General features: G+C 36.0%; 5 protein-coding genes across 6 annotated transcripts; 2 read left to right on the plus strand and 3 right to left on the minus strand.

Annotated features, from left to right (window-relative positions):
- The first annotated feature begins 34,483 nt into the window (after window positions 1–34,483).
- Window positions 34,484–55,263, plus strand: LOC137396668 (monoacylglycerol lipase ABHD2-like). The gene is made up of 10 exons (XM_068082984.1): window positions 34,484–34,607; window positions 43,368–43,496; window positions 43,891–44,060; window positions 44,298–44,480; window positions 45,618–45,801; window positions 52,378–52,593; window positions 52,833–52,902; window positions 53,319–53,403; window positions 53,799–53,957; window positions 54,802–55,263. The coding sequence occupies exons 2-10, from the start codon at window positions 43,381–43,383 to the stop codon at window positions 54,933–54,935; spliced, it is 1,317 nt and encodes a 438-aa protein (XP_067939085.1). The 5' UTR covers window positions 34,484–34,607; window positions 43,368–43,380; the 3' UTR covers window positions 54,936–55,263.
- A 6,598-nt stretch (window positions 55,264–61,861) lies between these two features.
- LOC137396534 (retinol dehydrogenase 13-like) lies at window positions 61,862–76,862 on the minus strand. Its single transcript, XM_068082842.1, has 8 exons — window positions 76,692–76,862; window positions 74,392–74,510; window positions 73,242–73,397; window positions 70,357–70,461; window positions 69,748–69,875; window positions 67,963–68,133; window positions 64,967–65,091; window positions 61,862–62,647 (listed from the first exon to the last, which is right to left on the minus strand). The coding sequence occupies exons 1-8, from the start codon at window positions 76,802–76,804 to the stop codon at window positions 62,464–62,466; spliced, it is 1,101 nt and encodes a 366-aa protein (XP_067938943.1). The 5' UTR covers window positions 76,805–76,862; the 3' UTR covers window positions 61,862–62,463.
- Window positions 76,863–81,722: 4,860 nt separating this feature from the next.
- On the minus strand, window positions 81,723–90,494 carry LOC137396370 (deubiquitinase DESI2-like). 2 transcript variants are annotated; one of them, XM_068082617.1, is made up of 5 exons: window positions 90,367–90,494; window positions 89,784–89,877; window positions 89,632–89,704; window positions 86,342–86,577; window positions 81,723–82,317 (listed from the first exon to the last, which is right to left on the minus strand). In XM_068082617.1, the coding sequence occupies exons 2-5, from the start codon at window positions 89,817–89,819 to the stop codon at window positions 82,168–82,170; spliced, it is 495 nt and encodes a 164-aa protein (XP_067938718.1). In that variant the 5' UTR covers window positions 89,820–89,877; window positions 90,367–90,494; the 3' UTR covers window positions 81,723–82,167. The 2 variants fall into 2 exon arrangements, with proteins under 2 accessions (XP_067938718.1, XP_067938719.1); XM_068082618.1 differs by having other exon boundaries at window positions 89,784–89,880; window positions 90,367–90,489.
- Window positions 90,495–90,813: 319 nt separating this feature from the next.
- On the plus strand, window positions 90,814–102,637 carry LOC137396288 (ADP-ribosylation factor-like protein 2). Its single transcript, XM_068082483.1, has 5 exons — window positions 90,814–90,954; window positions 95,249–95,359; window positions 99,602–99,764; window positions 100,871–100,951; window positions 101,940–102,637. The coding sequence occupies exons 1-5, from the start codon at window positions 90,890–90,892 to the stop codon at window positions 102,072–102,074; spliced, it is 555 nt and encodes a 184-aa protein (XP_067938584.1). The 5' UTR covers window positions 90,814–90,889; the 3' UTR covers window positions 102,075–102,637.
- A 215-nt stretch (window positions 102,638–102,852) lies between these two features.
- LOC137396894 (uncharacterized) lies at window positions 102,853–111,548 on the minus strand. The gene is made up of 6 exons (XM_068083197.1): window positions 111,499–111,548; window positions 108,605–108,831; window positions 104,221–104,277; window positions 103,806–103,953; window positions 103,407–103,486; window positions 102,853–103,271 (listed from the first exon to the last, which is right to left on the minus strand). Exons 2-6 carry the CDS (start codon window positions 108,827–108,829, stop codon window positions 102,933–102,935), a joined length of 849 nt encoding a protein of 282 aa, XP_067939298.1. The 5' UTR covers window positions 108,830–108,831; window positions 111,499–111,548; the 3' UTR covers window positions 102,853–102,932.
- Window positions 111,549–122,266: the final 10,718 nt, after the last annotated feature.

Consider the following 122,266-nt stretch of genomic DNA (forward strand, 5'->3'; position numbering starts at 1 on the left):
AGCACGTTCACCGAGGTACACAGTCCGTTTATCATGATACATCGATAACTTTCTAGAAAGCATATCGATGCATCATGTAGTATTTAATAAAACTACTACATAATTATAATCTTGAAGCTCATCATCACTATCTATATGATTACCATCCTCAATCTCGTCGGTTGTTGCATCGCTGCAGTCTACACAGACACATAGACTCTTTTTGCATGAACAGCTGATTCATTGGACAAACTGCCTGGGAGAAAATCTCTGTGCCCATCAGAAAAGCATTGCACAGAAATCCCATCATCGTCTTTACTCCAGCCATAGTTTGTGGGATCTGGCTGCACGATTAATGAATTGCCCACTGCCCTATTGCTGCTTGGTAATCGACCCTTATTAAATGCTGACGGAGAGAAGCCGGAAAGGTTTTCTCATAAGATGCCCTTTATGAAAACAACCTGTATCTGGTATCGGCTAAACTTGCAGAATCTGGCTGGCCACAAAGATGCAGTGTGTTAGTGCGTTGAACAACTCCTTATTTATTAGAATGTAGTAAGTGATTATAGTAAATTATGCAATCCATGATAGCTGGCTTTGGAAATCAGTATAATAGTGAATTGAAGTTTTTGACTGTTACTACCAACGCTGATAAGTCGCTCGCTCGGTGAGACAGGAAACAGACTACAAACCTAATTGCTATTGGGGTAATTTAATATCCCTTACAACAACATGCAGGTCAGAGCCATTGATCACTGACTTCATCAGAGTATATGACACTCAATGGCCCTGATGTAGGTCTACGCACTGAATTATATCAAAACTAAAAATGCCATTCCGATGCCCTGGAATGGCATCGGAACCAGTGTCGTGTAGGGAGAGTTACGCCATCAACCGAGCCTATACAAAGGCATCGGAAGCTCCAAACAAACTTTATATAGAGTTACAATGGACTGCTCTTACCTGTCTTTGTTTATCAGTTAATAAAACTACTTTGGGTAACCTTAGAGCGTTATCAAGTACACAAAAAAGCTCAGGTTTTGCTCTAACTCACATAGCAGTTGTAAAGATGAAAACTCCATATTTACAGGTTTTCTGCTACTTGATAGTAAATAACTCCTATTATCTGCAATAGAACGTCTTAGCTAAAGTGTGTTTGCTTGCAATTTCACAAATTTGGGTGGCCAAACAAAAAATTTAATGTATTCACAATGATAATTATATATATTTATATCCATTTTCAAAATTACCGGATATGACGTCACAGATACAATTATATTAGTGACGTCACATCCGCTTTCAAAATAACCGGATATGACGTCACTAATATGATTGTATCTGTGACGTCACATCCGTTTTCAAAATTACCGGATATGACGTCACTACTATAGTTGTATCTGTGACGTCACATCCGTTTTCAAAATTACCGGATATGACGTCACTAATATAGTTGTATCTGTGACGTCACATCCGTTTTCAAAATTACCGGATATGACGTCACTAATATGATTGTATCTGTGACGTCACATCCGTTTTCAAAATTACCGGATATGACGTCACAGATACAATTATATTAGTGACGTCACATCCGCTTTCAAAATAACCGGATATGACGTCACTAAAATAATTGTATCAGTGACGTCACATCCGTTTTCAAAATTACCGGATATGGCGTCACTAATATAGTTGTATCTGTGACGTCACATCCGCTCTCAAAATTACCGGATATGACGTCACTAATATGATTGTATCGGTGACGTCACATCCGTTTTCAAAATTACCGGATATGACGTCACTAATATAGTTGTATCTGTGACGTCACATCCGTTTTCAAAATTACCGGATATGACGTCACTAATATAGTTGTATCTGTGACGTCACATCCGTTTTCAAAACTACCGGATATGACGTCACTAATATAATTGTATCTGTGACGTCACATCCGTTTTCAAAATCACTGGATGTGACGTCACTAATATAATTGTATCTGTGACGTCACATCCGTTTTCAAAATTACCGGATATGACGTCACTAATATGATTGTATCTGTGACGTCACATCCGTTTTCAAAATCACCGGATATGACGTCACTAATATAGTTGTATCTGTGACGTCACATCCGTTTTCAAAATTACCGGATATGACGTCACAGATACAATTATATTAGTGACGTCACATCCGCTTTCAAAATAACCGGATATGACGTCACTAAAATAATTGTATCAGTGACGTCACATCCGTTTTCAAAATTACCGGATATGACGTCACTACTATAGTTGTATCTGTGACGTCACACCCGTTTTCAAAATTACCGGATATGACGTCGCTACTATAGTTGTATCTGTGACGTCACATCCGTTTTTAAAATTACCGGATATGACGTCACAAATACAATTATATTAGTGACGTCACATCCGCTTTCAAAATAACCGGATATGACGTCACTAAAATAATTGTATCAGTGACGTCACATCCGTTTTCAAAATCACCGGATATGACGTCACTAATATAGTTGTATCTGTGACGTCACATCCGCTCTCAAAATTACCGGATATGACGTCACTAATATGATTGTATCTGTGACGTCACATCCATTTTCAAAACTACCGGATATGACGTCACTAATATAGTTGTATCTGTGACGTCACATCCGTTTTCAAAATTACCGGATATGACGTCACTAATATAGTTGTATCTGTGACGTCACATCCGTTTTCAAAACTACCGGATATGACGTCACTAATATAATTGTATCTGTGACGTCACATCCGTTTTCAAAATCACCGGATATGACGTCACTAATATAGTTGCATCTGTGACGTCACATCCGTTTTCAAAATCACCGGATATGACGTCACTAATATAGTTGTATCTGTGACGTCACATCCGTTTTCAAAATTACCGGATATGACGTCACTAATATGATTGTATCTGTGACGTCACATCCGTTTTCAAAACTACCGGATATGACGTCACTTAAATAATTGTATCAGTGACGTCACATCCGTTTTCAAAGTCACCGGATATGACGTCACTAATATAGTTGTATCTGTGACGTCACATCCGCTCTCAAAATTACCGGATATGACGTCACTAATATGATTGTATCTGTGACGTCACATCCGTTTTCAAAATCACCGGATATGACGTCACTAATATAGTTGTATCTGTGACGTCACATCCGTTTTCAAAATTACCGGATATGACGTCACTAATATAGTTGTATCTGTGACGTCACATCCGTTTTCAAAACTACCGGATATGACGTCACTAATATAATTGTATCTGTGACGTCACATCCGTTTTCAAAATCACCGGATATGACGTCACTAATATAGTTGCATCTGTGACGTCACATCCGTTTTCAAAATCACCGGATATGACGTCACTAATATAGTTGTATCTGTGACGTCACATCCGTTTTCAAATATACCGGATATGACGTCACTAATATGATTGTATCTGTGACGTCACATCCGTTTTCAAAACTACCGGATATGACGTCACTAATATAATTGTATCTGTGACGTCACATCCGTTTTCAAAATTACCGGATATGACGTCACTAATATAATTGTATCGGTGACGTCATATCTGTTTATTTTTTACCGAGTATGATGTCACCAGATAGACATTGTCTATAATGGAATGGAGCCAACAACTTAATCTGCCCTTTGTAATAATCAAAATTGTTCTAGTAATCAAAATCTACTACTGACAATCTTTTTAAATTTGCAGTACTTTGCTGCTCACAAATAGAGAAAAGCTCACAAATAGCTGAAGCTGTTCACCTTAAATGATGCAAATATTAGTGTCTGGCATCATTTTTATACTTCTATGTGGTCTGCGTAAGCAGACCACATAGAAATATGAAAAGGTGGAGTAAATTTCATTGCAGATAATCTAAGGACTGTAACGGGACAGCATTCATTCATTAGATTTGTTTGCATGATGTTAGAAAGTTGATAAGGAAAACAAGCCCCACCTAGATTCATGATATTTCACGGATTTAATATTTTGTGTCTTTAGCAAAAAGCCTGCAAGATACGCATACTTTACCTATTATGGTTTCTTTCGCGTATTGATTCTTTGAAGGTTTTAAAAATTAGACTGACTAAGGCATAGCTTATGGGCTAACACGGACTTTGAGCTAAGCCGCAGATCTAAATCCGCGGTCTTAGATTTGTACAGTATAGGGTTATTATATTTTCCCTCTATGGCTATGACGATATAAGGCTGTACAGATCATAAACGAACGGGTAAAGATGGACTTTACTTCTCTCCGCCTTTACCAGTTTGTTCATGATTTACAGTTCAGAAGTTATCTGTGTCTGCCAAAAGTCTAAAATGTAATTTACCTTATGGTCAACCACTTCAAAATTACTTTTCACTCGTTTGGGTAATATGGCTGTTCAACTACTAGTACAGCTTACTAGTACAATCGCTAGTACAAGTCGTAATTAAAGCTGTACAACTTCAATAACTTGATGAATAGCTATTCATATCTTATTGACGATTGTAGTTTTCTCCTCATACATTCCTTATTCTGTATTTAAAGGAGTATAAGAAAGTGCAGACAAATCCTGTATTACTTACTTAGAAACCACTTTGACTTTTAAACAAAGGTTATCATCTTGAAACACACAAAAATGAAATAAAAACAGAAACAATAGAAACAACTCACTTCATTTAGACTCACTTCATTTAACTTCTGAGCTTGCTAAGGCTGAGGGGTACGGCTGAGGTAATTAATAAGAGATATTTGATACGATATCAAGATTTTAGGCTATTTCCGGACAGCATATAAACTGAAGTTTTCTGCTTTATCATTTGAACTGCTTTCTGGGATACCCTAGACATAATAAGTTTATAAATAATAAGGATAGTTATAATAATTATATCTATGGTTTATACCATTGTAAAGCTCCATGTTAAGCTTACAGTCTAAAAGTGCTAGTTTATTTTTACAAAAATGAATATCGGTATAAGGCGTCGTTAAAGTGTAGCAATCAGATAGGAAGTTTATGCCATAAAAACCTGTAACTGAACGCCACCTTTAATTGAACGCCACTTCTACTTGACGTAGGGTTGAAAAAAGAGCGCGGATGCTTTAATCGAATGCCACCTTCATTTGGCCTCCACGTCTTTCCATTTGACCTCCACTCCAGTCATTCTTTACTCACCCATAATAGCAAGGAATCAGTAGAAAAGTCTCCACAACCTCGTATTAATAATGATTCGGTTACATCAATAACAATCAATTCGCTTCTTTTCGTATCGAAATGCGTTTTCCAACTTCAAAGCTTTTCGTTTTTTTTTTCTTTCGCTCAAACTCTAAAAGCCATCGCATTATATTTAGACCAATAGTAGTTTTTTGTTTATCGCAGTTTCAATACGATACTTCAATGCGTGTAAAAAACTGTTTACATGTACATGAATGACTAATTTTAGGCTAAGTTGTGCTTAGCGCGCATAGGTTTATATGCAAATACAATGGGTTTCTTTCAAAAATGTCAATTTTTGTTTGTACATGTTCTATAAGCATGGTTTGTTTGTCATATATTTGTGATTATGCGTGTGTAGCTTTTGATAGATGCTACACATACATAATCGGTTTGCATTTCTCAAAACTTTGACAAGATATTTGAGGAATACAACACCAACCTCTTATTGAATGCCACCTCTATTTGGCCGCCATTATAGGAAAAGTGCTGAAAAATAGGTTTCACCGTGTTTGTTCATTTTAAAAGTAAATTCGAGTTTGAAGGTCATGTCGAACTTGTAATATTTAAACTGTTCAACTTTAGTATTTAATTGTTATGAAAGTCGTGAGCATTTTGAAGCGACTTGTCTACTTGAACTACTGAATAAGAAGATAACGAGTCAATACGGAAAGCATCACATCAATACGGAAAGTAACTATAGAACTAAACGATTTGGCTAGCGGTTATAGAACTACTTATAGGACTTGGTTACCTCAAAGTTTTGGTTTATTCAAGTGAGTGTCAGTATGTAGGACAGTTATCAGCAAGGTCGTATGTACGTGCGAAATGTACTGGTTATAACATCATATAGTTATAATATCACATAACCAGTACATATTTCAACATTCGAGAGGCGCATTCAATCATCTGTACGCTCTTCTGTTCACGATTCGAGAAGGGAAAAAATGTTCTCGGAGAAGAACTACTTTCCGAATTAAAAGAAACGCGCTTCGGAATCAAATTTGCTCGTTAGAATAATGTATTGTTGTATAATTATATATCCCTTCGCAATAATACCAAAATATTTTGTATATCTCAAGGACTTCTACCGAAATCTATCATTAAGATGAAAAGATTTCGCGATGAAGCCTAGATGAAGCCTTGATGAAACCTGAGATCCGGCTTCATCGCGACATCCTTTTATTCTACACCGCCAAGTTATTTAGTCATTTGTTTTATTTTACCTCAAATGATACCGGAACAAGATGATGAAATAGTAAAGTGCAATGAGGGCTCATACGCGCAGAAGCCTTGCTATTCCGATGTGTTAACGAATGAGATTGTTAATGAATAAAATAGGAATGTTCGAGCAAAAGAAATCAGAACAAATCTATTTTTGAGAGTCCGGCAAGTCTTGCCTCGAAGCAGCCCTTTCATCATGCCATCATGACTTTTCCTTAGCCGAATTGGCAAGGAATTCCATGCTGATGACACACGATAGGGAACCTGTCTATGGCCACCGGTATAGAGGTATGAAAAACAAGGAATGACGAGTGTTGTAATGCGTTAGTTTGAGATAAAAATTGTGTGAAGGCTAAACGACATATTCTTAGTTGGTATAGTTGCTGTACAAGCAAAACACGAGATATTTTAAACGAAGGAGTTGATAGAAAATAAGATTTTTGCTGATATACTTTTCTAAGCAATCGCTTCCGAATAGCCAAAATTTTGTTTAAGTAGCTCCATCAGAGCATTTTCCCACGCTTCCAAGCAAGAAAGTATTTTACTGTTGATTACATTAAAGAGGCATTTCTGGTAAGATCAAAGAGGCCTCGTAAATAAGTTGGAAATTTGTCGCAGTTGTTGTTTCAATAGTTCTATGTGTCTTATAAAGAGTAGTATAAAGCATTCCAGGAGCAGCAAATGACCGAGCCAAACGATTTTGTAAAACTGAGAGTTGTTCTCTCTTCTTATTTATGTTTTTAGAGTGTTATGGCAAGAGGTAGCGACTTCGAATTGTGTTGCCGAGGTAAAATGATCTAATAATAATCGTTAGGACCTGTAAGTTGTATCACATACCTGTTGTATGTGTATTGTTGTATGATTATTATAATACTAGCACGTTCACCGAGGTACACAGTCCGTTTATCATGATACATCGATAACTTTCTAGAAAGCATATCGATGCATCATGTAGTATTTAATAAAACTATTACATAATTATAATCTTGAAGCTCATCATCACTATCTATATGATTACCATCCTCAATCTCGTCGGTTGTTGCATCGCTGCAGTCTACACAGACACATAGACTCTTTTTGCATGAACAGCTGATTCATTGGACAAACTGCCTGGGAGAAAATCTCTGTGCCCATCAGAAAAGCATTGCACAGAAATCCCATCATCGTCTTTACTCCAGCCATAGTTTGTGGGATCTGGCTGCACGATTAATGAATTGCCCACTGCCCTATTGCTGCTTGGTAATCGACCCTTATTAAATGCTGACGGAGAGAAGCCGGAAAGGTTTTCTCATAAGATGCCCTTTATGAAAACAACCTGTATCTGGTATCGGCTAAACTTGCAGAATCTGGCTGGCCACAAAGATGCAGTGTGTTAGTGCGTTGAACAACTCCTTATTTATTAGAATGTAGTAAGTGATTATAGTAAATTATGCAATCCATGATAGCTGGCTTTGGAAATCAGTATAATAGTGAATTGAAGTTTTTGACTGTTACTACCAACGCTGATAAGTCGCTCGCTCGGTGAGACAGGAAACAGACTACAAACCTAATTGCTATTGGGGTAATTTAATATCCCGTACAACAACATGCAGGTCAGAGCCATTGATCACTGACTTCATCAGAGTATATGACACTCAATGGCCCTGATGTAGGTCTACGCACTGAATTATATCAAAACTAAAAATGCCATTCCGATGCCCTGGAATGGCATCGGAACCAGTGTCGTGTAGGGAGAGTTACGCCATCAACCGAGCCTATACAAAGGCATCGGAAGCTCCAAACAAACTTTATATAGAGTTACAATGGACTGCTCTTACCTGTCTTTGTTTATCAGTTAATAAAACTACTTTGGGTAACCTTAGAGCGTTATCAAGTACACAAAAAAGCTCAGGTTTTGCTCTAACTCACATAGCAGTTGTAAAGATGAAAACTCCATATTTACAGGTTTTCTGCTACTTGATAGTAAATAACTCCTATTATCTGCAATAGAACGTCTTAGCTAAAGTGTGTTTGCTTGCAATTTCACAAATTTGGGTGGCCAAACAAAAAATTTAATGTATTCACAATGATAATTATATATATTTATATCCATTTTCAAAATTACCGGATATGACGTCACAGATACAATTATATTAGTGACGTCACATCCGCTTTCAAAATAACCGGATATGACGTCACTAATATGATTGTATCTGTGACGTCACATCCGTTTTCAAAATTACCGGATATGACGTCACTACTATAGTTGTATCTGTGACGTCACATCCGTTTTCAAAATTACCGGATATGACGTCACTAATATAGTTGTATCTGTGACGTCACATCCGTTTTCAAAATTACCGGATATGACGTCACTAATATGATTGTATCTGTGACGTCACATCCGTTTTCAAAATTACCGGATATGACGTCACAGATACAATTATATTAGTGACGTCACATCCGCTTTCAAAATAACCGGATATGACGTCACTAAAATAATTGTATCAGTGACGTCACATCCGTTTTCAAAATTACCGGATATGGCGTCACTAATATAGTTGTATCTGTGACGTCACATCCGCTCTCAAAATTACCGGATATGACGTCACCAATATGATTGTATCGGTGACGTCACATCCGTTTTCAAAATTACCGGATATGACGTCACTAATATAGTTGTATCTGTGACGTCACATCCGTTTTCAAAATTACCGGATATGACGTCACTAATATAGTTGTATCTGTGACGTCACATCCGTTTTCAAAACTACCGGATATGACGTCACTAATATAATTGTATCTGTGACGTCACATCCGTTTTCAAAATCACTGGATGTGACGTCACTAATATAATTGTATCTGTGACGTCACATTCGTTTTCAAAATTACCGGATATGACGTCACTAATATGATTGTATCTGTGACGTCACATCCGTTTTCAAAATCACCGGATATGACGTCACTAATATAGTTGTATCTGTGACGTCACATCCGTTTTCAAAATTACCGGATATGACGTCACAGATACAATTATATTAGTGACGTCACATCCGCTTTCAAAATAACCGGATATGACGTCACTAAAATAATTGTATCAGTGACGTCACATCCGTTTTCAAAATTACCGGATATGACGTCACTACTATAGTTGTATCTGTGACGTCACACCCGTTTTCAAAATTACCGGATATGACGTCGCTACTATAGTTGTATCTGTGACGTCACATCCGTTTTTAAAATTACCGGATATGACGTCACAAATACAATTATATTAGTGACGTCACATCCGCTTTCAAAATAACCGGATATGACGTCACTAAAATAATTGTATCAGTGACGTCACATCCGTTTTCAAAATCACCGGATATGACGTCACTAATATAGTTGTATCTGTGACGTCACATCCGCTCTCAAAATTACCGGATATGACGTCACTAATATGATTGTATCTGTGACGTCACATCCGTTTTCAAAACTACCGGATATGACGTCACTAATATAGTTGTATCTGTGACGTCACATCCGTTTTCAAAATTACCGGATATGACGTCACTAATATAGTTGTATCTGTGACGTCACATCCGTTTTCAAAACTACCGGATATGACGTCACTAATATAATTGTATCTGTGACGTCACATCCGTTTTCAAAATCACCGGATATGACGTCACTAATATAGTTGCATCTGTGACGTCACATCCGTTTTCAAAATCACCGGATATGACGTCACTAATATAGTTGTATCTGTGACGTCACATCCGTTTTCAAAATTACCGGATATGACGTCACTAATATGATTGTATCTGTGACGTCACATCCGTTTTCAAAACTACCGGATATGACGTCACTAAAATAATTGTATCAGTGACGTCACATCCGTTTTCAAAGTCACCGGATATGACGTCACTAATATAGTTGTATCTGTGACGTCACATCCGCTCTCAAAATTACCGGATATGACGTCACTAATATGATTGTATCTGTGACGTCACATCCGTTTTCAAAATTACCGGATATGACGTCACTAATATAGTTGTATCTGTGACGTCACATCCGTTTTCAAAATTACCGGATATGACGTCACTAATATAGTTGTATCTGTGACGTCACATCCGTTTTCAAAACTACCGGATATGACGTCACTAATATAATTGTATCTGTGACGTCACATCCGTTTTCAAAATCACCGGATATGACGTCACTAATATAGTTGCATCTGTGACGTCACATCCGTTTTCAAAATCACCGGATATGACGTCACTAATATAGTTGTATCTGTGACGTCACATCCGTTTTCAAATATACCGGATATGACGTCACTAATATGATTGTATCTGTGACGTCACATCCGTTTTCAAAACTACCGGATATGACGTCACTAATATAATTGTATCTGTGACGTCACATCCGTTTTCAAAATTACCGGATATGACGTCACTAATATAATTGTATCGGTGACGTCATATCTGTTTATTTTTTACCGAGTATGATGTCACCAGATAGACATTGTCTATAATGGAATGGAGCCAACAACTTAATCTGCCCTTTGTAATAATCAAAATTGTTCTAGTAATCAAAATCTACTACTGACAATCTTTTTAAATTTGCAGTACTTTGCTGCTGACAAATAGAGAAAAGCTCACAAATAGCTGAAGCTGTTCACCTTAAATGATGCAAATATTAGTGTCTGGCATCATTTTTATACTTCTATGTGGTCTGCGTAAGCAGACCACATAGAAATATGAAAAGGTGGAGTAAATTTCATTGCAGATAATCTAAGGACTGTAACGGGACAGCATTCATTCATTAGATTTGTTTGCATGATGTTAGAAAGTTGATAAGGAAAACAAGCCCCACCTAGATTCATGATATTTCACGGATTTAATATTTTGTGTCTTTAGCAAAAAGCCTGCAAGATACGCATACTTTACCTATTATGGTTTCTTTCGCGTATTGATTCTTTGAAGGTTTTAAAAATTAGACTGACTAAGGCATAGCTTATGGGCTAACACGGACTTTGAGCTAAGCCGCAGATCTAAATCCGCGGTCTTAGATTTGTACAGTATAGGGTTATTATATTTTCCCTCTATGGCTATGACGATATAAGGCTGTACAGATCATAAACGAACGGGTAAAGATGGACTTTACTTCTCTCCGCCTTTACCAGTTTGTTCATGATTTACAGTTCAGAAGTTATCTGTGTCTGCCAAAAGTCTAAAATGTAATTTACCTTATGGTCAACCACTTCAAAATTACTTTTTACTCGTTTGGGTAATATGGCTGTTCAACTACTAGTACAGCTTACTAGTACAATCGCTAGTACAAGTCGTAATTAAAGCTGTACAACTTCAATAACTTGATGAATAGCTATTCATATCTTATTGACGATTGTAGTTTTCTCCTCATACATTCCTTATTCTGTATTTAAAGGAGTATAAGAAAGTGCAAACAAATCCTGTATTACTTACTTAGAAACCACTTTGACTTTTAAACAAAGGTTATCATCTTGAAACACACAAAAATGAAATAAAAACAGAACCAATAGAAACAACTCACTTCATTTAGACTCACTTCATTTAACTTCTGAGCTTGCTAAGGCTGAGGGGTACGGCTGAGGTAATTAACAAGAGATATTTGATACGATATCAAGATTTTAGGCTATTTCCGGACAGCATATAAACTGAAGTTTTCTGCTTTATCATTTGAACTGCTTTCTGGGATACTCATAAATATAATAAAATTATAAATAGTAGGGATAGATATAATAATTATATCTATGGTTTATACTATTGTAAAGCTCCATGTAAAGCTTACAGTCTAAAAGTGCTAGTTTATTTCTACAAAAATGAATATCGGCATAAGGCGTCGTTAAAACAGTAGCAATGAGATAGGAAGTTCATACCATAAAACCTGTAACTGAACGTCACCTTTAATTGAACGCCACTTCTACTTGAAAATGGGTGAAAAAAGAGCGCGGATGCTTTAATCGAATGCCACCTTCATTTGGCCTCCACGTCTTTCCATTTGACCTCCACTCCAGTCATTCTTTACTCACCCATAATAGCAAGGAATCAGTAGAAAAGTCTCCACAACCTCGTATTAATAATGATTCGGTTACATCAATAACAATTAACTCGCTTCTTTTCGTATCGAAATGCGTTTTTCAACTTCAAAGATTTTCGTTTTTTTTTCTTTTCGCTTAACCTCTAAAAGCCATTGCAATATATTTAGACTAATAGTAGTTTTTTGTTTAACGCAGTCTCGATACGATACTTCAATGTGTGTAAAAAACTGTTTACATGTACATGAATGACTAATCTTAGGCTAAGTTGTGCTTAGCGTGCATAGGTTTATATGCAAATACGATGTGTTTCTTTCAAAAATGTCAATGTTTGTTTGTACATGTTCTATAAGCATGGTTTGTTTGTCATATATTTGTGATTATGCATGTGTAGCTTTTGATAGATGCTACACACATATTATCAGTTTGTATTTCTCAAAACTTGAACGAGCTATTTGAGGAATACAACACTTGCCTCTCATTGAATGCCACCTCTATTTGACCGCCGTTATAGGAAAAGTGTTGAAAGTGTTTCACGGTATTTTAGTTTGCTCATTTTTAAAATAAAATCGAATTTGAAGGTCATGTCAAACTTGTAATATTTAAACTGTTCAACTTTAGTATTTAATTGTTATGAAAGTCGTGAGCATTTTGAAGCAACTTGTCTACTTGAACTACTGAATAAAAAGATAACGAGTCAATACGGAAAGCATCACATCAATACGGAAAGTAACTATAGAACTAAACAATTTGGCTAGTGGTTATAAAACTAATTATAGGACTTGGTTACCTCCAAGTTTTGGTTTATTCAAGGGAGTGTCAGTATGTATGACAGTTATCAGCAAGGTCATGTGTACGTGCAATATGTGCTGGTTATAACATCATATAGTTATAATATCACATAACGAGTACATATTTCAACATTCGAGAGGCGAATTCAATCATCTGTACGCTCTTCTGTTCACGATTCGAGAAGGGAAGAAATGTCCTCAGAGAAGAACTACTTTGCGAATTCAAAGAAACGCGCTTCGGAGTCAACTTTGCTCGTTAGAATAATGTATTGTTGTATAATTATATATCCCTTCACAATAATAACAAAACATTTTGTATATCTCATCCTTTTATTCTACACCTCCAAATTATTTAGTCATTTGTTCTATTTTACCTCAAATGATACCGGAACAAGATGATGAAATAGTAAAGTGCAATGAGGGCTCATACGCGCAGAAGCCTTGCTATTCCGATGTGTTAACGAATGAGATTGTTAATGAATAAAATAGGAATGTTCGAGCAAAAGAAATCAGAACGATTCTATTTTTGAGAGTCCGGCAAGCCCTGCTTCGAAGCAGCCCTAAACCCATCATGCCATCATGACTTTTCCTTAGCCGAATTGGCAAGGAATTCCATGCCGATGACACACGATAGGCAGATAGGCAACCTGTCTATGGCCGTCAGTAGAGGTATAAAAAACAAGGACTGACGAGTGTTGTAATGCGTTACATTGAGATAAAAATTGTGTGGTTAAACGACATATTCTTAGTTGGTATAGTTGTTGTACAAGCAAAACACGAGATATTTTAAACGAAGGAGTTGATAAAAATGTAACTTTTGCTGATATACTTTTCTAAGCAATCGCTTCTGGATAACCAAAATTTTGTTTAAGTAGCTCATCAGAGCATTTTCCCACGCTTCCAAGCAAGAAAGTATTTTACTGTTGATTACATAGAAGAGGCATTTCTGGTAAGATCAAAGAGGCTTGGTAAATAAGTTCGAACTTTGTCGCAGTTGTTGTTTCAATAGTTCTATGTGTCCTTTAAAAAGTAGTATAAAGCATTCCAGGAGCAGCAAATGACCGAGCCAAACGATTTTGTAACACTGAGAGTTGTTCTCTCTTCTTATTTATGTTTTAGAGTGTTATGCCAAGAGGTAGCGACTTCCAATTGTGTTGCCGAGGTAAAATGATCTAATAATAATCGTTAGGACCTGTAAGTTGTATAACATACCTGTTGTATATGTATTATTGTATGATTATTATACTACTAGCATGTTTACCAAGATATGTTTACCAAAACAAAAAGTGTCGTATAGGGAGAGTTACGCCATCAATCGAGCCTATACAAAGGCATCGAAAGTTCCAAACAAACATCGGCCATGCCTACTTTTATATAGAGTTACAATGGACTGCTCTTACCTGTCTTTGTTTATCAGTTAATAAAACTACTTTGGGTAGCCTTAGAGCATTATCAAGTACACAAAAAGCTCAGGTTTTGCTCTAACTCACATAGCAGTTGTAATGGTGAAAACTCCATATTTACAGGTTTTCTGCTACTTCATAGTAAATAACTCCTATTATTTGCACTGTCTTTGCTAAATTGTGTTTACCTGCAATTTCACAACTTTGGGCGGCCAAACAAACAATTTAATGTATTTACAATGACAATTATATTTATAATACAAAGTTCACTTGCCGATTTTTTTGTTCATAAAAATTATAAACAGGCTTGTTTTATGCAAAATAGTGGACAACAGCAAATTTATTTTCGGACAATGATTTCAACTAAACATGCAAGAAATATGAAGTACAATATAAAAATTGAACAACTTTCCACAATAAAAACTGAATACAAAAAGAGCATATTATACTACATAGAAAATCTTTCATAGTAATGTTACAATAAAAATTATTAACTTCGAATAAACAAGTCAAAGAAGCAAAACTGTACTAGAGTAAGGTACGCCAACATAATATTTTGTGTGCAATGGCTGACTTACACATGTTTATAACATATATACATATTATACTAGTCAACAAGAATGAATACAGTAAAAATGCAGAAAGCATCAAATTTCCACAACACTTAATGATGAATATTCTGAGCTATCGTTCGCATGACCATGCTTTTGCTACCAAACTGCACCGACTGAGGTGGAGGTATGTTTTTACATAAAATATGATGTCTAACATTCATAAACTTCCTCACTAGTTTCTAACTTTCTGCAATACCCCTGCAATATACAAATGTAGGATGACAAGTGGGCAGTTCACGTGGCATATCACTATTCTCCATGCATTTAGAAGCTATCAAAGTACATATATGGTTGTTCTTAAGATGAGGTTCAAAGCTTCTCACGACAGACTCCCACTTTTTGAACAGGGAAATTGTGTCACCAGAAACTTCACACAAAGCACCCTAAAGTTTTTAAATTGCAGAAAACTTGACCTACAGTGCGAAACACCAGATGTGTTAGATTGGCTGGTGTAACAATCTTCACATACTTGCTTCAACTTTAGCAAACTCTGTAGACAATAGCCAGCTAGATAATATAGTGACTCTTCTTCTGCTGCGCTGATTTCCTCACGTGAAGCCAGAGGTACATCTATGAGCAAAGACTCTGCAGTTGGTACTTCTATGGTAGATAGCAATAAATCTCCAAAGTACTCTCGCTCATCTTCTACATACATGCAGTTAGAAGCTTTGGTGGATTTGAGATACACGGTGATCAGTTTTAGAGCATATTTAAAGAGTTACCCTACAGAGAGAGACAAACTCCTAATATCTACAACACTATTATCCACCCAAATATCTCACCAATCCGATAAGCAGCACACACAAAATCTAAACCAATTGACAGACCCACCCATCATGTCAAAATATTACAAGTTTCAAGTCGTGTCTTTTACAACTCACCTTATGGTTTCTCAAAACTTGTCCCAAAGTTCCTATTAATTTGAGACTGTCCGATTGCTGCATTAGAAATGGTTTTTGTGTGTGTAGCTCATCGGATTGGTGAGATAGTTGAGTGGATCCTTTTGTTTTTGCTCATAACTACGAGGGCCTTTGTTGCTTTTTGTGTGTGTAGACTACAGCCCGATCTCAGCTTCGGCAATATCCCGCTAAAGGACACCTGTGTTCCAGATACTCTAACGACTAGCGGTAACTTACAAGTAGGTTCACTACTCAGGCGAATATTTCATATCTCGCGGCAATCAGCAAATCAACTAAGTAACAGGGAATGAGCTTTTTCCATTACGAGCCATTTCTTCCTCTTCTGTTCCTCATTATCTCCTTTGCCATTGAAAAATGGCGCACCGGTCTTCGATATTTGGCGATGAGTGAGATAGATTAATAGAATTATCTCCCCCTTAGAGTGATAACTGTGCCTTCAACAACACGAGCGTTTCCGGTGCCAACAAAAGCGTTTAGGCCACGCCCCTTTTTTGTGCTAGTCAATCGTAGTGATTGACAGAACAATAACATCAGCCATGAGAATGATCGTGAATTTCCATAATGATTAATATATCAATATCATAATAACAATATGAGTAATTATTGCTCATAATAAAGAAATGATGATTATAGTTTATGATTCTAATATATGCTTATTATTTAAAACAATTCAATACCTACATGCATTGCAAAGGCACTGAATAGATGGTGTTAAGTAAGTGAGTTAATGCAATCAGTTACTCCAATGATATACAGCCTCCACACATGGGGGGCTGTGTATCATTGGTTACTCATAGATAAGATAGATAGTCATACCAGGGTTGTATTAAATTGGTGTGATGGGAAGCTAATTGACTGCCATCAACTGAAAGTATTGACATTGTATGGTGATAGAGTGATTCATTGACACCACAGTCTACAAGCAGCCCTTGCATGTAATATTAGATTTCAATACATATCAATCAAATACATAGACTACAATGTAGCTTGAAGCAAAGATGTCCACTAGTTAGTGGACATCTTTGCTTGATGCAAGCAAGCAAAAAGTTTGAAAGTTAGACTGGCAAATGTTGTTATATGTTAAATAAAAATAAATTATACTTAATTATACTAAATTATAATTATTTAAAAATAAATAGACTTTTCTATTACTTTATTTATTAAATAATTTTTTATTGTAATCATAGCTAAACAGATTATATTTAGCCATTACTTGCTAATTATTTCACATTTACATTTAAACACATTTGCAGTTTCATTTTTCTTCCTAATTTATTTCAACAAAAAACTTCTTTCATGATATGAAATTTAAAAGTTGCAGTTGTTTGAAAAAGCTTGAAAACATTTACAGTTGTTTTTATTTTCTCTCTTCTCTTCATTTATTTCAATTACAAAAAACACTTCTCATGATATGTAGTTTGAAAGTTAAAGTGGCAAATGTTGTTATATGTCAAATAAAAATAAATTATATTTAATTATACTAAATTATAATTAAATAAAAATAAAATAGACTCTTTTATTACCTTATTAATTAAATAATTTTTCATTGTAATCATAGCTAAACAGATTATATTTAGCCATTACTTGCTCATTATTTTACATTTAAACACCTTTACAGTTATTTTTCTTCCTAGTTTATTTCAACAAAACACTTCTTTCATGATATGAAATTTAAAAGTTGTAGTTGTTTGAAAAAGCTTAAAAACCTTTACAGTTGTTTTCTTTTTCCTTTTAAATCATCTGAACTGCTTAAAAATATTTTTTCATGATGTAAAGTTTAAAAGTTAGAATGGTAAATGTTATATATAAATCATAAATATATAAACCTAGATTGGCCAATAGGGAAAAAGCCTGTCAGACTTAAATAGCATTGACGTAACACCATTGTATTGTACCTCATGCTTGACTGCACTGTAGTTAACAATGGAGCTAATGAGGACTAGGTGACAAAATCACATTTATTTTCACATAAAAATCTTCTTGTATACATAATCCGGTAAACTAAAGCAATTCTGTGATAATATCTGATAACCACCATAGATAAAAAGTATAAAAGCTATGAAATGTTGCACACAAATCATGAGCCATCAGGGCTTTATTTGCCACACTCTCCTATCCCCATTCTCTCTTTTCCCCTTCTCCAAAAAAGAAGTGAGAAGGGGAAAAGAGAGAAGGGGGAAAGGAGAGGGTTGCAAATAGCCCACCCACTCAAAGAGCCAGACCCTGGCTAGGTAAAAGACTAGTGTCATGTTGAACTAAACATGACTAAATATGATGAGACTGTGAAGTTTTGATCTGATCATGGAAATGGAATCAATGGCTTTCTTAGCTAGAGCTGGAACGAGAACAAGGTATGCAGGGTCGGACCAGACTCATGGTCAGCAATGAGGGCCAAGATCGGGTCGGACCGGGTCAGCACGCGCGATTTTTTATTCATTTAAGGTTAAGAGATAGTTCTATTACAGCCTAATGTTGTGACATCAATAAACTGAGATAAAAGAACCCATTATAACGCCAATCATTATATTTTGTGGCTTGGTTTATAGATGCAATCTACAATTTATGGCTAGACATTAGTGGATCAATGCTATTCAATGGGTGATAGATTAATGGCATGATTTGGCTAGTGTTTTTATTACAGATTTTATTTTCAACTGCTATTATAATCAACAAGAGATTAGTTAAGAAATGCTTTACGAATATAGAAATAGATAACCTAGCATAGTGGAAAGCAAAAATCCATCGCTTCCCTAAAATTTTTGGTATTAGTGCAAAAAACTAAAACTAAAATAAATTTGCTGAATTGAAGGTTCTTAGACGCGCTTTCAAGTTCCTCAGGATGCCCTCGTTGTGAATGCCTCAATAGTACTGAGGTGGACCCTTCTTTGTAGCTTGAAGGTTGACTTGCAACAAAATTGGCATTACAGTTATTTGGTATCAAAAGACTCACCATGTCTTACTCTGTTGTGTTGTAGGTGCCAAATATGTGGAAATGTGATTACAAGCTCTTAAAAGCTCAAAAACGAAAAGCCGCCATAGATTGGAATCTGTTTATTTCTCTGACATAGTCATTACAGTTTGGTTATCGTCTTGTCACGTGATGTTCTCATGTGAATTGAAAAGCCAATAAAAAGCTCAATATAAAACTTATCGTAGCACTAGTTTATGACAAACACTTTGGGTTTTACCGAATACCCCGTATCAAATATAGATGCTCGCTACTTTACAGTTTTGTTTCGGCATTATTCAATCGTCAAGTCGTAATCTGATCATGTGCCCCAATACTTTGAAAATAATTTTTGCAGCACTTTTCGATTATCACAGGTGACCAACAGGCTCGTCATGATTATCAGACAATGATATGTAATCCTTTGAGCTAAGATTAAAAGTTTAACGATTTTTTACAGTAAGTTATAAGATATCAGCGCTAAAAGTGACAGCATTACAATGACGATGAAACAGACGCGTAAGAACAATAGACATGGTTTTATTGAATGCGTGAAGTATGTTTGTGAAAATATTTCGACGAATGAGTTTGCATGAAAGTGTAAACAGAAACCATCCTGAAACAACTACGTCACATTTGAGCCGTTTTGGAAAGCGAGTCCAAGCTACGGCGGTCTCGTGTGGCTGCAATTAACTGTTCGTTTTTTAGCTTTTAAGAGCTTGTAATCACATTCCCATATATTTCACACCTACAACACAACAGAGTAAGACATGGTGAGTCTTATGATACTAAATAACTGTAATGTGAATTTTGTTGCAAGTCAACCTTTAACTTGCTTTTGCATATTATAAAAATAACTTGGTATTTTTCTTTCGTGACTGGCTTCTTCATGAACTCCCAGACCACTGACATGTTGATTATTTCTTGTCGAAAAACGTTGTGAAACCTATAGTCCAAAGACTATTGTCGCAAACGTAAAAAATATAGTCTTGAATCACTTTGTTTTATTTCGCCTGGTCCTTCCGCGCTAGGTCTGTATGCGACTCCATTTCAATCGCACTTAAAAAGCGATATACAACCGCTGTTGTTTAGCCGTAAACCTACTCGTGTCTTTGTATAGGAAGACCCAAGGGTCGGGTGGCCCGACACGGGCACCTCTGACCCGGTGGGTCAAGACCAGACGAGCTACCCTTGCCAACTCTATTCTTAGCTTCATAATGCGCCCTAAACGAAATATATCTCTATGCTATCTCACGAGCTAGGCTACTAGATTGATGATTACACATAAACAATAGCATGATGTTGAATCTCAGCAACTTCTCCATGGTGGCAATTAGTGCTAGCCTGGGAAAGTTTTTCACCAATCTAGCACTACTAAGCAACACTCTCGTTGCTTTCTCACTGTGGTTGCAAGCCTCAATCATCCCAGGCGAAGACAAAGTCAAGCCACCACGATTCTTAGCTGTGATTAGAGAATTTGTTGCTTGGTTTACATCATAGTTGGTAACATCCACGATGCTAGTGAAAAAATCATTACACTTCAGCTTTGGTGACCTAGCAGTAGTATGTAGAGAGCAGATTTACACACGTTTGCACTTAAAGTGAGATTTTGGGTACATTTTAGCCCGAGAACCTCGGAGAATGGTGTTGTCTGATGGAAAGTTTGGGGGGGGGTAGGTGTGTGAGTGTTGGGAGCTAAGGTTATGAAGTTTGAGAGGAATTGTGGGAAGGATGCGGTGCTGGTCGAGAGGAATTGTGGGAAGGATGACGTGAAGAGGGCGATGGTTTCGGGTTTCGATGCGATGGGTTTGGGGTTCGGGTGTCGACGAGTTGAGCGATCGATCGTCGAATGGTTGGGGTTGGGTTGGCGACCGGTGGGGTGAACGGTGTTATGTCGTTTCGGTTGAATGAACGCTGATGTTGGACGAGTTCGGGCGTGTCTATTCGTGGAATCGGTTAAGTCTCCCTTCGTTATAAAACTCTTTAAAGATGAGTAATAAGAAAGGGGAAAGTCGAATGATTTATTCATTATGAAAAATTTCGTTCAACTAGAAGGAATATAAAAATATATAAAATTATGGAAACTATTCATAAGGATAATTCTAAAGTTTACAAATCTTGTGAAGAAGAAAAAGATAATACAGATGGATTAGTTGAAGATGCTGTATTATTACATAAACATTTTGATAACATCACTAAATCTACATCAAAACCGCTTCGACAAAGTTTGCTTCAATTTTTTGGACCGGTTTTAATATTACTTGCAATAACTGTAGCTTCATCTTTGATTGAATATTTTTTTATTCGGATTACAGGAGAAAAGATGAATGCTACTGTGAACTATGTAGAAGTATTTTTTCAAAATCTTATAAATAATGAAAGTGTGATTTTTGAAAACATCTCCTCATCATTATAATTAGTTGAAATGAAAACTTCAATGTTAGTAATTATCAAAACATGGAGAAAGACGGACTACAATCAATTGATGTGAGGTTACATTCTCCTTTCACATCTATGATAACAGGACCAACAGGATCAGGAAAAACTCAACTCGTTAAACGGTTGATTGAACAATCTCAATTAATATCTACCCCTTCTCCAATCGAAATTATATATTGCTATGGAATATGGCAGGAAGCTTTTGAGGATATGAAAGGAGTGGAATTTCATGAAGGATTGAAAGATCCGAGTACTTTTCCCAAAGATGGAGAAAATAGATGGATGATCATTGATGATCTAATGGAGGAATTATCATCAAATATCAAGATGGCTAACAATTTGTATACTCGAGAAAGTCACCATCTAAATATTAGTATTTTTACTATTACACAAAACTTATTCTTTGGTAAACTTAGAACAATTTCGTTGAATAGTCACTATTTTTTTATAGGAAAAAACCCCAGGGATTCTACATCAATCGCATTTTTAGGAAAACAAGTTTTTCCTGGACAAGTTAAATATTTTCAGGAATCCTACCGAGATGCAACATCTTCACCATATTCCTTCATGAGACTGGACCTCCGACAAGAAACCGATGATACAATGAGAATTATGGGAAATTTCCCTCCTGTTGACTCTACGCCTATGATTATTTATAAGCCTAATTAAGCAATCGATTTTGATTGGTATTCCATAATTAAATAAAACAAGTATATATTCCAAGTTCTCTTTAAATATTCACCATACTACTTCTGTATCTTCCTCTGAGTGATTACTATAACATCACTAAAATTATCACATAGATATGGCTGAAACAAAAAGAATTCAACGAAATTTACTAACTTTATTAACTCTAGTTGGTGATTCTATTTCTTCTCAACATTCAATTATTAAAAATGCTAAAACGGATTTAATTTTAGCAATTATTGATTGTGTGAAATTACTCATTAAAAGAAAAGAACGACTAACTGATGCTCAGTATAAAGCTTTGAGTCGACAAAGTACGAACATCGCTCGACTGATTAGTCCTAAAACATCGAATTTGGAAAAGAAACAACTTTTGCAAAAAGGAGGGTTTTTATCGGCTTTACTAGGTCCGATCGCGGCTGCTATACTCCCAGGATTAGTTGAACCATTGCTCGGAGGATTGTTTAAACCACGAAAAAGAAGATAATTAAGTTATCATGGATAATTCTCCACTTTCTAAGAGAATGAAAAAAAACAGAGTAATTCTGCAAATACTGAACAGTCTTACAGATGAACTTGCAAGTTCTGCTTTACCTCATATGAAAGAAGAAGTAATTAGAACATTACTTGAAATTGTTAAAAATATTATATATGGGAATGTACCTTTAACGAAAAATCAATACCATTCTCTGAGTCAACATAAAAAGGAGTTGATGAATATTATCGATGAAAACAAACCTCTTAAATATAAACGAAAGATTTTGCAAAACGGAAGAGGATTATTGAAACGGATTATAAAGCCATCCCTCAACTTGTATTAATCATTCACCAGGAAGATGAGCTTTCCTAAGTACACAAAAAAATTTTTTTTGGTTTCTGAAGACGAGTACAAAAGAAACCAATTTAAAAGTCAACAGGATTCAAAAATTATCAATGATGGCTATAGTTCGTCACTTCGTTTTAATCCAATAGAAAATCCAAGAGTAAGTAAGGTTAAGGAGACCAGAGATAGGATGCGTCAAATTAATAACGATAACACTATTTCAGACTATAACAAAGTTAATTTGTATGCAGCTGAACTTCAAAAATTTTTAGATGAAATGAAATCAATTCGGAGTTATCCAATTCAACAGTCTCCGACTATTCGAAAACCGATTTCAATGATGTCACAAACACCTTCAGCACCTCAAAATTCAAAAGAAACTCTAAAGAAAGACACACCTGAATTACCCGAAGATAATTCGTCTCATGACTCTACAGTTTTAAAAGAATCGCCAAAAAAAGAAGACACATTATCACCACCGAAGTTAAACGAAGAAGAACCATCGTCAAAATCTTCTAGATCTTATTCCATTTCTTCAATAGTTGAAGACTTCGGTTCGAAACAAGATCAAACTAAAGCGAAAAAACTTCTGGAAAAATTGGAAAAGTCTGGAAATTATGATTCTTTAACCGGGAAAATAACAGGATCTACAGGAGAGATTAAACCTGAGAACTTACGAAATCTTCTTGAAAGAAAGTTTCGTGTTAAAGATAGATCAATTGTATCTTCTCCCTTTTCTCCAAGTTCATTTGAGAAACAATTTAACCTATTTGAAAAAATTATCAAGGAGTCGAACTCGAATTTATCAAATAAATCAAAATCCAACTCGAATAGATCGTCTTCACGAAAACCTTATGTAGGAACAAGAGGAAAATGGACGACTTACTAAATGAATTCTATTATACCCCAAACGAACATCTTCATTAGGTGGAGCACGAAAACTGATTGAAGCACTTCGGAGAAAAGAAAGCGAACAAGAAGTTAGAGATTGGTTAAGTGGTGAAGATGCTTATACGTTACACAAACAAATAAAAACGAAATTTAGAAGAAGACCTACAATTGTTGCAGGAGTTGGTGAACAATTACAGGCTGATTTAATGGATGTTAGATCTCATCGAGCTGAAAATGATGGAATTACATTTTTACTTACATTGATTGATGTTTTTTCAAGAAAAGCATGGGTAGAACCTCTTGTTAACAAATCAGGTATATTGGTAGCAAAAGTCTTGAAAAAAGTATTGGATGGAACTAATTATAGAGTTTTTCAAACAGACAAAGGAAAAGAGTTTAATAATCGAGATGTCAAAAAAGTTTTGAAAGAAAATAAAGTAAAATGGTTTACATCTGAGAATGAGACAATTAAAGCTTCCATCATAGAACGATTCAACAAAACATTACGGATGAAGATGTATAGATTCATGACATATTCGGATGAACAAAGATATATTGATGTTTTACCACAAATGGTAAAAGCATATAACAATACTATTCACACAACATTAGGAATAAAACCGAATGATGTAAATTATGAAAATCAAGAAAGAATCTGGAATAGGATTTATGAAAATGGAGAATATAGTTCTGACAGTACTCCCAAATTCAATATTGATGATTACGTTCGTATTAGTAAAGCTAGAACAGCTTTCGAAAGAGGTTTCACAATAAATTGGACGGTTGAAGTTTTTCAAATTACAGAAGTACTTGATTTTGAAAGACCGATTATCTATAAATTACGTGATTTGGCAAACGAACCGGTTGATGGAACTTTTTATGAAGATGAACTACAGAAAGTAAAAAAACCCACATTTTTTCGAATCGAGAAAATTCTCAAATCTCGGAAACGAGGAAGAACAAAGGAAATACTCGTTAAATGGATGGGATATCCTGATTCATTCAATAGCTGGGTCAATGAAAGAGATTTTGTTAAATAAAAGAGGATGATAAGGAATTGAACTTCATTGAAAGAATTGAAAATGTCGGAGTTCGTAACTCTTCCTTCTGATGCTAGTTTTAGTGACTTTCCTAAAAATACTAATTCAAACTTTACAGTTAGACTAGCCAGATATGTAGATTTTACAGAAGGACAATGGGAAGTTGCTCTAAAAGATATATCGTTTTTAAATAATTGGCCAAATGTAGTAGAAGGGATAATAAGCATCACAAAAGCGGAACTTAATGGGAGATTTCGTCGTTTCGACATAAAAATTGGAAATGGAAGATACGAAGATATAGATGAAGTAATTCAACGAGCTCATGATGTTCTGAAATCCTTCAATTTCCATCCAACTATAGAATTCGAATACGACAAAATATCCAACAAATCTATGTTGTATGTAAGAGATTCGAGTGTTCAGGTTTCATTTTCACAAGATTTCGCAAATATCTTAGGATTAGATCCGAAGATAACTTATAATGTGGGAAAACACGGAAACATCACATCTCCGGATATCAACTATGGATTTACATCATTATACGTATATTCATCAATTGTAAGTAACAGACTCGTTGGAGATGCAAATGTACGATTGTTACGAGTTGTCCCAGTAAGTGGAAAGAAGTTTTCTCGAGTTTATACAGAATTCAGTCAAGAGCATTACGTTGAAGTAGATAAAATTTCTACTGATGTGATAGAGACCCTTATAACAAGTGATGATGGAGAAAAAGTACCATTTGATGGAGGGAAGGTTATACTAACGGTTCATTTCAGAAAGAAACAATGAATTCCATATTAATTCCATATACTCCAGAAGACTCAAAAAACTTTTACATTCAATATTACACGTCTAATCAAACAGGAAATGGCGGATTGACACCATATAAAGGAAAAAGAGTGATGGGAAATGGACGACTATCAGGAATATTTAAAAAATTAGCAAAAGCTGTTGCGCCTCTAGCAAAAAAAACTGCTATCTCATTAGGGAAAAAAGGGTTAGATGCTGCATCCAATTATCTTAATAACATGGTAGAGAGACCAAAAGAAGAAGAAGAAGAAACAGATGAAGTAGTAATTCCAAGAGTTAGAAAACCTGGGAAAAGAAAATTAAATAACCGTAGCAAACCTGCAAAACGACGGAGAAAAGCCACTCCAAATATTTTTTAAAATTTGAAATGTTTTATATATTATTATCTCAATATTTTTAGTTCATTTCATTGACATACATCAATAGTGAAAGATGAGTTCTGGAGAGATTGGTTCAACAGGTTTAAAAATAACGGGTTCTCCTTTTACGATAAACGAAAGTTTGGGTATATTTGATGTTCCGGGCACACATAGTTCGGTGGAGCACGGATATTATAGTGAATTAGGTCCGTCACGACTCAGTGAATATGGACCAATTGAAATTGAAATACCTGGAGATGTAGATCACTATATCGATTTAAGTAATTCATATTTGCAAATCGAAGGAAAAGTAGTCAAGGACGATGGTTCCAATTTAGACAATACTGTTGGTAACGTAAATGTTGTACCAGGGGATGCGTTTTTTCATTCGCTAATCAAAACAGCAACATTCAAAATTAATGGATCCGTTGTTGAACATTCAAGTGATTATCCTATGAGATCGTTCATAGAAACCCTTCTCAATAATAGCAGAGAAGCAAAACAATACCAATTAAAAGCAGAAGGATGGTTTCAAGATGATAATCTTGCAAAAGATGGTGCGGATTTCGATAATACTGCGTCTACAGCAAGAAAGAATCTTATTAGAGGATCAAACACATTGGAGTTTTTTGGACGACTCCATCTTAGCATTTTTCAACAGGAAAGATATCTCATTCCAGGATTGAATTGTAAATTAGAACTAGACCGAAGTAAACCAAGTTATTGTCTGATGGCAACAGGAGCTGCTCCTGGAGGAGGGGGAAAAGTAAAGTTGACGAAATGTGTACTTCATCTTCGAAAATTAAAAATCAACCAAACAATTCAGCTTTTACATAACGAAAAACTACTCAATGGTGTTAATGCAAAGTATCCTCTTTCTCGGGTATACACCAGATCTTATAATGTGAATACTGGATTAACCCATACTCAAATTAAAATTGCTGATAACACACTTAGACCAAATTTAATACTTGTTTCACTTTCATCACACGATGGAGAAAATGGATCATACAATCGTAATCCTTTCAAATTTGGTCATTACGATGTGAGTCATGTAGAACTACAAATTGATGGACTACCTTTTGGAAAACGATATACTCCAAATTTTGAAAATAGAATGTATACTCGACCATATGTACAACTTCTAAATGCAATGGGAAAAGATCTTTCTTCTGAAGGAAGTGGAATTGGACTGACTGAATATGAAACTGGACTTGCAATATACGCTTTCGATTTGACAGGAGATCTCTCATCCGAAGGTTTTCATTTAATGAGACATGTTTCACTAACAATCGATATCGGTTTTCGGACTGCAACACCAGAAAATGTCTATCTTAATACATATATACAAAAAGATGGAATGATGGAAATCGCTTCTGACTTTAGCGTTCGACTCAGTGGTGGAAGCATATTCTAAGGATGAATACAGCAAATATTTTCGATGTTCTTTCCCAAGATCACATGACTAATAATCATTTTTTTGCTGTCTGTGCAAGAAATGAATTTAAAGAACAATTTTTATCGAATGAAGGAATATATATTTTTAACACACACTATTCTTATCAACCAGGAGAACACTGGATAGGAGTTATTCGAACAAAATCCGAAATTAATTATTTCGATTCAACAGGACGAGATCCTTCAACATATCCAGATGTCGCTCAAATCTTAAAACTTTCTGGAATAAAGTTAATTAAATGGAATGATGTTCTACTCCAAGGATTTCTTTCAACAACATGTGGAGATTACTGTCTTCTCTTTGCAATATTTTGGAGCAGAGGATTTTCAATAGAAGATTTTCTAACAGTTATGCTAAAAATTTCTGAAACAGATACACGAGATCATGTAGTTCGAAAAACTATACTAGATAGATATGATTGGAGTGGAAAAATTAGTAAAAGTCTTAATAACGAAGAAAATGAAGGTGTTGACAATGTACATATTCAAGGAACTTCCCAAATTGTTAAATTACGAGAAGAACTGACATAAATTTTTTCTATATTTTACAATTGAATATACATATATACTTTATATCGAAATAAACTTGGTGACAAATACAACCGAATATTATTTACTTTTTTGATTTAAGTTTTATATATTGATATACTCACGCTGAGTTGGAGCTATCCTCAAAATAATCCACATATTAATCCATGTATGCCCCTTTACTAGTTCATCATCTTCATCTATTTACTGGTCGAGAGACTGTTATGGAATGGTTAAGCCAAACCAAACAGGAGAATTCCATAGGTAAACCTAGGAAAACAATCAGGTCAAATGCCAAGGCGCTTGTCCACACAGCAGCCTGAACACAGCGACACTCAACGAACTTAATCGCGAGTAGCCGGCTAACAGAATTCTAGCTGAAGCATACAAGCCTTATGGTATCAACGCTCGATCGACCCAAATTCTCAAGTCTGTATATAAGTAGGCATCAAGAGATGGTTAAGGAGGCAGAATATTCCATCAGTTCATGCAACGCTTATATAATGAATTGAAGAATGATGGGTGTGTCCAAAGGAATTAATGAGGTGAAAATAGTAAACAGATTTTCGCGAAATTGAATTTCGCGAAAGTTGACTATATAATATATAATGTGAAATTTCGCAAAATCCAATTTCGCGAAATTCAATTTCGCGAAAGTTGACTATATAATATATATGATGTGAAATTTCACGAAATCCAATTTCGCGAAATTCACTTTCGCGAAATTCAATTTCGCGAAAGTTGACTATATAATATATATGATGTGAAATTTCGCGAAATCCAATTTCGCGAAATTCACTTTCGCGAAATTCAATTTCGCGAAAGTTGACTATATAATATATATGATGTGAAATTTCGCGAAATCCAATTTCGCGAAAGTTGACTATATAACATATATGATGTAAAATTTCGCTAAATCCATTTTCGCGAAATTCACTTTCGCGAAATTCAATTTCGCGAAAGTTGACTATATAATATATATAATGTGAAATTTCGCGAAATCCAATTTCGCGAAATTCACTTTCGCGAAATTCAATTTCGCGAAAGTTGACTATATAATATATATGTGTAATTTCGCGAAATTCATTTTCGCGAAATTGTAAGCATAGAGGAATGTTTTGTAATCTATTTATAAATTTTCATTAAACTCACTCAAGCGTTTTACAGACGTTCAACTATATAAAGCAATCGAGAACAAATCATTATTATCATAACACTCTTCATAAGCTAACAGAATTCTGAGAAGGGTAAAATGTCAGAATGGAAATGTACAGATAGTTGTCTTCAAATTTGGGCTACACCATGGGAATATTGTACACACGGACTACTTTCCTGTACATGTGGATATGTATATGATGGATTAGCACAATGTGTACATTGGTAAGTACATTTTGAAATTTTAAATTCTAAAGTTTTATATGAATATATAATTATTCATTTTATATACATCATCTTTTCTCAATTTTCAATGAATTTTCAAAAAAAATTAAACTGGTATCAAGAAGATGGTAAGGAAACTGATGAAAAAAACAACTCGAAAGAAACAAACTCTCAAAATAGTGAAACGGAGTTGCAATTGGATTTACCATTGGATTATCCTATAGATGGATTACCTTCCTGTAAATGTGGACAAGACGTATACGATGGCTTAGCTCAATGTATATTTTGGTAAGTAGATTTTGAGAATTTTAAATCCAAAGATATATAGTTATCCATTTATTTCATCCTTTCTCAATCCTCAATGTTTTATATATTTAAACAGTAATGATGCAAAACAAAAAGAAGTTGATGAGAAAAGCGAGTCAAGCATCACATACTTCTATCTCGATAAGAAAGAATTACAATATTCTGAAGTGACAAGCTCTTCAACTCCACAGAAAACTGGCAATTAGTATTTATAAGAAAGAATTTTTTTTTTTTTTTTTTTTTTTTTGAATGAATATATATGCAAATCAATAGAACCTTTAGAAATAAAATCTTCATCTCCAAAGATGGAGAATTTATATTTTATTGTATATTTTAAGATACTATTATTAAAATAAAATCAATACAATATTCGCATATCATTTTCATTGTGGAATAAAAATTTAGAAAAGCATGAAAATTAGATTACAACTTTAGCAGCAGCATGTGATTATGATAAAAAATTTCGACATCCTGTAATTTGTCTACAGAAAAACTTTCATTTCCATACTCTCTTTCTTTATTACTTGGATTATATAATCTTAAGGCTCTTGGTATGAATAAGATATCAGTTATATTTTCCTTAAGATTTTCAGATGATGTCTGAGTTGTCATTCTGCTCACTGGAATAGTGGTAACGTCCGTAGTTGCAATGTTGGTGGGAATTGTGGAAATGTGTGTAGTTCTGATGGTGGATCTTTCTACAGAAAAACTTTCATTTCCATATTCTCTTTCTTCATTATTCGGATTATATAATCTTGAGGTTGTTGGTACAAATGGGATATTAGTTATATTTTCCTTAAGATTTTCAGATGATGGAAGAGTTGTGATTCCACTTGCTAGAATGATGGTATCGAGTGTAGTTGTGGTGGTAGTAGGAATTGTACTAGCGAGTGTAGTTGTGGTGGTGGTAGGAATTCTGGATGTGTGTGTAGTTCTGATGGTGGATCGAGTAGTGGAAGTATTAATTGGTGCTGTAAATCTACCATTATTTTCTTCGAAATGTGGATGATGACAAACAAACTTAATAGGCAATGCTCTCCTTCCACAAAACCTTGAACGAGCTGAGTTGCCTACACAATATCTCGCTAACCGTGAAGATGGATTAGCCCATTGAACAAGTCGTTCAGTAATTCCCAACCTTTGAATAATTTCATAACTAGCTATACCATAAGTACAATCCGAGGGGTTATGTTCTAATTGAATTATATTTCGTAAAAATTCACCGTTAACCGAAAAAAATCCAAAACTAATAAATAGTATTGGAGAAATTTGAATTATATCATCTAGTTTTCTATAAAGACTCTTCATGTCTTCTCAAAAGAATTTTTTCATAATGAATAAATCATTCGACTTTCCCCTTTCTTATTACTCATCTTTAAAGAGTTTTATAACGAAGGGAGATTTAACCGATTCCACGAATAGACACGCCCGAACTCGTCCAACATCAGCGTTCATTCAACCGAAACGACATAACACCGTTCACCCCACCGGTCGCCAACCCAACCCCAACCATTCGACGATCGATCGCTCAACTCGTCGACACCCGAACCCCAAACCCATCGCATCGAAACCCGAAACCATCGCCCTCTTCACGTCATCCTTCCCACAATTCCTCTCGACCAGCACCGCATCCTTCCCACAATTCCTCTCAAACTTCATAACCTTAGCTCCCAACACTCACACACCTACCCCCCCAAACTTTCCATCAGACAACACCATTCTCCGAGGTTCTCGGGCTAAAATGTACCCAAAATCTCACTTTAAGTGCAAACGTGTGTAGATCTGCTCTCTACATACTACTCCTAGCCAGCTACATAGCCAGCTGTAAAATAATCATTCTGTCTCATTTTTGACTTAAGACATACTTGCATACTCATCATATTTAGTCATTTTTAGTTCAGCATGATATTAGTCTATTTACCTAGCCAGGGTCTGGCTCTTTGAGTGGGTGGGCTGTTTGCCCCCCCTCTCCTTTCTCCCTTCTCTCATTTCCCCTTCTCACTTCTTTTTTGGAGAAGGGGAAAAGAGAGAATGGGGATAGGAGAGTGTGGCAAATAAAGCCCTGATGGCTCATGATTTGTGTGCAACATTTCATAGCTTTTATACTTTTTATCTATGGTGGTTATCAGATATTATCACAGAATTGCTTTAGTTTACTGGATTATGTATAGAAGTAGGTTTTTATGTGAAAATAAATGTGATCTTGTCACCTAGTCCTTATTAGCTCCATTGTTAACAACAGTGCAGTCAAGCATGAGGTACAATACAATGACGTTACATCATGCTATTTAAGTCTGACAAGGCAACCGATGGGAATAGCTATTATTGGCCAATCTAGGTATATATATCTACTAAAAATTCCACTGTCATACAGCCCACGACCAAAGTGATATTGGAAAAAAGAAAGGGTACTGATGGTTGAGAAATGCAATATTAGCAGTCAAATAGGATAACTGCACTGGTAGCTGTAATGTACTGGGTGTGGGTGTTATTATTTACAACAAATAGCAATAATGAAAGGAAAAGATTATATGCTTATATCTTTCCTGCTGCAAAAAGATAAATGCAAAATCGGCCAATATTAGAAGTAAAATGCACTGATATAGATTTTGTAGAAAATCTGTACTACGTAGCCATTGTTCTGTAGTCATCCAAACCTATAATTAATTATTGTAATAATCTCATAAGAGCTGTTAAAAAATATCATCGCCATTTCCTTTACTTATACTTCGTTGGACATCAGTTAGAATACGAAAGTACTCAAATGAAATGTCGGCAAATGAAAATGAAAATTTCCATAATTCATTTCCATATTATTTCCATTTCCATAATTCATTTCCATATTATTTCCATTTCCATAACGCTTCCATAATTCATTTCCATATTATTTACATTTCCATAACGTTTTCATAATTCATTTCCATATTGTTTCCATTTCCATAATTCATTTCCATTTCCACCACATTTCCTTACTTCATTTCCATATTATTTTATTTCCATAACATTTCCATAATTCATTTTCATATTATTTCCATTTCCATAACATTTTCATAATTCATTTCCATATTATTTCCATTTCCATAACATTTCCATAATTCATTTCCATACTATTTCCATTTCCATAACATTTCTCTATTTCATTTTCACATTATTTCCATAACATTTCCATAATTCATATCTATATTATTTCAATTTCCATACCATTTCCATATTTGTAAAATAAAATTTCCATATCTATTTCCCTAAAATTATGGAAATATTTATGTTTATGGAAATGGATATGGAAAAGTAAACATTTCCATAATATGTTTAGCGATCCTGGTAGGTATTGAATTGCTTTAAATAATAAGCATTTATTAGAGTCATAAACTATAATAATCATTTCTTTAATATGAGCATTAATTACTATCTTAACTGGAAATTCATGATCCTTGTTTAACCATTCTCATGGCTGATGTTATTGATCTAGTCAATCACTACGATTGACTAACACAAAAAAGGGGCGTGGTCTAAACGCTCTTCGTTGGCACCGGGAATGCTCGTGTTGTTATTACTTTAGGGGGAGATAACTCTATGAATAAATTATACATCAATGATACCTCTCGCGAAGCGTGACTTAGTGTTGTTACCACAAATACTGATTTAAAATGGCCCCCAAGTGAAAATTTGGTGTTTCTTCAGCTTTTTAAAGGTTTATTAAAATCAAGCGAGAATGATGTGAATTTTGGGATTAAAAACCTCAAAAAATGATAGTGCTATTGCAGTATCAGAAGCTACGGCCCTGATTATAAATAATAATGTTTTTGACCGATATTCCTACTTTCGACTAAATCACTCGAGTTTTTGACAAATGGCCTAAATTTTCGCCCGAAATTACCTTTTCTACAAAAGGCCTAAAATTCGACGATTAGTCTTTCGGCAAATGCGTATTTCGACTAATAGAATTTCGGCGAAATCACCATACGTCATCTGAACTTGTTCATATTTCTAAACAACAACACTCAAAAAAGTTCTTCAGTAATAACAATGCTACGTATACAGCCCCACAATAATATGGAGCTTTATAGTGCCCCGAGTTTGCAACCCAAGTTGATAAACCGAGTTATACGGTGTTTACAACTTGTAAACATAAGTTTGTAAACATAAGGTGCAATATCCTGTTATTGCGGTAGCATAACCGTAGATCTGGTTATATTAACAATGGTACATTGGCAATCACCCGTTAGTTAATAGAAATTAAACTATGGATGTACTGTAAAACTAGAACTTATGGCAAATTTATAAAGATTTATAGTACCCGGTGTTCTATGTTATATTTACGAACCGGGAAAAAAGATTTTCCCTGGTTTGCAGAAGCCGAGTTCTTCAAATTGGGTAATACGCCCATTGATTACTTGTTTCTAAGCAACATGATCATCGTTTTCGCTAACTAATAAATAACCTTGACTAGGTGCAGATCTTTGTCCAAAAAGCGGTCTCAGTATCGCATATTTAGGGGAGTCATTGGTGTGTATATCTTACAAACCAATGACGCATAAATAGGTGGGATAGTAAGTACGCCGCTTTCATATACAGTAAACGCTGACTGGTAATGCTACTATTTTTAAGGAAGTTGACAGTAAATTCGCTTTAGGGAAAGAATAGTTCGTTGAAATCTCCACAGTTTCGTTAAATCGTTATCGTGAAGTGCATACGCAAACATGGAAACAAAAGTACCAAGAGGCTAGAAAAAGTATTAAATGAGTAAGAATGATGACAATGGCACACTTTATTAAAATTACCACATTTGGTAAACGTGATAACCATACTCTGAGCTCATTCGTTTGTGTAGCTGAATGCTTCAGAAATAACATAAGACTAGGATGACAAGACTAGGATAAGACTGGGATTTAGTGAATGCATATTCTCTTTGGGCTTACTTTGTAGAATGTTAAGAAAGTAGGCTAATGTTCTATAGTTATTACTGTACTTCATTCCATCGATTCCCCATACTGTTCAAGTTATTTCGAGTGCAACATCCGTACATTATGCAGAGACAGCAGCTGAGTAGGTAGAGATATAGGGCTATTTTTACCTTTATAAGATGTTAAAGCTATTAGAAAGCTACTCTTTATTTTTGATATTTTATATTGGCGATTTTACAGTTGTTTGGTACAATTCTATGAACCAACACTGACGATTTTCAAGAGAAAAATTGCTTTACTGTTTAGTTGATACAAAGCTTTATGTAGTAAACAATAAGTTTGCTCAAGTCTGAAGCCTCGTCTGAAGCCTCGTCTGAAGTTTGCTGTGTCTGAAGCTGAACACATCCTTTGGTTCAGCTTTCTAACCTAATATGAAACCCAAACTAATATGAAATTTGTGGTCTCGGGGTCTATAACGGCTGGCCCACAAACAACAGGTTAGTGTTCAATTCTCCAAAAAGGCTTTTGGTGGTGACAGAAGCAGTATCCAAATTTAAATTGTTCTCTGCAGCTGTGCATGTTTCTAGTGGTCGAGGTTCCGTTGCTACTAGACTCAGACATGTCCAGCCAAGATCACGTAGTCATTATTTGCATAATAATGACTCTTACAAGCACTCACCCTCTGCTTGCAGTAAGTTACACAAAATCAAAATAAGGTATTAAAATTGGTCTTCGAAAGATTGTTCAACCAGAATAGGAAATCCCTGTCAAAAAGACAGACTCTTAGAGCTTGTGACGAGTTTGTTTGTGGATTGTATACTCTGTATCATTCTCTCTCGACATAAATAATTTTGTTTATTGCCCGCTTTTTAGCAGACAGCGTCAATAACAATCCAGAATACATCCTAATTACCATTTTTTGTTGCAACGCTCAGGTCGTTAGATGAACCAGAGTACTCTTCGCAGTCTAGCTAGGTCCATGGCATTAGTTGTGAGAGCATAATTCTACTAAGTAGCTCAGGGTTCTCAGATATAGCCTACAGCAGTCATAAGGGCTTTTCCTATTCAATGTTACCATTATATTTTTGTATCGCATTTTGTGTGGTTATGGGGTTGGTGTGAGCAAGATAAGTGTTAAAACATCGAATAACAGAATTATATTTTATTTCACATGTCTAGCGCTATGTTGGGCTCTACTGGAAGAACGCACGACACTCAGACCTCATTTAGGTCGTCATAATACAATTACGTGTATACACAACATCTCCTTTCTTAGGTTCAAAAGAGTATGAAAACCATTTAACATAAAGTAACTGATGGTCCTGCTAATATAAAGATAATGATACTATCGTTAAGTGACTAGAGCATATGAGTATAATGTAGCTATCTGATTAGCGTTATTGAGTAAACTAAATATCTCTTGTAAATTGTCCATAAGCAGTCGGTATCCTTTATACTCCTTGGTAATTAGTTACAAATTCTTCATACTTCTTTGGCCTAGCCTTGACCCTTATAGGTCTGCCCATTGAATGCCTGGCATCAGACGTCTGGCTGGCTGGATTGGCCTGACATTGACCTGTGCCCTCCGCACACAGAACGCCTGACGCTGTCTGTGGTGTTAGACTGGCTGGATTGGCCTGACATAGACCTGTGCCCTCTGCGCCTGAAGACACCACAAATGAGTCTTGTCCTTTTTGTAGTTCCACCAGAGCACTCCTGTTCCGACGCACCTGTCCTTGAGGGGTCTGTACCAGTACTGACCGCTGACTTGCGGTGTCGGTTACTGTTCCTTCCCTGGCCATGTTCCTGATAAACACTCGAGATCCAGTGTCCAGGGTTGGTAACTGGTGTGCTCGGTGTCGCCTATCAAAGCTTTCTTGAGTCCTCATGTTGATGGACAACTCCTTGTCTTGAATTTGTGTCCTCTGCATAGGCTTGACTTTCAAATTCCCTGGATAGTTTGGAAGTGTTGTCTGCAGCATTCGTCCCATTAAAAGCTCAGATGGCGTATAGCCGTTTTCTAACGGAGTGGCGCGGTAAATCATCAAGCTCAAATAGAAGTCAGAACTCTTCTTCCACATACGTTTGACTGTACCAACTGCACGTTCTGCTGCACCGTTACCTCTAGGGTATCTAGGTGAGCTCGTCATATGTGTGAAGCCATAGGATTTTGCAGACTCCTGGAAATCCTTAGAAGCAAACTGTGGTCCATTGTCAGAGATAATCTGATCCGGAATACCATGAGTAGAGAAAATAGATTTCATAGCTGTGATAGTAGTGAGTGATCCCATAGAGCTAAGCTCTCAAACCTCAATCCATCTACTGTTGTAGTCTATGACCAACAGGAATTGTTTCTTGTTGTATTCAAAAAGGTCAGCTCCTAATCTTTGCCAAGGTCTATCTGGTAAGGTGGTTGGACAGAGTGGTTCTGTCGGCGTAGGTTAGTTTATTCTACATAATTGGCATTGCTGAACCATTTCTTTGATCTGTGAAATCATAAAAGGCCACCAAACAGCCTTTCTGACACGTCCTTGGCATTTTACAATACCTTGGTGCGCCTGGTAGATCTGTTCGAGCGCCTTCAGTTGTAAACCTGTAGGAACAACCATCCTGTCATCATAGAGTAAGAAGCCTTTCACGCATGTAAGATGATTTTGTTGGTTCCAGTATGGATGTATCGCAGTATTAGCATCTGTCTTGTATGGCGGCCATCCTCTGTTACAGTAGTAAGTCACCTGTTGACAGATTGGGTCTTTCTCCTGTGCTGAACGTATCTCATTCACTAGATGGCTGTGAACAAGTAAGTCTTCTACTGCCATTGAGCTGCTAGCTTCGATCTCCTCTACAAGTAGTATTTCCTTGGTTGTCGGCGGGCCTACAGGTGCTCTAGATAATGCATCAGCAATGTTATTCCGACATCCTTGAACATATACTACTGCAGGAGCATATCTCATGAGTTTTAGCTGCATCCTTGATTTTGCTATCTGGTACTTGATCTATATCTTTGGTAGTTAAGGTGGGCACTAATGGTCTATGATCAGTTTCCATAGTAAATTGTAGACCTCTTACATATTGATCAAAACGCTGGCAAGCCCAGACAACTCCAAGAGCTTCCTTCTCTATGACGGCATAGTTCTTTTCAGTCTATGTAAGTGATCTCGAAGCGTAGATGACAGGCCTCTTTGTTCCGTCCTTTTGGATCTGGAACATGGTAGCCCCCAACCCGTCATTGCTGGCGTCTGTAGCAATAATAGTTTTCAGCTTAAGATCATAATGAGCTATGGTTCCTGCTGGAGTCAACGCTGCTTTGATTTTGTTAAACGCTGATTCCTGCGCTGGTCCCCAAAGCCATTCTTTCTTCTCCTTGAGTAGCTCTCTCATAGGTGCATTAGAAGTTGCCAAGTGTGGTATGAATTTAGCCATCTGGTTGAGCATTCCATTTATTTTCCTCAACTCAGTTTTGTTAGTGGGTGCTGGAAAGTCCTGTATAGCTTGGACCTTAGCCGGGTCTGGTCTCACTCCATTAGCTTCTACAACATGTCCTAGGAAGTTTAAGGTACGCTCCCTAAACTGACACTTGTTCATATTCAGAGTGAGTTCTGACTGTTGAAGTGTTTCTAAGACTTTCTCTAGGGCCTTATCATGACTTCATCTTTTCCATGTACAAGGATGTCATCCATATGGCACGTGACACCTTCAATACCACACAGTACCCTAGACATTGCCCTTTGGAATATCTCTGGTGCGCTGGAGATACCGAATGGAAGACGGTTGAAGTAATACCTTCCAAATGGTGATAAGAAAGTTGTAAGTCGTGTAGAAGCCCATCGAGGTTGATTTGCCAGAAGCCGCTGTTAGCATCGAGCTTTGAAAATAACCTGCTGTTGCTAAGCTGACTCAGACTCTCCTCTACGGTAGCCATGGGGTGTATCTCCCTTCTCACCGCATTGTTCAGACCAGTGAGATCAACACAGTCGGACATCTCCAGACGGTTTAACTACTGTTACTAACCCACTACACCATTCAGTGGCTCCTGTAACTGGCGATAACACTCCTTGATCTACCATTCATTCGAGCTGCTTCGTGGCCTTTTCTCTAAGCGGATGTGGTATGTTCCTTGGAGTATATATGCATCGAGGCTTGATATCATCTTTTAGTGATATCTGGTAAGTATATCCTTTCAACAAACCCAAGCCTGTAAACAATCCTGGAAATTTAGAGTGTATCGCATCTTTAGCAGTGACAAATCGGTTCTCCTGAACATTGCAAGTCACTAAATTTAGTGCTGAGCAAGCAGATCTACTGAATAATGAGGTAGGTTGATCTCGTATGACATAAGCAGTCTCCTGGTGAGTTTTATCTTCATATGTAAGTTTAGCCTGGAAGGTTCCAACAACATTAATTTGCTTCTTTCCTGGTCCTAGTAATTCTATTACTTGTTTGTTCAGACGAATGTTGTTTAGCCACGGTTTGGTTGAACTTACTATGGTTCCATCTGCACCTGTATCTAGTTTGAACAGAGTCTGGTGACCATTGACGTTGACCTTTGCATTCCAGCTATTTACTTCTCCAATCACAAGCTCTCCAGTGAAAAGGTAATCTGAAACTGGTCTGGTAGCCACTTCATGGACAGATTTGCTTCTACAAAATTTGGCCCAGTGCCCTTGCCTATTGCAAATTTTTCATGCAGAATTCAAGGCGGGACAACTCTGTTTAGGGAGGCTCTTTTCCACACCTAGCACACTGTTTCTTGTCGGCGTGCATTGTTGAGTTCTGTGGTTTCTTTCTCTCAGTTGTAGCTCGACTTTGGGTGTTTGGCACAGGTGTGAAAGTTTTATTTGAACTCTTTTTTATTCTCACTGCATTTACTGTTTGAACGCTAGCTGCCCCCATCGACTTCATAGCTGAAGAAGTGACCTGACTCCTACACAATCGCACAGCAGCTTCTAATGTCAGTGTGCTACCTTGGGAAATCAACTTTTTTTTATGTCGTCTCCCTTTATGCCTAAAACTATTCTGTCTCTGATTAACTCATCCAGTGGTGTTTCACCGTCTCCACCCACTCGTTGAAAATTATATCTACATCTACCTGCTAATGCTCTAATATCTGCGTAGAATGAATCAAAAGCCTCCTCTGGCAACTGATTCCTAGTATTAAAGTAATATCTTTCATGAATGATATTTCGTTCTCCAACACAATATTGTTCGAGAATATTTAATATCGATGTACAACTCTGATCAGTTATGTATGCAGCTGATGAATCAACAACTTTAGTGGCATCAGAGCCAGCAGTATATAATAATAGTTCACTTTGATACTCTGCACTTTTATTTGCGAGTCTAGAAAGTACAAAAAATGAACGCCAACAGCTCCTAAACACACGGAAGTTGGCACAACCAATAGCACAACCACCATGGCTGGCTGCTACCCATAGTACAATCACCCTGGTTGGCTCGATCATTGTTTAATACCAAAGCAGCCGGTGGGTCTATTCTAGTTATATGTCTATCATTATTCTTCACAATAATTTGGTGTGCTCCTGCACCCTCCGATTCGTGATCACTATCACCCATACAAAATTTTCGCTGCCACCATGTGTTGTTATGGGGTTAATGTGAGCAAGATAAGTGTTAAAGCATCGGATAACAGGATTATATTTTATTTCACGCGTCTAGCGCCAAGTTGGGCTCTACCGGAAGAACGCACGACACTCATACCTCATTTAGGTCGTTATAATACAATTACGTGTATACACAACACATTTGGCATTAAGTTTTAAAAAAACTCATCCAAGCATTTGAGTGTTAATATTACTACTCATTGTACAAGTTGTACACCGCAGTGCGTATTCGTCCTTTAAAGTGAAGTACCATGTGAAGCTGTTATGTACCCAACCGTAACGTATTGCTTGAGCTGTATATTAAAGAACTTGTTAACAATTACTTTTATAAATACCTGGTTTTGTATTCTAACTGCTATTTTTATTCTTTTAAATTTGATGATTAGTAAAATTGTTTATCATGCAAAACTGTTGTTGGATCGAGCTTAATATGTCTGGACAAAGTGCCCAGCATCCCGCCAGCATATTAAATATTCTAAAAACTGTAATGACTGAATCGAGTTTACTTGGCGGCAGAATTATTTAGTTGTTATTTTTATTATTTACTTGCACTCATTCGCAGGCTCATTGGCTGCTACCCATAGTACAACCACCATGGTTGGCCGCTACCAATAGTACAACCACCATGATTGGTTGCTACCCATAGCACAACCACCATGGTTGGCTGCTACCCATAGTACAACCACCATGAATGGTTGCTACCCATAGCACAACCACCATGGTTGGCTGCTACCCATAGTACAACTACCATGGTTGGCTGCTACCCATAGTACAACCACCATGGTTGGTTGCTACCCATAGTACAACCACCTTGATTTGCTGCTACCCATAGTACAACCACCATGAATGGTTGCTACCCATAGCACAACCACCATGGTTGGCTGCTACCCATAGTACAACTACCATGGTTGGCTGCTACCAATAGTACAACCACCATGGTTGGCTGCTACCCATAGCACAACCACCATGGTTGGCTGCTACCCATAGTACAACCACCATGAATGGTTGCTACCCATAGCACAACCACCATGGTTGGCTGCTACCCATAGTTCAACTACCATGGTTGGCTGCTACCCATAGTACAACCACCATGGTTGGTTGCTACCCATAGTACAACCATCTTGATTTGCTGCTACCCATAGTACAATTACCCTGGTTGGCTGCTACCCATAGCACAACCATCATGGTTGGTTGCTACCCATAGCTCAACCACCATGGTTGGCTGCTACCCATAGTACAACCACCATGATTGGTTGCTACCCATAGCACAACCACCATGGTTGGCTGCTACCCATAGCACAGCCACCATGGTTGGCTACTACCCATAGTACAACCACCATGGTTGGCTGCTACCCATAGTACAACCACCATGGTTGGCTGCTACCCATAGCACAACCACCTTGGTTGGCTGCTACCCATAGTACAACTACCATGGTTGGCTGCTACCCATAGTACAACCACCTTGGTTAGATGCTACCAATAGCACAACCACCATGGCTGGCTGCTACCCTTAGTACAACCACCTTGGTTGGCTGCTACCCATAGTACAACCATCATGGCTCACTGCTACCCATAATACAACCACCATGGTTGGCTGCTACCAATAGCACAACCACCATGGTTGGCTGCTACCAATAGCACAACCACCATGGTTGGCTGCTACCCATAGTACAACCACCATGATTGATTGCTACCCATAGCACAACCACCATGGTTGGCTGCTACCCATAGCACAACTACTTTGGTTGGCTGCTACCCATAGTACAACCACCTTGGTTAGATGCTACCAATAGCACAACCACCATGGCTGGCTGCTATCCATAGTACAATCACCCTGGTTGGCTGCTACCCATAGTACAACCACCTTGATTTGCTGCTACCCATAGTACAACTACCATGATTGGTACCACATCATTATTTCAGCATTTTAATGCTTTCAAGCATTTCAATGCTTTTAATCTCGTACAGAGTATACAACGTTTTGAACTCTAACCTTTGAACTCTAACCTTGTACAGTATGTACAAGCAGGTCCTCTGATCCTGGACCATATTAACAACTTTCTGTCAACTGAAATATCACAATTATTTTGTATTAAATATAATCTAAAGTATAATCAAGCTATAAATAAGCTATAATCAAGCTCTAAACTTTCAGAACTTGATGAGAAAATTAAAATAGAGTGAATAATTTTTTTCGCACTCTTTTAAAGAAGTGATGGTTTAGAGATAACCGGATAATGATTGCAGTACATCGAGTCTGATTGAGTGTATATTTTTTCTAAATAGAAAGACTAGTAGTTTTATTGTGAAGCTTTTGTTGTGGAAAAGAAAAATTTTTCTAGCTTTGTCTGTTTTTTGTCATTCTAATCTCTAATTACTGAGAATTTCAACCAAGGTGTCATTAGAAGCAAATGTCTTGTCAGCATCCATTTTTCGTTTTTCAGTCGGTTAGAAGTGCCCTCAGTATTTTGTATGTATCTCAACAACTAATAACCCGATCAATTTGAAACTTGAGAATTAGGCTGAAAACTGACTACGCGCAAAGCGACGAAAATTTCTTAAACCAAAAAAAGACAGAAACCAAAAAACAAAAAAAAAGCCAAACTACAAAAATTATAATTGCTCGAATAGGTATTTTGACGATATCTCAAGAACTAGTAAACCAACAAACTTAAAAGTTGAGAATTATGCTGAAAACACACGGTTTGGACATACGATGTCACATAAACCGGAAGTGCACAAAAACTCAAATATTCAGCCGAGTTTACTTGGCTGAATAGTTTAAGTTTAATAGAAAGTTTAGGCTCAAGTGGGAAAACAACTCCCTGCATTATTTTAGACTCAGGCTTCAAGGTGCTATATCTCTGTTAATAGTAAAAGTTCTCGATAATTTGTTTTTACAAAAACTGGTTAACCACATACTTTTGCTTTATTATCTGCAACTTGTGACAAGCTGTAAAATTTGTTTGCTTTTAAAGGTGATTAAAAAGTATGTTTGGGAATCGTGGTCACCCGCCATGCCTTGTGTACAGCGGTAGTGCAGAAGGAGAAGACACCAATCATTATATGGAGAAGCTCATTAGCCTTTGTTCCATTCTTTCAGAACGGTGACTATTATACGCCTAAGCATCATTATTCTACAATGTTTCGCACTATTTTGTTTTTGCTTAAATTGTTTAACAATTCTCAGATTCAGGTTTTATTATAATCGTTTTGTTAGGATATGTTCACACGGATCATGTAAACATGATCCGAAACAAAAATGTTGCGAAGTTTTTGATTAGGGGAGACAACTTCTATTCATTATCATTTAATTTGCGGGAAAACATTTCAGCCACTTATCGTGTAGTTAGTTTTGTGTTAACACTGTTGACATGTTTGCATAAATATTTTGTCGTGTCGTTTTCAATGAAGGGAGACATTGTTCATTCATTATCACGTCATTTCCTGTAGAAACGCCCCTGTAGCCGCTTATGAGAGTATTGATTGCTATGATGACAGGTATGTGCCTCCCGCTGTCTGGGGCAAAAGTGGACACATTCAGACAGCAATATACAGCATTAAACAAAGTCGACCTGGCCTAGATCTTGGGGAACAAAAAAGAGTGAGAAAGTATGTGACACTAGAAGATGGCAGTAGGGTCAGCTATGATTTGTTCCCTCCTGCCTCAGGTAATTTAATTAGCATGTTTCTGGTTTCATTCATGTTGACTTTGTTTTGCGCTTCTTCAACACGTTATTTCAACATGAAATCATTTGCGCCGGTGGCAAATATCTCCTGAATGGGTGAGCAATAAAATATTCCCTGTCCTTCATTCATGCAGCTGTATGTTAAAGAGATAGCATAAGTCTAGGATTAAATTAATGCTTTTTTCTTTGTGCTTTTACAAATGATATCTACAATTGTAGTCTCTCACTCAGCCAGTGATGACATCACGCTAGTCGTCTGTCCAGGGCTGGCCAACAGTAGTGAGAATCTTTACATCAAAGCTTTCGCTTTTCAAGCAACTAGTTTGGGGTATCGTGTAGCAGTCCTTAACCTTCTGGGAGTTCTTGATCAGCCACTGACAACTCCCAGAATATTCAATTTGGGTAAGTTAGCAATTTATATATATGTTTCTCAAAGTATGTCCGTGTGTGGTATGTCTGTCTGCATTCTGGCTATAGCTATTATTAAAATAACTGTAGCTGGACAACAATGCAGACGCAAAGTCATGGCTTACCGCCATTAGAAGCCTAGCTTATTAAGCAGCTTACTGGAATTTTCCATTGGCAATGTGCCTGGCTAATGACTTGAAGGTTACAGTTGCTTGACAAAGCTTTAAAACCTTTACAGTTGTTTTTATTTTTCTCCTAATTTATTTCAACCACACAATACACTTCTCTCATGTTATGTAGTTTGAAAGTTAGAATAGGGAATCAATTTTTTGTCCAAAGACTTTTTTATTACCCAAGCAACGCAGCTAGTTACCAGCGCAGCTAGTTCTTTACTATAAAAGCCATGTTTTTCTATTCATTCGAAACCTTGGTCAGTCGGATTTTAGGAAAAAAGATTGCTGTGTTCAGGATTTGAACTGGCAACCATCAGCTCAAAAGACTTACACATTTACCACTGCACCAATCATTTGCCTAACATTTTACAGAGGTTATAGTGCGTATTCTTATTTTCTGTGCTTTTTAGACACACCTGACAGCCTCTCACACCAGACTAGATTGTCAGGTACTAGGTTTTATAGAAAGCACGTTATTTACAAACAAGATTTTTTGAATTATCAGATATTTTTACCGGTTATTCACTTTTTCTTTTTCAGCACAACTGTCATTGCCATCATTAAGGTTATCTGTAAAACTTAATTGCTTTTGTGGCAATCAAACATTTTAGCAATATTTGGTAATAAGTTTCTTTTTATTTGATTAGATGAAAAGACTCACTAAACTTGCTATGAATCACTCTATGAATCACTCTATGAATCACTCTTTGTCTCATGAAAGGAAAATGTGTCACTGCATGGTTAAATGTACCAACATTAATACCAAGGAGCTTCTAGCGTGGTAGCAATGAGCTTACAGGGTGGTCACAATGAGTTTACAGTGTAGTGACAAATCAGTGTAAGTGAATTTATACTACAAAACACTCTCAGATGAGATTCAAAAATGCAAGTCACTATTGTTAGGTTTGTCCAGATGAAGATATATCCCATATGATGGGCATAATCTGTCTCTATTTAGGCTCTACTGAAGAATACAGCGCTATGGTAAGAAGTGTCACTCAAAAGCATCCAAATAGCAAGTTGATTGCTGTTGGTTTCTCTCTCGGTGCCAACATTGTCTGCAAATACTTTGGGGAAAATCCAAGCAACCAGCGAGATTTTATTTGTGCAGTGTCCTTGTGCCAAGGCTATGACTTTAACAGGTAATACAACTTAGAGTAGTATCCTTGTATCAGAGCTATGACTTTAACATGTAATACAACTTAGAGTAGTTTCCTTGGATCAGAGCTATGACTTTAACATGTAATACAACTTAGAGTAGTGTCCTTGTGCCAAGGCTATGACTTTAACAGGTAATACAACTTAGAGTAGTGTCCTTGTATCAGAGCTATGACTTTAACAGGTAATACAACTTAGAGTAGTGTCCTTGTATCAGAGCTATGACTTTAACATGTAATACAACTTAGAGTAGTATCCTTGTATCAGAGCTATGACTTTAACAGGTAATACAATTTAGAGTAGTGTCCTTGTATCAGGGCTATGACTTTAACATGTAATACAACTTAGAGTAGTATCCTTGTATCAGAGCTATGACTTTAACAGGTAATACAATTTAGAGTAGTGTCCTTGTATCAGAGCTATGACTTTAACAGGTAATACAACTTAGAGTAGTGTCCTTGTATCAGAGCTATGACTTTAACATGTAATACAACTTAGAGTAGTGTCCTTGTATCAGAGCTATGACTTTAACAGGTAATACAACTTAGAGTAGTATCCTTGTATCAAGGCTATGACTTTAACATGTAATACAACTTAGAGTAGTGTCCTTGTATCAGAGCTATGACTTTAACAGGTAATACAATTTAGAGTAGTGTCCTCGTATCAGAGCTATGACTTTAACAGGTAATACAACTTAGAGTAGTGTCCTTGTATCAGAGCTATGACTTTAACATGTAATACAACTTAGAGTAGTTTCCTTGTATCAGAGCTATGACTTTAACAGGTAATACAATTTAGAGTAGTATCCTTGTATCAGGGCTATGACTTTAACATGTAATACAATTTAGAGTAGTATCCTTGTATCAGAGCTATGACATTAGCATGTAATACAACTTAGAGTAGTGTCCTTGTATCAGAGCTATGACATTAGCATGTAATACAACTTAGAGTAGTGTCCTTGTATCAGAGCTATGACTTTAACAGGTAATACAATTTAGAGTAGTGTCCTCGTATCAGAGCTATGACTTTAACATGTAATACAACTTAGAGTAGTATCCTTGTATCAAGGCTATGACTTTAACATGTAATACAACTTAGAGTAGTGTCCTTGTATCAGAGCTATGACTTTAACAGGTAATACAATTTAGAGTAGTGTCCTCGTATCAGAGCTATGACTTTAACAGGTAATACAACTTAGAGTAGTGTCCTTGTATCAGAGCTATGACTTTAACATGTAATACAACTTAGAGTAGTTTCCTTGTATCAGAGCTATGACTTTAACAGGTAATACAATTTAGAGTAGTATCCTTGTATCAGGGCTATGACTTTAACATGTAATACAATTTAGAGTAGTATCCTTGTATCAGAGCTATGACATTAGCATGTAATACAACTTAGAGTAGTGTCCTTGTATCAGAGCTATGACTTTAACATGTAATACAACTTAGAGTAGTTTCCTTGTATCAGAGCTATGACTTTAACAGGTAATACAATTTAGAGTAGTATCCTTGTATCAGGGCTATGACTTTAACATGTAATACAATTTAGAGTAGTATCCTTGTATCAGAGCTATGACATTAGCATGTAATACAACTTAGAGTAGTGTCCTTGTATCAGAGCTATGACATTAGCATGTAATACAACTTAGAGTAGTGTCCTTGTATCAGAGCTATGACTTTAACAGGTAATACAATTTAGAGTAGTGTCCTTGTATCAGAGCTATGACTTTAACAGGTAATACAACTTAGAGTAGTGTCCTTGTATCAGGGCTATGACTTTAACATGTAATACAACTTAGAGTAGTTTCCTTGTATCAGAGCTATGACTTTAACATGTAATACAACTTAGAGTAGTATCCTTGTATCAGAGCTATGACTTTAACAGGTAATACAATTTAGAGTAGTGTCCTTGTATCAGAGCTATGACTTTAACAGGTAATACAACTTAGAGTAGTGTCCTTGTATCAGAGCTATGACTTTAACATGTAATACAACTTAGAGTAGTGTCCTTGTATCAGAGCTATGACTTTAACAGGTAATACAATTTAGAGTAGTGTCCTCGTATCAGAGCTATGACTTTAACATGTAATACAACTTAGAGTAGTATCCTTGTATCAGAGCTATGACTTTAACATGTAATACAACTTAGAGTAGTATCCTTGTATCAGAGCTATGACTTTAACATGTAATACAACTTAGAGTAGTGTCCTTGTATCAGGGCTATGACTTTAACAGGTAATACAATTTAGAGTAGTGTCCTTGTATCAGAGCTATGACTTTAACAGGTAATACAACTTAGAGTAGTGTCCTTGTATCAGAGCTATGACTTTAACATGTAATACAACTTAGAGTAGTGTCCTTGTATCAGAGCTATGACTTTAACAGGTAATACAATTTAGAGTAGTGTCCTCGTATCAGAGCTATGACTTTAACATGTAATACAACTTAGAGTAGTATCCTTGTATCAGAGCTATGACTTTAACATGTAATACAACTTAGAGTAGTATCCTTGTATCAGAGCTATGACTTTAACAGGTAATACAATTTAGAGTAGTGTCCTTGTATCAGGGCTATGACTTTAACATGTAATACAACTTAGAGTAGTGTCCTTGTATCAGAGCTATGACTTTAACATGTAATACAACTTAGAGTAGTGTCCTTGTATCAGAGCTATGACATTAGCATGTAATACAACTTAGAGTAGTGTCCTTGTATCAGAGCTATGACATTAGCATGTAATACAACTTAGAGTAGTGTCCTTGTATCAGGGCTATGACTTTAACATGTAATACAACTTAGAGTAGTGTCCTCGTATCAGAGCTATGACTTTAACATGTAATACAACTTAGAGTAGTGTCCTTGTATCAGAGCTATGACTTTAACAGGTAATACAATTTAGAGTAGTGTCCTCGTATCAGAGCTATGACTTTAACATGTAATACAACTTAGAGTAGTATCCTTGTATCAGAGCTATGACTTTAACATGTAATACAACTTAGAGTAGTATCCTTGTATCAGAGCTATGACTTTAACAGGTAATACAATTTAGAGTAGTGTCCTTGTATCAGGGCTATGACTTTAACATGTAATACAACTTAGAGTAGTGTCCTTGTATCAGAGCTATGACTTTAACATGTAATACAACTTAGAGTAGTGTCCTTGTATCAGAGCTATGACATTAGCATGTAATACAACTTAGAGTAGTATCCTTGTATCAGAGCTATGACTTTAACAGGTAATACAATTTAGAGTAGTGTCCTTGTATCAGAGCTATGACTTTAACAGGTAATACAACTTAGAGTAGTGTCCTTGTATCAGGGCTATGACTTTAACATGTAATACAACTTAGAGTAGTGTCCTTGTATCAGAGCTATGACTTTAACAGGTAATACAATTTAGAGTAGTGTCCTTGTATCAGAGCTATGACTTTAACAGGTAATACAACTTAGAGTAGTGTCCTTGTATCAGGGCTATGACTTTAACATGTAATACAACTTAGAGTAGTATCCTTGTATCAGAGCTATGACTTTAACAGGTAATACAATTTAGAGTAGTTTCCTTGTATCAGAGCTATGACTTTAACATGTAATACAACTTAGAGTAGTTTCCTTGTATCAGAGCTATGACTTTAACATGTAATACAACTTAGAGTAGTGTCCTTGTATCAGAGCTATGACTTTAACAGGTAATACAATTTAGAGTAGTGTCCTTGTATCAGAGCTATGACTTTAACAGGTAATACAACTTAGAGTAGTGTCCTTGTATCAGGGCTATGACTTTAACATGTAATACAACTTAGAGTAGTATCCTTGTATCAGAGCTATGACTTTAACAGGTAATACAATTTAGAGTAGTTTCCTTGTATCAGAGCTATGACTTTAACATGTAATACAACTTAGAGTAGTGTCCTTGTATCAGAGCTATGACTTTAACAGGTAATACAACTTAGAGTAGTGTCCTTGTATCAGGGCTATGACTTTAACATGTAATACAACTTAGAGTAGTGTCCTTGTATCAGGGCTATGACTTTAACATGTAATACAACTTAGAGTAGTGTCCTTATATCAGAGCTATGACATTAGCATGTAATAAAACTTAGAGTAGTGTCCTTGTATCAGAGCTATGACTTTAACATGTAATCCAACTTAGAGTAGTGTCCTTGTATCAGAGCTATGACTTTAACATGTAATACAACTTAGAGTAGTATCCTTGTATCAGAGCTATGACTTTAACATGTAATACAACTTAGAGTAGTATCCTTGTATCAGGGCTATGACTTTAACATGTAATACAACTTAGAGTAGTGTCCTTATATCAGAGCTATGACATTAGCATGTAATAAAACTTAGAGTAGTGTCCTTGTATCAGAGCTATGACTTTAACATGTAATCCAACTTATAGTAGTGTCCTCGTATCAGAGCTATGACTTTAACATGTAATCCAACTTAGAGTAGTGTCCTTGTATCAGAGCTATGACTTTAACATGTAATACAACTTAGAGTAGTTTCCTTGTATTAGAGCTATGACTTTAACATGTCATACAACTTAGAGTAGTATCCTTGTATCAAGGCTATGACTTTAACATGTAATACAACTTAGAGTAGTGTCCTTGTATCAGAGCTATGACTTTAACATGTAATACAACTTAGAGTAGTGTCCTTGTATCAGAGCTATGACTTTAACATGTAATACAACTTAGAGTAGTGTCCTTGTATCAGAGCTATGACTTTAACAGGTAATACAACTTAGAGTAGTATCCTTGTATCAGAGCTATGACTTTAACATGTAATACAACATAGAGTAGTATCCTTGTATCAGGGCTATGACTTTAACATGTAATACAACTTAGAGTAGTGTCCTTGTATCAAGGCTATGACTTTAACATGTAATACAACTTAGAGTAGTGTCCTTGTATCAAGGCTATGACTTTAACATGTAATACAACTTAGAGTAGTGTCCTTGTATCAGAGCTATGACTTTAACATGTAATACAACTTAGAGTAGTTTCCTTGTATTAGAGCTATGACTTTAACATGTCATACAACTTAGAGTAGTATCCTTGTATCAGAGCTATGACTTTAACATGTAATCCAACTTAGAGTAGTATCCTTGTATCAGAGCTATGACTTTAACATGTAATACAACTTAGAGTAGTATCCTTGTATCAGAGCTATGACATTAGCATGTAATAAAACTTAGAGTAGTGTCCTTGTATCAGAGCTATGACTTTAACATGTAATCCAACTTAGAGTAGTGTCCTTGTATCAGAGCTATGACTTTAACATGTAATACAACTTAGAGTAGTTTCCTTGTATTAGAGCTATGACTTTAACATGTAATACAACTTAGAGTAGTATCCTTGTATCAGAGCTATGACATTAGCATGTAATAAAACTTAGAGTAGTGTCCTTGTATCAGAGCTATGACTTTAACATGTAATCCAACTTAGAGTAGTGTCCTTGTATCAGAGCTATGACTTTAACATGTAATACAACTTAGAGTAGTTTCCTTGTATTAGAGCTATGACTTTAACATGTAATACAACTTAGAGTAGTTTCCTTGTATTAGAGCTATGACTTTAACATGTAATCCAACTTAGAGTAGTGTCCTTGTATCAGAGCTATGACTTTAACATGTAATACAACTTAGAGTAGTTTCCTTGTATTAGAGCTATGACTTTAACATGTAATACAACTTAGAGTAGTGTCCTTGTATCAGAGCTATGACTTTAACATGTCATACAACTTAGAGTAGTATCCTTGTATCAGAGCTATGACTTTAACATGTAATCCAACTTAGAGTAGTGTCCTTGTATCAGAGCTATGACTTTAACATGTAATACAACTTAGAGTAGTATCCTTGTATCAGAGCTATGACATTAGCATGTAATAAAACTTAGAGTAGTGTCCTTGTATCAGAGCTATGACTTTAACATGTAATCCAACTTAGAGTAGTGTCCTTGTATCAGAGCTATGACTTTAACATGTAATACAACTTAGAGTAGTTTCCTTGTATTAGAGCTATGACTTTAACAGGTAATACAACTTAGAGTAGTGTCCTTGTATCAGAGCTATGACTTTAACATGTAATACAACTTAGAGTAGTATCCTTGTATCAGAGCTATGACTTTAACATGTAATACAACTTAGAGTAGTATCCTTGTATCAAGGCTATGACTTTAACATGTAATACAACTTAGAGTAGTGTCCTTGTATCAGAGCTATGACTTTTTATTGACATTAGTCAATAAAAAGCTGTTTAATTTGGTTTAAATAATATTGCAAAAACTCAAAATGCCGTTAGACAGTCCTTTGTTGTAAGCTTGTTGTAAACAGAGTTGTAACCTTGGAGTTGCAATTCAAAAGATGGATGATGTGTATGTAAATATGGATGTGTAGGTAAATATGGATGTGTAGGTAAAGATGGATGTGTAGGTAAAGATGGATGTGTAGGTAAAGATGAATGTGTAGGTAAAGATGGATGTGTAGGTAAAGATGGATGTGTAGGTAAAGATGGATGACATGCAGGTAGAGGTAGAGATTAATTTTATGCTGATTGCAGAATGAGAGAGAAAATGAAGACTTGGTCAAAGCTTAGGAAATTTTATGCAATGCAGCTGAGCAAGAAGGTGAAATCCGTTATCCTCAGCAACTGGGATTATATTAAAACTGCTCTCATTGTCAGCGATGGGCAGATAACTGCTCCATCTCAAGATGATCTACATGAAAAGGTGAAGAATAGTAATCTGATGCCTGTTGTAGATGAACTAGTAACCATGTGAGTAGATCTATGTAATGAGCACTCTATGATTATAAGTAGAGTAATAAGTACTCTATGATCATGGGTTGTGTTTCTAGTTCATTCACCAGAAACATCCATCACACTAGATTCGACTCACTGTTTTCTGTAAATTTTGGCTCATGTCTGATGAATTCACCAATAAAGTTGTAAATTCGTTTCTTTCTCTCCGTATGGTGTCATGCTTATGAAACTTTTTTCAATACTTTTTGTTGTAGAAAGCTAACAGGCCATGAGAGTGTTGATGAGTACTACAGGTGGGCAAGTTCAAAGCATTACCTTGGAAATGTAAGCACATGCCCTATATAGTTGAGGAGCTCCATCCTATTTCAAGCCTTTTCTTTTTGGGTTTTTGTAACTCTGTGACTAAGGCTATATATAACCTCATCATCACAGAATTGTAGCTCATATTCTATGATCATCTCTCATAAAAATGTGCTTTTATGTCACCGCAGAAGCTTCCCTTGAAGGCATTTTTTACACTTTTCATTTTAATCATAAATATGTCATATAGGTCATTTCTTTTCCATTTCATGGAACAGATCTCAACTCCTGACTGTGACTATCTGACTGTATGGGGTTGATGATAGCTGTTACAGATCGATTTACCATATGACTGGTAATATCTGTTACAAATAGACTAGCCATATGACTGATAATACATACAGATACATTAACTATATGACTGGTAATATCTGTTACAGATGGAGCTGCCTACACTGTTTGTTAATGCTCTAGATGATCCACTTTTCTGCAGGGAGCTGTATAAACACCCTATAAATAAAGCCAGTAAGTACATATTGAGCAGTTGTTTGCAAATTAGACCACCTTACGTGATTCCTGCTTCCATGAGTGACAAGATGTTTCAGGGCAGTTGATCGTCTGCTATTTTGGCAGCACGGATAACCTCATGTTTGTCCCAACTCCTTTTCTGTATTTAGTTTCTGTCAGCTAGTCTCAGATCACTAAAATGAGCTGGCTTTAAAATAACTGCGCTTTCCCCCACCAGCTCCTCCACCACTGCTCTTTTCCCCATCAGTTCCTCCACCACTGCTTGTCTCCCCCACCAGCTCCTCCACCACTGCTTGTCTCCCAACCAAACTGTTTCTAGTGAGTCATTAATTTTAGTTATTACCAGAATACATCGCATGCAAACATGACTCATTGACTCCGTGTTTTTGCAGAAAGCCATAGACAATCACTGACAGTTCTCACTAAACATGGTGGCCATCTTGGATTTTTTACAAAAACTGGTAACAGTTTTGTTGATTCAAGCACATGGATAGAACGAATGGTGTTGCAGTATGTGGCAGCCATGGCTCAAATCCACAAGCATATTACAAGTAAGTCAGTGTACAAGTAAGTCATTGTATGACTAAGTCGCTTATGGTAAGTCACCAATGAGTGAGTCACCAATATGTAAGTCAGTTAACATATTTTTTGTAACCAAATGGTCTCACTTGACATTTGCCGCATGAGATTTTGAGGTCTACTTGCTAACATTACACATTGCACCATAGACATATAGAGCCATAGACACAGAGTCATAAACATGTAGAGCCATAAACAAAGAGAGCTTTAGACATGTAGAGCCATAGAAAAATAGATCCATAGATGTTCCGAGCCATAGGCACATAGAGCTATGGAGCCATAAACATATCGAGTCATAGACATATTGAGTCATAGAGAGTCATAGACATGTAGAGCCATGATAGACATTCATCTTGCAATAACAAAAAAGTTGATAATAATGACATCAATTATTAAATTCCCACATAATATAGCTTCCCAATTTTTGCTAACTTCCCATATCAATGTAGACCGAGCTCCAGCAATTACTACCATATAACAGTTATACCTTATTTTACAGGAGATCAATAATATTGTAGTTGAACAGCTGTTGAAAATATTGGGACAAGACGAAAAAATCAGTAAAGCAACTGTACAGGGATTTTATGGTGTCAATATTGATAAAACTATGAATTCACATCAAACCTAGTCACCAATGTGAGCCTTCTATTATAATTAAATTTGGCTTCATTATAAGTTAGCTCAGATTCTGAACAAAGTGTTGATAGGAGTCAAATGGAAGTTAGAGTGGCACATATAGAGGTAGCAGGACTTGGCAAGTATGAAGCATTAACAAGGTAAATATACATGTACAACCTTACAAACTTTGCATTGTAGGTATCCCTGCAACTGTGTCAGTGATTGAAAGCGATTTCAATAGCTATACTAAAACGCATAATGGCAGGGAGAGACCAGCGGAGTATCCTGTTATACAAAGATATACAGGTCGTCCCTTACAAACAGATGTATGACCATTGAGTGGACATTTCTTAGCTAACAATTTTATTGTTACAGCAGCATTCCAACAGCAGCATTCCAACAGCAGTATTCCAACAGCATTGTTTTTATTTAACATAATCAGAGTACAAATTATTTTTTTATTACATTAATGATATATTGCCTTACATGTGATCGCTAAACAATGGATCTCAAAAAACTTTCTGTGTTTGGATATTTTATATTTCTATTTTCTATGCCATCTAACATTCCACATTTTTATTTTTAGAGGTTTTATTAGACCACAATTTTGTACCAAGTCATTTGATGATTTTATATTTTCCTGTGAGCTGATAAACTGTTTGATCAACAAAGTGAGGAAAATTACATGACACTACAGGCCCTTTCACATGTCAACACACTACAGGTCCTTTCACATGTCATCACGCTACAGGCCCTTTCACATGTCAACACGCTACAGGCCCTTTAACATGTCAACACGCTACAGGCCGTTTAACATACCAACACGCTACAGGCCCTTTCACATGCCAACACGCTACAGGCCCTTTAACATGACAACACACTACAGGCCCTTTCACATGCCAACACACTACAGGCCCTTTCACATGACAACACACTACCGGCACTTTCACATGCCAACACACTACAGGCCCTTTCACATGACAACACACTACCGGCACTTTCACATGTCTACACACTACAGACCCTTCTACATGACAACACACTACCCGCCCTTTCACATGCCAACACCCTACAAGACCTTTCACATGCCAACACACTATATGTACAGGCCCTTTCTCATGCCAACACACTGCAGGCCCTTTAACATGCCAACACGCTACAGACCCTTTCACATGCCAACACGCTACAGGCCCTTTCTCATGCTAGCAGACTACAGGCCCTTTCACATGCCAATAAGAGATTAAATGGAGACTCATCACAAAGGATGCAGTCGCTCAAGTCATGAATATACTGGTCAACAGATTTGGAATCCATTAGAACTGCGCAATTGCAGTATATAGTCACCAAGTAGTGCAGACTAATATTGCAGTGCATAGACGAATTTCATTAGACATTGACTGCTACTGCACTCCTTTACTGCAAGTTGTCCTCTGCTATCTACAGCGTATTTACTTATCTTACCACTCGTGTCCGGTCTCGGCAGAATCGAGTGTGTTACTACCGTCTCCTAAGACATTCGGACTGCAGAAATAAGCATGCTGCGTTCATGCAAGAGCTAATTCCAAACATATGCATGACGGAAACACGCGCTGGCGACTCATCCAATGCATCCAGCAATGCAGTAGGTAAAACCGCCACTGTACTAATACTGTTTACTGCACAATAAAAATAGTTGCAAAACTACATGCATTGTGACATATTAGGCTTATCTAGAGGTGCGCTATTACTGCTTTATACATAGCCTACACATGCACTATGAGTCATACTTGATGACATCATGTACAAGTAGCTTTTCTGGTGTAATAACGTCCATTGCTGACCTAATGAGGACAAAAATAGAATGCTCAAGAAAGGTTCACCAGGAAGTCATTTCATCATGATTTCATAATGCTGGCTTATATAAGATGCTGTGCCTTGGTTGAACATGTCATTTGCAATTGAGCCAATTAATGCAGTGGCATTAATGCAGTGGCCAATTAATGCAGCTAGCAATGGTATCTTCAACAAAATAAACCATTCCCAGAGTTACAATGGAAGCCTCGCAAAGTAAACGAAATACAAACAAATCTACAAGAGAATTCCAAGATGAGTGGACCCTGGCATATGCATTCATTTTTAGGCATGGCAAACCGCAATGTCTATTGTGCTAGGAAACAATCCCCGCTAACAAGAAGACAAACATCAAACGACATTTTGAGACGAAGCACAGAGAGTTTACTGCAACATTTACACTGGGATCTTCAACTAGACATCAAAAGCTAGACAAACTCCAAAAATCACTAACTTCTTCAGAAAATATGCCAGTTTGTTGCTCATTGTATTCCTAGGTGGCCATAATTTAAACATAGTAAGTTTTAAGCAGGCCAAGTAATCTATTTGTTGTCTTTCCCTGGTGCATGTAATATATTATTTATACTTATTATTGTAACTGAAACAGGTGCTCTTAAATTTAGTTTTAAAAGACAAGTGTCAAGCTATAACAATTAATCTTCTATGTACACATGTACATGTATGTATATTTATGAATATAAATGTAAATATACATATACACTATATGGTTACAACTCAAAACCATGTAACTCTGTAGCTAGCTCTTTTTGCAAGACTTGAAATGACTCACCTTGGCAGGACCTGGATATCCACCTTAAATAATACAAGATACACTTTAAAATGCTCTAATTTTGCTCTTAATTCTCAAAATTTTCCCTGGGAGGGCGCTGTGGCTCTCCTCCCAGACCCTCCCCGCATGGCTGAGTCAGGCCCTCTGGCAACTACTAGATGACAGTCTCCAGACCATGTTTTTTTTACAATACAGCCCTGTATACATATGAAGCAATATCAGCAAAATGGCTGGCAGTGGGTCGATAGCTAAATTTGTACATGGACGCAAGTGAAAGGGTTATGTATTGAAATTGTGGCAATTCATAGACAATACAACATTGAATAAGAAGCACTTACCTTTTTGATATGGAAATTTAGTAGGTGAGAACTGCGTTTTTTCCAGTGGCCGCAAGAAACAAACGTTTACGTGACCTTCTCGGTACACGTTGGCAGTAAATATTAATTACATGTAAATTACTACTCATTAATTTATTTTATTTAATGAGTAGTACATTTGTATAGCTGTATAGACACCTTTGTATAGGCCGCAGAACTCAAAACTGCTACGGCAGCAACTTTGCTGTTTAAAACAGAACAGTGCCGTTGGGCACTGTAAAGAGGCGCACTAACCGGAGATTCGTGTTAATGCACCCTAGCGGTGAAAGAAAAAACCACAGAATAGCCTTATATAAGCCGCATGGTTCAAACCATCAGAAAAAGTAACGGCTAATAGTCCAAAAAGTACGGTACTCTATAAGGTGGACACACACACACAACGATTGCCGTTTATATAGTATGTAGATATATTTAATTAGCTGTGCTACACGGCGTTGCCTGGGTAATAAAACAGTCTTTGGTCAGAAAATTAATTTGTATTTAACATATAACAACATTTGCCATTCTAACTTTCAAACTACATATCATGAGAAAAGTGTTTTGTGTAGTTGAAATAAATTGGGAGAGAAAATAAAAACAACTGTAAAGGTTTTCAAACTTTGTCAAACAACTTTTAAACTTCATAGCATGAAGAAAATGTTTCGTGCTGGTCAAATACTTTAAAAAAATAAAACGACTATAAAAAGGTTTAGATGTAAATGTAAAATAATTAGCAAGTAATAACTAAAGTAGGTCGATATTGCTATGATTACAATAAAAGATGATTCGGTAATGATACAATTAATACGAACTAAAAAACAAAATAAAAATCCTGAATATATAGAATTAATAATAACAATTCTTGCATAGAAGTGTGTGTGTATAAAAAAGGTTACTGTTCCACCAGAAGCTATCCATCAAAACTTGGACTACGACGATACTGGTACCTCTCGATACCGATATAAATGTGAAAATGATATATCATACTGGCTTTTTTCACGGAGACAATATAACTGTCTGCGCGAGAAGAGTTGGCCTTGACCCCAATTATAGTAATTGAACCTTAGGAAAATAAGTTCATAACAAGGGCATCGTAACACGTGGCCACATGGGTAAAATAATCAGCGTGTGCTATAGCTTTATCTATAGCCGGAATGACAGGACCACGGACAGACATACTTTGAGAAATATCTATATCTATAATCTATATATATATTTCTCAAAGTATGTTCGTATGTCGAATATCTGTCTGTCATTTCGGTTATAGCTATTGTTAGAATAGCTGTAGCTGGACAACAATGCTGATGCATTATTTCAGCAATGCTGATGCAACTAGCTTACTGGAATTACTAGCTTACTTAGTTTATAAGCTGATTTGTAACACGAGGGCAACACCGGGAGGCATAGCTAGTATGTGTATATAGATGACACACAGAGCATCTTTCAGTTTAAGGAATTAGTCTATACCTTTATGTTTAACGTTACAAATTTATGCAAATGCGTGTATATATGGCGTAAATAAACTCACATTATGCAAAGTTTATGCCTCTCTTTGATCGGGTGATCAGCAAAAGCAATAAAATTTTATCTAAGAATATAATTATTGGTGAAAAAAGACAATACCTTAATTCATGAGTGAATATAGCAGATGTTCACCAAACTCGCTCAAAAGCCGAAGTAGTTATTAAGTTGACAGGGCAACTCCAAAGAGTAAACTAAACCATCCGGTAGCTATAAAGTGTCGTTATACATCTTTGAGCTTTTCATGACAACAAGTAACAAGTGGTTTAGCATAATATCTAAAGAACAAACAGAGAAATTTGTAGAGATAAAAACATATGATGTTAGCATGGCAGCTAGTGAAGGTCAAAGCAAATAGATTGATGTATGTGGCGGCTGATTAACATCATCAACCATCACTTTCATCGCTGCTCTAATCGTCTTCATGGTAACCTTTGTAGGCAACTGAGCCAAGAGAATAGTGGTAAATGGAGGTTTAGTTAAAAAGATAATGATGGTCAAAACCATTGTTATCAAGCTATTAGTCGAATTCATAGAATATTAGTTAAAATTGAAGGTTATTGAAAAGACTTATCTTTTAACACTATCATCTCGCTACAAAACTTAACAATTAGGCCTACACATCTAGCCGTAGCATCACAATTATGCCACCCCGAATGATTTCACTATATATAACCTGTAAAACAAATAAAAATGCAGGTCAGTAAAGTTGTGGTAGCTTTCAACAAACCAAATTTTACATAGCGATTTAGATATTGAATCAAAGAAACACACAATATGCTGTACATGTACTGGTATATATGTATATTATTAAGGAACACACAATATGCTGTACATGTACTGGTATATATGTATATTATTAAGAAACACACAATATGCTGTACATGTACTGGTATATATGTATATTATTAAGAAACACACAATATGCTGTACATGTAATGGTATATATGTATATTATTAAGAAACACACAATATGCTGTACATGTACTGGTATATATGTATATTATTAAGAAACACACAATATGCTGTACATGTACTGGTATATATGTATATTATTAAGAAACACACAATATGCTGTACATGTACTGGTATATATGTATATTATTAAGAAACACACAATATGCTGTACATGTACTGGTATATATGTATTCTATTAAGCCCATATGTGGCAGAGTTTTATAGAAACAAACAAATTGCATGCATATCAAAATTGTGTGGGAAGTATTTTTACGGTACGCAATTATAACATAGCTCTGTTAAGATTGTCTGTTATAAAATTCTAAAACTCAACTAAGGCTACTTTATATATAAATTTAGTAAACAGATAAAAACTTAATATTAATATTATAATTGATAATATATTTGTACAATGTTAATATTTTTGAGTAAATGACTTGAGTTTTTGACTAATAACCTAAATTTTTGACCAAGACTACACTTGTTGACAAAAAGGCTCCAATTTCGACAAATGGGTTTTATGGAATGTGTATTTCGGTCAACATAATTTTGGCACAATCACTATAAACCAGAATAGCTATAACTAGTTCCCCAGCCCCCATCTCCCCAATAAAAACTGACAGACGAGCAAAAAGCCTAAACAGTGGCCCAAAGAGTTGTGACACCTGAATTCCACCAATGCACGAGTCTAATACAAATCACTGAAAGTATAACCAACGTCAACTCTTCAGAATGAGTCAGTTTTTTGCTACAAAACCACTTATGGTAAATGTGTTCAACGTGGTGTCACAACTCCCCATCTCTCTCGTCTCACAATAAAGTAGCAACTAAATGATAAACTTGGTGGATGTGTATTCAAATATGATATTTGTTTACTTTCTAAAAACCAAGGATGAATCATGTGCCAAACTTTATTGCTGACCAAGCCAGTGGCTCTAAGCCTTTGGATAAAGATAGTTTGCCACAATATCTCTAAATATGGACTGTCCAGACCCTCGTTTGGCTGTCGAGACTCGCTGTTGTATGGGACAAACAAACATGGACTACCATTCGAGTAAGGATTCATTGGCTGTTTTTAACCTTTTGTCATTAATATTGTTCTAGAATTGTGTTAGTGGTGTATTTTAATCATTGGACTTTGAGAATAAAGAAGTATTTTTACTGGTAAATATCGGTGTCGCTTACAATAGCCTTATAGCCTCAAAATAGCCTTACACCTTCACTAGTACCTGAACCAATAATAATGAAATTAGTAACCACAAGCTAAGCAAAAGTGCACCAACTGAATGTAGAGTCAAAATAGAATAACATGACAAAGTAAATTCAACGCCGGTGTTGTGTGTGGATTCGGATAAATTGTAGATAGCATAATTTCGCTATAATCCCACATGACACGATATCCGATATTTAAACTGTACTTTCAAGTGCAGGAAACTATAGATTGAATGCTGCATATAATTTTCGTCATAACACTACAGATCCATTTGGTCCACAGAATTTTTACTGAAATTCTTCAAATAGGGTGTTTTTGGGTTTCAGCTTTTTTAATTTTTCGACGTTACCATAAATGTTCCTCCAGATTTTACAATGGCAATTTTTGCAACGGCTGCTCTAAATTTTTTGATAGAATTTCATTCATTGAATTATTTAAGAAATTTTAACAGTGCATTAACTTTTGTTGCATGATTTTTCTGCATATAAAACCGACTTCCAAATGGTTAACTTATTAACTCAATAATCTAAGGCAATTAAAATAGCTTTATTTGTATCCTCGCTGGCTAAGTGGAGTAAAGAGACTCACATCCATGGTGTGTAATATTATATTTACCACTCTTTGCTCCGGGGAGTACAATAGAGGTTAATTATTGGTCAACTTATAATCCTCTTATGTAATTCTCAACTTATGACGCTGCAACAAAACTGATGCTAAACAATTCTAATTTCAGGCAAATGAATAATAAATGTTCTTGATGATGTCCTAAGAACAGATATGAATGCTATTATAGTTGATCACATCCAGTAGATAAATAGATATTTAACCAGCCAACATCAACTGCGACTAACATGCGGATGAGATCCTAAACCTTGAGAAACTCCAAAAGAGAAGCCGCGAATTAGTCTCATCCCTTCAGCGTTGCCAGTTGCGATTAGACTATGGATAACACATGTATGAACAGTTGATATCTGTTGAACCATTGAGTATTCCTAACGAAAGGGCAGTGCTATGTCTCGTCTGGATGTAAAGGCAAAGACAAAAGAAAATGGAAACACAATTCCTTTCAGTCAGAAAACAAAAACCTTGAATACTGCTTTAATCACAAGAAAGACAGCGAATGTAATAATAGGGTTGGTTTTGCTCGATGAAGCATGTCTACAGCCAGCAGCAATACAAAACATTCGATCAAGTTATTTATCTTTTTTGTCTTCTACGCTTGTGTCATCATTGGAAGTTACTGATTGGTTTATAGAAGCGTCTCCCGATTCTCGCTTACTATGGACAGAGTCGATAAGCTGCTGAGTAAAAAGCCAAAATTTATCAGCTTCCTCCTTGCTAGCTGCAGGGCCTTCTACCGCTTTTTCTTGCATGTCACTGAAAGTACAGTAATGCATCAGTAACACTTGAAGAGTCGTCATTCTTACAAACATGAAAAGACCACTCCGAATATTACTAATTTCACAAAAATGGTTGGTTTATAAAAGGCTGGTGCATGTCAGCACTTAGCAACTGATCTTTTCAGATCTGTTTAACCATCTTCAAACTAACATTCAGAATTTGAAGGATAGAAAATATTTGAAGCCAAGATTTATTGACCTCAAACTCATTTTGGCTAGCTATACAATGACAGTTACTTGGATGCAACAGACATTCGAACAATGAATGCAAGCTACATATTATCGTGAGGATGCAACAACAAAAAATGTTCGGACTAATTAGAATACCATAAGTCCTCATGCTCAAGACGCGCGGCTAGTCATTGGGTGCGGCTTCTGGTTCAAGGTCATAAACCACGGCTAAAGCCATTCTTTCAAAACTTACGTGGGGCTTAGGGCGGCTTCTTGATAAATGCGGTCTCTGCTCAGCTTCCCACGCTATATCCAAAGAATCGCATTCATGATACAGTTTTATGTACTTATCGGGTTTTGGCAAACCGGATAAGCTGACCTCATAATCTTATTCAAATTATCAGTGAAGATTTTATTTAGTTTGAATTCATGACATTAAATTTCTTGGGTGTTTTTTTGTATTTTTTAAAAAATAAATTTAAATTCCAAACGGAACTTCTATCTATGAAGATGATGAGGTATGTTTAACTCACCACAGTCATAGGTTATTAACACCTTTTCATTCTTGACCAGCATCTTTCCATAAACATGAAACCCTCTAACAGCGTAATAAAATCTAGCTGAGACATGGGAAGTAAGTTGTTGATGCAAGGGTTCAGGAATTTTAATTCGAACTTGGAAGAAAAAAAAATTCTTTTCACATAACTGATGTAGCCTGTTTTCTTATTCAAGAGGACGGGGGTATAGCAAAACCCGTCTCAACACTCTCGCTCCTGAAGGGGTCAATGACGACAAAACCTCAATCGTTAGCTGCGGTCTGGGGGCATATGCGGCTTGTTGGTAAGGGCGGCTAGATACCACAGACGGCTTGTCGGAGGATTATTTTTTCCTTCGTGAGTCATCTGTTTGTGAGCACAAGCCACGCGGCTTGAGCATGAAGACTTACGGTACATGGCTACATCACTCTGTCCTCTGATTGGCCAAATCGGTTACCACGTCATAATCTCTTACATTTTAGGCTGTTGGCAACCACAATTACCAAAAACCATTCTTCCAAAACCATTCTTCCAATTTGAACAGATACAGTATATAATTATACAAGCAACTTTATCTAAGTATGATATGACTAGCTATAAACATTAGGCAGAAAGCGGTTACAAGAGTGGACGGCAGCCCACACCTCCCATTACAAGAATAATCCTCGCCAGACAACAATGTGTCAACACCTAAATGGCTTCCAGTAAATATTAACTCTGAAACGCATTCATGGTTGATACACAAACGACAAAATGGACTTGAAAAAATTCACAAACATCGGCTCTATACCAAACTGTTTCTTGCCTCTATGAGACATCCGCTCTATACCAAACTGTTTCTTGCCTCTATGAGACCAAGACATCCGCTTTATACCAAACTGTTTCTTGCCTCTATGAGAACAAAGCATCCGTTCTATACCAAACTGTTTCTTGCCTCTATGAGACCAAGATATCCGCTTTATACCAAACTGTTTCTTGCCTTTATGAGACCAAGCGAATGGCATAAGAATCAGGAATTCGTTTTTCTTAACCATGAAAAACTGGTGGAAAGGTCTGGAGTCCTTTATAGATAAAAAGAATCATGTCTCTCACTTGATGGAACTTATTTGTTTCGATTGTTGAGTTATCGTAGGAATTCTCACTTCTTAAATTTAATGGCGATCATATTCTGTAAAAATGATAGTAATTGGCTTTTCACTTAAAAAACTGATAGTAATTGGCGTCCACTTATAAAAAACCTTGCGAAATTGAGAGCAGTTGGTTGTTCACTTGCAAAGCCGAAAACAATTGGCTGTTCACTTGTAAAACTGAGAGTAATAGGCTGTTCACTTGTAAAACTGAGAGTAATAGGCTGTTCACTTGTAAAACCGAGTGCAATTGGCTGTTCACTTGTAAAATCGAGAACAATTGGCTGTTCACTTGTAAAACCGAGAACAATTGGCTGTTCACCTGTAAAACCGAAATTAATTAGCTGTTCACTTATAGTCAGACACCTTACTAGCTGTAGTTGTACTATCCTGATGAGGATAGTACAGTTAGGATACTCTGGCTGTCGATAGACACATTCTATTATTATGAAATATACTCACACATAATACTTTCCACTAGTAGATTTGACAGCCTCATCTACGCAGAGATAGATTGGAGTCTGGGCCCCATCAGCAGCAGACTTCATTAAATACCAGCAGACAGGTAGGGTGGATATATAGAGAAACTGAAAATACAGCATACGTTGCCAAGCATTGAGTAATTACATTATGTAATCAATAAGTCGAGAAGGGCCAGCTACACACACTAACAAAATGTGTCATTTGTGTAGCGACATATGGGCACTGCGTTGTTTGAAATGAACATGTTGGTCTACGTAGGTAGAAATAGAATTGACCCAATTGTAACTGGCTAAATTACTCGATTGTAACTATGTCAATTCAATTTTATTCATTTTCAATGTAAACAGGTTGCACAAAAGATTGGATTATAAAAGAAGATAACAACATGGCTTCACGCAAACAACTATTAATACGCGGAGAAATATATTCCTTTTTGTAACAGCCATATGACAGTAACTTTTATCATTTGAAACTGTTGATTAAACACTTCATAATTCTTTTGATTATTAAACAGGTTAAAATTCTTTTCATCTACAGGTTAATCATTGTCATTACCTTGAAATATTTTTTTTACTTTGCAATTTTCTTTGTTAGCATGTAGCGGTTTGTTGACTAAAATGTAGTGATAGGAATAGCTGCCAAAACGTTACTGCAATTACAGTCGTACCTCTACATACGAGCTTAATGCATTTTGAGACTGAGCTCGGATGTCCATTTACTCGTTTCTTAAAGCCCTATTTCTTATATAAAACAACTGAATACAAAATGATCCATTACTACACTATGAAAAAACTCCACATTAAACAAGATCTTTAGTTGTTGTAATTTAGTGTCTAGGCTAAAAAGTAACAAATACATACTTAGTTGCTAAAATATGAAATAAAATGTAACATTTCTATGTACACTACTGCATGATTTTACCTTTGAGACTGACATAGTGGCCAGCGGCGGTCTGATAGAGACTTGACAGCAACGTGTTCAGTACACTGAACTTTTGCGACGTTCCGTAAGTGAAAGTTTGAATTTAACCTGAATTAATTTAGCTCATTAAACACACACTTAGAGTTAAGTTAAAGTCAAGTTTCAATCTTTTACTAAACTTACTTTAACTTTGCCGGCTGAATTTGCTATTGTTTCCGGTTTTGCGCCAAAATCAAGAGATATAAGGTAGGCGGCTGCCTAGACAGTAGGCCACTAGCTGGCTGCTCATTACTCTTAACAATGAGTCATAAAAACCCAACCCCTGGACAACGCATAACGCTGCCCAAGATCACACACACTGGGACCACATATAACAGTGGCCATTTAGACTCTAGAGCCAGCTCGTAACTCAATGATTACTCGTATCTCAAGGAAGAAATGTGTTTAAAAGTCAGCTTGTATCTCAAGTTTCTCACATGTCGGGGCACTCGTATGTAGAGGTCTGACTGTAAATGATTCGATAGATAAATAAATGTACTGGAGAATCCAGAAAGGACGTGATGGGCTTCGCATGACTATGAAGCCGAAGACCGTGATTAGAGGTGGAACGAGACAGGTTTTTTAAGTTCGAGACTCGACTCGAGACACTGTCTTGTAAAAATTCGAGATTCGAGACACGAGACAGTAAAATAATGAGCATTTGGTGAAGATTTCACTACACAAGGTTGTAGCGCACTTGATTTATGAAGTTGATAAACCTCTTTTTAAATTGAATTTTCACCTGGTGTAAACGATTTAAATACAGCATTTTAATTGCAATATGCATGTATTTTTTGTAAACAAAAGTGACACAAACAGCTCTAAAATAGCGAAGTTATATATTTCTAAGAATTTTGAGCTTGATTGATAGTAATTATTATAAACATATTGCTTTGTGCATGTATATTTTTACCATCTATTGAATAGGTCTTATTTTTCAATGTAATAAAATGTGAAATGAAACAGATAGCCGTTGATTTACAAAGAAGTACCGCAACTAAAAGAACACACGATAACACTTTCATTCTTATTGTTTCATTAATGTTAAGTTTTGTTTGTGTATTAACTGTAGTATGTGAATTATATTTAAATTGTACTCATGAAATTATATGAATTACTGTATATATTCTTATATTGAACTAATGAAAATGTCATTGTTACCCGAACACGGACTATGGGCCGCCTTTAGTTCGTTTCTCCGTGTCCGGGCACGTTTTACCCGCAATTGGTAGTATATAAAAGAGGCCCGAATTTTATGAAGGGCAGCTGGTGTTTGGACACGATACGATAAAATACAGACATCTTACCCGAAACAGTCTTATTTATTAAATCGGATTATCCGGAGGGTAATTGGATACGACCCTGTATCTGTTTTAAGGTCACCGAACTGGACTACAATATATTAACAGGGCCCTTGTCCGGACTACATGATTAGACTCGGTTGCCAACATAATCAATAACGACAAGTATTGGACCGGATCGAGTATAACGGACCAGGTATAACTTTAAAGGCAGTTGCCCGCAATACATTACAATATTTGGAGTTGTTACCACGAGAAGCCATGTTTTAACAGCCGTGCGCAGGCGCTTTAGTTCAATTTCCTGTCTCGAGTTTGGCAATAGTTAGGTCAAGACGAGAAGCGAGATACGAGACAGGTCGAAACTCAAGATGTCTCGTGTCTCGTTCCACCTCTAACCGTGATGCCCATTGGTCAATCTATTGTTAATACGACGCAGTATTTTGAGAGCATCAGTGTCTAAACCAGGCAAGAACACCTACACCGCTTGTCAGCGATGCATTTCATCGGCGAGTGTAGCCTGGATACAACAGCCAAAAAAAGCTATTTCAGCTCAAAAAGGACAGAGTTAAAATTTGGCCCAATGTTTGGAAGATGGGTACTAACCACAAAAAACTATTCTGTTTGATGCATTAATTTTTAATGTTGGCTCTTTTTAGAAATTTTGAAAGCTTCACAAAATTTAAAGATGACAAAAGTAGGTGGAAAGAGACCAACCTTGCTGGTTCTCATGGGCATGTAACGATGGATGTCAGTCCTGGCTACTCCAGGGTGACAAGCGTTCACTGTAACCTCAGAATCTTCTAGAATATCAGTTAACTTCTTCATAAGCAGCATAAGAGCAAGTTTACTTTGTGAGAAGCAAGTTGCCCCATTGCCGTAGTCAGCCTATAACAATGGTACACAGATTACATTCAACCTAGACCTGTTTAAGGTCATCTATTTATACCAGTGACTCCATTTTCAGATTGTCCATGTTTCAAATTTACTGCTACATTCTTAGAAATGTGCCTAACTTTAATTTTCATCTGCTTGTTTGCGAGCTACACCTGCTGAAGATGGATCGCACAGGTTTCTACCACATCTTATATATTGTATCATATCTAATTTGTAATCTTATTGCATCTAATAAATTGCTACATAGTGTTGGACTTTGAATTAAAATCGTGTTATTGAATTGAATTAAACTCTTTCACTATGGGATTTTCTATTTTTCTCCCAGAATAAATTTTTGCCAACATTTTTCAGCTGACACTGCTTTAGTATTTTGCTGAAGCACATTTTCAGCCGACGTAAGCTCAGTATTTTGCTGCAAAAAGTAGAATTTTTGTTATGGTTTCAATTTAACGTTTTTTGAAATCAACAGAAAACTCTGCACAAGAATCAAAGCATTTGATATACAGAAGCCAGGTAATATATATATATATATCTATATATATATATGCAGAAGCCACGTAAAAGGTTTTTCTAGTTTAATAAAACCTGCTGCAAAAGAAAAGCGTCTTCACAGTTTGACCAAACAGGAGACTCAAGTCTAAAAACTTAGGTCTTTCTTTTTTATTATAATAATAATTATTATTATAATAAATATTATCATAATAATTCTTATTATTACTTTTAATCAATGTTGAATTGCGATGGTATTCTTGCGTGTCGTTATACATGTATGTGTTTTGGACTAGAACAATCGCGATAGCTGCTAAAATCGCGTTCGCTGATAATTTTGTCAGTCAATTAATTGAAAGCGATGATTTTGGCATGCAAGCACAGCTTTGACAATTCTGAGAGTATCAACCAAATACTGTCATGTTTCTGAATATTTTTGTATATTTCATGATTTCAGCCATAACATTTGACACGTGCGGCCAATACCTTAACATATATTTATCAGAAATATCTGAAGGGCCAAAATTGAAGAACTTCTCTACAGTTCTCTGCAGAGATATGTTTGGGTCACAGTTTGCAATCCTTCTTTTCATCCATCCTAAACCGGAAACTAAAAGAATTGGATATGACGAATATTATGCTGTGAATTTTTAGTATGAAGCAAAACTAGCTGCTTCATTTTATTGTAGTAAAATGATAACTCAATATCCTAAATTTATTGTGGCAAAATTTAGGATGGATCTGGTAACTCTGTGATCCATGATGAATGTTTTTTTACAGGAACTAAGGTGAGCCGTTATAAAGGAGTTCTCTAACAAAAGAGTCAATCTTGTACACTCATATGCGCGAGTGGGATATAATATACTACCATATGCAAGCTTCACTACAAACTGGATCTTGCTCTCAGCAGTCAGACCGTAGACTACAGTCTCTATTCACAGAATTATGTGTCATAGAATCATCTCTTACAAAAACGTGCCTTCAAGTCTTTTTAGCTGCAATCTTTGAAGCAAAGAAACACAGTGATTATCGGGCAGCTCAAATAATAAAGACCGAATCTAGTCTAGAGAAGAAAATAAAACACCAGTTTTAGTAGTAGTGTGAAGAAAGGCCAACCTTGTCGTGGTTGATGTCCGGGTAGTTTATCTGCCCCAAAAAGTAAGCAGCTGATGTGATCAATACAATTCTACTTGGAGCAGCAGCGCGGAGTAACCCAAGTAGCTCGGATATCAACACGTAATTGGCTGTTAAATACATAATATACATATTGAACTGCTATTATCACTAACATTTAACAAATAAAATTGGTCATAAACCTTAACAGAAGATGCTCAGTATTACAGAACAATGACACGGTCTGTAGAATACAGTAAACTATAGGAGAGAAAGTGAGGAGAAACAAGACAAAACAAGGCAAAAAGATTAAAAGAAAAAAATGGGATTGGCAATAAAAAAAAGGTGGAAGGATGAGTAAAGGAGAGAAAATAGGGCAAAAATTTGGCAGAGAGAGATGAGAGACTGGATAATAGGAAATGAGACAAAGATAAAGAGAGCTGGACAGACAGACATAAGTAAAAAATGGACGGTAGAAGAGGAAAGAAAGCAAGGTAAAAAAGACAGACAATAAGTATGTTAAAACAATTCAACATAATTATGTAGATGGTACAAAGTGTTGGTGAACATTCATAGAATATGGCAGAATCACTCAACTGGAGAATGACTGACCTACATAATTTACACCGAAATGATACTCAAAATTATCAGATGTGCGCGTGGGTGGGCAGGTCATTACACCTGCATTGCAATAGAGAATGTCCAACTTGTCCTCTTCTAAAAAAACAAGCACATTGAATATAGCAACAGCATCAAATTACACGGAGCAATAGACAGCTTTTTCACTTCCATACTGATAAATATCAAGTTTTTTTTCGTTGCCCACTCACTTGCTTTCATGAAAATCTTTTTTTATCATTTTCATTGCTTGTGATTGAAAATCAAAAATGGGAGTGTAATGTGTATTTTTGTTAAATGTACATGGATTGTAAACAGGAGATAATACAGCTAACTACACAAGCAGAAAATTGCTTATTCTGCTGCACATATGAATGACCAAATAACTATTAGTGTCGGTATCGCTTCACCTTGGTAAAACACTAAGTTGGGCACATAGCAATGTTTACACCTCTGTCATCCACTCAATTTCTGCAGACATATCGTGTCTAATATTTTTGAATCCTCCGATGTTCAATCCTCAAACATCGAAAAATGATGCTCAACTAGCGTAGCTCTTTGTTCTCCTGCTTTTTACTGATCTTCATCCCTGTTGAGCACACGTGTTTAGTAGCAAAGCCTCACACAATTTGTAGCCATCATTTGTCAAAAGCCTGCTATATATGCAAGATTATCTGTTCGATATAGGATATATGCATTGACTAGTGCCACTAAAATTTTATTGAAGTGATGACGAAACCAAGAAGGATTCACACTATAACACCAGATTTTTAGAAACCAATCTACCTTTACCATTATTTTGTACTGCTTTAGGTAAAAAAAAACAATTGCATACAGAGTACCATTGCAATGGAACAGCCTTCCAATGGCTTATGCAAAACTTCTGCTTTCACTAGTTTTAAGAGTTAATATGAAAAGCCATTTGTTAAACCTAGATTCCTAAAGGGAAGACCTGCTGTTTACGTTTGCCAATTCCTGTGGGCCCAGCGCCTCGACTAGCTGCAGTGCTACTGCGCATGTGGGCCTCATCACGCCTTAACAATAGGAACTAAGTTTCATTTTTTGTTCAACCTAATCAATACTATTACTCTATCTTTATTTTGGCCAAATGTTTTATTTTTACTAATTGATGAAATAAAAAACACACGCATACACACTTCCTTCATACAATGAAATAGACTGTGATACCATTTGCGTACTTTAGGGGGGTAAGACTCACATTTTGAGGAGAATTGACCAAGAGAAACTCTACTTTCATTATCACAAAAACGTAAGAAAGTATTCATGAGCTGAAAATACTACGAATAGTCACCCGGTTCAGTGTCTATGACTACGGTAACTTTAGGTTAAGGGGAGCGAACACCCTCAATGTTATTTTAAATTAAGGGTATATGATTTAAAATAATATCGAGGTTAAAATGGTATATGTCTAAAATAAAATAAAAATATCTTTACTATAATAGGATCGGTGTCTGTTCATTTGCCTGTCCAAAGCCAGGATTAGAGGCTAGGATAAAAAATTGCTTTCAATGAAACTCCAACTCGTCACATTTAGATTGGTAGACCGACATTTTAATATCTGCAACAATCAATCGACAAGTATTTTGAATAGTTGTGCAGGTACTTATTCTCTGTGCCTTATCGGCGCGCCTGATGATCTCTCACACTATACTAGACTGCTAGGATGCTAGTATATATATTATAATAGAGAAAACCTTATACATGTACATCGCTTTCTCTCCTAAAGGTCCAAGCAGGCGATTTTAGGCGATTTTATCGCGCGCATCATGAGGAGGGCGGAGATACCACTGTGCCTAAACACACTTGAGCGATTCACCGGCAAACGATATAGCGGGCACGCTCACAAAATGCCAATAAAATTTCATATCATTAGTTTCTTCGGAGTAGTTAAAAAATTTAGGTAAGTCAATATGGCGCCGCCTAAGCAATGATGTAAACAACTTGACTATTTAGTAAGGGCTCTTCGGTAAAACCCGGAGTGTTTGTCATAAACTAGTGCTACGAGAAGTGTTATATTGAGCCTTTTATTGGCCTTTCAATTCACGTGAGAACATTGCGTGTCAAAACAATAACCAAATCATTTGACTACGTCAGAGAAATAAATTGATTCCAATCTACGTGGTTTCGTGATGGCTGCGATTAACTGTTTGTTTTCGAGCTTTTAAGAGCTTGTAATCACATTTCCTCATATTTTACACCTACAACACAACAGAGTAAGACATGGTGAATCTTTTGATACTAAATAACTGTAATGTGAATTTTATTGCGTGTAAACCTTTAAATGTGGCAAAAGAGATAACGATATTTTTAAGGTTAATTATAGGGCTCCCGTTATTCAAATCGAATTTAAGAACTTCCACGGACTTGACGCTTTACGTTATATGAAATTTCTTATTCGTGCAAAACAAAAGCTTTACATAAATTCTTTACTCTATGTGGAATTCACGTTATAGGAGATATACCCTATAAGAGCGTTTGTTGTAAAACAAAACAAGGGTGACGCTCTGCCATTTTTGACAACATACATGCACCAGTATTACAAAAAAGTTACTTGGGTGTTGCTAACTATGGTCCCTTCTCCTCCATTCAATGCTACAAACTTGGCAAAAACAAATTGTAACCGCTTGACACGGCGGCCGTAACAGTTGACCCTGCATAATAGTTTACACTTTATAACAAGTTGACACACTACAGCTGCTTGACACCTCGCAGCAATCTGACAAAATATAACGAGCAGAACTTTGATGCATTGCAACAGTCTGACACATTGTAACTGGTTGACACCCAGTAACAGGTAGACACCTAGTAGACTCCACAGATGGCTGAAGCTATTATAATGCCACATTAGCCAGACTTACTCTCTTTGAACTCCTTGCAGAACTGCCTAATGTGCTGAAGAGAGCCAAGTTTGAGTGAAAGAAAATATACTGTGGAGCTTCCTGTCAACTTCCGCAACTCTGCTTCAGCGGCTCGTCCCAAGTCATTATTTCTACAGGCTATGTAGACCTTGGCACCTAACCAACAGGTAAAGTTATTTGACATGCTAATTAATTCACACTTTACCTGATTAAATATGAATCTCAATGTTAGTACATTTGCTGAGCCACGGTTACAAATGTTTATATAAGCAAGAGTGAGGCAACCTCATAAACCTCATTACCACAGTGAGTTTTCTGTAAGGATGTCTATTATAGATGTCTGTTAGTTGAGAAATGACAAGGCAACCAACACAACATTGTATAAAACCGAGATAACCGACATAATCAGTGTCCCTTGATTACTACGTTTCCATTGAAAGGATGACGCGGTTTTGGAATTGTGTGCACATCGAATTACCATGCGATAAGTGTTTCATTGGATATTCGCAAGTTGCAGATTAACGCGGAAGGTTTGTTAAAAAGGCTAAGGAATTCTACGACATATCTTATAGCGATGCACTTTTGTTTTGTGGAACTGCTCAAATTAAAATATGAATGACTGAAGCGTAAAAAAATGTCAAAAATGGAATAGCCTGCACATGTACATTTTCTGGCGCAACACTCGCAAGCGCCATTTCCATATTTTGAAAGTATGAAACCTTCAATATAAATTTGCGAGTGACAAGACTTGCTTTACTTGTGAATTCTTCCCGTTTCCCTCTTGTGTATGATGGAAACATGCGGGTTGGAAACACAGTGTATGTCATAAACGATTGTGTTTAGGCATTAACACAGCGTAGCATACCATATCACGGGATGAACAGAATGGGTAGCATCTGAGTCGATAAATACACTAACTGAAGTTACTAAACATACTGGCTAACAAGAATGACTAACTGCTCTAATTAACTGGGGTAGTTAGTTAAACTAATTAACTGGGGTAGTTAGTTGAACTGACTAACTGGAGTGGCTAGCTGACCTGACTAACTGGAGTGACCAATTGACTGTTAAAGTACTAAATAAATACTAAAAAATACCAATAAATACTAAACATGATTTAATGTATTTGCATATGATGCAGTCCCCTCACCTCTCACGGCCAGCTCCTTGGCTGTGTAATATCCTATTCCCCTATTACCACCAGTGACCAAAGCAACTTTTCCTTCCAAGGATGTCTGGCTGAAGTATTGAGGGCCTCTCATGTACGACCTAAAACAGGACAAAATGTCTTTTCTTTGATATAGTAGTGAACAAGTTGATAGGCGGGTGGAGCACGAACAGTAAGCAAGACAAGAACAAATTTTCCATGTACAACTAGCAACTAAGCACTCTAAAAAAAACACTATAAGACAGAAAAAAATGCAAGTATTTGTGTAGATGTAATCAAGACAAATGTCAATATGTCTAAGCCGCTGTCAGCTAGATAAAATGCACAAAGATATTATTTTAGGTAAAATGTTAGGGAGTCAGATAGCCAGACTATAGTAATACAGAAGAACCCTAATATGTCACAACAATTGAGAGATTTCAAACGGTCAGAAACTAGGAGACCACCTTCCATTCTAAGGTAACTACATACAATTATCAGCAACATACACGCGAACATACAATTCCTGGTAGTGATTGAGAAACAGCTCCAAGAGCGTGAACCTTTATGCTTTAGAATGCACTACTAGAATTAGATAAATGGTCGGCTTCGAGTGTGTAGGAAAGATTGTGCACAGAAAATTTATTTTTAATTAACATATACAACATTTACTATTCTAACTGTTAAATGAAGGTAATTTATTATTTCTGTGTACTGTGTTTATTTATGTGCACCGAGTTTAATTCTGTTTCATTCCTACTGTACCGAGTGCAGTGCCTACTTCACATCTATACTGATTGCAATGGTCTTGTTGTTCATGTGAGTTTAAGCATTTTTCTACAGGTGTGGGCACACATATTTGTTCTAATATGGCTTCACACATAACGCTAGCTGCTGAGTTGAGTGTCAAACCATGAAAGATTGGCAAGTGTAATAAGCATGCGCCCAATTTATTTTATAGCCAGTTGATATAGCCTATAGCCAGTTGAAAAGTGTAGTGTACTGGAAAATGCCTGTCTGCAGAACAGGAGAGTGTGAGTTCAAATCTAGTGCAGTGGATTTTTCATTCGTAAAACTCATCTCCATAACTGGACATGCTGACAAAAAAACAGACAACTATTCTGATTTATATAAAATGAATTAAAACTTACGGCTGAATGTTTCACTCCTTCAAAAATAAAACTTGGTTGTGTTTGGTCTAGCATTCGATACAGAGCTACAGCAGTTATAATTCAGTGGTAACAGTTTTTACCCGGTATAACAACTAGCTCTGAAGAGTTATGAATGGCGGTATTCATAGCTATAATATTAAATATAGTTTTATGTAAAATAAAGACAAAAAATGCTGAATTTTTCAACAGGTGATAACACTGCACTTTAATCTTAATAAATACCATGCCAGTCTGAGGGAAACAGTCCCAACATCGACAAGTCCGAACCTAGACAAGTCCCAATCTCGACAGAGGTTAGTCCGAATCTAGACAAAGGTTGGTCCGAACATCGACAAAGGCTGATGCAGTTTTACAATAATTTAATCTTCAACAAATAATAAATGTTTTTTTTGCAGTTCTATCCTCACTTCAAAAAATAAAAATCAAAGCTACTCACTGAAGTTTAGATTTCAAATAAAACATTTTGCTAGCATAACAGTCAACCATATTTATGATTGTTACTTGTTTTAGCATTCGTTCTATATCTAGGTTGGGCAAAATATTGTTAGGCCTACATAAGCTGGGGAGTGCGGCATCAAATGGATCACAATATATTTTTGCGCAAATAAATCTTTTACATATACATCGCTCATTTACTATGAAAATAGTAGATGGTAAAATAGTAAAACTGCTGTCGAGATTGGGCCAACCGTTGTCGATATACAAACTCGTCGAGTTTCAAACCAGTCGAGGTTCGAACTATAAACCCAGTCTGATACTACTACATTAATGCATTTGTAGAATGAATGTGGTTTAAAGCAGTACAATCAACACAATCACAATGCCTCGGTAGTTTTAAACTTCGTCACTGCCTTCTCCAACGACCTGCCGTTAATACACATTTTTGTGTGAACATCGCTCGGACTAACAATAAACTAACACAATTGTATAAAGTATACATATTTATAACCTACCAACCCAACTTGCAGATCAACACAATTATATTAACGCTGACAACAGCATAAACCTAACGGGATTTTGGTTGCTGAGTCATCACAGGGTCTTGTTGACAACCACTAGAGTATGCATTGATTCCAATTCATTTCAGGCCTACACCAAGCGAAATTGTACATACTTGAACTTGAATATTACCTCACTCCTGCCAATATAGCGATGAGAAGTATGCCAATCCAAGTGTACCACGAGTCAAAAAAAGGAGGCGAGTCAAGAAGCTTAGTAAACGGGTCTTCCGATGGATCAAACATGTTTTTTCTAACGCCAACTCGGCTACGTTTCAAAAGCTTATTAAACCGGAAATATTCGTTTTCATAGAGAAGAAAGTTTTGGAAGTCTTTGTTGGAAGAGGTAAGAACGCATACGTAGTATGCGTTCTTACCTCTTCCAATACCTCAGTACGCATAACGCATACTGAGTAGAACAAAGAATCTTAAACTCAGGACATAGCAAAAACATAAAACTACGTTTATTATCAAAGACCGGTGCGCCATCTGCCCTTTGTGATTTGCCAGTAGAACAGTTATATTCTTTATTTTCTTTCTGAAGTGCCTATTCATTCATTCATTCATTTCTTTTTAATTTTGTTCTAGACACGCTCATAAATTTGAATAAACTTAATTTTTTATCATTTTTTACACCCTATTACTCTAAAATATACTTATACTTATTACATCTGTTCATAAACACAGGTCATAGACACAGGAGTTAATCTCGTGAGGAGCTAATACGTGGATTATCATGATGAATTCGAGGGTGTTTATAGACAGATGTAAGTATATTTTTGGAGTATTAGTGAGTAAGAGAATGGTAGAAATTTAAGTTAATTCAGATTAATAAAAATGTTCAAATAGAATTAGAAAGAAATGAATAGGTACATCAGAAGGAAAATAAAAAATATAACTTTTTTATTGGCAAATCGCAAATGGCGCTCTAGTCTTTAATAGTTTATTAAAAGTGCGAGTCTAAGATCTCTGTTTTTTGTATAGAGTTCTATGACTCGAACGTTCAATAAAATAAATGTTGTTCTATGTTTGGCAGCTCTGACTAGCCGCACGCAACCGAATTTTGAATACGAGTTGTCTTCTCCTAAATAATTATTTGACCGTACAACCGTCGTACAGATCTATAATTATTTAGGACACGACAACTCGTATTCATAACTCGGTTGCAAGCGGCTAGTCAGCAGTCGAACATAGAACACTCGTATTCACTACAGTCATAGACATCTAGGTTTATATATCTATGACTACAGTTATTTAGTAGTGTAATTTTGACTTGTTTGCCACTACTGTTCATCACGCAAGCTTGACACTGGTACAGCGTTTCTCTCAATAGTAAATTCGTGTATAGCCCAACAATGCTCTCAGTTACTATCATGTCTTTTCTATACTAAATGGGGGGGGGGGGGGATAAACATGATGAAAAGATTATAGACCCTTTTTCACTTACAAGCATACTCTGCAAGTTATTTGAACACACTTTTCTACATTAGGCATTTAAAAAAGTTGATAAAATGATAGTCAAAAACCAACATGGCTTTAGAAAGGATTTTTCTTGTTGCATGCACTAAACTTTTGACTGTTTCAAATGACCTGCAGAAATCCCACGACAACAAAAACTGTACATACAGCTATCTTAGACTTCTAAAAAGTGTTTGATAAAATAGATCATAATAAATTAATAGGCCAACTTAAGTTACAGTCTCAATACAATGTTAATTTAAGCTTTTGTTGCGAATACAATATTTTCTGTCCAAAAGATATCAACAGGTTGTGGTAATTGGTAAACCTTCAAATGTTGCCAGTTGTACCCAAAGTTTCTCAGGGCTCTGTTCTAGGTCCAACGCTGCTTATCCTATACATAAATAACATAGTTACTAATACTATGATCAAACAAAGAAAAATCAGGCTTTATGCCAATAATGTCTTGTTTTACCATGACATTAAATCAAAACCGGACTACATAGAATCTCAAGATGACCTTATTAGACTCAATACATCAGCAGATAAATGGAAGATGCAGTTCAATCCTGTAAAATCACATGTTATACTGTTTGAACAAGCATGTTTAAGACCTACCACCTGTGTGGTCAATCATTGAACTACAGTATGTGAAAACTAAAATATTTAGGTGTGAATATCAGTAGAGATATTACCTGGGATGTGCATATCAAAACAGTATGGAAAAAGCATTTATGATGCTTGGATTGATAAAACATATACTATTTCAAGCTCCCTGAACTAAAGTATGCACCACACCTATCCTTATGCAGAGCGTTATTGGAGTATGCAATGGAAGCTTGGAAGCCATACAGGGTGGAGCGCATAGATATGCTTGAAAGAATTCATTCACAGGCTATCAGGTTTATTGAAAATGCAAAGGGGAGCGATGTCTCAATAGCGGTAGCAAAAGAAGGGTTAAATCTAGATTTGCTGGAAGGCCAGCGAACCGGTGCCCAGAAAAACATGCTTTCTGAGATTCTTAAAAACCATGATAAGTTCTCAAGACTAACTTAGGAATATGTTATTGAGACCGTTACCAATATACAAACAAGATCTGATCCAAAAGCTTTTACATGTAACACTGATCATTACCTTTTCAGTTTCTTACTATGCACCATCAGGGAACTAGACTAAATTAACACCATCTTTTGAAATTCTGCATACAGCTATTTTATGCCTTTCATTTTCCTATTAGACTCAACTAATGTACTGTGTTTTATTGTGAGAGATTTTAGTAAAGACCATCAAGGTGATCGTCCCCTTCCCCATCAAAAGAAGTCTAGAGGACAAGTACAGAGGAGTTCTTGTTTGCTTTCCTTAGTATACAAGATAACAGACGTTTATATTGGTAAATGTTGCACCACGCTAACACTTCTAATAGCCCTTATACTCAGGCTCTCTATGCAAGCTGGCTAATTGCAGTAAAGCTCTATGTACCTACCGTAGCCCCTTGGGCGTACCTACGGTAGGTACGCCCAAGGAACTGACGCGGTTAATGATTCCCAATAAAAGCGTATGTTACATAGAGCAAAACATGCATGTCTGACACATTAATTCTACTTTGTGCAACGGCCATCTTGCTTTGGGTAGCAACACAAAGCGATTTAGTAATCATTTATAGTCAGAAATTAGGTGTCAGCAAGTTCTTAATTTATACATTTTGTCAGGAAATGAACATTTTATATCCCTGTGCCTATCACCAAATTAACTTGGTCGTAGTTCATTGAAACTCAACGAATAAACTAGTGACTGCTCAGCTGATAGATACAGAATGTAACCTTGTATAGTGCTTAGATATTGCACATTAATTACCTTTATTTGAAAAACTTTGTGGCTGCTTCATGCCATTACCAATGGATGTTGATATAATATATACTTGAAGGCTCCACTGAGAGGTATATCATGTGTGAAAGACCAAAAACTTGTGTAAAAACCGGATCATCAACTCATTTCCTTTAAAGATAGCAGCAAGTTGAACTGATTGATGTTCTCATCAAAAATGAAATTTACTGAATGTTAATAAAAAGGGTTACAAAATTTTTTTAGGCATACAAAAAAATTTAGGCATGCTACAGTTTCCACATTCAGGCCATCGGCTGGAACAAGAACATGCTAACACCGTTTGGCACCGCTTGTAGTACATCATGCAAATGTCAAATATATTGTCATTCAGGAATTTACATAATACAAAATATCATTACTTGATATTAAAAACGGATTGCAATTGTTTGTAACGCCAAATACTGGGTGCTTAATGATATTCACTTTTGTAGGAAAACACGGAGCAAATAGACGAGAACTCTTCTTTTAAACAACCAGCTTTAGGTCCACTCAAATTATTGAGATCGAAGCTATTAGCCCAGGTTATAGCAAAAAGTTGATAAGAAAGCAACACTCAAGTACTTTGACTTTCATATCAGAGCTTTTATTAATTGGCACTTTTATAATCGCTTATCACCTGCTTATTGGCCTGAATGTACGAACTCATTAGCATAACCTCACACAGCACAATCTTTAGCGATCACGATGTCTTTCAATAATTTTTAAAACACACATTTACCTCTTATTTGATAGCTACCATAAAAACAAATTTTGTCAAGTTAATAGGTAAAAGGATTTCAGATGCCACATCAAGAAGTGAGTGATCCTACATGTACATGTATGTTTGAGAAAGATGACAGGTGCTATTCTACGGTAGGAGCTCTACGTCTGAAGCAGATGGCAGGTGTCACCCCAGAGCGCGCTACCATGTTTAAGTCAGATAGATGGCAGGTGTCATTTCGGGCATGTTGCCATGTTTGAGGCACATGGTAGGATAATAGCACGTATCAAGGCAGCACAAAAAAGCCGCAGTTCCAACTGAATCACCACTTAGAAAGGCCCTCCTTATAATTGCAATCCCTCAACACCAAGAGAAAAGTGATGCAGCAAAACTTTATAAAAGAATGGTAACTGCTAACTACATGTACAAGCAAATTGACAAATAGGGGCATTTGAGGGGTTTGCAGATAAAAAATCCTGATTTGATTAGTGAGCTTGATAAGTATGCTACTTATGAAAAATATTTAGTGCTTTGATGAATATTACCAATATGTAACCTTTTCATTTTATTTGTTTCCATTTACGAAGCAAAATGGATCATTGTGTAACTTTTAGTAAGCTCTGTATAACTTAGCCCTAAGTAGATGCATTTCATATACAACAGTACATGTATTAGCATTTATATTAGCATGTTTTAAACTTCATATCAACCTATCAAACCCTAGTGTTGCTGTATTGAAAGCACGATTACCCTAACTCTTCCATCTCTAGTGCTAATGTCTGTTTATTGTACAAAGTGCATCTGATAATGCATTTGAAAAGTTCTTTCTGTATTTGAGAACTTATCATATGTTGAAAGTCTCAGCTTCGAACCCTTTTTAGCAAGGATGAAAAACAATACACTGAATCATACATCAACATGCCATTCTTATTTGGTTTTTGAGAGTGACGCCGTCATCAGAAATGTGAAAAGGTGGTTGAGAGAAATGGATTGAGATGAGAGAAACATATTTTGTGATGAAAATGATAGCGCAATAGAACTGTAAAAAAATTAAAGAAAAAGGGTTGTACGAGAAGGGAAACAAGAAGCAGACAACATGTAGCCTGCCAATATAATCATACCTTTTCAAATGCATTTAACAGGGCGCTATGCATTTATTGATAACACCAAAACCATATGAATGAATAATTATTCAAGAGTAGCTTTTCAACTAAAATATTTTCTTGACAATCATAGCCAGCCAACGAATTATTATAATAGAATACATGATCAATATGTAAAAAGGTAAAAGGCCATTTAAATGAATGATACAGACTCAGAGGGCCATTCAACTGAATATTGTCAACTGAAGTTTAGATTTTTGGTGTAAAATGTACCGAGCTGAAAAACGCTAGATGCAAGACTCTGATCAGCTAAATGTGCAGATACTAGGTAGGTGCTACTTGCGGTGGTAAATAGCTTTAAATGTACAAAGACATTATATTGAGAGACGTAGGCAGTAGCCTTCATGAGAGAGATAGATGTATAAAAGTGACTTCCGCTTAACGCAGTTACAAGGGAAGAGATTTCAAGTGCCGTGCCCGGACTGAGGAAGTGTCTCCTGCAGCACGACTGGAGTCAACCACTCCTTGGGCAAAGCTCTCTCAACAAATGGTAATGTGTCGCCTATAGACGCCAGTCTATTTACCCACTTTGGGAGTTGTTTTCCTGTGAGAATCTAAAAATAAACATGAACCATCATAAAATCATGTTAAGGGAAGTGTGACAAGGGTTCAAACATTCCCGAATAACTTATACAATGAAAGGCATTAGCATAAGCATTAGCCTGGGCAGTAGCAGACTTAGGATACAGATATGGAGCCGGCTGTACGCTTTGCTAACCAAAAGAGATTTTAACCTATGGGCAATGCATTGTTTTATGATCTTCAATCTAATAAGCGTTGTAACAACTCCAAATACCCAGTTAGCTGGGGTTTGTTTCTACCCAACCTGCTAAACAGGCAAGCAATGTTAAAGAACTCAAGAGAAGAGCTTAGGAATGTTAAAGGTTGACTTGCAACAAAATTCACATTACAGTTATTTGGTATCAAAAGATTCACCATGTTTTACTCTGCTGTGTTGTAGGTGCAAAATATGTGGAAATGTGATTACAAGCTCTTAAAAGCTCAAAAATGAACAGTTAATCGCAGCCATCATGAAACTGCCGTAGATTAGAGTTCCTTTCCAAAACGGCTCAATTGGGATGTAATTGAACAAAATGGCTTCTGTTTGCACTTTCATAAAACCTCAATCAACGAAATATTTTTACAAATATACTTCACGCATTCAATAAAACCATATCTATTGTTCTTACGCGTCTATTTCATCACCATTGTAATGTTGTCATTTTGAGCACGGATATCTCAAAACCCACTGTAAAAGTTTGTTTACTTTTTTAACCTTTGCTCGAAGAAATGCATATCATCCTCTGATAAACATGACGAGCTTGTTGGTCACCTGTGATGGTCGAAAAATGCTGCAGATATTATTCGCGCTGTTTGTCAAGAAGTATGGGTCACATGATCAGATTACGGCTAGACGTTTAGACCAAGCCGAAACAAAACTGTAAAGTAGCAAGCATCTATTTTTGATACGGGCTTTTCAGTAAAACCCTGAAGTGTTTATCATAAACTAGCGTTACGAGAAGTTATATATCGAACCTTTTATTGGCCTTTCAATTCACGTGAGAACATCACGTGTCAAAACAATAACCAAATGGATTGACTATGTCAGAGAAATAAACTGCTTCCGATCTACGGCGGTTTTGTAATGACTGCGATTAACTGTTCGTTTTGAGCTTTTAAGAGCTTGTAATCCCATTTCCACATATTTGGCACCTACAACACAGCAGACTATGACATGGTGAATCTTTTGAAAACAAATAACTGTAAGGTGAATTTTGTTGCAAGTCAACCTTTAAAGAACTTTTAGTAGTAATAATACAGTTAAACCTCGACGTACAAAGTTAATCCCTTCTGACATTTGTTCGTATGTCAAAACCGCCATAAGTCAGAGCAAATACACTTGTCAGAATAGGCCTACAATATTATGCATTTAATTATAGTGGAGGTCGTCAGTGCAGTAACCGCTTAACCGCGTAAAGTGAGTGACTTCTGTATGCAGCATCGCTTATCAAAATTGAGTGAGAGCTACTGCTCAGTTGACTGCTGAAACTCACATGTGATGGTCAGGTGACCTTGTAAACTGGATAGACTTTAAATTGTTATACAAGTGAGACAGTCAGCCACAGTCTATATACTATATAGGCTAGTTGTACATCTCTATCCTTATATAGGCTAGTCGTACAGCTCTATCCTCATATATGCTAGTCGTACAACTCTATTCTTATATAGGCTAGTCGTACAGCTCTATCCTTATATAGGCTAGTTGTACAGCTCTATCCTTATATAGGCCAGTCGTACAACCCTATTCTTATATAGGCTAGTCGTACAGCTCTATCCTTATATATGCTAGTCATACAGCTCTATCCTTATATAGGCTAGTTGTACAACTCTATCCTTATATAGGCCAGTCGTACAGCTCTATCCTTATATAGGCTAGTTGTACAGCTCTATCCTTATATAGGCTAGTCATACAGCTCTATCCTTATATAGGCTAGTTGTACAGCTCTATCCTTAGATAACCAATATATTTGACCAAATAACCAAAATGTCATTTTTGAGGATATGAGCGATGTCCTCAACACCGCGGGACCTCAAGATCCCGAGACCTCAAGTCCCCAGGACCCCTTTCCATTAATGCAAAATAACTTGCTCAAGTTGGTCTTAGATATGAATCTATATATATGAATCTAAGTGTTTGTTTGTTGGTCTGTCATCCGTATGTCTAGTTATAGGGATGAAGTTATAGGAACAAAAAATAAATTAGCACTGAAATTGATCTCTGGCATACTAGTTTTGCAGACATGCACACTAACCAATAAACCACGTAGTCACCTTGCCATACTATGGAACAACTAGAAGATCCTAGTCTGCGAGAGAACATGCCGCGTAACAATTATAAGTATAATTATTCAAGGCCATGGCAAACTGGCTGCACGATTTGGTGGTAGAGGGCTTGGTCTCACATTCATGCATCAGTCGAATGTATGGGTTGGATTCCTGTGAGGTGCAACCCTTTTTTCTTAACACACAGACACCCCTCTTATTATAGTAAGGATTTAGACTAGCTTATGTTACTCAAATTCAACGGGTAACGAAACTTAAGCCAACAGCAACTACATTACCTGCCACTGTTTATAAGCTGTTATAAATCTTGAGTGAATGTGTAGCATAACAACCAGGAAATGTTTTTCAACAATTTGTTTTGGCTCTGCCTTTCAAATATTTAAATTATGCATCAAAATTGTCAGACACAGAAATAAACAAACATCTTCATTTAAAAGTCACAATGGTAAATGTCGTACATTTGCACAGAAAAGTGCAGAAACTTTTTATAACCCGTGTTGCACGAAAATTAATCTAGTTTTAGAATAAAGTGTTTTGACTAATAGAATGCAAGCTACAACCTTATTGGATATAGTGAGCTAACCTATAGATACTTTGTTATGTAATAGTTTGAGTCATATCTAATCGGACCAACTCCAACTTTTAATACTAACTAGTACCCTGGTATTCTAAGGGCGCTGTAGGATACAGCCACACGTGCGGATTTTTTCGTTGGTTTTGACCGAAATGAACGAAAAACTCAGAATTATTCGACCGAAATTTACAGAATTGTCAGAGCTGTGCATGCACACCGAAATCGTCGATGAAACGCTTTTAATTGGTTGAACAAATTATTAGCCAACGTGATTTTAGCAGCTTTCGTGATTGGTATAGTCCAAGACAGACGACATTATGACACACAATAAAAGTACCAGTGCAATTTAACATAGTACATATGATGCAATTTTTGGTAATATTGTTGGTTCTTAATTGTTCGGACAGCATGGCTACGAATTGTTTCTTTTTTAATAATAACAATTTCTTTTTATTAGCAAAAGTTCCATTGTAGAAAGATTGTGATTTTTAGCGCAATCAAGTTAGTTGCATCGTATTTACTATGGCAGATCGCGTTAGTATTTTTCTTGCGTGTCCTGTGTGCCTCGAACTATATAAATTGCGAAAGCTGCTAGAATCATGCTCACTAATATTTTGTTTAGCCAATTGAAGGCGTTTCAACCACAATTTCGGTATGCATGCACAGCTCTGACAATTCGGTGAATTTCGATCAAATAATTCTGTGTTTTCCGTTATTTCGGTCGAAACCAACGAAAAATCAGCACATGTGGCCGTACCTTAAGAGTTTATCAGGCGCAACATCTATATGTACAAGTATTCCACAATGGTGGGAATGCTCGATTGACGCGGTCTTTAGAGTGTTGGTCGAGCAAGCGAATGTCATGAGTTTGAATTGAGTATGATGTCATCTTTTTTCATCATGACTTTGAACGGACAGATACATCTTGTGTTATAGTAAAATGAATTGATGAGTTCTTTGAAAAAAGATCCCTAATAAATAAAACTCAAATGGTAACAATTTATGTTGCTGTAAGAAAATGCAGCAAGCAGTGCTGCTGCTACCCGCACTGAAATGAAACAGCAGAGTTTGTTGCTGAGATCAACCTTGCATTTTCAGCTTGCTTAGCTTCCAGCCATGCAGTGAAGGTTTGATGCAGTTTTTCGTGCCAAACAACTTACATCGACAAAAGCTGTCGTGAAGTGGTTGCAGTTCTTTTTAAGAAGGTGATACTGGTCGCCTCGATACTGGTGACCGAGCTGCTGGACGATGCTGTCGACCTCTGGAGCGGTCATGTCTGTGCAGCCGAGCTGAATGGATTCTTTGAACTTGAAGTTTGGTCCAAGCTCCTCCGTGTCCTTCGGGGTGATCTCAAATATTCCACTGAATGGAAACTGGTGGCCTCCGTATGCATATTCTACAAATGTAGAAAAGCGAGATGGTGAAGAGGAATAATTTGTTTCTTGCAAATACGAACAAGGCACAATCTTTTGGTGGTTTTGTATAACATCACCATCCTCAAAGTCTTAAAATACATGGTGATGCAAAAACAAACTTCAGGCGACACTAGATGGGATAATAGAAAGAAAAAATTAATTAAATGTTTCTGAACTAAATAGCCTCATAGAATACTTTACCATCAAAGCCTCGAGCTCTGACAGTAGGGAACCTTTGGCTATGAATATCATACAGTGTTATTGCGGTTATTTTTTCCTCGCGTAAGTGGATAGCGCAAAAAACACATTCATTACCAATCGGTAAATTATCGATGAAATTGTCCTCATTTTTTAAGTAAATAAACCCAAGAGTAGTGGCGTCTAGCCATGAAAAGTGATACTATATCATAAAAACTTTAACCTTAATTGAGTTACCTTTAAAAAAAAACCTCAAGCGTCACAAAATCTTTACGAAAAAAGCCATTTAATTTCAATTACACTCTAAGAGTATTTTGACAAACGCGAACAGTCCAAATATCCAGAAAGAAAAACAACCATGAGAGCTGTCCGGAGCATGAGTCACCTAAACCACTGATAATTGGCTACGTTTCAACATCTAAACACACAATCCCAAAAAAAAGTTGAAAACTGCTCCTAAGAAAATTGAAGACTGCTCCTATGCATGCTGAAGATTAAATACATTCGATGGCTCCCATTCCAAAATAGATAAGCGTTTATTAGAACAACTTTATCACACAATATCCAAATAAAGCTGTCCGTCCTTGGCCTCCCAACTGAACTAAAACCATTACTTCAGTCTGCATGCAAAGCATGAATGACAGGGTCGCGCGTGCAAGCCTATCAAGCCTATCCTATCAAGCCTATCGCTTGCATTAGCAAAGGAAGTAATCACTTACATGGCAAATGTACTGGCAAAGAGATTGGCTGTAAGCTAATAGCTAAGCGTATACATGACTTTAGACAGTCAACCGTAGAAATAGAAGAGAATGTCGACCGAAATGATTATAAATGTGAATAAACTTTAGGTTTATGTATAAAACTCGCTTCTGTAAAGGAATGTAAAAATACTTATAATCCTATCTATGTGACGCTTCTTTTCACGAGTGTCAACGTTTACAATAAAAATCATGTAGGCCTAAACGTTAGTTTCAAATCTTTTTAAAATTAAAGTTAGTTGAATGATGATAGAGAAATATGAATCGTTGAAAGAGAGACTTCTTTCCCTTGCATAATTATAAATGTCATTTATGTTATACTCTGTGAGATGACCAATGATTAAAGGTGTGTTCTACGGGTGTAGTGAAACGCGTGATGAATTGCGTGACGCTGCGTGATGGCTAAAATCATGCACGATTGTCATAAAATTGCTCCCAATGGCTTACCAGATGCATTTAAAGTAATATCTCAACAAACCAGTGATTTTCTTTTCAAGCTAATGCAGGTTGAAGGTTTTTCAAGAATGTTTGAATATAACTCTTGACAATTTTTAATATATTTTAAAGTGTTATTAGCAAGTTTTAATACATTTTGGACCAATTTTGACCTTAACATATTTTTCTAGTTTTTTTGAGATTTTTCTCAAACGAGAAAAATGTGTGAAGGTCAAAATTGGTCCAAAATGAATTAAAACTAGCAAAAATTGTCGGGAGTCATATTCACACATGCTTGAAAAAAAACTGCGACCCGTATTAGCTTAAAAATAACTTAAACTTGGAAAGAAAATTACTCGTTTGTTATGATATTACTTAAAGGTTTACTTGCAACAAAATTCACATTACAGTAACTGTTGTTTGATATCAAAAGGTTCACCATGTCTTACTCTGCTGTGTTGTAAGTGCACAATATGTGGAAATGTGATAACAAGCTCTTAAAAGCTCAAAAACGAACAGTTAATCGAAGCCATCACGAAAACGCCGTAGTGTGGAATCACTTTATTTCGATGACGTTCTCAAACATTTTGGTAATTGTTTTGACACGTGATGCTATCACGTAAAATTAAAGGCCAATAAAAGGCTCGATATAAAACACCTTGTAGATCTAGTTTATGACAGACACTTTGTGTTCTACCGGAGAGCCCCTATCATTTATAGATGCTCGCTACTTTACAGTTTCGTTTCAGCCAGGTCTAATCATCTAGTCGTAATCTGATCATGTGACCCATACTTCCTGCCAAATGGCACGAACAATTTCTGCGGGATATTTCAACTATCACGTTGACCAACAGGCTCCTCATGTTTGTTAAAGGATAATATGCACTCCTTCGAGCTAAAGTTAAAAAATTAAACAAAATTTTGCGGTAGGTTTTGAGATATCAGTGCTCAAAGTGACAGCATTACAACGATGATAAAACAGACGCGACAGGACAATAAACATGGTTTTATTGAATGCGTGAAGCATATTTGTAAAAATATTTCGACAAATGAGGTTGCCTAAAAGTGAAAATAGAAGCCATCGTGTTCATCTATGTCCCATTTGAGCCGTTTTGGAAAGGGTTTCCAATCTACGGCATTTTCGTGATGGCTGCGATTAACTGTTCGTTTTTAAGCTTTTAAGAGCTTGTAATCACATTTCCACATATTTTGCACCTACAACACAGCAGAGTAAAACATGGTGAATCTTTTGGTACCAAATAACTGTAAGATAAATTTTGTTGCAAGTCAACCTTTACAATGCATCTGGTAAGCCTCGGGAGCAATTTTATGACAATCTGGTACGATTTTAGCCATCACACAGCGTCACACAATTTTTTACCGTCATGCGTTTTACTAAACCCGTGTGTTCTAGCCTTTCGATAATGCTAATGAATTAAAAAACATACCACGATACAAAACAAGCAAAAGGTACACATGCACCACACGCACAAACAACCTGAAAACATGGCAGCTTGCCAGAAACTTTGCCACCAAACTAATATTTATGCCCAAATAAGGGTAACATGATAACTCATACATGCGGAAAACAAGCGCATCTAGGCAAAATGACTACTAAACACACACACACTTTACGGGTTTTACCTTTGTTGTGTAGTTCAACTCCGGTGTGATAAACTCCAATGCCAAGATTTGATGTCCATTCATTAGTCCAGTACTGTAAATTGAAGCCAAGTGAGACAAACTCAATGTGAATTTACAACGGCAAACACAAAAAGGAAATTATTATAACTTACCATGTCATAGACATGAACTGTGACCGGTGTTGTCATAGCCCCTATGTATTTCTTGCTAGCCGTGGAGCCTCTGTTAGCACTGTTAGGAAAGGTTCTGCTAAACAAAAAATGTAAGTATAAGTCATCAATTTTACGCAATACTAAAATTTAGGGAAACAAGATGTTTTTTAAGTTGCTCACTAGCTTTAGTTAGCATCATTTGTCTCACAAAATGATTCACATATTTCTTCGATACCATCTATCAGTACAAAAGTTATTTTGGTTTCAAAATTACGTTAAACTTTCAATTTTTAAAACTTCAAATTTGACTTTCTAACTGACCTACATGCTAATAATGAGTAAGTAAACCACACAATACAAATATCGTAACTCCAGATAAACCTAACAATGATCAATTACTAATTGCTCAGTCAAACCTCAAACAAGAAAAACAGCGAAGCAATTGCACCTCTTTAAGCAATTCTACATAAATCAAGAGTGAAGTTAAGTAGCCACCAAAAGTACTTTTCTAACAAGAGTTTTCCAGTTAATAGAAACTAAACCAATATCATAATGATTAACGTATTAAAATTAAATACTTCACTTTAATTAGCGCAGCAATCAATGATTGGATCAATAATAAAAAGTGATCACTTCTAAACGAGCATTTCATATAACTAGTTCAAGAGTGTAAACGTTTATTTTTAATTTAGTACGACTCAGAAGACTGAACTGACTTTGCCTGTTTGACCTCAAAGAAACACATGTCTATGTTTTCTAAGTCTAGTGCGAATAGTTACCCTACGACGCTGATGATTGTCAACAACTTTACAGGGATCATGTTAGTTGGAGTAAACCGAGTAGCGAAATATTTTGCTGGAGTTGTCATCTGCCTAAAAGTTTAGCATCCAGTTTATTTATTGATACATAATGTAGATGGCAAATTAACAAAGAAGACAACTCTTGCATAAGGAAACTCGGCAAATGTCGTTCGATCTTTGTACAGAATTCGCTACGGGCATATCCGATAATTGTAGATCGAATACTGGCTATTACTTGCGCTAAATCCAATTATACATTTTCTTCACACAAAATACCTACATCTAGTCGTTAAAACAAAGATAAAAATGGGTTTGTTAACAATTTTGAAGAAGATGAAACAAAAAGAAAAAGAGATGCGGCTTCTCATGCTGTATGTGTAATATTAAGCCTTGAGAACGTTTATTATTCACTTATCTCAATTTATTATTTATTAGGTGTTACTTTTTATCTTTGCACTTGTTGATGGAAGCTACTTTCCATCTTCCGCTTTTTTATGGAAGATAGCTTCCATCAGCTAAATAGCTAGATGACCATGGCATTCTTACTGATCGCCAACATTGATTCAGAGCTAAACACAACTGCACTTCTCAACTCTTGTCAACTGTGAATGACTTTGTTGAAAATTTTGACTCAAAGATTCCAACAGATGCTTTTATACTGGACTTCTCCAAAGCATTTGATGTGGTTAGCCACAATAAACTAATTTTCAAAATGAAAATGTTTGGACTGCACTCATCTATAATTGATTGGATTCGTAGTTGGCCTACTGGTCGTAGTTTTCAGGTATCAGTCAACGACGGGCTTTCCTCACCTCATCCTGTTACGTCTGGAGTGCCTCAAGGTTCAGTCTTGGGGCCCCTACTTTTTCTTATATTTATTAATGATTTGCCTAACTCAATATCCAAGGATAGTTAGCTTAGTTTATTTGCTGATGATGCACTACTGTACAGAAAAATACGAAACAACAGTGATAGTCTTGCTCTTCATTCTAATCTAAACAATCTTGTCTCATGGGCAAATGAGTTTCAATCCTAGTAAATGCAGATCTCCAATGAATCTACATTAGCTTGCAAATACTGTATAAATCAAATTTGTCTCGAATCTGTTCGAAGTTTTACATACTTGGGCGTTGTGATCAGCTCAAACCTTGCACCAGACCTTCACATTAACCATATTTGTGCTAAAGCCAATAGCACACTCCACATGCTCATGCGATCCTTGAAATCAGCTGCTACTAAAACAAAATCTGTTGCCTATTTTACTATTTGTCATCCCATTGTTGAATACAGCTCAGTAGTGTGGTCGCCATACATTCAAAAGCATATAAAACAACTTGAAATGATAAACCGTAAAGCATATTATTGGGTCTTCCGCAAAAGAAAATATGATAAAATCGCTGATCAAATGGATATGGGTGACTGGCCTTCTCTTGAATGGCGTCGCAGACTTAATGACATAACAGTAAGGGAAAAAATTCTAAGTAAATCTGTTTCAGTGGATACTGAATTTTATGTGCAGCATTGTGAGGCATACCCGTCTACTCGTGTAGGTGGAATTAAATCTCACATAAATACAGAGACTAAGAGAAACTTTTTCTTTCATCGAACTGCACGCTTATAGCATATTGTCTTGTTTTACAGCCTTTAACCACTTGTATAATAGTCACTAACACCATTTGGCAATCTAAAGTTTTGAAAAAACTATTGACCCTAATCTCTAGTTCTATAGGATATCACAATAAGGTTTCTGCACAGCAGCAGATGTGATTAGTGAGAAGAAGCTTCCATCCAAAAGCGGTTTCTTGGTTCGAAGCGTAATTGTTTGGAATTATTATTTTTTACTCTTTAGAAGTGTTTGTTGTCATGGATCGATATGTTTTAAAGATTGTGATTGTTGAGTTTTGAACACAGAAAATTAAACTTTGTACATCTACCGTAATTGGATTATCAGCTTAGTCGATATATAATGGCAATTCATCAAGTTTGTATTATGTAAGCTTTTAATGGAGCACTTGATCGGCTTATTTTGTGAGTAGATCGACTATTATGCAAACTTCTTGCTCAAAATGTTAAAGTTATATACATTTAAATAACCCGAATTATTTGTCGAATGTTGCATTGCAAGCTTTTTTTACTTGCTCCGGTGACTGTTATGATACGAACTGTTACAACTGCTGATGCTAAATTTTAATGCTTTAAAAAATTGGCTTTTAAGAATTTGAAGCCATAGGATAGTTTTTCTTTTGTGGAGACATAATTGTGACTGCCATCATAAAGCAAGAATAAGCCTGCCATTGCTTGTAAATACTGTTGTCTTTAAGCCGTATATTACATTAATCTATCAAAGTCATTAGATTTACCTCGATTCAGTGTCGGATTGTTTTTTTTTGTGTAAAATTTGCCACTGCAAATGAAAGGTTTCAAAGATTTAGCTTCAAACATGATGTAAAAAATAGCTCTAGAGTGTGTAAAAACTCCATATTGTTTGCGCACGCTAGATCCAAATGCACTTGAAATGGTATTTTAAGCATTTTAAGAACAATGAATACAGTTCTACTCAAGTGGTTTCATGGCAAACTTGAAATAATAATATTCTTCAGCAGTTCAAACGCAAGTATCAAATGCTTGTAAGACTAAGCTGATGTCCAACTATTATCTATGTCTATGCTAAATAGGCTAAACCTTTACAGAGTGTGTTAGTTAATCAATGTATTTAAAACATGCTTTTAGATTTTATTTAAGCAATCACTTGAATAATCTAGCTGCAAAATACAATAAAACAATTACTTGAAGAAAAGTTGTATTGCAATGTGATTCCAGGACCATTACCAACCCATGGAACTAAGATTACGCACAGTGATTTTATGTAGTGTAAATTAATTCATCCTCTTCTTCATCTAGTTTGATTTGTTAGTACCCTGGCAGTTTAGTGAGCTGTGAGTGATCGTCAGGTATAATGCCTACATAAATACGTATAACTTGTCTTAAAATATCAGGGAAGGATCTGTTGCCGCAGTTGTTAGGGTGTTGGTCTACCATGCTGGAATTCAGAAGTTTGAATTCAGTATGATGCAGGTTTTTTCCCAATCTCCAATCAATGATACTTCAGATAGACATGGCTCTTATTATAGTAACTAGAAATTCCCCTGTCATACAGCCCTCAACCAAAGTGAAATCGGAAAAAAGAAAGGGTACTGATGGTTGAGAAATGCAATATTAGCAGTCAAATGGCACTGCAGTGCAATAGAATAACTGCAATGGTAGCTGCAATGTTAGCTGTAATGCACTGGGTGTTATTATGTACAACAAACAGCAATAATGATAGGAAAAGATTATATGTTTATATCTCTCCCCTGCAATAGGAGAAATGCAATATTAGAAGTAAAATGGCAAGCTGCTGTGTAATATACACAGTTTGAAAGTTGGTTGTGTTGAATGTAAAATGGTTTTGATAGCGATCTGTAACAGAAAACGAGCATCAGCATTCCCGCGTCTGGAAGTTTTCTGCAAACTGGAGCAAAATAAAAAAATGTTCTCGTCATAAAGGGGCATTGTAGTTGGGCCCTAGCTTGTACATACGATGTAAAGAATTTTGGCTAACGTTCTAAATACTTTAATAAATCCTTCGGTAATTGGACAAAAAAAAACCAGGCCTATAAACTGTGTACCACAATTTCGTACCTGTAAATCGGTCTACGCCTCAAACGGTCTACGTTTATTACAGAAACCTTCGGATAAATAAATTCAAATGATTATTCTTATAATTAAATCTTATAATGATTTTATAACATCGAATAATTTCATAATTAAATATTTTTGCAAAATATTAAAAATAGAAAGATATTAGAAACCTTCAGCAATTGGACAATGCCATAGACTGGTGAAATGTGCATGTTTTTCTCGTGAAATGCGCACGATTTAATGGTTCTACTCTCGGGTCGCACGTCTTTATCGACGTTTCGTTGGCCGGTCTTAATTTTGAATAAAATAGGCTTATCAGGTTTTAATAGCGATTTTAGGCCAAATTAATCTGTTTAGTTATGTTTTATCCGATCAGATGGGTAAGGTTTAGGATATTGTCTACAAACTTCAAAGACTTGGTAACATCTTTAAATAGGTTTATATATGTTTTGTATCGTTATTATACTTGCACGACTTCATTGAAAAATAGTTAAATTTGTTGATGAGATTTAACCAAACAATCGCTTCGCTTGTGTTTGGTCGTGGGAATATTTGAACAGAGTGATTGAGAGGCAGCTCAAGTTGTCAAACAATAGAACTTCAAATGAGTAAAAATGGTCCTATCACTGACCAGCATTAGAATCTAAATGGTTGTAAAAGATAACAGAGGCATTGAATGATCAGTAATATTCTATACTTTCTTTTCAATTTTTTTAAATGGACTTCATAACCGGTCACATTGATGTGTCTCTTTGATTCACTTCAAACATGGTGTGCTTCCTCGCTTAATAGGGTGATTTATAGTTTAGCTTGTTTTATAAAAGTTGAGCGATCAACGCAAAAAATGTGGAAAAATCATTGACTTCAGGAAGCATTTTCATACTCGAATTTAGGTCAAAATATTTTCTTAATTTGTTTGCAAGTTCACTAGAATTAACTTCCGGACTGTTCTATGATTTTTAATATGGCCTTTGCTCTTTACAGAGGTTTGGACAATGCTGGAAAGACAACAATATTGAAGAGATTTAATGGGGAAGACATAGACACCATTTCTCCTACACTAGGATTCAATATTAAAACACTGGACCATAACGGGTGGGTGGATGAAGGGTAAACTGTCTGACTGCATTAGGTAGAGGCGTTTGATTAACAGGACGTATGATCATAGTTGTTACAAAATTCCTTGTCCTTGGCTGTTAGTAAATCCATAATGGGCGCGAAGTTATGGGTAGGCATGGGAGTATTTCTACCATTTGTATCTCCTTTATATTCTATATACAATGTATATACATTTCTCAAAGTATGTATGTAATAAATAATCCGTACCAAAGAGGATTTGATCTCGGAGCCTACCGATCACGAGTCCGATGCCGCACACTTACAGCCAACAATATTGAGTAGCTACATAGCCTATATAAGTCATTATACTATATGAGAGCAAATACCCAACGGCAATCACCGCAATCCCGTACAGTCATACTTCAACTTACGAGCTTAATGCGTTCCGAGACTGAGCTCGTATGTCAATTTACTCGCATGTTGGTGCAATTCATTTATATATAGAACAATTAAATATATATTGATTGGTTTCCATACTCTAAAAAAGCAAATAAAACACTCAAAACAAGATATTATAACAGAAAGAACATGTTGGTTATTGTCCTTACGTAGTACATGCTTTCAAAAAGCAACAAATAAAAAACAATGCAAGGAAATGTGATTAATTAAAATGTAAAATTAAATACATACAATAGCAGTTAACGCTCGCATTTGCCAGGGAGGGAGATATAAGTTATCCTTCGTTACAACAGGTGACTTTGGTAAATTTGGATTTTATCAAAGTGTTAAAAGACAAACTTACAAGCAAACCAAAAAGCAAACTCTCATTTTCAACTAAACGTAATTAAAGTTTCTTCGGCGTTCATAGTTTGAAATTTCTCGCTGGTTAGCGAGAAATTTTTCCTTTTTTTTCGCTTTCACGACTAGCCGGCCGTTTTAAGATAAACCTATCTAAGGACGTTTGCCTTTGTCGCCCTTGCAACATGTTGCGATTAGGACGAACACAGGTGTCGCCACAAATGGTTAACGCACGACCACTAGCCAACTTGTCCGAATGTCTATTTAACAGTTTGGATAGATAGCGCCGGCCTTTTCACATAGCATCGTTTCAGTTACGCTGTCACCGGCCAATTGTTTGTCCAATGCCATCAGCAGCCGTGAAGATCGCTGCACCGTTTAGAAACTATGGTTAGTCCTTTTGCGAACTAAATGCCCTGAATATAATCCTTCTGTTTGATAATTATGAATGTATTTCTGTCATATTGCCGAGCTAGCTAAATCACGCATACAAATTTCGCATATTTTTCAATATTTTTCCGTTTTATATCGACTGTTATCATTTGCTTTTTCTTTGTAATATCTTTCATTTTACTGGCAAACTTTCGGTCTACGCACAGTACTTTTAATTCACATAATTCTGCACAGAAAATCGTGCACAAAACACGGTACAACAGTATAACCCCTGAGCAGTTGAAAAATACATAGTGATGCTGTTCTCATAAAACACCTCCGGCATACTTGGCAACTGACTCAAGTGCTCGTATCTCAAACATGGCTCGTATGTTAGTGCTAAAACTTGCTTGAAAGCTGGCTCGTATCTCAAGTTTCTCGTACGTTGGAGCACTCGTAAGTTGAAGTATTACTGTACTTAGTACTACTAAGTAGGGTGATTGCGTAAGTGATTGTCATTAGTTGGCTTACTGGAATTTTCAATTGGCCATGCGCCAGAGCTTTTATCATCATAAAAATCATTTCCTCATGATATGTGGTTAAACACCTTTACAGTGGTTTTATTTCTGGCTTAATCCATTTCAACAGCACAAAACACTTTTTTCATAATATGAAGTTTGAAAGTTACAGTTGTTTGACAAAGTTTTAAAACCTTTACAGTTGTTTTTATTTTTCTCTTAATTTATTTCAACTACACAAAACACTTCTCTCATGATATGTAGTTTGAAAGTTAGAATGGGAAATGTTGTTATATGTTAAACTGTTAGACTTTTTTACTACCCGGGCAACGCCGGGTAGCGCAGCTAGTATTCATATATATGTATGTATAAGTCTCTGTGTATATATATGCATACTAGGTGAATGCCTGGCGTTGCCCTGGTGATAAAAAAGTCTTTGCACAGAAAATTTATTTTCTTTGAACGTATAGCAACAGTTACCATTCCAACTTTTAAACTTTCTATCATGAAAAAAGTGTTTTGTTTCACACAAATAAATTAAGAGAAAAAATAAAATGGCTGTAAAGGTTGTCAAACTTTTTCAAACAACTGTAACTTTTAAACTTCATGTTATGAAAAAAGTGTTTTGTGCTGTTGAAATGGATTAAACCAAAAATAAAACCACTGTAAAGGTGTTTAAATGTGAAATGATTAGCAAGTAATGGCTAAATAAAGTTTGTTTGGCTACGATTACAATGAAAAATGATTTGGTAATGATACAATTAATACAAACTGGGAAAACAAAATAAAAATTATGAATTTGTAAAATTAATAATAAAAATTAATATATAGAAATGTGCACATACAGTACACACATATTAGTACACACATAATAACTTTAGTGTATTTGGTGGTTATGAACTGCAATAAAATGTAACATTACAATGTACTATGTGCAGTACGTACTGTAAGGAGTTCTTGCCTTCGAGACAGACGTAAAATATAAACATTGAATTTAACTTAAATGAATTTAGCCTACTAAACACATACTTGAAGCTAAGTTTTAGTATGTATTTCACTAAACTTCAACTTCGTCTGGCTAAAATTTTCATCACCTATCTGTTTTTGGTTTCGTTTTCACTATAACTTATAACAAATAATGCTGAACTGAGAGAGAGAGAGCGAGCATCATATTTCTTTTAGGGGTTGCGAGAGGAATTTCAGCGACTAGCATATCGGCATCTTCATTATTTTGATGTAATCAGCATACCAACTACCAAATTTTAATTTCGAAAGACTTCTATGTTGATATCACTGGCGGAATAAAAGTCAAAAAAGTTTCGTCCTCGTATGGCGAGAGTGAAAAAACATCGTGTTTCACATCACAAGGCAAAAAAATCGTATGACAGGGTCATCGTAACCCGAGGGCGCTCCATGTAATAAAAAGTGCACATTTAGCGTCTGTGATCGCGAAAAGGATATACAGTATATTGTAGGAGCGATGGGAATGATGAGAACGGATTAGCCTTTTGGTTAGGCTCGCTTGTTAGTAGACTTATGATTTCAATGTTGTGAGTTCAAATCTACAGTAGTACAAATGTGGTTTTTCGTTACTATGACTGGACAGACGAATGACAGACAAATTTTGAGATTTCTATATATACTAGTTGTGCCACTCGGTGTTGCCCGGTTATTAAGAATAAGCTTATAAACAATGAGGGTTATGTAGTTGCCTGCCACTTGCTATTAGCCTGGCACATTGCCAATGGATAATTTGAGTAAGCTTGCTAATAAGAGCTAACTACTTACTCTAAGATTGAGCACGCATAAAATTATGCTACCGCCCTCCATGACATTGCGCCATCATCACGTTGTGTCGTAACGCAGAGCGATAGTCTACTTGCACCCATATAACGACGTATATCGCCTAACAAATCCATCAAGCTTGTTTGGCTTAACTGGAATGGTGTTAGACTGGTGAATGGGAAGGTCTCAGATCAAATCTTCAGCAATACGAATTCGTTATTCCAAAATTTTAATAGCTATAGCCGGACATACACAGAGACAGATACACAAATACACAGAAACACCGACTAACTTTGAGAAATATATATATAAACTAGCTGTGCCTTCCGGCGCTGCCCAGGTATTAAAAGTCAGCTTATAAACAGTGAGAAGTGATGAGAGTTGCCTACCACTCGCTATTAGCCCGGTACATTGTCAATGGAAAATGGTATTAAAATTCAACCTATAAACAATGAGAAGTAATGAGAGTTGCTTGCCACTTGCTAATAGCCTGGCATATTGCCAAAGGAAAATTCCAGTAAGCTTGCTAATAAGCCTAGCCTTCTAATGCTCGTTGCGTCAGCGTTGTCCATCTACAGCTATTCTAATAATAGCTATAGCTGGATGTAATTGTGTTTGGGTGTTTGGATATAGATGTTTGTGTGTAATTACTTCACCAAATATATAGTCATAATTACTAAGAAAGGGTGACATTAGTTAACTCTTCCTTGAGTATTTGAATGAACTGATCTGAGCATTCTAGTTCATCCATGTATGCGTTTGTATAGCTTGTTAGACATCAGTATGTTTTAAATTCTGAATATAGGTATAAGTTGAATGTCTGGGATGTCGGTGGACAGAAATCTTTGAGATCCTATTGGAGAAACTATTTTGAGTCAACCGATGGACTCATTTGGGTGGTCGACAGCGCTGACAAAAGACGACTTGTGGACTGCAAGGCAGAACTCCATTCTCTTCTCGTGGAAGAGGTACTCAGGCAGTCTACGAAACAGTAATCTTTCATTTTTTACAGTTAATTGGAACAGGTGCACCCCCCCCCCCATTCCGCTAAAAGTAAAAATCCGCAAAATAGAAACTAATGGACTCATATCTAATAAAGTCACTTTATCATTAATTGTAAGTAAAAGTAATATTCTTTTTATCTCAAGTTCATTAGATTTGAGGTTCGAACGTGTTTAAACTGCTACCACAATAATACTTGCTGAGGGATCTCACTGCGTCAGAGTATGAGAGAGATTTACTTATTTTATGCATTTGAGCTTTTTCATTTTTAATTATTTTATTTAATTTTTAATAAAGATTTTTTGCCTTAAAAAGTACTGAAACCCAACGGTGAACTCCAACCTGAACTTTGAAGTAGCGAAGGATTACCGTGGCTATTTTTTCTCATCTCGTAATCTGTACAGAATTTAGCTATTTATCTGTTGACAGCTGTCCATCTATCTGTTGATGACTGTCCATCTATCTGTTGACAGCTGTCCATCTATCTGTTGACAGCTGTCCATCTATCTGTTGACAACTGTCCATCTATCTGTTGACAACTGTCCATCTATCTGTTGACAGCTGTTCATCTGTTTGTTGACAGCTGTCTATCTATCTGTTGACAACTGTCCATCTGTTTGTTCACAGCTGTCCATCTATCAGGTTTTTTTTCTAATTTATAGATGAATTACTGTGTCAATGGCACATTATTCAAAGCATTCTCGAGGAGATAACTTCAATTTTATGGTTACTTTTTAGCCTAAACAACCATTTCCTGCAAACCCCTTTTTAGGATGGTGTTGTTAGTTATTGTACCACTTTTTGACTTAATAAAGTTTTATCTATTCTGTATCAGCCGCTGGTTTATTTAATGGAAGTTGTTTTCACTGAATGGCTATATACTAGTTTGTTGCTGTCAGCAGATGTTAATTCATTAATTTGCTATCTATCTGCTGCTATCTTTTACGGTTTTCTTCCTGAAATGCATTCAAGTTTATGTCATTTGTGACAGTTACTATCATTATTGCATGTAAGGATATAGTAACATCTCACTTTTTTTCTCAATATAAGTAGATTTGGTTTATGCTTGTAGCGGTTAGCGGGAGCTACCCTTCTTGTCTTTTCGAACAAGCAGGACCTGCCTGGGGCTCTCTCCGCTGATGAGATTCGAGAGGTACAAGCATTTTCAATGTCTGGTTCATTGTCAAAGCTACTTAAAAATCTCCCACCATTTTATCATAACATTTAATTGATAACGATACAGTTTTTAGGCACAGCCTTCAGCCACTCCTGTATGTCTAAAGGTGATGTCTAAAGTCTCAACTTACGGTTAGTTTGTTGGTTAGTGAAGGCTGGTGCACACTATGTCTCGGTATGTCGACGTTAATCGCCCAATACATCGGTGATCGATTGGGTTAACATTGTTCACACTATCACAAACCCATCTGAATTTACACCGGCAAATAGTCTTCGACTAAAATGGGCGCTAAAACCATAATTACTAGTTCAGCAACGATCGTGAAGAGAAATAGAGATCAAGCCATCCGTGACAGCCAATCACCATCACCCAAGTGGGGCACATTGCACAGGTTGTTGTGGATGCTCGGCTGAATATCGGTTGAGTTTGACAGTCGCAATGTTTCAAGGTCACTATTTCGTTGTTTTTGCAGTGTCATCTGTTTATGGTGCACATACATGTAGTTGAGGAATAATTGCTGGGAGGTAAACTCTGACATACAACGATACGGTGTGAACCAGCCTTGAAGGATGCTGACTGCCACTACCATCTTATAAACTCACTACTTGTGTACATCTCACACCATGCAGTGTCACATGGTTTCCGTGTAGATTGTGTGCACGTTTGCCCATTATGTAGCTTGCAAGATCAATGGTTTCTTTCATTCATGCAGGAGCTTGTCTCGTGATTACCCCAAGCGGTTTAGATGTTTCATCATATTATAAAATCTGATAAATTTTATAATATGATGAAACAACATATTGTAAAATCATAATTATGCAATAAAACAAGCACCAAATAAACTGCCATATGTTGCGGCGACGCTGAAAAAGTTGATAGAAAGACAAATATTGGACTAGCTATAGTGTTACAGGTTATTATACAAAAGGTGTTCACATTACTAGTCATTTTGAATATATTGCAGCTCTTAGACCTCGACAGCATATCTACCCATCACTGGATGATTATTGGCTGCAGCGCTGTCACAGGAGAGAATCTCCTTCAGGGAATAGACTGGACAATCAGTGACATCTCTTCTAGATTATTCACAGCAGATTAAAGAAGTCTTCAATTTCTAATTACCTCTTCTATCTACATCACTTCAAGTCCCTCCATATCTTTCCCTAGTTTTTAAGTTGCGATGTAATGCATCTAAGCTTGTGCAACTGCATTCTGGGAGCTGCAGTGTTTGAGACTATTGGTAACTGGAACGTCACGCTTTCTGACATGTTTTTCATGACCTGACACAAACAGCAGGTGCTCGCCTCCCAACACCTGGTTTGCACACTTTTTTAACCTACCATGGTTAAGTGTTGTCTTTTGGCTTGACATAAGATATTTCATATACTATTTTGTTGCAATTGTTCCCACTCTTTACTTTGATTAAAATAGCCTGCTATCAGCTTGTTTCACAATACGTGATTGGCGAAATTGTGGTTAGTTAGCCAATATGCTTACAGCTTGCGGAGATGGATTATTTAATTATCCTTTTTACAATTCCTCTGACTCATTGCATTTTCTTGAAAATATAGTGAGTCAATTACAAAAAGTATATTAGTACAAAACTGGTTGATAATATTCTAGTAACTTTTTACCAATTTATCAATTTGTCATGGCAAAATAGATGACTATCAATGCCGGTAAAATCTTTATGCTCGCTCGGAACTGGCTCTGTCTAAGGGCCGCTTTCAAACTTGTTAGAACTTGTTAGAATTTCCAAGTTTCGAAGGTAAAACCACTCGACTCATTCGAAAAGTGAGTAGTCCAAGTTCTGAGGCTATGATAACGCCTGGCGATAACCAAAAACCTGGTGGTTTTATTTTCTTCATGCGAAGTTATTGACAGTTTATACAGTTGTCAATTATAATATGTCACTGGTAACAAAGAACGAGGCAGCATTTTCAGTGCTAGCTCATGGTTACACAACTCCTGCAATGACATCCAGGCCCTCATAATCTGCTGCAGAATTGTCTTTGTTGGGTATATTAGTCTTTCTTGTCATCTGCACTACCGTAGCAAAATCTAACTTGGAGCGTTGCTTCATGTCACGCCCTGGAGAGCTTCTGCTAGTGGCTCTGGCAAGGGCTGTAGTAGCCAAGAGCAAGTTTGAGCAGTCTCTGGTAGATACCCTAGCGAGCTCGCTGACTGTGTCATCCTCATAGAGTCTGTCATAGCTCGTGCTGTCTGATTGCTGTATGATGATATCTTTGTCTCCAAGTATTTGTATGCTGAATGTTCCATCTCTCTTCATGTGAACCTAAAAAACAGGACAAAATGCAGATCAAATGGTCATGCTAGAGTTGTTCACTCTTACTGATAGCGAAATAACAACTCCAAAACATTCATTAACTAATTACTATGAAGAAAAAATATACAGAAAATGTAAATTTACCTCTTCCTTTACTTTGGCAGCCATTTGACAGCAAACAGGAATTGACAGAATGCATACAAGTATCTCCATTCCACATGTTGCTAAATTGTATAACATGTAAACAACTAAACAACATGCAGTGTAACATGTGATGTAATCATACATACATTGGTACGTAGCATCAGATATAATAGAGTTTAATAGTTTTGGCATGTCAGTAGAATGAGTCATTTTTGACTCACCATTGATTGTCCGATTGCATTATAGGTAAAGGAAAAGGCCAATGTAGAAATACATGTAATAGTATACAGCAAACCACGATTTTACAGAAAAACTACATGTACTATGAATTGCTATAATTTATATAAGCCATGTTGATGACGAGTTAAGAAAAGAATATTCCTGAACAATTATTCTTACCCATTCCTAGAATAACGTTTATGTCTAACTCTTCTTGTCGATACATCGCACCATCAGATAAATGAGTGAAAAGTCCTCGCTTTAAAAGTTGTATGCAGACAATGCCCACAACAATAGAAACTATGCACAAGGCTCCATAGCACATTACCTGCGGAAAGACGACTCTGTATATTGTGATTATTTTTTAAATGAGCAAACGCATGGCACTGAAACGATTAATTTATTAGTGATTCAAGAAGAATGTTAAAAGTAACACAGTAAATGCCAAAAGAATGACAAGTCAGTTGTATGTTTATCACCAACAATTAACGAGCATAACAATCACTGAAACAGCGATGCTAGTGGCATACAAAGATTAGAAAATTCTTTCACTAGCACACCGTGACCTAATAGAAGAAGCATAACTTAAACCTACCAGATAGCCTGTTCGTTTCTTTGCAGTGACTATTCCTATTCCAGCTGTTAGCAAAAACTACAATAAAGTACATAGAATGAAAGTATTAACCATTATAACTATTTTAAGATTATAGGTGTTATGTCTGTCATGTTATATATGTTATTTCTGTGTATTAGTTTATTTTGAATAAATATGATATATTTATTTTATATGTTGTTATATTGTTTCTTCTATACATTTAAATGACAGTTCAACTTAAATTTATTTGTAGCTACCAAAGCTAGTTACATTGTTTTTGCCTCTAAAATGATATTGTTGCACTAAGAGTTCGAAATATAATATATTAATGAATTTTGCTGCATTTTTGTCAAACATTTAGCGGTATGAGAAATGGCAGATATTTTACGGAGTATTGATATGGCCATGGCTACGTTATTCTATAAATGATCATGAAAACCACTGAAGCAGCTATTCTGGTGGCAGACATAATCTAGATCATTCTTTCACTCACAAATCATGGTCATCCGGAGAGCATGACCTAGTGGTCTAGAATGCTTGACCTGTGAACAACAGGTTGGGGTTCAGTTACCCAAAAAAGGTCACGGATACAAGAATGGAGTTCAACCTTAAATTGCTCTCTGCAACCGGGCATGTCGTTGAAGCTCTCTCTCTCTACTGGACTCAAAAATCGCTAGGCTATAGTTTGTGTAGAGTTGCTCTTAAAAACATGCAGCATATGTTAGCAGCAAGCTAAGTAGACATACTCTATCTTCGAGGGATATCTAACACCTGGTCATCCATGAGTAGTCAGCTAGGAATTATGGTCAGAGTTCCCATAACTGGCTACATTTCGGGCTCTTATTCTCGCTGAGAAAATGGTAGCAGGTTTCAGACTTTAACTCCTGATGACCTCTTAGCTTGATTGAGAGAGTTGCCTACACATATCTAGCTGTTGCTGTGAGAGCAGGTAACTTCTTGCCATAAGTTTAAACTTTGATTTTTTTGGATCATTGGTATACTTGCAAGCTGCCAAGCTCAGCATTGCTTCTACCATTTGAGTCAAACTCTATGCTAAGTTGCTGATCGGTCCTTGATCCACCAATCGATAGGTCAAGACTAGATCGGCTCATTTACATTAGCTATCAACTCATGTAGTATTTTGGCGTAGACTGCCCACACCTCTACAGATTCACAAATTTGATAAATCTACAGGTAGGAAAGGAAGGACTTCGCATATCCAAAGTAAGCTCTAGCCTGAAACAGGTGTCCCACCATCAGGTCAGGCCTTTTATGTTAATCACCGTAGCAATAAAAATGAACATTGAACAGCAAGAATAACCCATTACATATAAATATAATCCATATACACATAAATTTACAAAATTGTAAAGAAACTGCGCTGATTGTCTGTGGGTTTCTGTGACTTCAATAGTGCGTAACCCAAATTAGAGGGAGAGTCCAGCTTCGACAGCTATTTTCATCATAAAAGGGAGTTTTAGTAAAATATACAAAATATTCAATCGAGTATAATAAGCCTTGTTTGATAGCATCAGAAATAGAAATAATAACATCAGTAGTGAAAGTCAGCCGTGTTATAACAAGATGCATTGCTCACGCTATTACAAGAGGAGAGAAGGCAGTAGGCATGAGCAGATAAATGATGCGCACTAGATCAGGGCTTTTGATCAGGGCACTGAAGGGTGCTCGTACCACTTCAGGGTGGGAGATGTTGTTTGCGGTCGCAAGAATCAACCATGCAGATAGTGTATTTGTCATCACAGCAACTTGTCTGTGAATTCAGATTTTCATATCTTCCATACATCAAAAGTAAATATCATAGCACCATCAATCCTGATAACTATCTGCACATTTCACTTACCCACAAGGAACCACAGATAATAGCAGAAAAAAGGCAGGAAAACAGTGTTAGATCATAAAGTGAGTTGGTTTTTTATATTTTGCTGTGTGAAAACTTAGACACTTCTTAGAATTACCTTCCAATAACATATTATTTTCATATATTCCATATATGTCTGTTTTTCATTGCTTAGAGCCTTTTTTGTTTCATTCTAAAAAAGGGGGTGTGAGATTGCCATTGTCAGTCATGGGGGGTGTGAGATTGCCATTGTCAGTCATGGGGGGGGTGTGGCTATAAAAATGAATAGAGAAGCGCTGGTCTAGATTACGGTGCCGCTATAGTTACTCTCTGTCTTCTTCATACGGTCTTTATTTCTCTGGCTACTGGGACAGTATAACATTCTTGTTTGTAATTATTATTTACTAGTTGTGTGGGTAGTCCTTCTTTCAGGACCACCTTTGGGACACACGGACATGCACACCGCATCTATTTGAACTCTAGAGAGCCAAAGTTAACGCATCTAAGAATCGACTTCTGGAAACCAACTGAGTTCAGATTCAGTGAAGATTTTTGCTCTAGCCGTAGGTCTACCTGATACAACTTGGATTACAATCACCAACTCTAACATATTTTCCGGGATAAATTAAATCTCATCAAGGGTAGCTGAAATTGACCAGTAGCCTCCCTCTCATCTTAGTCACGAACTTTGCCCTCCTGTTCTCCTCCAACAGCCTTTTGAGGCCCGGCCACTTCATCAAAAAGTTGCTCAGTTTTATTAGCCAATTTCGTTTATGTTTAAATATTAACATTTCATTTACTTAAATTTTTTAAAATAAATGCAAATCGTATGATCTTTATTAGTATAATACAAGTATAAATATAATAGTGATATTACTGTTATTAATGTGAATATTATAATGTTATTAAGATTATAATACAAATACATTAAATATGTGCCTATTATTAAATGTTAGCTCAAAGCAAACGATCTGAGCCAAATTAACCGAGTCTCCACACTCAAATTAGCATTTACGCTGTCGCTGCCTTAATAAGACTCGAGACACTAAATTTCTTATTGGCTACAAGCATGAGTCAGTTCAGTTCCTCTGCATAAACCAAAAACTCTTGCCGTTGAACTTTTTATTCCCAGAGATTTTAAACCAAACCTGCTTTGAGGTTTTTGTTGGCAATTCCAAATAGGTATATTATGCTGTACATCCCAAGAAGTCTATGGTTTTTTATGCTGAAACATTCAATTATATTAGGCGAATTCAATATACATGTAGGCTCACAAACTGAAAGTGTTAGCGCGTAGCTGGTGGTCAACCTTCGTGATATGTTGTGAGCTGGTAAAGCAATATGTCACATTTTACATGAACGGGTTCAAATCTTATTCGATGCATTATTTTTTCCGAACCTTCACTCAAGGCTACAGATAAATGGGCTGACATGGCTCTTATTATAGTAAAGGTTATACATGTAGTCACATTTCAATAGATAACTTATTTTGTACCAGCTGGTGTTTAGTAGAAAGTTAAGCTAAGGCGAGATCAATGTAGGTTTAGGCAAAGACAGGAGCGTAGATAACAACAATAATTATGGAATTAAATTTACCATAATAAGTGTTTAAACTTTGAGGTGATTTTTTATTAAGGCAACTATTGTCAGGCAACGAGTCACATTTTTCATAAAATCTATTAATAACTTATATTGAGTATTAGTTTGTAATTCAAGTAAGAAATATTCTAGATCCGCCACCCTTTTCTGTAGCAAAACTCCTGTTTAAACCAGAAAAGCTTTTCCTTGATCTGTTAATAGTTGTTCTATAAATAGCCACTTGAAGCAGATACGTGGCAGAGACACAGCATCATAGCAAGGCTAATAGACTTATAGGCTAGTGAGCAGCCTCGTGCTCTGGCAGACCAATTAAATCTGCAGTGAGTGCCTGTGTGCTGTTTGTGACCATGTACAATTACTCATGGGAGCATGCTGCCTGCAATCATAGCCTTTTCAACCTTATTCTCCACCATTCTACATTTTCCTCTCCATTTCCTTAATTACACTCCATTTCAAAATCAACCATCCAAGCATAAAGTAAACATGAACTAAGAGTTTTCATTCTGCTAATGTGAGGGAATTTGTGACCTTTTGATCTCTGTGCCCATAGACCTATTAACTATGCTGTTAATAGTTAATAACTGTATCGTTAATAGGTCTATGTCTGTACCTAATACATTTCGTTGGTTAAGTTTTTAGTTTAAATGAATTGTCTTGCAACAAATGACAACGAGTTATAGCCATTATTTCAATCTATTCCTCGCTTCCTAAATAGCGAAACTAAAAAATTCTAGTAAAATGACCTTGACCCAAAAGCCTCATGGACTAACAGCTGGATAAAGTACCTCACAGAACACCAAGTAGGAGCTTTTTATTGCCCGTCGAACACTATAGCAAAAATGAGTTATCAAGCTTGTCTTATAATGCCTGCTGTCTTCTACAGTCGATTTTACTGAAGGGAGCAGACAGATGGATAATGTCACTTACGAAACCACCACTCCAGATCGGTGATACGCGGTGGGCAGTCCAAATCTCCGAACTCCATGAGGAAAGAACTCCGAGAACAATGCACATGATCGCTAGAAGACAGTGAATGATGGACGTTATATATGTGAGAACAACAGCCAATAGATGACCCCGAATAGAGCTGATGTCACTCATCTCGCTGCTGGCAGAATCGCCTCTCTGACCACATATCGGAGGACAACCCATGTCTAAATTCTATAAATAGACAATGTTTGGCCAATCATACGTGGTACAGGTGCTGCCACTGTCTAGCACCCATCCAGCTGGGGCTAGCGCTTTCACATTTTCATACCTTCTACCGGGTAATGCGATTATTAACAAATCATGTCTGTCTTCTGCACAGCTGTCTGCTTGACTTGTGTAACAACTATGGCAGAAGTAGACAAATAACTACTAAACAACCAATAGACTTGAGACGAGTAGATTTATGAAAGGTGTGTAAAATATTGTCACAGCTGCCAGCAAATAAATTAATCTTAGAATTACATTAATATATCCTACATCATAGAACAGCGTTATGCAAAAAGATTTTTATACTCATAATTTACTTTACTTTTTTTGTGTTGGTAAATAAAGTTAATATCTGGTATCTATAGTACTTTTAAGTGTCAGTGTTAGTGTTAATAACTAGTCTTTATCATGCAGGTATTAAAGGCTACTTTATATTGTAATAGCAAATATAAACCTGCTGCAACTCCTTTCATCTGTATTACCAATAATTTATTATTAATTTGGTGTTGCCTAGTTTGTAAAGATATAGATATATCCTGTCTTTATCAAATGCATTAAAGTTGTAATTTTTTTATCAACCTTTTGCGACCATATTCATTTTACGCCATCATTATTTCATTTTAAAGCTATGTTCAGAGGTGAAGGTCAGATATTGACGATGATCTTCATTCACAGATTCTAAAGATATGTTCAGAGACCTCCGCGTTAGACCAGCAGATAGTTGAAGGCATTTTTGTCAAATATGAATTATCTTAGCAATTTTTATGGCTGAGTCTTTTTTTTGTCAAACAAACGAACACCAACAATAAGCAAAGGTATGGCAATGATAGCTAAAGGTCTAAGTAGCTCCTTCACTATAGTATTTACTGGTTGGCGAACACATTTAGAAGTATGAAAATGATAAACATAGTGGATAAATTATATGGCTGGTGGCTGATTCACTTGGGACAAATACTACAGAGAAATCAGCCGAAATAGTTATGTCATCACCTTTCAGCTTATAAATCATTTGTCGGAAACCAACCCAATCACGTTGACAGTTTCTTTTAATGCAAGTCAGTAGGTCCGCACTACATGATTATGAAATATTGTAATTGTGTTATGTTGTAGCATCAGTTAAAAAAGGTTAAAATGTTAGATATACCTTCTAAAACTAGAGGCACTGTCCCATTAGATGTACTTACTAACATTAGATACTCTGTATCATTAGATGTGTTTACTAACATTAGACACTCTGTCTCATTAGATGTACTTACTAACATTAGATACACTGCCTCATTAGATGTACTTACTAACATTAGACACTCTGTCTCATTAGATGTACTTACTAACATTAGATACACTGCCTCATTAGATGTACTTACTAACATTAGACACTCTGTCTCATTAGATGTACTTACTAACATTAGATACTCTGTCTCATTAGATGTACTTACTAACATTAGATACTCTGTATCATTAGATGTACTTACTAACATTAGATACTCTGTCTCATTAGATGTACTTACTAACATTAGATACTCTGTCTCATTAGATGTACTTACTAACATTAGATACTCTGTATCATTAGATGTACTTACTAACATTAGATACTCTGTATCATTAGATGTACTTACTAACAATAGATACTCTGTATCATTAGATGTACTTACTAACATTAGATACTCTGTCTCATTAGATGTACTTACTAACATTAGATACTCTGTCTCATTAGATGTACTTACTAACATTAGATACACTGTCTCATTAGATGTACTTACTAACATTAGATACACTGTTTCATTAGATGCACTTACTAACATTTGATACTCTGTCTCATTAGATGTACTTTCTAACATTAGATACTCTGTATCATTAGATGTACTTACTAACATTAGATACTCTGTCTCATTAGATGTACTTACTAACATTAGATACTCTGTCTTATTAGATATACTTACTAACATTAGATACTCTGTATCATTAGATGTACTTACTAACATTAGATACACTGTCTCATTAGATGTACTTACTAACTTTGGATATGTTGTTTCATTAAAGCTTTTATCAAATGTTTGCGAACAAAAGCTATCTAGCGATTGGAATTTCAAAGAAATACCCTCTTACGTGCTCAAATGTTATTGGTTTACTTAGCAGCCTTAAATCTCATTTTACAGAGTTATAGTCAAGTTGCACCCACAAATAACTGCTACTGGTTGCTTTGTTTCAAGTTTGGCTGACAAATACTTGAGCTATGACCAACAAATGATCCACAATAACGCTTAAGTGACGCAATAACTTTATAAACTAAAATGGTGTCAACTTTAGCATACTTTCAAATTTTTGTTCAATCAAAGTCCTATAAACAAGCGCAGAGTCTGAGCAAATCACTTCATGATGTCATGATATAAGATATGGAAATTTGTTACCAGTAAAATTCAGTAAATAAAAACATTTAATTATCATGGTTAGCAATGTTTGAAGTCATATTTTGGCAAATAAAATAGAACTGTTTTGAAAATAGTTCAGCTGATAGTAATATGAATGTTTTGTTAAAATCCAACTTTGAACATACAAGGTAGTATTATTGAGGTATGAACAAATCTGACAAGAAAGTCCTGGTGGTATGAACAAATGTCACTCACCTGCTATAGACCATCAAGAAATCTGACAAGTGAGTCCATATGAAGAGAGCTGTAGATGTGGAGAACTCATGTAAACATACTAATATAATATTCAAGGATGGGAATTAGAAATACCGTTAGAGAGATCAATGTAGAAGTAAACATCAATGTCTAATCAATACTCCCTCACTAATTGCGCAGAACAAACAATCAAACGTGTCATTAATGTGCGCAACTAGGGCTGTACCAGTTCAATATTCGCTAAAGAATTTCATCAAAACAAATAAGTTTATTGTAGTGATTTGTTTTAGCCAAGTTACTTTAGATAAGGAAACAAATTTTATGACAAAAAACTACTTTTCATTGGTTGAAAAGCTCTTTTTAGAAAGCTTGTGTTGCCTAGAACGCGAAATGGGTTCTGCACTTTAAGCTATTGCAATAATGCATTCTCTCTACCACACAGGCTTGCTTCAGGTTACTGTTCTAGAGATCCCCTTTAAATGATATTCTTTTCTTCTTACACCCTTCTCCTCGCTATCCATATTTTACCTGTTTTACTTATTACACTGATATCAACTAGCAAAAGCTGGCCTATGGCAGGTTTATGGGCATTTTACTTTTATTTTATGCTCAAAGGAGCAATTTGGGTAGAACAAAAAACTTTGAAAGTGTCACTACTTTCGGGTGCATGTTTAAGAAGCTTTTTTGAGTGATAAGATGTCTCTTTAGGTACAATGACATATGTCACCGAATAAATCTAATAAAATCTGCCATTTCTAGTAAGCCAAACGACAACTGCCATTTCGAGTAGGCCAAATGGCATCTGCCAATTTTTTTTTGGCTCAATGATAGCTGTCAAATTAAATAGAGCAAATGACATCAGTCATATTAAGTTGGCCAAATAACACCTGTCAATTTGAATGTATGTCAAATGACAGCCATCACCTTAAGCAGAGCAAATATTGGCTGCCAATCTGTGTAGGGCAAACACCCTAGTAGCAACCAGTGAATGGTATTCCTTGGTATTTCTTATTGCAAGATAGTTGAATACAAAAACAAAACAAGGACAAAAATAAAGACCTACAATTTAGTATAACAAATAATTCTGCTTATCAGCATTTGTGAACTAGTTCATAAATTAGAAAAAAAAAATATTAGGTTTGGCAAGGTCTCCCGTTGCATGTACAGTAGTATAACATTATTAGACTAGTAACGAGTACCTGGGCTAAACTGTCTGTTCTAATATCAACCTGTCAATCTATGAATGTGAACTTATGACATACATAGCTACCTTTGATTCCTTCCCTTATTGAATTCTGTAACCTACCTGCAGCTTATACGACTCTAGTAACTAATACTATAACATTAAACCAATTTGCTGGCCTGTTTTGAATGTTCATGTTCTTTTTAGTAAATACATTTCTACACTTACGATAAACTTGAGAAATTGCTAGTAACTAACCTGTTTAAATAAAGCATTAGAAACAGTGAAATATGTAGGCGTACAACTCTTTATGTTATTTTAAAAACCATATCATCTTCTGAATCGTATTTCTAGGATCAACCTATTACCTCAGCAAGATTGCTATTGTCTAGCATTGGCGGCCTAATACGTCACAATTTTAGACAAAGTTCACATTGTGTATATGGCGGGGGCCCACTGGTAGGTCATGATCCCATCCATTTTTTTCAAGATGTAATTTCAGATTTCATTATATATAATATGTATATATATATATATAATGAAATCTGAAATAATCATGTATATGTATATATAATTATATATATACATATATATACATGTATGTATATATATAATTATGTATATAAATACATATATATATACATGTATGTATATATATAATTATGTATATAAATAGATATATATATATAAATACATATATATGTATAGATATAATTATATATATACATATATATATATATATATACATGTATGTATATATATATAATTATGTATATATACATATAAATGTACATGTATATATAATTATATATATACATATATATGTATATAAAATTGTGTATATAAATACATATATATGTATAGATATAATTATATATAGCACAGAACATGTCCTACAGCTTTGTCTGGATCAGTGCAGCCCAATATTCAATAACTGGATGCCTTGAGGCTAGGCTAAGCTCTCTGGGCTATTGATTGATCGCAGCCTAACCTTTTCATCCTGCACAATAGACGACAGCACCACAAGTATCATTCTCTTCAGCAGCTCTTGTACCCTGCGCCAAGCTGTCGGCTGCATTTTGCCATCCCAAAGGAGGCTCTGTGAATTTATTGAGCAGCCGGTATTGAGTTTTAGAATAGGCTCTTGCTAACATATATTGTTGTTTGTGGTAAATAATAGCATTAGCTCTTGACTTTTGACTTCAGGTCAATATACCGGTCTGTTCATTGAAATTTTAAAACTGGATCTGGCTTAGTGTGTTTCTTTGAATTTTCACCAACCTCCTCACTATTACATCCGTAATTGTAAAATTTCATAAGCTCTATGTTAGAAATTATATTAAAATTTTACATCTCATATCAGAAAGTTTACCTGCTGAGGCAGTAAGTGGTGGTTTGGGAGTAGATGGACCAACAATTTTTAAAGCTACTTACATGGTCTACTCTCTTCATGATAACCAAACTCAAGAGTATACTTGTCACACATAAAGGGTGTGAGTTAGCCCCTTGCGTAGAAAGGGATGGAATAAAATGAATTAACCTCTAGAGAGGGATGGAATATAATGAGTTAGCTGATAAATGGGTCAAGGAGAAGCTGCAAGGCTGCAAGAAGCATAGAGAATAAGTATATGCGCAATAATTGCAAATTCGTGGATGGTAAACAATTGGAGCAGATCGCGGCGTTGTGGGTTCGAATACCGTCTGATGCAATCTTTTTCCCGCCCTCCAACCGAGGCTGCGGACCGGCAAAGGAATGGACAGATACGGCTCTTATTATAGTAAAAATTATTTTTTACAAACTGAGGCTAACAAATGCTGCAAAACGGTTTTGAACAACAACAAAAATATAAATTATTCAAAATTTAAAAGCAGGACTTTTCGTGACAAAGGAGCAACTAGAGCTGTGAGAGAACCAGGTCAAACCTTTTCAAGCACTGGCTAAGGAGTAATTAGCCATTCAAAACCATTTGGAATATTCTGTAATGCCGCCCGCCTTGCAATTAGCTCTATATAATAAAGCATTTATTAATTCATATGGCGGTTAATCAATTAAGTGCGCTAACTGCCTTTTATGACATCATCTCCTCCCCTGTGCCTTGTTAGGCAGTATCTGAACTCAGCAAATCAATTGAGTTTATTATCCTTCAAAATGGCGGCTCCATCAAACAGTTGTCACGCTTAAGATGCCAGAGATGCCAAGATACTCAGATCATGAGTAGAGTGTGAGGCAGAACAGCTACTGCGAAACACTCTGATGTAACTATCGTCAAACCTAATAAATATAAACAACATTTGCTAATAGCTAAAGTTCAAAGGGCACTCACATCAAATATTTTAATAAAAAGTATAAATACTTTTCTATGATTTGCTATTCTGTTTGTTGTTTGAGGTGATCTGACTGCCAGGATGTTTCAAGATTAAAATCGACAAAACTTAATCCCACCTCAAACGCTCAAAAGAAAAAGGTGCTCCCTGACCTCCCCAAGTATGATGTCAGCAGCCGTGCATATTGTTTATAAGTGATAAACCTATGGGATCACATGGCATTCAAAAGAAAACGATGAGACAATCTTAATCCAACCTACCTTTAAATCATTTGAAACATCTATAGCAAAGTATCTGAGGCTATATTTGAGGTTTTATTCTAACAATCATGAGCAAATACAGAATCTAATATATGAGAAAGACAAACAAAAAGTGCGACTAGTGATGCCATTTTTGAAGTCTTTTTCTTCTCAGTGTTTTAACCATGATCAAGTTTTTTTGATTTTAATCTTGAAACATCCTGGCAGTCAAATCACCTAAAATAACAAACTAAATCTCAAATGATAAAAAATATTTATCCTTTAAGAAAAAATTATTTTTACCCTTCCAGTCTTTTAAGATCTAAAAAAGCTGCATGTTATGGCTAGTAGTCTGATAACTTGATCTTCCAAACCAAGGAAGGCTCAGTACCTACAAAGCCCACTGGTGGTGGTAGGAAGGCCATTCAACTCCGATCCTGACTTTTATTGCAATCTCTCTCTCTCTCTCTCTCTCTGTTAATTCAATAAATGAGTAATAAAAAATAACAGTAGGAATGGATCTTTAAAAAATTATACATTATGGTAATTAATTATTACGTAAAAAAATTTGCTTCTGTTGAAATTTTTAATGATTTAGTTGAAGTTTTACCATTATAATACAGTACATATAATGTATTACATTATAATGTAATATGATATTGTATAATAAATTAAAAAATAATCTAATATAAAATAATATAACATATATCATACTGAAATTTAATATAAAGTGATATATTATAGTGAAATATAACATAAAAGAATATAATATGAACTAACTAACTTGTTTCAAGGAGTCAAACTACAAAAAACACAAAAAATTAAAAACTAGTAAATGGGGTGGAAGTGTTCAAGCCACCATTAAGGCCAGTCAGCCAACCGAGCACGCTCTCCGAGTCCACCACCAACCAGACGCCGGCCAGTCGAGCAAAACAAAAGCCATGAAGCTAAGCGAAAGAGAGAGACTGGTATATAAGGGTGAGGCTCAATCATGGACAACAGAGCAGCTGCACTCATGTACTGCACTTGTATCTTGCGCTTGCGTTCACATCTAAATATATCAAAGATTAAAGCTATGACCACTTATTACTTACTTACACTTATGCGCATACATGTAGTGCTGGTGGCAATCAGTAAAGTGGCTACTAGACTTCCAACTGGGCCGAATTGCAGACTTCCTTTACACTAGCGTCTTAAAGGCTTCAAGAAGTTTAAGCTATAAAGCTGAAGGCTTTAAAGCTTTTAGGGTCAACAATGAGGTGCCATCATTTAGTTTATGTTGGAATGCAATAAGTTTTACAAAATCAGGTATAAGATTTGGAACGATTACTTCTCAAGGCCATTGTTGAAACGGCAATAGAGGTGTTTCATGCAATTTCGTAAAAGCTAATTGTGTGGTTGTAGTTGCCAGATGACATGATTTACTATAGAAATAATAATATGAACAATAATAGTAGTGATAATAATAATATCAATGGACATAACTACAGAAATGGCCATTGAATGACATAACATAGTTAATTGTGGAACACCACTCCTCATACCCATGACATGCACATTTAGTTACGAACATAGTTATATGTTGCTTATTCAAATGTGTTTGATTTTGTCACACGGGTAAAACATTTATAAAGTAAAAATATTAAATTTGTTCTGTTGGATCGACATATGATATGTTAAATCTTCACTTGCTGACACCTGCTGACACCTGCTGACACTTGCTGACTTGGTGTTCGAGGGGGAAAAGGTTTGTGACACTTTATTGATTAAAAATGATGCGATGCCTGTGAATTCCTTCGCGCCATCAATCAACATAAATTTGCATTGCCAAGCTTACATCTATATCCATTCTTTTGTTCGTGTCACGATTCTCAGAGGCTTTTAATGCGTCACAATTACTTCTAGTTCATATTCTCAACAGCTACATATGTACTTGCGATGAGCGGAACACTTGAGATCTGAAAACAAGAAATTTGTATCTAAAGTATATTATCTTTGCTAATTTTGGTCAAAATTATAAAAACTATAATTTTTGAAATCTTGAGCAACACCCTATCTGATTCAAATAAGCATTTTTTTTAAGTTGTCATCTCCATGTAATGACAACTCTATGCCCTCTAAGACAGGTAGTTAGATCCCTATTTTTATTTATACATTTTTGTACATGAATTTCAGACAATTACTGAAATCTGATGCAATGATGATATCTAAAAGGTTCTTGAGTATATGGCAAGGCGGAGGAGGATATTTTAAACCTTTCTGTGTTTTTAGAAGTTTTGTAAGTGCAATACAAGCCTTCCAAACATATGTCGCGAGACAATGAAGACATTTTGTGGGAGAGACAATCGAGCTAGGTACTAGCCACTAGGTATCTAGGTACCACACTTTAAATCTATTACAACCTAGCTGGAACTTGACTGAGTAAACTCCTCGCTTTTATAGCTTTTCTTGTATACAGTTTACGAAGATTATCTGTTAAGTTACTTAAATTAGAGATACATAAATGTGTTAGTTGCTACATTATGACTAGCCATTGTTCTTTCCCAATTGGTACTCTCACTACCGACCTTGTGGTCAATACATTATCAGTGCTCTATCTGCTTCATCAAGTTTGCACTCTTTTTTCTTACCAGTTTTTTTCTCTTGGCTAGAGTTTGCAGACATTTACAGACTAGATCTGCAACATTTATAGGATTAATAGGATACACCAACAAAATTCTGTAAATCTTTATCTCTTCTCCCAAAACTTTGGATTTAGATTTTATGTAAGATTTTTTATTGAATTTAAATATATATATATATATACATACATGTATATATATACATTATATACATACCATAATCTATATATATAGATCAGCCGCTGTGTAAGATTCTAGAACACCTGAACCTGCGAACAACAGGTTAGGGCTTAATTATCAGAAGAACATTGGTGATGACAGGAATAACATCCAACTTTAAACTGCCCTCTGCAATTGAGCAAGTCTCCTGTCATTGAGGTTCTCTTGCCATTTGACTCAGAGATGTCCAGCCAAGAACACAGAGACATTGTTTGTGTGACACTGGCTTTTAAAAACACACAGCCTCTGCTTGCAGCAAGCTAAACAGACATCAAGCTCGATCTTTGAAGAATTGCTCTCCCAATATTATAGTTTGTGTATATGACATTACGATTACGCACAGAGCTTAGTGATAAAGCAGCTCATTTTACTAAGTTAAAAGCTGAAATTTATGTTCCCTTGTAAGCCATTGTTAAGTCGAACAATTTAAATCACTCTTACTATAGCGTGTTAGAGTATTTTGTTTGCATAAGACACAGCTATCGATAGTGATTCCACTGAACAAACGAGTCATCTCTTCATGTATATATAAGAAAACTTATCCTTTCCCTTTTAGTATTGCACCTATATTTTTCTCCCTCATCGTCTACCAGCACTCATTGCTACATTGTACAGAGACTTGTGGTCATGTGAGCTCTTGTGATCATGTGAGCTCTTGTGATCATGTGAGCTCTTATGATCATGCGAGCTCTTGTGATCATGTGAGCTCTTGTGATCATGTGAGCTCTTGTGATCATGTGAGCTCTTGTGATCGTGAGGTTTTTTATAGTTAACCTCATGATATTTCAATATGAACTCTAACAAATGCCTTGTCAAAGAGTCAGTGCATAAGTTTTTTTTACAAACAGTTTGCATAAGGTTTAACAAATCAGTGTTAATGTTTTATTTGGGTAATTTTTTGGAATTTTGTGAGTTTTTTGCTCATTTGCATTTTTTTCTACAAAGTTTCATGGGTTTATAAAAGCATGCACTTGACAACCATAAGCAGTTGTGTTGTCAGGTGTAGACAGCAGTCACTGCACATCTATTTAAAAAGAGGACAACTCCAGTAATACCCAACAAAACCACTCACTAAGGTGTAGTTTTTAGTGTATAAGGAAACTAGTACAACTTTTAATGAGATGAATTATATTATGTATTTTATTATTACATATATTATAAATCATGTGAGTGTATAGACTTTTGTAAATAGCTTTTAAATTCACTTTATGATGTCCATTGCCACTGCTGCTGACTGGCAGAGGGTCCTACACATTTGAAAACTAACTATTACTACTCAGTACTGTACTTTGTTTTCCACCCATTTTCCTTTTCTTTTTAGTTTTTTAAACTACTTGAGCCCCTTATTATCAATTTTATTTTTCTGTTCAATTTTTTGTTATTTATTGAACCAGAGTTGATTGCTGCATTTCAGTACTAAAAGGGCTCATGTCATGCATCATCATTGGTACCTGATTCTTAATTTTCAACTCCAATTGCTCTTTTATTAAAATAAACATACTGTGTAGCGCATGAAACATACTATACCTAATGATAAACATTTATATACTATGTACCTCGATAAACATACTGCGCACCGGGCTAGACGTACGCAGTGCTAGGATATTTTATGTTTGTCAAAAAGTTTATTATGTTTATCATTAAACATAGCATACCAATCTATATATATATATATATATATATATATATATATATATATATATATATATATATATATATATATATATAAATTTCAGTGTTTGTTTGTTGTCCAGTTATAGCAATTGAAACCTAGAAACAAAAACCTGCTTCGCACTGGAATTGAACTTTAAAACACCTGTGCTGCAGACAAGAGGGCCATCTGATACGCTATGCTGCCCTTGCCATACTACTGTATAACTGTTCACATACTTTTTATAACTATCAATCTTTAATTGGTTGAAATAGCGTGCTTCACGCTTCAGCTAGCATGCTTGAAGATCATGATTGTGTGAGAGATCCTGGTGCAATATCTTTTTACTAATGCTGGCCAAAGTTATAATAATGGCTCTTATCAGATTAAAGATTTATACTAGCCCAAGTTACTGCAATTCATTGGGTAGTGAAATTTAATCAATGGCAACTACATTACCTGCCATTCTTGATAAGCTGTTTTAAATCTTGAACAAATGTGTAGCATAAAAAGTAGGAGATGTTTTTCAACAACCTGTTTTAGCTGTTCTTTGAGCGTTCAAATATTATGCATCGGCTGGTCATACACAGAAATAAACCAATACTGTCATTTGAAAGTTAGAACAATAAATGTTGTATATGTTAATTAAAATTAAAGTTTTTCTTGCAAAAACCTTTTTATTACCAGTGCGAGGTCAGGCCTTTAGTAGTACTGTATAAACATATTACTACATGTACTACAATAAATCTATATTGAAGCAAACACTTTTAAAGGCTGAAATGTGAATCATATACAGTGTAAAGGCTGAAATGTGAATCATATACAGTGTAAAGGCTGAAATGTGAATCATATACAGTGTAAAGGCTTAAATGTGAATAATATACAGTGTAAAGGCCATTCAAATCACAAGGAAATAAAGTGTCAAGAAGGAATGAACTAATGAAAACTTTATTCTTGTTTGACAATACAAAAAACCACATGTTGTCCAGCAACAAAATAATTTAATCTAAAATGTTAAATGATAGATTCATTACTTGGTCTGCGTCGCAGTTGACGCCCGCGACGAGGTACATATAGCCTATCAAGCAGAAGTTGTATGAGTCCCATGGTGAAGAGTATGAATAGGGATACGGGCAGACCAGTGGCTAAGATGATGGCGAAAAAGGTTTGCAGAATATTGAGTCCTTGGCGGCCGACTACAGGATGAGAAAGTTACTTAAATTGCAGCGAATAATTCAGAACAACAGTTATCACTAGCATAGATATATCTATATGATAAGAGTGAAGGGTATGATAGTGTGGTAGAATTACATGGTCACATGTAGTAAATCCACTAGAATAAGAACAGCTTAGCCTTGTGGTTAGGCTCGCTTGTTAGTAGACTTGTGATTTGAATGTCGTGAGTTCAAATCCAGTACGATGATGACTTCGTTGTTAAAACTTTAATGATATAACTGTCTAGACAAGTAACATATGAATGACAGACTTCTTTTTAATTTTTTGATTGTACAGTAACTGTGTTATTATTATTACTATTATCATCATAGTTTCTATGACCTCATTGGCTTCATGCACTGGTCTTAAAGAAATTTCGTACTCATTTATATATATTTTTATCTATATAAATATAATATGTATTAATGTTGTATAATATAATATCATGTAATCTTTACAATAATTACAAAATATGGATTGCACCAAACTATTTGGCTGTAAATATAAATATTTACAGCCAAATGTTAGGCTTTACAGGCACGATACCAACTGCACTACTCGACCATCTTGCTATATTTCTAGAATACTTGTACATATAGTTATTACACCTGATGATCTCTCACAGCACACTGGACTGCCAGCATACTAGTGATAATACTAGTAACATACTATATTATATTAATATATAATAATATATATAGTAATATTATATCACATAATATTATGTAACATAACAAAATACAACACGATATAGAACACTACGGGAAATTCAATGCAATGCAGTTTAATACAATACAACATAGTGCAATTATCATAATACAATACATGCAATTATAATTTAATATCATAATAATATAGTATATGCTCCGTATGACACAATATAATAATTAGAAACTAAATAAACCTTCTGTCTTTTAATAACTATTATTATTTAATAACTAAATTAGGTTGGATTCTTCAAAGATAAATACAGTCACCAAATTTGTAAATAAGTAAGCTATTCTTTGAAAGATTGTATAAAGACACTCGGTGTCTTTATTTATTCTTATGTCTTAATGCACTGCATTAACAATGATGCAGTGAAAGCGGTGTAGCAAATTTGCGCTGAACATGAGAAAAATCCTCAGCAATAGCGCCAGACTTAATCCAAACATCTACTATAGTCATACTTATCAAAAAAAATAATTTAACAACATTCCAACGTAACATTCAAACTTATACACTCATAAATGCTAAATAGCCTTTACAAGAGGGTCACTGGCATCTTAAACTGACATCAATACACAGGTGAAATAAATTAACAACCACGTAAACC

This window comes from Watersipora subatra, chromosome 5 (assembly GCF_963576615.1).
Source record: "Watersipora subatra chromosome 5, tzWatSuba1.1, whole genome shotgun sequence".
Classification (NCBI taxonomy): domain Eukaryota; kingdom Metazoa; phylum Bryozoa; class Gymnolaemata; order Cheilostomatida; family Watersiporidae; genus Watersipora; species Watersipora subatra.

Excerpts from the sequence above, each read along its gene's own strand:
- LOC137396534 (XM_068082842.1), bottom strand. The coding sequence starts at position 76,804 with ATGTTTGATCCATCGGAAGACCCGTTTACTAAGCTTCTTGACTCGCCT. Across the intron at positions 69,876-70,356 it reads TTTCGGTGTAAATTATGTAG|CCAATTACGTGTTGATATCC; the intron begins GTCAGTCATTCT and ends TGTATTTAACAG. Across the intron at positions 65,092-67,962 it reads TGCCCATGAGAACCAGCAAG|TTTCTCTATATATCCACCCT; the intron begins GTTGGTCTCTTT and ends CTGTATTTTCAG.
- LOC137396288 (XM_068082483.1), top strand. The coding sequence starts at position 90,890 with ATGGGTTTGTTAACAATTTTGAAGAAGATGAAACAAAAAGAAAAAGAG. Across the intron at positions 95,360-99,601 it reads AAAACACTGGACCATAACGG|GTATAAGTTGAATGTCTGGG; the intron begins GTGGGTGGATGA and ends TTCTGAATATAG. Across the intron at positions 100,952-101,939 it reads CCGCTGATGAGATTCGAGAG|CTCTTAGACCTCGACAGCAT; the intron begins GTACAAGCATTT and ends AATATATTGCAG.
- LOC137396668 (XM_068082984.1), top strand. The coding sequence starts at position 43,381 with ATGTTTGGGAATCGTGGTCACCCGCCATGCCTTGTGTACAGCGGTAGT. Across the intron at positions 44,061-44,297 it reads TTTGTTCCCTCCTGCCTCAG|TCTCTCACTCAGCCAGTGAT; the intron begins GTAATTTAATTA and ends CTACAATTGTAG. Across the intron at positions 52,594-52,832 it reads GTAGATGAACTAGTAACCAT|AAAGCTAACAGGCCATGAGA; the intron begins GTGAGTAGATCT and ends TTTTTGTTGTAG.
- LOC137396894 (XM_068083197.1), bottom strand. The coding sequence starts at position 108,829 with ATGGGTTGTCCTCCGATATGTGGTCAGAGAGGCGATTCTGCCAGCAGC. Across the intron at positions 104,278-108,604 it reads CGATCTGGAGTGGTGGTTTC|TTTTTGCTAACAGCTGGAAT; the intron begins GTAAGTGACATT and ends ACTTTATTGTAG. Across the intron at positions 103,272-103,406 it reads CTGCCAAAGTAAAGGAAGAG|GTTCACATGAAGAGAGATGG; the intron begins GTAAATTTACAT and ends CCTGTTTTTTAG.
- LOC137396370 (XM_068082617.1), bottom strand. The coding sequence starts at position 89,819 with ATGACAACACCGGTCACAGTTCATGTCTATGACATG. Across the intron at positions 89,705-89,783 it reads CAGTTCATGTCTATGACATG|TACTGGACTAATGAATGGAC; the intron begins GTAAGTTATAAT and ends TTCAATTTACAG. Across the intron at positions 82,318-86,341 it reads TCACGACAGCTTTTGTCGAT|ATTCTCACAGGAAAACAACT; the intron begins GTAAGTTGTTTG and ends GTTTATTTTTAG.